Source organism: Lissotriton vulgaris, chromosome 1_1 (assembly GCF_964263255.1).
Source record: "Lissotriton vulgaris chromosome 1_1, aLisVul1.2, whole genome shotgun sequence".
NCBI lineage: Eukaryota > Metazoa > Chordata > Amphibia > Caudata > Salamandridae > Lissotriton > Lissotriton vulgaris.
In genome coordinates, this window is record NC_141685.1 from 708,541,029 (window position 1) to 708,685,207 (window position 144,179).

Consider the following 144,179-nt stretch of genomic DNA (forward strand, 5'->3'; position numbering starts at 1 on the left):
TGCTTCGGCGAGAGCCCCTTTGAGGAATGGTTCTTGTTTGGAGTTGGGAGCGTAAAGCGATCCCACGACCATTGTCAGTCCACCTACCCGTAGAGTGTATGCAAGAAAGCGCCCATTTATGTCGGCTACCTTGTCTCCTATCTGCCCCCGAAAGTGTTGTGCCACCAAAAGAGCCACCCCAGCCTTTTTCTCTGGTGTGGAAGAATAAAATTGGAACGGGAAGGCTCTAGAGCGCATCCTGTACCAATCCTTGGTAAGCAAGTGGGTCTCCTGGAGGAGGCACACTTCCTCCCCCGAGGTCTCTAAATAGGACAGCACAACCCTGCGTTTGATGGGGTTGTTAAGCCCCTTGACATTCAAAGTAACGACCTTTAACGTGGATTCTGCCATAACGGCACAAGGGAAAAGTTGCACTGAAAAACGGGAGTCCCCGTGAGCTCACACACACTGTCACACCCATTCGAATTTACCACACCGGGAGATTCCCCCCCCTAAAACCGCCCTTTCCCAAACCTCTCCCCCCTCCCTTCCTTGTCCCAGTACCCAACGTCTCCCCGCCCTAGCCCCAACGGACCCCCCCTGTACCCCACTAACCCCAACTTCAATCCCAACCAAATCATAGTCCTCGGCCTATCCATTTACAGTTCAGGCCTCTGGAGTCCTTACGTGTTGGAGTATGTGGCGGTGGCAACCTTCGTGGCCCCCCGTCCCCTCCCAGACCCGTTGACCTTGAAGCAAAGGATAAGAAACCCCGTACTGATTTGCAGAGAGGTAAGCATCCAAGGCACATCGTGTGTCCTGTGTTCTCAGTCGGAAGGCGCCGTGTCCCTAGAGACCTCCTCAATAACCTCCGCCTGCGCTTGTGCCACTGTTGTTGGATCCGGCTTGAGGGACAGCTTCGGCAAGCGACGACGGCCCACCCGCTGCCATCCGCTGTTAGAGGACCTCGGCGAGCCCCTGTTCGAGGGGCGGCCTGGGGAATCTCCCAAACTCTTATCATCTTCTTTGTCTATGCCCAGCAAGGTGCACGTGTCGCTGAAGGAGCGAAGTTGCTGGAGAATGCTGTTCCACCTAAAAATTAATCAGAATGGGTGGCCCCAGGAGTAGGGGATTCCCTTCTCTTGCAGCAGGGTGGTGGCTGGCCTGAAGGTCCTGCGCTTCTGCAGGGTAATCGCCGAGAGATCTTGATAGAGGGCGAATTGGTGACCTTGGTAGCAAAGGGGTTGTTTCTTGCGGGCCGCCTGGAGGATGCGTTCCTTTAGGGGAAAGTCTGGAAGAAACGCTAGAATGTCCGGCGGGTGGGCGGGTGCTCGGCGAGCTAGGCCCACCCTGTGCGCCCTGTCAATGCGTACTTCAAAATCCTCCCCCTCACCCAGGACATCGCGGAAAAGGCCTTGCAAGAAGAGGGAGATATCGTTCCCTTCTGCCTGAAGTGGTACGCCCCGGACCCGTATGTCATTTCTGCGGGAGCGGTTCTCCAGGTCTTCTGCGTGCGCTTGTAAATCTACTTGTTGTTCTCTGAGACGTACCACCTCCTGCTGTAGCTGCTCTATCTCTTCACTCCTAGTGTGGTCAGCCCCCTCCACGGCGGCCACTTGTTCACCCAGGCCGTCCACCTCCTTCTGTATGTCCCGAAATTCGCTCGCCATGTCCTGCTTTAGGGTGTGAAAGTCGTCTCTGAGTGTGTTAAAGAGAGATTCTAAAAACAACTTAATGATAGGGGCTTCATCCTCTTCATGCCCCGCAGCGCCTTTTGCCGGTGCCATGGTCCCTGGGCTCTTTTCACCTTTTTGGGCGCCTTTTGTCAGCAGGTACGTAATTGTCCGGCCCCCTCTTCGTGGCCCTGAAGACATGTTGATTGGGTCCGCCGGCCCCAAGGGCCGCAGGCACTCTCCACCACCAAAGGGCAATCCATGCAGACGCAGCCACCTAGCCGTGCGTGGGAGCCAAAGAAGCTGCGCACCTCCCATCAGGCAAGAGAGGGACAAAAGTGTAGTCTCCTGTTGCTTTTACGGACCGGGCCCCGTTGCTGGCCTGTGCCGCAAAACCCATGATGACCAGAGAGTGGTGGGACAGGTGTGCGGCCAGAGAAACAGTCCCAGGCAGCGTGGTCCCTGTGCGTTAGACTCGTGGCCCTGCACCCATTCCAGTGCTGCCGCGCCAGAAGCCACTGACCTGCGACCAACTGACCGTTGGCACCTCTAGCCTCTGCACTATGCGCTAGTCACTTCCGGCAGGTCATGCGGCCCGATGCTTCTCCTGCCCCCCTGCGAAGGGTTGCCCTGTAGATGTGGCTCAGCTCTGTCACAGCAAGGTCCTCCCTCAGCAGGCCGGGAAGCCTGGGGATAGATTTCGGGACTCCAGTCGGGTGCCACGTGGTCCTCAAGGTATCGCCCCACTGCCGGGCGCTAGTGCGTCATGCCATCGCCCCCGGACGGGGCCCGCAATGTTGAGCCACCGCCTTGGGATGTCGGCGGGAGCCGGTCCGCTTGTGGTCGCAGCCCGTGTCTCTCTGGGCTGAAGACGGAGCTCAGCAGGTAGGCCCCCGAGCCTGGGGCTCGATTTTCGCTTCTCGGCTGCTCTGCCTGTCGCCTTCAACGCCGCGGCTTACGGGCCTCCACGCCCGCCACCCTCGCCACACAGAGCTCTCCCGTCGCCCCCCGTGCAGCCACAGGTCGTGGAGCAGCGGGGATCTGCTAATGGGGCAACGACTCACTGCGGGTCCGGGCGCTGGGTTCTTTGCCTTGCTTCCTCTGTGTGGGCTCTTCCACCTGGGTGCCGCGGGGACCCTCTGCCGATCGGCCGCTCCTCAGACACAGCCGCCGCCGTTGTGTCTTGTGGCGGAGCTCGCGTCCAGGCCTCCAGGCATTCTACAGTCCCCGTAACTCCGGCAGGGATCAACGACCGCTATTTCGTGACCGCGGTCGCCATTTTCCGAAGGGCAGGCCGCTGGAAGATTAAATGGCATTCTGCAGCCGTAGGCAAGCCGTCAATCGCCTCTCCCGCCGGACCAGGTCAGGTAGTCCGGTTTCCACAGGGCCCCGTTGGTACTGTTTGGGGTTTTTAAGTGCTAATAAAGGGCCCGGGAGAGAAAACGGGACGGGAGCTTCACTAACACACGTCCATCCCGGTCGCCATCTTAGCCACGCCCCCGATTTGCCAGTATCTTAAAGTATAATTTACTATCGCAATTTAACAATGAGATCGGGCGATATGATACACCCAATTCCGGTCCTTTAACCTTTTTACAAAAAATCAAAATAGTGGCTTCTGCCCATGATTTGGGAGCATGACCCTCCTGTGCAGCCCTGAAAGTATTCAGCTTTTCATCCTTTAATTGATGAAAAAAAAGCTTGTAAATCTCTGCCGGAATCTTATCAGGCCCAGCCGCTTTTCCTAAGGCAAGACTATTAACAGCCATTTCTAGTTCTGCCATTGTAATTGGGCTATCCAGTTGTTCCGACTCGAGAGGATCTAAATATGATATTCCCTCCTCCAAGAGTACACTATTATCCACCCCAGCCCCTTCCTGTTTTGTTTACAATTCAGTATAAAACTGATGAAAAATAGTCAGTATCTGTTGTGGTTCCTGACATAGTTGGCCATTCTTATCCTTCAGAGACACGATAGAACAGGAAGATTCTTTCATGCGCAGCCGTAGGGCCAGGCATCTGCTGACTGTTTCCCCATATTCATGATTTTGTTTTTTATAAACTAAATACTTTTTAGAATTCTCCATATTCCACAAACCGTGATTTTTAGCCCGGGCTCTAGCAACAGAGATTTCTAGCTCCAGAATATTGTTACCTCGCTGTGCAATCCCCAAAATTAATTTTTCCTCCGCCACTCTCAGAGCTGCTTATAGTCCCTGTACCTCTGACTTAATTTTTCTTTGCTGATGGAGTCCAAAACAAAATACTTCACCCCAAAAACAAGCTTTAAACGTATACCAAATAGTTGCAGTATGAGCGGACTGCCTATTATTATCAAAAAAATCCTTCATCCAGCAAATCATATATTCTCTAAATTCATCTTTAGACAGTTTCCGGTCAAACGAGAAAGTCTTAGGCAGCACCTTCTGACCTGGTGCACTCTATTCCAAAACAATTGGAGCATGGTCAGACGAAATCCTAGTTTATATTTGGACTGAGGCATTTACTAAAGAGGTAGTAGATACAAAAAAATAATCCAAGCAAACTAACTTTTTATGGGGAAAAGAATAAAACTTATAGCCCAGATCCAGAGGATTTAACTTACCCCACACATCAACTAACCCATGATTATGTACTAGATGATATAAAGCTTTAAAAACAGGTTGTTTACCACCTTTATATCTTCGAGGCCCATCCTGCAATTCTTGATTAGCCATATTGATATTTATATCCCCACAAATTACCCCAGATTGTCCCCAAGTAGCCAACTCTAAATTTAACTCCTCCAGAGTTTCTGCCTCATCTAAATTGGAGCCATAAATGGTACACATAGTAAATTTGCTATCCCAAAGTCCATATTCAACTAAGCTTATCGGCCAAGGAGCGTCCATTAATCTGTTCATTTGACTTAGCTAAAATAGCAACACCCGAGTCATTAAGAGTTGCTTAGATGCCGTAATCAACGAAAACCCAAGCTCCTTTAAGATATGCTGTTTAGGCCAGGGTATGTGCTCCTCTTGAATACACACATGGTCTGGCTGAATAATTCACAATTCAGAAGCTACCCTCTTCCGCTTTGACCTATTGTTAAGACCGGAAACATTTAACAAACAGATTTTTATTCCTTTAAATATCATTGGAACAGTACACCATTTCACATATAATGCCATAACAGAGCATAAGTACTCCCTTTGTGACCATATCAATATTTTATTTTTGTTTATATTCTTCCGAGTAATTACTACTGTGGATTTTTTCCCCTTTTTACCCCACCTAAGTGACCCACCCCATCCCCCTGCCCCACCCCAGTTTCCCCCTTTTCCCCTCCCCCCATAAGAAGGCTTTAGGACCCATGGTCCTGAAGATGCAAGCTTCCATGGACCCCCTTCCATTCCTCGCAGATTCCACCACTCGAGGGAGAGGAAAAAGGCTCCCCCCCAAAGTTAGATGGGAAAGAACAGCCCTCACTACCAATTTAAAAAGTTATAAGGAGTAGAAAAGAAAAAAAAGGTATATCCACCATCACCCTAGCAAGAGAACAGATAGGAGGTACCAGACTCAGAGTAGCCTATACATTGAGTAGATAAATAGAAATCAACCTCGCTAAATAGAGCTTAAGAACTCCTTAGCTCACCTTGCGTTAGTGAAAACGAGTACGCTCATGAAAAATAACTTTTAGCTTTGCAGGAAACAATAAATAAGCTTGAGTCCCCTTGACTTGAAATTGTGTGATCAACTGCCGAACTTACCAGAGAAGCTCAACAGTATGTTGGCAAAGATCCGACCTCACAAAAAATTCAACAGCTCCCCCTACTCTTTTTTTATCAGGTCGCGCTAACTGAAACACCTCCTCTCGAGCCAAGAAACAATTGAATGAGATTAGGAAGGCTCTAGGCTTAGGATTCCCCCTGTCCAGCTCTAAGGTGAATATTAAAGGGGAACCTGTGAGCTCGTTCCATCTCTCTATCCCAGTCTCACCTGGTCAGCTCAGGAAATACTTTTTTAAACAAATCTACAATGAATCTGCATGGAACCTGCCCTTCCTTCCCCTTCAGAATCTGAAGTGCTCTTATGTTATTTCAACGTGCCCGGTTTTCTATGTCCGCCATCTTCCATTGGGTGTTCTCCCTGGTAGCCTGCATCAACTCAGCGGCAACCTTTTGTTGGGCAAGTTCATCCTCCAAATTGAAAATTTGTGCTTCAGCCTCGTTGAACCTGGAGATAAAGTCAGCGTGGGATTTAGCCATACGCCTAACCAAATTTTGCAATTTGCAGCATAAGTTTTGTACTCTTTGGCTCTCTTCTCGGGGTTCATCCCGGTGGGACATAATTGATTGATATATTAATGCTAAAGGTGTTGAGCCTTTACAGTGTCACCTTTGTTTGTATTCAACTCCATTTTTTTCTGTACAGTGTGGGGGCAACCCTCTGCGAACTACCCTAACTCTTCCAAGAACAGACTACTGTGATCACTACCATCTGCCATACTCAATTGTGCCGTATAATGACCAGCCAGATCTTCACAAGATGACATAGATTGCTCAGAAAGGGAATACAAATCCCTCGATTCTGCATCAGGTATTTGTAATTGATCAGCACCCTGGGAGTTTGTCAGCAGATTAGAATGTTGGGTCCCCGCTACAGACCCACAGTCCGCATCTCCAGTTCCTCTGGTACCATCCAAGGCTCCCCCCCGAATCTTCAGAGGAAGACGGAATGACACTAGGAGAACCAGTAGGCGCACTTGAAAGAGGCCCCATACATCCCAAGTTAGCGTCCTCCATAGATAATGGACCTGTAGTTAAATTTGCGTTTGTCGCACTCAGAAGCCCCCCGTCACTTGACTCAGCCATGTCTGCTCCCCCTTCCAGTAAAAGTTCAGCCTTTCTCCCCTTCCGCTTATCCTTAGCTGCGGAGAAAAGCGCTGGTATCTTTTTTCCAATTGGGCCCCCCTTAGCTCATGCAGCAGCGTCATCACAATTCTTGCCCGAATCAGGCAAGCTGCCCAGGACGTCCTCTCTCACCTGAGCGTCTACCACTTCATTCTCTGACCTCTCGATTTCTTGGCCGTGAGCCCTCCCTCGCGTTCCCTTTAGGGGCATCTCCTGGAGTGAGTCCGGTCCTCTGGCAAAATCGCAGCGCGGCTCCCAGGTGAGCCGCGTACTCCTTAGGGGCAACGCCCACCAACTTCGCTGACACCTGGTCAGTCCCGTAGCTAAGCCGAGCAGTGTCTCCAGCATCAAGAACCAGTACAACGGCAAATACGCGGGTCAGTGAAACAAAGTATGAGTCCATAACTTGCGGGGCAAGCTTCTGAGCATTCCGTCGTCTCACTACTCCTCCAAAACTATTTTCCGCGAGGTCCGGCATGAGCGGACAGCTACATGTCTGCAGTGGCGGGCTCCATCTTGCCTGTCCCGAAACAAGCAATGTCAAAGCAAATCGGTGTGCCAATTTTAGAAGTCATTGTTCATTAATTTGAGGGTTTGTGTATGTGGGGGCATATCAGCAAGGAACGGCAATGAATAATAAAAGTGTGCTTAGCGCTTTGTTATTCATCGCCATCTATCTCCGGAATGTTTCGCCCTGATAGCCCGTTATCAACAACGCTTTGCACCAGGGCGATAGAAATTCCAGAGATAGTGGGGGAAATCACTGTTTTGCAGGGAACATCGCTGGTTTTCCAGGGATGTTCCCTGCAAAAGGGTGAATACCTTGCTGATATGACCCTGTGGTCGTAGCAACATAGTCCACCCCCTATAGTAAGGGATGGGTAAGTCAGGATTTTAGCAGACGTTCGTTTTTTGGAGAAAACAGCAGTTTTCTCCAAAAACTAACGTCTGCTAAAATGCTGGGGCAGCCTTGTAAATATTGCGATGTGCACATCAGCGACATTTGCAAGGCTGTACTGCCCAGTGTCGCCCACTTTGCATCTCATTAGAGATGCAAAGGGAGGCATAGGGAAAAAGGGTGCTAACATGCGAATATGCATGTTAGCACCCTCGTGTAAATAGGGCGATTTTTTTATCTCCGCTTTTTTGGCTTTTAAAGCCAAAAAGGCAGAGATAAAGCCCTTGTTAATATGCCCCGTGGAGAGGTGAGTGGATGGGTGTGAGAATGAGTCACTATTTGGAGGGCTCAGTAAGTGCCCTGATGGATGTATGAATACATGAGTGAACTTAAATGCACACAAGCAGGTTACAGCAATGCTACAGGCAGGGTATTCAGACATACATCTTGAGAATGCTATCACAGCAACAAGAAACGCCATTATAATGTGAGGGTTTATTTTAACAATATAGAGGAAATAATATAGTTTATAATGAATGTGCAGATTTAACGTGCAACCTTTAATGAAATAAAATCCGTTAAGAATGCATAAAAATGTAGTACGCTTCATATTTACATGTACTTGGCCTCAAATGGCTACAGTAATATTGCTTGAAATGCTGACTTGACTAGAAATGCTAACCGTGCATACAATGTTTAATTTGTGACCTTCCGTGAACATGTTTTTTCATAATAAATAATGCTGAAAAGCTATCACATATTTCTACAGAATATTTCTACTTATACAAAGAACACTGTTAACTCTTGATGAGTTTTTGTGTTTTAATGGGTAATGAAGAGTTCATACCTAGTGATGCAGCATTTTAGATGCGAACTTGACCTTTTTAACTTGTTTTTTTCCAATGAATGCTTTTTGCTTAATATTTTCTTTTTGTTAATACAGATGTTTCGATTTCTACAAAAAACATTGTTAGCTAAGGTACAAAATTTGATATATTAGAAGGTTAGAGATGTAGTTTAATCATGGGAAAGTAGTCTTGAATGAGAAGGATTCCTACATTAACTTATAATTGATACAGAATAATTTCAAACCTAACATTTGTTGCCTGTGGACTATTGTATTCTGGTGAGAAGAAGAGTAGTGATCCTGTACCCATGAAAGCATAGAACGCTGATTGTCCAACTGGAGAGGAAGAAGCTATATTTTGCAAAACTTCAGAAGGTTTTGTCTATAATAGTGCATGTTCCTAGGGTAAGTTACCACTTTTTGCCCTCGCATGCCATCACAATTCTTTTACCCTGCTTAATCCATGTTTCTCTGAGATCCAACTGAGTTTCTTAAACCTCTCGTTATGGGAAGTTTTGCTTCGATTGATTTTTAATTTATTGAGCTGTTTAATATGCTGAACCTTTATGCTTGAATTATCACTCTCTCAAACTGGACCTCTTTACAATTCCTAGAGGATTCTATTCCGCTATGGAACATGCTTAATTCATTTTCTTGCCATGTTTACCTTTTGATTGATTATTGACTTCTAATAAGATTCTAATGACTAAAGCGCATGTATTTACTTGTCCCGTAATACATAATTATAATAATACTCTTTAACACATATCAAACTCTTTCAATTGACTGCAATTGGATTAGTAATTGTGATTTTAATGAATGTGATGCATTGCTCCTGATAGTCTCTAAAACAACGGCAAAGATCCTTTGCCACCATTAAGAGCGGAAATTAGCCTACGTGATGGTAAACCGAGAAACTCTAAATTGTGAACTGAATCCCAATCCAGCAAATGTTAATTCAAGAACTACACCAGGGCTGCACATATCGAAGCATATGATTCCCCCATTAAAATCTTCACTAAAACCCATATTTAAAAGTCCTACTGATTCAATTTAAGTGAGAAAGCATCACAAACTGTAAAACATAGATCAGACACTGCCAATTCCTTAATCCATCAACATCTGAGTGTATTCCCTAGCCAATGGTAGCCTGCCCCTTTCTATAAGTGAACATGAGGCCAAATATTTCTCATCAGCCTGGTCACTTTCCTTTAAAGAAAGCAGTAGAAGCAAAGCATCTCCTCTTTCAGCAGAAAATAATATTATCTCTTAATTGTACATGGTGGGGCTGATTCACAAAGATAAACTTACTTCTTTGTACAAGTTTACTCTTTTTCAGTATTCACAAAACTGTATCTTAATAGTAAATTTATAAGTGCAGATAATCCACAGTTAGGGCAGAGAACTGCACACACAAAATGATAAGCCTGTCCTATCTTTTTATGTGCTGAGTTCTTCGCTCCGAATTACTATTCCATTAAAATGTAGTTTTGTGAATACTGAAAAAGAGTAAACTTACACAGTGTCTAAGTTTACCTTTGTGAATCAGTCCCTGTGCCTTTGGCGAATTGAAAGGCAATGCAAGCCTTTCAAATATGCACACACACACAATTTTGTCAAGGGAAACCACGTAAAGGATTTCAAGTCTAACAATCATTATCAGAATTACTCTTAATTTATGGTTTGCCAGGTCTGGCTCTCAAATTATCTCTATGTACTGTTGCATGGGTTTCTGTCGTATAGCCAACACTGCTGCTTCCCCTTTAATGTTACTATTTTATCTCCAAGTCTAGGGCAGAGGCTGCCCTATACTCATCTTAGATCTGTTTAAGCACCTCTGGCAAAACAGCTTATGAGGGTGTACTATGTGTTTTGGTATAATCTGCAGCCAAGACTGTACCCCAAGCGGCGCAGAGTTCCACTGGGGGAGCCATCCCCAATGGTAAGCATACTGTGAGATTTCTATGCATTTCCTGGGGTCCTGTTTCCTTCCGTCCAACGGGAATTTTACCCCTGAATGCATTGATGGTTTGTGGACTTATGCCAGGTGTAGCCAATTGTGGATGTGTTGTTTGAGAAGTCTTCGCAGGATGTTTTGTCAATGTTTGCATAACGAACTGTCAAACATCAGTATATTCTGACTAGTCCTGCGTACAATGTAAATAGTTGTGGTGTTATCAGATTTGTGATGTCTGCATATGGTATGTAGCCGACTAAGATGGCCATATTGCTCCCTCATTGCTTAGGGGACCTAGTCTAACTTCATCTGTAGTGTGTGGTAGGTGCCTTCAAACCAATTTTGATGTCTTGGTGAGTTAATGGAATTTCTAGTACTTAGTAAGCTGTGTAGTTGTGAGGCTCTTCAGCTGTCCTGTAGATATTATAAAGTCTTCTGCGTGTGTCTACTGCAGGGAAAATAACGCATGAATGGAATACCTCTGTCCTAAATGCTTCATGGGCCTCTACCATGAAGGTAACACCTCCACTTACTTTAGGGTACTGTATTAGGGATTAGGGTTTAAGGCTTAGGGCATAGGGTTGAGGGTAGCTTCAGGGGGTCTTACTGAAAGGTACTGTAGTAGGGTTTAGGGTTTAGGGTTTAGGGCTTAGGGTTTAGGGAAGTGTCAGGGGGCATAGAGTAGGGTACTGTTTTAGAGTTTAGGGTCGGGTGAGGGGTTCGTAGTGTAAGGTAGTAATTAAGGATTTAGGAGTTCGGGTTTAGGGGGACGGGCGTAGGGCATAGGGTTTTGCTGGGGTAGTGCTGTAGGCTTTAGGGTAGTGTATTGATTTGTACTGTATGGTAGTGTTGTGAAGTGTGTGTTATGTAGGGTAGTGTATTAGCTTGGGGTGTTATTTCGGGAAAGAAATCGCAATGTTAAAGCATGCGGGTGTTTGTGTGCTTTGTGATTGTGTTTGTATGCATTTCAATGGGTAAGGGAAGTAATGGTTTGAGTTGTAAAAGCGTGCGTTGTGAATGTGTATGCGATGTGAAGACAGCTATGTGAATGTTTGCAATGTAGCATCATGCATCCGAATAACTGTATGTCTGCAGTTTGCTAGTATGTTAATTGCTCCTTTATCTTAGTTAGCCATATGAATATATATATAATTCAGAGAGGGTACCCCAGGGGTGATCCTTTCAAAGGTTCAAGCTTGAACTCGCTACAGGCAATACATAGGGTTACCTTCTCAGCTGAGGAGAATTTTTCTCTAACACCACAGACATTTCCGGTTGAAGAAGCCAGTAGGGGTCTTTGGGTACACAAAAGAAAACTACTTGTGTGATCCGTTACTGAGAATCCAGCCTATAACACTAGCGGCGCCATGCAGCTTATACTTTACCAAGTAAAACAGTGCATTTGTTGAACAACATAAACGTCAGGATTGTGTGAGACAGAATCCATGGACACCATCAGGATATGTTGGCTTATGTCTTGCTAGCTGACAGTGTACCATCTGTTCCCCTAACCTGGTGATGTAACAAATGGATTGTGCAACCTCAGAACATGACAACCCTCAAGCCCCAAGAAAATCATGGTACCAGTTTTAGAACCTTTGTGTTTGGTTCCTGATGCACACGCAAAGAGTTACACAAGAAATACTCATCAGGGTGTTCCAATATGCATTGAAGCATTGTGATTCTTGTATAAAAGAGCTGCAATGATCACTAGAAGGAAGCAGAATAACATAATTAGCTATCTACATCCTGATGTAGAGATAAGCACCCCTCATAGAGATAAACAGGAATCACCTGGGCTGGAATTCTGACATGCAACAGCCTTGCAGTATCAGCAAAATGCCCCTCTAGTGGCGATGCTGTTTATCTAATAAACATCCCCCATGCTGCTATGTCGAAGCCTCAGTCAGACTGCTCTGTTTATTCAACTGCGAGAGCTCTGTTGCCTAACGAACAATATTAAATAACATTTGTGCAGTAAACTTTATTCTTTGTACTGAATGTTCAAGGTATTGTGATAGTGTGCCTACGAAGTAGAAATGTAAGCAATGCAGTTTCAGAGAATAGCATCCTGCACAGAACCACAAGAAAATGTATATCAAATCTCATCGTGGATAAGGAGAGAAGGCAATCTAACAACATGAGCATGGAAAATTGTGTTTCTGTCCACAACTAATGTAGACACATGGAAGCTGGTTTTCGTCATGGCACCAGTATGTCAGGATGAGTGGCCTTTGCCTATAGCCAAGTGTATACTGTTCAATTTAAAGATGGTCATTGAGTTGGCTCTTCAACCATATGTCCTAGCTGAAGGATATGCATTATGTCTTAGGCCCACCACATAGAATTCAGAAGGCATGCAGCTCTGTGAATTACAGAATTTTACTTTTAGATATGGTGAAATATGAACCGACATAAAAGTAATTAATAAACTTGTCTCTGAAATGAAACTGAAGTACTTTTTCGGTGAATGCACACATGCACACAATCAAAATGCCATCACTCACAGTGCAAGAAAGTCAAAGGCTGAAGTGGCTGACCCATTGACTCATGGTGAGTGTTGTGGTGGGCGGAGGCAATATAGAAATCTGATCACACCAATGGATGAAGATGACTCTCTAAAAGCCTCTCCATATATAAACATATCTGAATATATTTTTTATTATGATGTTTTCTTAGAAAATATGAAACTAGCGGGACAGCTAAAGCTGTCTCTATGCCAGAGCTAAAAAGCTAACATATCAAATTTACACTGGCCTATTGGACCTAATGGACAGCTCCCAAATACCAGAGGGAACTGTTTACAGAGTACAGAACTGGTAGAAATCCTCACTCTCACACAAAGTGACCCCAGGGGTATAGGTAGGGAGAAGTCTACCTGTACTGGTAATGAGTAATTTTCCTGAACTGAGAATTCCCTATCAGAGCATTCCCCAAATTGTGGGTTCAGACCCACTGGTGGGTCACCAGCCAATTTCTAGTGGGTTACAAAAGAGCAATAAATAAATATACCTTTCCATGTTATACTTATATTGTCACATTTGCTGGGTTTCAAAGACAGAGGACAAATGTCAGGCTACATCCTCTGACAACTTGCTGATTATTCTTGTAACATGGGGATTGGTGTTTATTTTTCTTTCTCTGACTGCAAAGTGAGAGGAGTCTTTAAATTGAACTATGTTACAATCTTGCTGGGGTACAGGGAGTGTGAATGTAAAGGCTGTAGGATGTAATTGTTTGTAACACAAAAATATAAATACCGGTAAATGGACTGCACACATATTTCAGAATATATCAGCAGTTAGGAAGGCAAAAATGTAACAATTTTTTGTAATTCTGAAGTATGATTGACACATACCCTTGCAAGTATTCCCAAGTAAGACTGTAGGACAGTGGCACTCAAAGTATGGCCCTGGGGCAACATGCTGCCCTCCTAACCGTCACATAAAGCCCCCAGCAGAAAGACTGCCCTAGGATGCTTTTTACTTGATCAAGCAGTAACGTTCAGAAATATCTTAAATTAATGACAAACGTTTATTTACACTAACTCAAGTAAAAGAGAGAAGCAAGGCACCGCTTAACTTTAGGAATGCATTTATTTTTAAGAAGTTTAGGAACAAAAGTATAAAAATATGCGTCTCTTCAAAATGCAATTTGTTTTATTTCATTAACATGCAGATGTGTTTCACCTTAGAACATAAGAATATAACACTGCATTCAGAAGTATTTTTAAAACTGATAGTTAGAAACATTCCTGCCAATAGTGAACTAAGAGGCAAGTCAGTTGTCACAAAGAACCATCTGGGTGGTCTGGGCTGTTATTATCCATGGATACTTATTATAGTTTATTAAATCAAATACAAGAGAAGGTTTTGTACAGTTCATATCCTGAACTCATGTCATTCTTTCCAATTCAATAATCAAGTTACTTCCTTTTTACACATGAATCTCCCAAGCTAGCAATAGCTCCAGCCCTAACCCTTCCCCTCACAAAGCCCCACTCCCACCATGCTGGCAACAATTAGGCTCTCGGGCACACCACAGACCACACTGTGCAGCCCCTGGGAAAATGTTTGCGAGTACCCATGCTCTAGGATAAACTTGCAGTATTTTTTGCTGCAGTTTATTTTCTTCACAAAACCCTTTCAACAGAGAATGTACTCACTATACATGATAAACAATCATCCCACTTGTGTATAGTTTCACAAAACAATTGAGAAATATGGATGTGGCCTAATGGCTAGAGGTGCCAACTTTGGATCTGGGGAACCACATTCAAGTCCCAATGTTGCCTTTCGGTTAATCACGTAGTCTCCTGCACTTAATAAATAATGAAATGTATCTGCTTTTATGTGATCTAATCTTGAGCTCATGTAAACTGTCACAATGGCCTTGGGTAGTATTATATATATATATATATATATATCTCCAGGTTCACTTTCTCCATGTGCACCAGGACTCCTAGACTGCGGTGCACGTCAGGGATAGAGGTCCCCTGTGCTCCATATAATTTTCACCAAGCACAACGCACGTTGTGCCAATGCACACCAAGCCAGCCCTTTCAATCATTCCAGCATGATATTAGGAAACAATGTTTCCTAATATCATGCTGGAATGATTGAATACATTTCATTCTTGAATACACGCTCGTGTCCGAAGCGGTAATTGAAAGGGCCGGCTTGGAGTGCATTGGCACAACGTGCGTTGTGCTTGGTGAAAATTATATATATATATATATATATATATATATATATATATATATATATATATATATATATATATATATATATATATATATATATATATATATATATTACTGTTAGACCTGACATCCTTGGCGTGGTTTTTCCCCATCTTTTTGCCTCTGACTCATGTATTTTTGATGCTGTGCTGGATTTCGTTTTTGCTGATTTAGATGCTTTGGACCCTTTGCCACTGCTGAACAGTGTCAGAGGGTAAGTGCTCCCTCTGTAAATTGTCATATTGATTGGGTATACCTGATTGGCATATCTGTATCACCATGAAGTCCCTAGTAAAGTGCACTGTGTGTGCCAGGGCTGGTGATGACAGATGCTACTAGTGGGCCTGCAGCGCAGATTGCGCCACCCACATGAGTAGCTCTAAAATGGTGTCTCAGGCCTGCCAGCGCAGGGCCTGTGTGCAGTCAGTGGACTGCCATGTCCGCCTGGCCAGTGTCCCCACTGGCTGGGCTGAACCCTCCCCTGTCTGTGCACATCAGCCACCCCTATGGAAGGCTCCAGGTACCCCCCTGGGCAGGGTGCAGTGTATGGATAGGGTAGAGCATGTACTAGTGCAGGTAACATGCTCTGGTGGAGAGCAGCAGCCACTTTGTGTGCTCCCTGCTGTAGGGCTGTAAGGCTCCCTAGGGTAACATGGGGAGGCTGGTCCCATTGGACCCCAACCTATCTCCCTATAGGAACAAGATGGAACATCAATGAAAGATATCCCTGAACTCAGAATTAAATGACACATCTTTTAGTGAAGGTTGTTTTTGGATCCTGGGGTTGAGAATAGCACTTTTAGAAAGTGGCTGTTCTTTTGTATAAACCTTTCTGTGTGCTTGGGCCTGTGTGTGTGGAATGCCTGCGTGACAGGAGCTGCAGGGCCCCGGAGGGGGTTGGAGTCAGCCCAGGGGTGAAAGGCGACATCTGTTGCCCGGGGAAGGGGAGAGAGAAGCGCCTGATAGTGCTGGGCTGTGCCTGCCTGACCACCGTGCTGGCTAACTCCCCTGCCGGCCCACTGTCACCTCTGGCCCTGAGGCTGTCAGGAAGAAGAACACCAGAAACATTCCAGAGCCAAGGATCCCCTTGCACAAGGGACTTCAAAGGCGTTCAGGGGTATAAGGGAAGGACCCCTTACTACAGAAGATTAGATTCTAAAATTCTACAAGCAAGAAGGAACCTCTGCTGGAAGAAGGACAGCCGAAGAACTAAAGGAAGATTGCCTTGCTGTGTGCTCTAAGGGCTGACCTGTTCTGCTGTGGTAACTGAAAGCTGAAGAGGAGAAAGGGACTTTGCTGAGTGCTGTGACCCTGCCTGCTTGAACCTACGAAGACTTTGCTGTGTGCTGTGTCTTTACTGAATCTCCAAGGGCCTGAGAAGAGCTGGCCTCCTGTTGGGAACCCAGGGCTAAAGGTTCCTAAAGCTTTGCCAGAAAACAGCTGCAAAATCGTGCTGTTGTGACCCGAGGCGCGTGGCACTCGACTGCGGAGCGTGAGGAAGGGATCGGTGTGCTCATCGGCACATTTCCAGTGAGGGTTGGAGGCTTGTGGCGCCTCCCCTCGTGAAACCCGCTCCAACGTGGTGGGGAGGTCGAGAAGGGGGTCTAATCGTGACCAGCGCCCTTGAAAACCCTTTGCCGCCAAATCACCATCGCGGCCCGGGGCCAGGAACCCCCCCGTAACTTGCTTTGAGGTCCAGGAGCTGCCGCGGCGAAGAACGAAGCCGCCGCGCTCCGATTGGTGGAGGGAGCCGAGCCCCCTCACTAACGCCGCGACGGGATTGGCCCGTGCGGCGCAGCGTCATCAGCGGAGCTGGGCCGTGATTGGCCTAGGGAGCGGAGCGTCATCGTTTGCCTGTCCCGGGAGCCGCACTGCCATTGGCTGACTCCCGGGTGCTGTGGAGGCTCGCCTGAGGAGACGCGAGGGGATTGGCTGCCTTCACGGAGGCGGCTGAAGGAGCTGAGTAATTGCCGCGGTCACCGCCGGGCCCGGGAAGAAGTGACCGGTCCTCGCCGAGGGAATCCGAGGCGTCCCGCACCCCTGGCCAGCCGTTCCCCCACAAGGTGAGCAGCACCGCCTCCACCGCCGCTCGTTGGATTGTCGAGAGCGGGCGGGAGAGGACAGGGGACCGGCCGGGGCGGGGACACGTGCCATCTGCATGGCTTGGGGCGCCGGAGTCCCAGGAAGGCGCGAGGCTGCACAAGGGGGAGGAAAGAGTCCCCGAGCCTCGCGCAGAAGCGCATTGACAGCGCTTGGAGTCACGAGAGGAAGTTTAAACGCTGGCATTGTTTCACTTGCTCATTTTAAGAACGTTTAAATTACCAAACGCTGGAATTGCTTCTTTGCTCATTTGAAGAGCATTTTCAATCAAATAACATTGGCATATCTTTGTGCTGATTTGAAGAGACCAGAGACATTTGTTTTGATAACTTCCTGAAATTAAGAAACACCAAGTAAGATTAAGTGCAACCTTTAAGATAAAATGCTAAAGTTGTCCACAGAAGTGATTATTATGCAACTGCTTCATTTACATGCTGAAACTAGATAAAGTTATATATTTTTATAAAAATATACTTACCTGTGTGGTCTCAGTTTGTGGTGGATTGGGGATTATTGTTGTGTTGAGTGCAATTATTATACACGTTGCCTTGGGGATAAGCCTGTCTGCTCGCGCCAAGCTACCTAGAGGGAGAGCGGAGGTTATCTACTGTGTGTATTCCTTCACCCTGACTAGAAGCAAGGGTCCCTACTGTAGTGTAGTTCCTAGTTTCCCACTAGGCCCTGCGCATTGGAATAACATAAACAGTAGTATCGACGTGGAACTGCTTATATTCCAGGCCTCCACTGACTATGCTAAACTTAATTGGGTTGTGTTACCAACTAGCTCAGAGGTCACTGGAAACTTTCTTCTCTGCATGGGAAGTGATCAGCTTCCTTGGCACAGACAAGAAGGGATTCAGTTTTCCAACAACCGTGCAACATGACAACTTTGCTCCTCAGATCAAGAGTCGATCTCTAGGGTCGTGTGAAACAATAGACATAGATTTCACTCAGTCAGTCTAGTGCAGTTTACTTTCACAGATGTAGAGAATAGAGAGACGGGCGTTTATCAATAAAGGGTTAACATTTATTGAACAGTCTTTCTTCTCGTACAAGAGAAATGTATTGCCACAATTGCAATAATTGTTATTATAAAAAGTACGTACAGTAAGATAAGTATTGCGAAATAGAACTGTAAAAGCATTGATATGGTTTCTTAGCCATACAATGGTTTAAAAGTAATAAAACATATATACAGTCATATATACATTAGGCTAACATACTCAACTGGTGCTTCTAACTACGCCTACCCCAGTGTGCCTGACCTAAGCCTAACACGTGAGAAGGGGAGTAAGTAAGTAGCTTTAAGTTAAGTTGGTTTTGCCAAGGTTTGTTTCAAGAATTCTCGTCTAAGGGTTTAGTCAACACCATACCTCTGAATAGAATGATGGAGGATAGGTATCTCCTTCAGGGGTCTCTCTCGATATCCCAGTCACCCGCGAGGGTAAACCGGATGCGCCGGGACTGGATTTCTCTGCACGAGAAATGCAGCGGCTTCTCTTCAGCGCGTCGAGGAAGGAGGGGTGACAGCGTCCGCGGGCAGCTGGGCTGGATGTCTTCGCAGAGGACGGCTGTTTCAGCTCCTTAAGCGTACTGCACCATAGTTCGCGCTGTAGCGGCGATAATGGTAATCAGCAGCTTCACCACCACAGGATAGCAGGCTGCAGCGACAGAGTGCTAGATTTACCAACACAGGGTCATGCAGGCAGCCAGCATCAGCAACAGTAGCTTGCAGCTCACAGCTCACATTGCTTAAGGCAACGTTGGTAATATTTATACCTGACAGGTGCCGGGTTTGACGCAAGTTTGCTGGACATAAGACGTCAATTAAAGATGTCACTAGGAAGTGACAGTTATCAGTTGCTCATTAGAGTTCCATTACTAATCAAAACATAGCAAGCGGGGATTTCCAGGTTTGCTAAGTTTTTATCTTGTTGAAGAACTCGGAGTGTTATCTAGGAATATCAGATAGTGACTGCTGCACTGTCATTGCACTAATTGGTCGCAAAGGAAGTAGCAGAGAGTCATGCTGGAATGTGGCTCTGTTCGTGTGAGGCCAGAGATGACTTTTCAGAAAATCGCACTTGAACGGTTATGCCAATATAGGGAATAAATGGATTTATAGCCGAATAGGGGCATAAGGTCACAGTATCGATCAGGAACCTAGATAAGCACGCAACACCCACTCCACGTTTTCATGTCCATCAAAATTACTAAAACTAAGCAATAAGATGCATGTGTAACATTGCCCACCCCAAAATACATAAATGCATTCGAAATAGGCGTACTTGTAATACATGGAATTTAGGTACTGTACGTTTTTTAAAGCATAGTAATCATTCAAAAAATTATTGCATATGAAATCAATGAACGATTATGCAACAGGAATTACACATGAAGTATCTCTGACAGAAGAAAAGGCGAGATAAATCATCACATAAAAATGCATTGTAATAACATGTGTGCTAGAGGCTGGTCTAATATTGTTATGTCTCTAGATGTGTTTAGAAATAGAAGTGTGAAGCTTCTGTTCTCTAAGAATAGTTTTTACGTTAAGCAAAGAATTGTTCGTGCCAAAAAAGGTCAATATTAGAAAAAATTGTCCAATTCAAAGAAAATAGATTTCCAAAGCTCCTGGCAGTTTTTGTTGATCAAAACCGAAGGCCGAATTCAGAGTTCATGGGAACGCTGTGTGTCGGAAAGCTTCTCAAAAGTTATTGTTTCTCTATGGGTGAGAACATCGTATCAGACAGGCTCTCAAAGAATTGGTCTACAAAATCAGGTGATAGTTCAACCAAATTAGATAGCGCTGTAACTTGGCAGGTGTGAGAATGATTGCTGTCATCGAAGGCAGGACCAGCAATGCTCACAGAACGTTGTACCTGGATGATGTTGCTTTTGTCACTCGCTCCACTGTTACCACTTGGCTGTAGTACAGGAGTCTCCACGAATGCCGTCATCAGGATTGGTAGCCGCTGGGGACAACACAATGCGTGAGCCGTTATTGGACTGAGCAAAGTATCGATGTCCATTGGTACTGCTGATGGAAGTGAAAGACAGATGTCCAACACGCATTCATCGCCGCAAAGCATACACCGTAGCACAGGTGAAATGCAATTTTGCCATATTGGTCTGAATGAAAGGAACCAGGTTATGTTTAGATCTCTCAGCCTGGCCAATCCGAGGACGTTAGTTATCCTGTCCCTGTAGCGCATTGCTAGGATTGTCTCTTCCATTCCCATGGGAGCTATGTCTGAGCCGAGGCTTGCCATAACGTAGCAGGAGGGTCAAAAATAGAATCCCTGCAACGAGTCCCAAAAATAGTGGTATGCCGCCAAAAATGGAGTGCACAAAATTAGGAAAGATTCCCAAAATTGCCTGGAAGGGTGTTAGCAGTCCTGTAAAGACTGTCTTAAATATGCCTGGGATGCTTGTTGCACTAGACATGTTAAGGAGTTGGCTGAACATTTCTACGAAATGCACGGGGCAATTTGTTGATAAAAGGTCATGAACCTCAGTAGCCGTCCTTGCGACTAGAAGATCATACGTCTCTTTAGATGACGTTATAGGCACTGTTGTCTGTAAAAGTACAGATTTCATTTTGCTTAATGTATCAATTCGTATAGAATAGAGATTCAGACGAGGCCAGATGGGAGTCACTATGTCTGGAGGCCCGCTCGGGAACAATGCTTGCATACAGCATTTGACCATGGACGTAACTTGTACTAGATAACTTTTCCCTGGCGTCAAGCCACAGCATCTGTGATCCGTTCTAAGAATGTAACTCCCGTTTGCGAGTTGCATAAAGAAGGGCTCTATCTGAGTTGCAGGTGTGACTAGCTGGTGGCATGAAAGGTTGTTTGAATTTCCATCACATGCTCCGTGTAAATTAATACTCTGACACAAAAGTATACCGCTTTGCGAATGTTTACAATTTGCACCACTAAGAAATACATTTTTGTCACTGTCACTATAGTAAGAATGAGTGTATGGTAATTTCCATTCGGATTTTACATATCCTTTACCCAATTGTTCATATTGGCCAGCAGGTATGTACTCAAGGCACTTTTTAAATCGGAAAGTTGTTATCGGAATAGTGATAATTCCGTGTATTATCCATTCAATGACAGGACTCTCTGACATTGTCAATGGTAATCTCTCGAGTTTTTCGATGCTCAGGATTGTATAGTCTGCTCCTTTCTGTGCCAAACTGATCTGTTTATCAGTAAGGTTAAAACTGGAAAATAATGACGTTGTGTTGATTAAACGCCAAGGCACATAGCCTGAACGAAGATTTTGCAGCGTCCAGCCTAGTTATATAATAGAGCGTAATTGAGACTGGCCATGTTGTAACATTAGCAAATCTCTGTCTATCACATCAAAGGCAGAGGATACAATATTGTCCAAAGAATATATTCTGGAAGACAGAGTCATTAACCCATTGTCTACCACAGAAAGTGATTTCTCCAAATTAATACGATCAATTTCTCGTATTTTTTCAGCAGTTTCAATTTGCTTTACTTTCCAAGCCTCGTTGTAAGCAGCATAGATACTGGTCGCTATGAAACGCTTTTGACGCTGTTTGCGTGGTCCAAGAGTGAAGTCGCGCAAATCAGCACCATCTTTTAATAAAGACAAGTGTTGCTTAATTTCAGCCAGTGTGGATGTAGTTAGCCATTCTAGGCAGAGTTTCCCTACACTGTATGTTGTTATAATCCCCGGATGTTGTCTCTGGGAATATCTAGGGTCTAATCTGGTCATTTTTAACCCCTGTGTTTTATTCAGGAACCTATCTTGACAGCTATTTGTGTCTGTAGGCCAGATTAACCACTTTTTCCAATCAGGATGTGTTCTGTTGAAATGTAAAATTTGTGACACGTCTAACTCAATATCTGTGGTTGTATTCTCAGGTATTGGCTTTGGTATAGACGGTGTTTTAAGGTCTTTGTTCTTAGCTAGGCCAAGACAGGATGTTTGGTGTATTGTGTCATTTAAAAACAACATTTGTTCAGGTATCATGCAGGTTCTAAACAGTGCTTCTATGCCTTGCACCTGCCAATCTTTTGTACCCCAAATTGTTTTCGTTTCAATATTATTTTTCCAATAATCAAAACCAAATGTCATCATTTTGTCATAAAATGCTTCTGAATATATCAATTTAGAATTTGTCAGCATTGTTTTCATTCCTGTTTTATCTAACAGTTTGTAATAAAACGTTTCTGCATCACTGGTGTTAAACCCTGAGAAGTATTTGAATTTCTCAAAAAATGCATTAGAACTGCTTTTAGGTGGTGTAGAACAATGTTCCCATTGATTATACATAAAAACATTTCTAGGCTGTGCAGATTTATGCAAGTAATGATCCCCATAATGGGTGTAACAGAATAACTGCTCATAACTAGATGAACCTTGTAAATAATCATGATCTGTGAATCTAGCTGACATTACTAAATCAGACATCATGTCATTAATACTGTTAAAGTCCCAATCATCAGAGAATGTACTTGGTGTCACAAAGTCACTTAAGGAAACCTTTAGTTGATGAGGATACTTCAGGATTTCAACCGGACCATAGATCTCATAGTCTGTTTTCTCCCATACTACCCCACCAGGTATTGGAATTGCCGTGACATTTACTGTTGACAGTTCTCTTTTCTTCACGTGGGATGATCTGTGTGGTTTCAGGACTAGGTTGATGTTCTGACTTGCTGTGTCCATTGTAATATATTTTCCTTCAATGAATTTTCCCAAACACAGTACCATGATGAGCCAAAGCAGGAGGAAAAATACACCTAGACCGAACCAGAACTCTAACCAAGGGGAAATAAGGTAGATTTCCTTCAGTTGATGAAAGAGTTCCGTTGCTTTTTCTTTAAAAGACTTTTTTGTTTCTGGCATCACTTCGGGGTCGTTTAAATCTTCAGAGAAGTTGTCGAAGTTGATGAAATAACCAGAGGCAGTTCTGTCAATTGATGGGATTGTTCTTTCAATCTGTCTCTCGGTAGCACTTTCTGATGCCACATCATTGTAGACTGGTGCTGTTTCATGACGAACTGTTTCAATCTGTGTTTCAAGAGGCACGAGTTCCATGGCTGTATTGCATAGTCCTTCATTGTGCACTGCAGGCTGATCGAATGTGATTAGTCTTTCAGTTTGAACCTCTTGGATTGTTGCAAGTTTGGGTATTCTGTTGTTTCTTGGGAGTCCACTGGGCCTACTGTTGATTATAGGCCACATGCTTGTGGTTTTACCAGATCGATAGACACGACTCTGTTCTCCTTTTTACCAGCAAGGGGCGGTAGCACAACTGATCTTGTTCCGGTGACTGCTAAGACAGGTACTGCTTTTCTGTAAGAAGGCCCAAATTCCTTCTTCACCGCGATCTTTTCTCTGACTAGATCCCCAATCTTTGGAATCCAGACAGGCCTTGCTGGGGCTGTTGCGGGTGGTGCCTCGTCAGTGGTACTTGGCTGTTGCTTTAACTTTATGTTGCTTAATGATTTTCTTGTTTCATTCAGTTCCTGTAAAACAGCCAAACGGTCTTTTACATCAAACTGCGTTGTTTCTTCTTGTACCACTGACATCTGACTATCGAGGTCCTGAACGCTCATTCTAATTCCGAACAATAGTTCGTATGGGCTGAAACCTTTTAGAGAATTTCTTGGCATGTTGTTAAGACTAGTCTGGACACTTATTAAATGTTTGACCCACCCAGCGCCTGAACCTAATACCTTCGCTGTTATAGATTGCTTTATGTCACGGTTTTTTCTTTCTACCACACTATTCCCTTCGGGGTGCGACGGACAAGAATACCGCAACCCAATTCCCATGCTGGCCATGGCCTCCTTATAGGCTCGAGAGCTGAAAGCAGGACCCTGGTCAGAATGGAACGTGGTAATTGCGTATGTGCCGATATAGACTCGCAAATCTTTTATAACCGTTCTAGCGTCAGCCGAGCGCTGGTGGCCTCATTTTTTAAGTGCTTTTCGTCTTAACTGTGTACACTGGGGCGCGCTTCTCTTCTTAGAGTGCGCAGATAGATCGCGTTATGCAGTCTATTAGGATTTCTGAAACTATACTTGCCGGTTCATCACTGCGATCTCTGTTGCAGTCCGGACAGTTTTTTGCGAAGTCATGAATTCCTTCACTCATGTCCGGCCACCAGTACTCTGATTGCAATTCTTTCAGAGAGGCTTTGATTGTTTGGTGTCTCAGACCCAACCCCATGTGTGCTTCCAGTAAGAGGAAGCCCCTCCTGCTCCTGTTTGGAATTACTCTGTCCCCCACTCCAGGGATTCGAGCAAAAGGAACGGAAATTTGCATCGATTATGTATGCATAATTGAGTGGATAGTTTACGGGTAGTGCTGCACAGTCGCCTTTTACGGTCGTTTTAACTGCCAGCATGGTTTCCCCGTCTATGTACTTATCTGTACGCTTTTTTGTGGCTACGGAAGCCGGTTTAGTTGCTTCCGCGGTGGCTGTATTAGCCAATTAATTCCCTGCAACGTGAACGCCATCACGTCGAAGACTCTGTGCGTGAATCACGTGAGTCTTTTGTAGTTCTTTGTGTAAAAGAGCTACTTGTTCCCAAAGCATTGTATGCTTTATTGTGGCACCTGTGTCATCTTTGTAGTCGTTTTCGATCCAACTCTGCAGTTTATTGTTGTAAGAGTTGACGCAAAAATGAGAATCGCACACTATAAGTGTGGGGAATTCGCGTTCTGCATTTTCGAGCGCCATCTTTAAAGATCTGATTTCAGTTCTTTGAACCGAACAGTTTCTTACAGATTCAGTTTTTGTTACTTTCGGTCTGAATTTACCGCACAGCCAACGACCTTTAATGATCGCACATGCTGCATCGTAGGATTTTCTCTCTACGTTGAAATGCTGTACAAAGCTATCTGTATAGATTATACAGGCGTATTGTGGGAGAGGCAGAATTTCGATTGGCAGAGGATATTCTTCTTCATATTCTAAATCATTCAGTTCTTCAAATTGCGGGGCGAAATAGTATTTCACGTCTTCCGCTCCTAGAGAATCTATGCACTGTATCCATTTCGGGTCCAGTGACACTGTAGGCAGGTTTACTGGGCTGAATAGCGCCTTGAAGGCGGATTCCGCTGTAAGGATATTAATCCGTTTGCCGTGTGCTAGTTCTCGTTCATTTGCTAATGCGATTTGCACTACATTCACAGTTCTTTCTGTGCGACTGAATGTTTTTTCTGCTTGTGTGTACAAGTGAGATTTAATTGAAATAGGTACCTTTTCTCCCTCATTAGAGGTCAGGTACGAGAATCCGCATCTCCCTGGGATGACTCGGATTACAAGATCGATCGTGTTGTCACGTGTATCTAATTTAGTTTTTGCTAACATGTCTGTTTGCAGTGATCTCAAAATTTCTGTGTGTTTTTGAGTCCAATTGATTTGTTTTAAATCAGGTTTTATTAGTTCGTAGAGAGGTTTAACCCTCTCTGCGTAATTTAGTATGTAAGTTCTTCCGAAACTCAGAAAACCTAGTATTGATTGTAAATTCTTCAGCGTTTTTGGAGCTTGGAGTACAGCGCACTTCTCTAAGAAGTTGTCCGCTAGGCTTTTCCCTTCACTTGATAATTCGTACCCTAAGAACAGTACTGTCAGATGGGCAATTCGGGACTTTTTAAAGTTGAATTTGTAACCCTCTGCTGCGAACCCAAGTATAATGGTGTTCACTCTTTTCAAGTGAGTATCCAAGTCGTCGTCTGTGAGATAAATATCATCTACGTAAGATAATGCTTCATCATCATAGATTTGTAGTAACTCTGTTACCCTAGCTGAGAATAGTCCTGGGCTGTTCTTGAACCCCTGTGGGAGTCGACAGAATTTTTTCTGTGACCCAAATGCGGAGAAAGCGGTCAAATATCTGCTTTCTAGTGCAATGTTTTGACAAAAGAAACCATTAGAAATGTCTAATGTCGTTTTATATTTTTTCCTAACTATGTTATTCATTAGGGCTGCACTATGCGAGTTTTGTACTGCAAAGGTTTTGCAACATGTATTAAGATGTCTGTAGTCCAAAACTAGACGATATGAATTGTCTGGCTTGGAGACAGGAAACAAAGGATTGTTCATTTGAGAGGTGCATGTTTCAATCACCCCCTGGTACTCAAGTTGATCTAAGATCTCCCTGACCTGTTTTTTAGCTTCTTGCTTTATGGGATACTGCCGTTGGGCAGTTGGTTCACTTTTTAAATGGATTTTGTGAGGAGGTGAATCCTCATCCCATCCTACATGATTTTTATATAATGCAGGTGCCTGGGCCACTGCCCATTTCCTTGCATATGTGTATTTTTTGTGAATCGGAATGTGATTCAAGAAGGCAGGCATAATCACTTCTTCGCCACGAGGGCACTCCCTGACAAACTCTGGGGGCCAATCTTTTTCAGCTAACAGAATATCATAGCCTTTTGAGAGCTTCTCCCAAAATAGACCCTTAATTTTCCTAGTCTTATCACCCTCTATACGCAATGTTATTTCGTATATTTTATGGGGCTCGCTAAGTCTGGTGTCGGCAGTTTCAACCTGAATGTATTCATTCGTGTCCACTGTCTCCAGATGACTCATCAAGATCTTGCGCGCTATACTGATTTCTTCTGCACTGTCCAACATTGTCAATGCCCACTCCCCGTTTTTCAACTGTGTCCTCAGTATTCTCGGCATGGTTGATTACTCTAATACTGGCTACCTTCTTTGTCTGAAATTGAGATTTCTTATTTTGAGCAGGTTCCTTGTCTTTGGACTTGGTGTGCTCTCCTGGGTCTGACCGTCCTCTTCTTTCCGAATTCTGTGGAAAAGATCGAGAGGGACGTGTATCAATACTTTGATATCTATCAGGTTTTTTTATATTATCCCTATTTCTAAGGTTATATCTTTTCTCAGAGGGCTCCCGTTGGGGAGACTGGCGTTCTCGAGTCGGAGTTCTTTCCCTCCGTCGAGGAGACCTTCCTCTGGACTGGAAAACTTTTTCCTTGGGAGTGGATTGTTTATTTCCATCCCAGCTCTTTTTAGGAGTATTTAAATTATTTTTAATAAATAATTTTTCAGGATTTTCGAGCAGTTGGGGCTTAACTGGTTTTCCACCCAAGCTGTCTCTACCTAATTCTTCATAGCATTTTTCTATGATTTTTGCAAGCTCAACAGGATCTTTTATATCTGTTTCCCTCAACTTCTGGCGAATCGCCACAGATCCTGCTTCTCCCTTTATGTTGGCTAATAATATAGCCGTGACCTGCTTGAAGTCTTTCAGTAATTTCATACCTAGATTTAAAGCGGGCTCTGGACCGAATTCATTTTGAATCTGTTTTAGCACTTCTGGTATTACCGCCATAGATGGAACACCGTGTGTTTTTGTGTAAATGGAAGCAAAGACTGTACCCCAAGTGTCACAGTCCTCCACGTGTGGTGCGATTCCCATAGGAAGGCAGATGGTCAAGATTCTGTGTTTCTCAATAGGGGTAGTATCAGGAAATACTGCCTCTATTTGAGTGATTTTCTGGGCTAACCAGAAAGGAATTTGTTCCCGTTTTACGGGTGTTTTACCAAGACATGACTGTATGTTCTGTGGTGTAATTTTATTTGTGTTCCACTGATGAGGGGTCAGCTGTGGTGTATTAACAGCTGGCTGGACTGTTGCAGTCCGCATTACATATTGGACTAATTGCCTATGTATTTTTATTAATGTGTTTAGCTGTGCTAACAGCTCTTCTCTAGACATTTTTGCAATGTCAGGATGTGGTGTGTAGCTGGCTAGAACCGGCCACGTGGCTCCTGGTCTACCTAGTGGACCGAGCCTGGTTATGTGATCAGTGTGTTTTAGGGCGCCATTAAACCAGAGCAGGTGCTCTTGAAATTTAAGTGGAATTTCAATCTCCTCGAAAGGAGCGTACTCTTCCGGAGGTTTCTCTATTTTGTAATAGTGAAACTCTTGTGTTATAGCGTTTACCGCTGGAAAGTTTATCCATGAATAGAATACCTCTGTCTGCCGATACTCGTGAGCCTCTATCACGAAAATTACTGTACCACCTTGAGGTGTCAGTCCGTGTTCTATAAGTTTTAAAGTTATAGATCTTCTTAACTGGACCGGGATGATAATAGCATCCGGGTCTGTTTCTAGGAGACTCGTGTCTTCCTCTATTAGTATGGAAGCCAGCCTAGCTGCTTCCCTTCCTTCTTCATTGTCTGACCTTTTAAAAATGCAGGCTTTGCAGAGTAGGTCTCCAAGGAGACAAAGATTAGGTGCACAATATTTTGGAACACTGTATCCTTCAACGTTGAATAAACCAGAGCTTTACATAGGAATCTCTTCCTACTAAGGTCGGGCGGATTTTAACCTTTCACCCACTCCAGACGTCTATTGGAGTATTTACGGGAGAAAGGGGTGTGAAATATGCACGACTGAGTTACTCTACAAGTCTTGCGTTAGTTTATCGCCTTACCAAACGTTTGGGCGCCATGTAGTGTAGTTCCTAGTTTCCCACTAGGCCCTGCGCATTGGAATAACATAAACAGTAGTATCGACGTGGAACTGCTTATATTCCAGGCCTCCACTGACTATGCTAAACTTAATTGGGTTGTGTTACCAACTAGCTCAGAGGTCACTGGAAACTTTCTTCTCTGCATGGGAAGTGATCAGCTTCCTTGGCACAGACAAGAAGGGATTCAGTTTTCCAACAACCGTGCAACATGACAACTTTGCTCCTCAGATCAAGAGTCGATCTCTAGGGTCGTGTGAAACAATAGACATAGATTTCACTCAGTCAGTCTAGTGCAGTTTACTTTCACAGATGTAGAGAATAGAGAGACGGGCGTTTATCAATAAAGGGTTAACATTTATTGAACAGTCTTTCTTCTCGTACAAGAGAAATGTATTGCCACAATTGCAATAATTGTTATTATAAAAAGTACGTACAGTAAGATAAGTATTGCGAAATAGAACTGTAAAAGCATTGATATGGTTTCTTAGCCATACAATGGTTTAAAAGTAATAAAACATATATACAGTCATATATACATTAGGCTAACATACTCAACTGGTGCTTCTAACTACGCCTACCCCAGTGTGCCTGACCTAAGCCTAACACGTGAGAAGGGGAGTAAGTAAGTAGCTTTAAGTTAAGTTGGTTTTGCCAAGGTTTGTTTCAAGAATTCTCGTCTAAGGGTTTAGTCAACACCATACCTCTGAATAGAATGATGGAGGATAGGTATCTCCTTCAGGGGTCTCTCTCGATATCCCAGTCACCCGCGAGGGTAAACCGGATGCGCCGGGACTGGATTTCTCTGCACGAGAAATGCAGCGGCTTCTCTTCAGCGCGTCGAGGAAGGAGGGGTGACAGCGTCCGCGGGCAGCTGGGCTGGATGTCTTCGCAGAGGACGGCTGTTTCAGCTCCTTAAGCGTACTGCACCATAGTTCGCGCTGTAGCGGCGATAATGGTAATCAGCAGCTTCACCACCACAGGATAGCAGGCTGCAGCGACAGAGTGCTAGATTTACCAACACAGGGTCATGCAGGCAGCCAGCATCAGCAACAGTAGCTTGCAGCTCACAGCTCACATTGCTTAAGGCAACGTTGGTAATATTTATACCTGACAGGTGCCGGGTTTGACGCAAGTTTGCTGGACATAAGACGTCAATTAAAGATGTCACTAGGAAGTGACAGTTATCAGTTGCTCATTACAGTTCCATTACTAATCAAAACATAGCAAGCGGGGATTTCCAGGTTTGCTAAGTTTTTATCTTGTTGAAGAACTCGGAGTGTTATCTAGGAATATCAGATAGTGACTGCTGCACTGTCATTGCACTAATTGGTCGCAAAGGAAGTAGCAGAGAGTCATGCTGGAATGTGGCTCTGTTCGTGTGAGGCCAGAGATGACTTTTCAGAAAATCGCACTTGAACGGTTATGCCAATATAGGGAATAAATGGATTTATAGCCGAATAGGGGCATAAGGTCACAGTATCGATCAGGAACCTAGATAAGCACGCAACACTACTTGGTCTAAGGTACTTACCTCTGCCAACTAGAGACCCCCAGTTCTAACATTGTTGGACAGCGGTGCGGATTTTGAACTAATAATTGCACTTGACCTGCAGTGATTCCTTGTACATCACTAGTCTAGTTTAGCAGCACAGGTTGCGCAAGATTTTTTCTTTTTGGTGAAACCTTTTTGGTGAAAAGGTTAGGAAGCATCATGTCTTTGAACGCGGCAAGCGTGAGAGTAGAATTGGAAGTGGAATTCGCAATTCAGGAGTTGTACAACTACAGAAAGGATCTCCTGAAGCAATTCTGCAAACAGCTTGGATGCCCAGTGAAGGGCAGCGCAAACAAGGAAGAGCTACAGAAAGCTCTGAGGGCCTGGTGGGAGGCCAAACATGTTGTCTCAGAAGAAGCTACTGAAGTGGACGGCACACAGGAGAATGTTGTTTTGCTCAGTGATTTGCCAGCGCGGTCAGCATCTAAGGCTGGCAGCAACCATTCCAGTAGGGTTATTTCTCCAGAGGAGCTGGAGGATAATCAGAGAGCTAGGGCTCATGAGATTGAGCTTTTGAAACTCAGAGCGGACGCCGATGAGAAGAAACTGCGCCTGGAAGTTGAGAGAGAGGCGCAGGAGAGAGCAGCGCAGGAGAGAAGGCATGCTCTCGCTTTGGAGGAGAAGAAGCTCCAATTGGCTCATGAGAGGAGCATGAAGGAGTTGGACATCAAATATAAAGAGAGGGTGTCCAGTTCTAATGGTGGCAGCGCACAACCAGTACAGGCGGGTAAGGTATACATACCAAAGGATCTGGTACAGAATTATCAGAGGGGTGATGATATTTATGCGTGGTTTAGAGCGTATGAACTAGCCCTAAAGATGAATGAAGTGCCTGAGAGGAATTGGGGGGCAGGATTGTGGAAGCATTTTGAGGCCTCTGGGAGGGATGTTTTAGCACCCTTAGATGCAGAGGATGCTTTATCCTACTCCGCCATGAAGGAGGCTTTATGCCTCAGGTATGGGCTCACTGCAGAACAGTACCGCCAGAAGTTTAGGAACTTCAAGAAGCTTGATTCAAGTACTTGGGTGGAGTGTGTGAGTATGTACACGCGTGCACTGGAAGGTTGGATAAAGGGCAGCAAAGTTACTGATTATGTGGGGTTGTGCCACTTGATTAGTAGGGAGCACTTAAGTAGTTTATGTGTCCCCGAGCTGCGCCAGCATCTTTTGGATAGCAAGTTAACTGATCCCAGCGAGCTTGCTAAAGAGGCGGACCGGTGGACTAGCACCAGGGTCCACAAGGGGGTGGTAAGTACCCCAGCCAAGGAAGGACAGGGTCCCCAGCAGAAGAGTGGGGGGGACACGGGTAATCAAAAGGAGTCTTCTAAAGGGCCCCAAACTGGTTCCCAGGAGAAGGTGTCTCAACCCCCCAAGTCTAAGAAGTCCTGGCCCCGTAAGGGCAAGCAGGACAACAGGCCCCCGCCTACCTGCTTTACATGTGGGGAGGTGGGGCACATTGCCCCCAAATGTCCAAAGAAACCTCCAGCACCCTCTGGTGCTCCAGCACCGGCGTTGGCCAGTGTAGCTTTGGGAGGGGATTTGATTTCTAGTGGGGAGGAGGGGTTAGCAGTGATGACCCTTGTCTCTTTAGGAGACCAAGAGATGGCCCAGGAAGCCTTGCTGCCCTTAAACACTAAGAAATATGGGCAGAAGGTGACCATCAATGGAAAGGAGATAGACGCTCTGAGAGACACCGGGGCCAGTGTGACATCTGTCAGGTGTCAATGGGTGTCTGAAGAGCAGATCATTCCCAATGTACTCCGTCCTGTGGTGGCAGCTGACAGTTCAGTGCGCTACTGCAAGTTGGCACGTGTTCCATTTGAGTGGGGAGGAGTCTCCGGTACATTGGAAGTTGTTGTAAGTGATGCCTTGCCTGTAGATTGTCTATTAGGTAATGATCTGGAGAGCTCTCCATGGAAAGATGTAGAGCACAGGACTCACTTGGAGATGTTGGGTTTGCCTGCGTGGATCTGTGTGTCCACCCGGGCCATGACAGCCAGAGAGGGCGGTCTAGCAGAGCTGGAGCCTGGAACAAAGGCCCAGGAACCTGCCAAGAGAAGAGGGGGTAGAGGGCGCGGGAAACCGGCCCCCACTGTTCCCACGGTCCAGGAGGAGGCAGACCCAGAGGGGGATGCCCTGGAACCTACAGGGGAGCAGGTGGCCGAACTAGGGGAATTGCCTGAGCTGTCCCAGTGGCAGCAGGAAGGTGGTCCCTCCAGGGAGGAATTCTGCCAGGCTCAGAAGGAGTGCCCTTCTCTCGTTGGTGTGCGACAGCAGGCTGCCGACCAGGCCGCAGGCCTGGGGTCCAAGGAGCATTTGATCTACTGGGAGGATGACTTACTTTATAGTGAGCCTAAGTTCGCTGAGCCCGGTGCAGCCCGAGTGCTGGTAGTGCCCGAGCGCTTCAGGAACTTCCTACTGGGTCTGGCTCATGACGTGCCTCTCGCAGGACATCTGGGGCAAGACAAGACCTATCACAGGCTTGTCACCCATTTCTACTGGCCCCAGATGAAGAAGCACGTTGCTGCCTTTTGTAAGTCTTGTCAGACTTGTCAGGCTAGTGGCAAGAGCGGAGGGAAGTGCGTGGCACCCCTCCAACCCTTTCCCGTGGTGAGCACCCCTTTCGAGCGGGTGGGCATTGACATCGTGGGGCCCCTGGATCCCAAGACAGCCCTAGGCAACAGGTTTATCCTGGTCTTGGTGGACCATGCCACTCGGTACCCGGAAGCCATCCCGCTCAGGACGGTCACAGCCCCTGTGGTGGGCGTGCCCTGATGGGGATCTTTTCCCGTGTGGGATTTCCAAGGGAGGTGGTCTCGGACAGGGGGACAAACTTCATTTCTAGGTATATGAAGTCCCTGTGGGCGGAGTGTGGGGTGACATACAAATTCACCACTCCTTACCACCCTCAAGGAAATGGTTTGGTTGAGAGATTCAACCGCACCTTGAAGGGCATGATCATGGGCCTGGAAGAGCCCATGAGGCGGAAATGGGATGTCTTGTTGCCATGCCTGTTGTTTGCCTACAGGGAGGTGCCTCAGAAATCCTTAGGGTTCAGTCCCTTTGAGTTGCTGTATGGCCACCCTGTCCGAGGGCCTCTTACTCTGGTGAAGGAGGGGTGGGAGAAATCCCGTGGGAAAACCCCTCAGGATGTGTTCAGCTATGTGCTGGCCATTCGCAACCAGACCAAGCGCTTCAGGAAGCTCGCTCAAGAGAACCTGGAGGCTAGCCAGGAGGAAATGAAGAGGTGGTATGACCAGAACACCTCTCTAGTGGAGTTCCAACCTGGACAGAAAGTGTGGGTGATGGCGCCTGTGGAGCCTTGTGCGCTCCGTGACAAGTGGTCTGGGCCATACGAGGTGGTGGAGCGCAAGAGCGAGGTTACCTATTTGGTTAACCTGAAGACTCCCAGGCAACCCCTGAGAGTGCTACATGTGAACCGCCTCAAACCCCACTTTGAGAGGACTGAAGTGACTATGCTCATGGCTACAGATGCTGGAGGGGAGGAGGATAGTGATCCTCTCCCTGACCTCCTGGCAGTCAAGGAGCAGGATGGGTCAGTGGATGGTGTGATACTCTCACCCACCCTGACCCCAGAGCAGCAGAAGGACTGTCGCCAAGTCTTGGGTCAGTTCGCCCCCCTGTTCTCCCTGACCCCAGGTGTCACCAAGTGGTGCGTCCACGATGTGGACACCGGTGACAACCTGCCTGTGAAACAGAAGTTTTACAGAGTGGCTGACAAGGTCAGGGCTAGCATCAAAGAAGAGGTTTCTAAGATGTTAGCGCTAGGGGTAATTGAGCCCTCCAGCAGCCCCTGGGCTAGCCCAGTGGTCTTAGTGCCTAAGAAAGCTGCTACACCTGGTGGCCCCCCAGAACTCCGGTTCTGTGTGGACTACCGCGGGCTCAATGCGGTTACCAAGACTGACGCGCACCCCATCCCCCGAGCTGATGAGCTGGTGGATCGGTTGGGAGCTGCCCGGTACCTGAGCACTTTTGATTTGACTTCAGGTTACTGGCAGATTGCCTTAACTGAGGGGGCCAAGGAAAGATCAGCATTTTCAACACCCGAGGGGCACTTCCAGTTTCGTGTCATGCCCTTTGGGATGAAAAATGCCCCGGCCACATTCCAGAGACTGGTCAACCAGGTATTAGCAGGGCTGGAGGAATTCAGCGCAGCATACCTGGATGACATTGCTGTGTTCAGCTCCACTTGGGAGGAACACTTGCAACACCTCTGCGCAGTGTTGAAGGCCCTGCAGAAGGCAGGCCTCACTATCAAGGCCAGTAAGTGCCAGATAGGGCAGGGATCAGTGGTGTACTTGGGACACCAGGTGGGGAGCAGCCAGGTGGCGCCCCTACAGGCGAAGATTGAGACCATTCTGGCTTGGGAACCCCCCAAGACCCAGACTGAGGTGAGAGCCTTTTTAGGTCTCACCGGGTATTACAGACCGTTCGTCAAAGGTTATGGCACCATTGTAGCCCCTTTGACAGAGCTGACATCTAGAAATCAGCCCAGGAAAGTGAATTGGACTGAGGCCTGTCAAACTGCTTTTGACACCCTCAAAACTGCCATGTGCCCAGCACCGGTGCTTAAGGCACCTGACTTTTCAAGTGAGTTCATTGTACAAACTGACGCTTCAGAGCAAGGTGTGGGAGCAGTACTCTCCCAGGTCAATGATGAGGGTGGAGACCAACCAGTGGCTTTCATTAGTAGGAGGCTACTCCCCAGAGAACAGAGATGGAGTGCAATCGAAAGGGAAGCTTTCGCTGTGGTCTGGGCTCTGAAGAAGCTGAGGCCCTACCTGTTTGGGACTCACTTCCATGTTCAGACCGACCACAGGCCCCTCAGATGGTTAATGCATATGAGGGGCGAGAATCCAAAACTGTTGAGGTGGTCCATTTCCCTACAGGGGATGGACTTCACGGTGGAGCACCGCCCTGGTACAGAACACGCCAATGCTGACGGTCTGTCCAGATTCTTCCGCCTTAGTGATGAGGACTCCCAAGAGGTTGGGTAACATAACACGAGTATTTGTAAAGCGCACGTTCACCACTACGGGCATCTTGGCGCTGAGGTAGTTCTCCCCACTTTCAGCTGGAGGGGACACATGTTAGACCTGACATCCTTGGCGTGGTTTTTCCCCATCTTTTTGCCTCTGACTCATGTATTTTTGATGCTGTGCTGGATTTCGTTTTTGCTGATTTAGATGCTTTGGACCCTCTGCCACTGCTGAACAGTGTCAGAGGGTAAGTGCTCCCTCTGTAAATTGTCATATTGATTGGGTATACCTGATTGGCATATCTGTATCACCATGAAGTCCCTAGTAAAGTGCACTGTGTGTGCCAGGGCTGGTGATGACAGATGCTACTAGTGGGCCTGCAGCGCAGATTGCGCCACCCACATGAGTAGCTCTAAAATGGTGTCTCAGGCCTGCCAGCGCAGGGCCTGTGTGCAGTCAGTGGACTGCCATGTCCGCCTGGCCAGTGTCCCTACTGGCTGGGCTGAACCCTCCCCTGTCTGTGCACATCAGCCACCCCTATGGAAGGCTCCAGGTACCCCCCTGGGCAGGGTGCAGTGTATGGATAGGGTAGAGCATGTACTAGTGCAGGTAACATGCTCTGGTGGAGAGCAGCAGCCACTTTGTGTGCTCCCTGCTGTAGGGCTGTAAGGCTCCCTAGGGTAACATGGGGAGGCTGGTCCCATTGGACCCCAGCCTATCTCCCTATAGGAACAAGATGGAACATCAATGAAAGATATCCCTGAACTCAGAATTAAATGACACATCTTTTAGTGAAGGTTGTTTTTGGATCCTGGGGTTGAGAATAGCACTTTTAGAAAGTGGCTGTTCTTTTGTATAAACCTTTCTGTGTGCTTGGGCTTGTGTGTGTGGAATGCCTGCGTGACAGGAGCTGCAGGGCCCCGGAGGGGGTTGGAGTCAGCCCAGGGGTGAAAGGCGACATCTGTTGCCCGGGGAAGGGGAGAGAGAAGCGCCTGATAGTGCTGGGCTGTGCCTGCCTGACCACTGTGCTGGCTAACTCCCCTGCCGGCCCACTGTCACCTCTGGCCCTGAGGCTGTCAGGAAGAAGAACACCAGAAACATTCCAGAGCCAAGGATCCCCTTGCACAAGGGACTTCAAAGGCGTTCAGGGGTATAAGGGAAGGACCCCTTACTACAGAAGATTAGATTCTAAAATTCTACAAGCAAGAAGGAACCTCTGCTGGAAGAAGGACAGCTGAAGAACTAAAGGAAGATTGCCTTGCTGTGTGCTCTAAGGGCTGACCTGTTCTGCTGTGGTAACTGAAAGCTGAAGAGGAGAAAGGGACTTTGCTGAGTGCTGTGACCCTGCCTGCTTGAACCTACAAAGACTTTGCTGTGTGCTGTGTCTTTACTGAATCTCCAAGGGCCTGAGAAGAGCTGGCCTCCTGTTGGGAACCCAGGGCTAAAGGTTCCTAAAGCTTTGCCAGAAAACAGCTGCAAAATCGTGCTGTTGTGACCCGAGGCGCGTGGCACTCGACTGCGGAGCGTGAGGAAGGGATCGGTGTGCTCATCGGCACATTTCCAGTGAGGGTTGGAGGCTTGTGGCGCCTCCCCTTGTGAAACCCGCTCCAACGTGGTAGGGAGGTCGAGAAGGGGGTCTAATCGTGACCAGCGCCCTTGAAAACCCTTTGCCGCCAAATCACCATCGCGGCCCGGGGCCAGGAACCCCCCCGTAATTTGCTTTGAGGTCCAGGAGCTGCCGCGGCGAAGAACGAAGCCGCCGCGCTCCCATAGGTGGAGGGAGCCGAGCCCCCTCACTAACGCCGCAACGGGATTGGCCCGTGCGGCGCAGCGTCATCAGCGGCGCTGGGCCGTGATTGGCCTAGGGAGCGGAGCGTCATCGTTTGCCTGTCCCAGGAGCCGCACTGCCATTGGCTGACTCCCGGGTGCTGTGGAGGCTCGCCTGAGGAGCCGCGAGGGGATTGGCTGCCTTTGCGGAGGCGGCTGAAGGAGCCGAGTAATTGCCGCGGTCACCGCCGGGCCCGGGAAGAAGTGACCGGTCCTCGCCGAGGGAATCCGAGGCGTCCCGCACCCCTGGCCAGCCGTTCCCCCACAAGGTGAGCAGCACCGCCTCCCCCGCCGCTCGTTGGATTGTCGAGAACGGGCGGGAGAGGACAGGGGACCGGCCGGGGCGGGGACGTGTGCCATCTGCACGGCTTGGGGCGCCGGAGTCCCAGGAAGGCGCGAGGCTGCACAAGGGGGAGGAAAGAGTCCCCGAGCCTCGCGCAGAAGCGCATTGACAGCGCTTGGAGTCACGAGAGGAAGTTTAAACGCTGGCATTGTTTCACTTGCTCATTTTAAGAACGTTTAAATTACCAAACGCTGGAATTGCTTCTTTGCTCATTTGAAGAGCATTTTCAATCAAATAACATTGGCATATCTTTGTGCTGATTTGAAGAGACCAGAGACATTTGTTTTGATAACTTCCTGAAATTAAGAAACACCAAGTAAGATTAAGTGCAACCTTTAAGATAAAATGCTAAAGTTGTCCACAGAAGTGATTATTATGCAACTGCTTCATTTACATGCTGAAACTAGATAAAGTTATATATTTTTATAAAAATATACTTACCTGTGTGGTCTCAGTTTGTGGTGGATTGGGGATTATTGTTGTGTTGAGTGCAATTATTATACACGTTGCCTTGGGGATAAGCCTGCCTGCTCGCGCCAAGCTACCTAGAGGGAGAGCGGAGGTTATCTACTGTGTGTATTCCTTCACCCTGACTAGAAGCAAGGGTCCCTACTTGGTCTAAGGTACTTACCTCTGCCAACTAGAGACCCCCAGTTCTAACAATTACCTACTGGCGGTCGCCAGTAGGTAGTTATAGTTAGGATCTACTTTCCATAGGAAATCCGCAACATTCTATTGGGAATAACTTTTGCGCCGGTGGACGAATCTTCGCGAATTTCTCAAAGTTTGTGGCCCGCTCCACTCCGCTCCTTCCCTGAAAATGTGGGGGGGATTCGTCAAGCGGGGCCGAGATAAAAGGGGGGGTCCCAAAACGTGTTTTCCCCATGTTAATTTCCATAGGGCGGTCAAACTCACTTTTAGCCTGAACTACTGAATGGATTTCCACCAAACTTGGCAAAATTGTAGGGACTGGTAGCCCGATGTGCCTTTGCTATGTCTCAAGATATGTGCTCCAGTGGATTTTGAGTAATTTAGGTCCAAAAAAATATATATATCTATGGCAGCGCCCCGGTACGCACACCGGGGAGCACTCCGGGCGCGCGACACGCGAGGTGCGCACGGAAAGCTGATTGGCTCTCGGGTGTCTGTAAACATTCAAAACAGTCCGGATCGGCTGCCATCTTGTGTCTCGGTAGGAAAGAGACACAAGAGGTGGGAAAAAAGGGGGAAATGACCATAAGGGGGCAGGGATAGACCCCTCCTGACCCCCTAGGTTTGATGTGGGGGCCATAAAAGGGCCCCGCGGGGCAAATACAATTTTGTTTTTTTTATTTGCGTGGGGGGGGGGGCGCCCGGTACGCGCACCGGGGAGCAGACCGGGGAGCGGACCATGAGGAAAAAAGAATGACAGAGTTTTCAAAAAATGTTGCCTTTTTTTTATAAATTGGAGGTAGTTCTAAAAAGAACTGTTTTTTTTCTTCTTTTTGTTGTTATATATATTTTTTATTGTTTTTTTGAACATTTTTAAACTTTTTTTGGGTTTTCTGAACATATTTTTTTGTATTTTTCATGGGGAGAAACAAAAAAACAGGGAATTGAAAATGGCTCAACTGGAGCAACAACAAAAAAACAAGAAGAAATAATTAGGGTTTATTGGGGCATTTGTGGTTGTCCCCAGCAAGGACGATGAGCTTTACGCTCTGTTCTCCGTAGGAATGGCCTTCCCACAATGTCTGCAGGTTATACGGAAATCTGCAAACCGTGGCTGAATGCAGACAGACAGACAGAGTAAAAAATAAATAGAAATAGAGTAAATTACTAAGTGAATAAAAAGGAGGATAGATTCAGTGACAGAAAAGAACGATAGAAGAGAAAAATAAACTGAAGATGTGTAAGATACTAAAAGAATGTGAGTAAGGTAAACTAAATAAGGAAAGGGTGAATAAGGAAAAGAGAGTGAGGGAGAGAGGGGACAGAGAAAGTCAAGGAAAGAGTGTCAGATACAGACTGAGTGAAGCAACAAAGAAAGATAAATGAGTGAAGGTGAGTTAAACTAACTGATTGCAACAAAAAAGGAGAGCCCAAAATTATTTAATTTCGAAAACAAAAGGGAGAAAAGATGGAAAAGAGAAGCGAAGCAGAGGGTCTAAAAGCTAGAAAATGGTGCATGAGAGAAAAGAAAAAAGCAGAGTTGGAATAAGGAAACAAAGGTTGAAAGATAAGTGGAGTTAGAGAACAAGGGTGAAAGAGAATAAAACAAAAGGCAATGTGAGTATGTAAAGAGAATTGATATAAGGTAGTAAAAGACAAGTGAGCATGAGACAAGATGAGTACAAATTAAAAATCAAAATACAAAATATAGAATTAATTATACATGTTAAATGGTTTATTTTTGCTGTTCTCAGAATATATTAAATTTCACTAAAAACAGTGAGTTGAAGGTATTCATTATATAACAGCGGGGAAAAAAAAACCACAATCAAAATGATTGTGTTTAAAAAACCCATATAATATATCAAATCAGAAATCAAAACTCATCAAAAGTACACTTACTTTCCATGACGTTGAATGATATGCTATGAACAGCTTATACTCTGTTGTGCTCTGAAAAATCCGTGCCCGCCACTTTCTGAAAGAAAAGCTCTTTCTTTTTGAGTAATATGTTAGAAACAATAAATGACTTTTTGCTCTCTACCACACTTCTCCTCAAGGCCAAATCGTGTAAGAGCCATTTTAAACTCTTCGAATTCCTAAAAGCAAATCCCGTCATTTTCTTTTTCCCGACTTTCAGAAAGAAAACGTCCAAAATCACTTTCACAATCTTGTACTAATAATATCTCCCCTTCTAGTTTACTCATGTTTCACATTTACTATAACATTGATACCACTTACTATGAGGCACACTTACACTACCTCTATGACTTTTCCAATTTTTTCATTCTCTTGATCTCAGTTACTAACAAAGCAATTTAAAACAACAGAGTAAATCATATTAACTCTTCATTATAGGCCAGTTATGTACCTCTATGACTACTTTACATTTTTATTTATTATGATCACTATAATTCACAAAGCAATTTAAAACAGCAGACTAAAATTTATCAACTGCTCCAATCTTCGTAGGCCACTTTCCTTCCCTAAAGTTTTGGTAGTAAAAACACTAGGTAAGAAGTTTTTTAAGTCAAACGGTAAACGTTTTTTGAAAGTTAAAACAGAATCATTGCAGAATGACCAGCCGTTTCCAGATTTTAAATAAGCTGTGTAATGTCCTGAAGTTGTTGAAGGACTGTCATGATATATATTTGCTGCAGTTACAAAAGTCCTTCCTGATATTGACAACTGCAAAGCCACACATTTTTTTATTAAAGTTGTCAATTTAGTTCCATCAGACCTACATCGTTGGAACATTAAAATGACATACTGGCCATAACTTCGTATAAATAATGTTGGATAGCATTGCAGACTTACATTGGCTACACTCCATGTTTTGATCGGCTGCTTTTACTAGCTTATTAAAGGATACTGATTTACTGTCAGGCAAAGTTAAATATATAAATCTTTCTGAGTCTACACTAGTAGTACTTGATAGCCTACAGTTCTCGCAGTCATGCTGCCATTGATAAGAAAGGCCAAACAGATAATCTACATCTACACCTTCATCTTGCAATACATCAAGCATATACATTAAAAACTCCTGACAATCCTGCTGAATATTTTGAGAGAATTGCGTTTGACCTGAACATTTGTCTAAGAGATTTCGAATTTCAGACACACTTTCTATTTTTCTTCTATCAGTGCTACATTTCTCTGACACAGAATTTAACAAACAGCAAAATCTTTGATCCGAATTGACCACAATCTCTTCTTTTAATGTTTCTAGAGAAAAGACAACATTAACCACTACATTAGCATAGCAGTTGACACCAGAACTATTTTCAAATTGAAAACCAACAACATCTTGAACAGCATCCATTTTCTTTCTGCTTACAATTTCGGGTTCATCGACTTTTCGTGTTTTTGCTACAACCTCCCTACTATTGGTTACATTTCTTTGTTTCCGGCCTACCACACGTTTTATCAAACAAAGGATATTGAGGCAAATGTGGCGCATAATGTCTTCTTAACCTATTGTATTCCTTAACACAATCTAGATCTGCACAAATGTTTGTCTCATCACACTCAATCAAGTACAATCCAGATAAAGTTCTGACTCGTGATAATGCCACATAAGCCATACCCTCCTTGAACACAGAACTGCCAATATTCACCAAAGCACTGTCTACACTTAAATCTTGCGATTTATGGATTGTCACCGCATTTGCCAAGCAAACAGGAATCTGCTTACGGCGAACATATAAGTCTTTAACAAGCAAAAACCTAGCAGAGCAACGACCAATTTGTTGTACATCCTCAATGCCATCAAATTTAATTTTTTATAAATTCAATTCCATCTCTATTTCTGTATTTCTCAAAATCAACAACATTACCCATTGATCCATTTACCAGACCTCTTTCAACATTTAAATTCTCAAAATGATACGGCAATTTATGGACACATTCAGAGTCTTTTCAAAACCCGCAGTTTTAGATATAGTCTTCTCTAATGAATCCAATTTAGATTTCAAATTTTCAGACAAAATAATTGTTGCTCCCATATGCTCAATTCTGTCAATAGCTTCCAGTTTCACTATGTCTTGGTTTTCTAAATTCAACATTTTGTTGTTGAAGATGGAACATTCTTGCAGAGTTGGCATCAAACATATCCCAGATTTCTTCTCAGTAATTTTCTGAAAAATATTCTCTGGCAGAACGTCTTCATCTGGATACAAATTTGACAATAATCGTGCATGTAAAGCTTCCTTCACATGCTCAGTCACTTTTCCGATTCTAACATCTTGTAGAATATTCTTATAATCTTCATCCTTCGCCTGACGCATATTTTCACGCAGTTCAGCATAATTGAAGTTTAACCATATATTAACGTTGCCAATGCTCCCTAGGCACTTCCTGGTATCTTCATGCGTAAGTAGTTTAAACACTGGTTGTCCTTTCACTGGTGTCAGCTGCAGAAGATCACCGAAAACAATGATGTGTTTGCCACCAAATAACACATCATACTCTGTTTTAAGAACTTCTTGCATTCTCAAATGCACAAAGGCAAGCATGACATTGGAAACCATGCTTACTTCGTCAATGATAAGAAGTTTCATCTTCTTTAGGACTCTTGAAACTTCACAACAAGCATCTCCAGATAACTTGTGGTATTGTAATTTGTTATCATGCTCCACTGGCAGCATCAGTAGACGATGCAAAGTAATACCTTTAATGTTATATGCTGCCAGTCCAGTTGGAGCGGTGACAACACAAGACAGCGAGGACTTTTTCCAGTTCCTGCTTCTCCACTTACGTACAGTCGGACAGGCTTCAAGGACGTACATGAGCACTCTTTCTTCTCATGACTTAATCCATGATCAATTTGGTTGGTAACTTCGTCATATATTTTCCTCTGCTCAACGTTGAGTTGTCTTTCCAAATCTTCTAAGTTAACCGCATCCTCCTGAGCTTGTTCCATGGCTCTTTCCTCTTCAATCATGGCAGTGGCAGCTTCATTTTTCGATAACTGGTCCTCCTAGTGGATCCTGACTCAATGAAGTGGAACTCTGACTGTCCTGAGAACTGTCTCTAGCAATCTCGGCTGCAATTGTTGCTTCCTGCTCGATTTCTGCATTCAACATTTCTAGATATTTTGGAAAAACAGGACATTCTATGGACTCCTTGGCTGCATTGAAAGAATCTTCATAACAGAGGGAATCTCCAAGCAGTTCCTCTTCTGCACGCCAAGGCTTGAAAGTTGCAAAAGAGCTAAATAGAAAAACTCTTTTCTTTCAGGTGATTTGCAACTCAATTTTCGATGATTTACCAATTGGCATTTTCTTTGCTTGACCAGACATCCCTCACTTCCAATTACAGCATACACGCCTTTATCAATATCTTCTTTGATGTTCCTCTTGAATATGTAATTTTGTAGAACCTCATACAGACAAACATTCTCGAGGTGACTGCTTCTATTTGGATAATATGTATCCAACATGTTGGTCTTCAAAATATCTGTACTGTTTGGCTCCTTCTCCGCCAAATACTCAATTTCCCGTACAGGTTTCAGAACTCAATTACGTGTTGCAGCAAGTCCAAGACTCACCCAAATTATACTCCTAGATTTGGCATAGAGACTTGATGAAGATAACCGATCAGAACATTCGTATGCTCCGATTTCTCGATACGACAACATCTTTAGACTGAAACTGTACAACTTCTTACTGAGGCTCTTTTCATGTGAAATGTCATCCCACATATCCTTCAGTTCTGTCTTTTCTTTTTTTGTGATATAAGACATCACATACCGAGCCACAGCCATACAGTTGTCAGCCACAAACTGTATATCCATGTTAGCATTCCACATGGACAAAATCACTGGGTTGTAGTCGTTGATGTACTTGGACTCTTCGTTTTTTTTTAAATTGTATGTATTTTTGGGTGATTTCCTCGTCACATTATGTCGCAGCGAAGATATCAAATTGTTCACTCTTCCTTTAGATATCTCTGATCGTGGAAACCCAAAACGACATTTTGTATAGAACTTGTTCTTGTTTCTGAATTTACGACAACAGTACTTTCCACAACGATGGTTTTGAAAGCGTAAAACTTGTTCTCTTAAACTTTTGTCTTCCTTTGTCTTTGGAACAGCATATGTAGAATACTGTTCCATGAAACTCATCACTAAGTCATCCAGATCTGTTCCAAATTTGAGTGCATCTTTGATCCATAGCAGCATATGTATATGAGGAGCACCTCTTGCTTGATACTCCTTTCTCCAGAAGAAATCCAACACCTCTCCAAGAGGTGGATTTTTCTTGTTCGTAATGAAAGACATCATAGCTTCAAATCTATGATTGAAGTACCTTCATACATTGACTGGATCCAAAGAGCACAGTTCTCCGGGTGTCTTGAATTCGATATTTTCAATGTTTCCATTTGCCTCTCGTAGAAATTCAAGTAAGTCTTCCCAGCCATACTCGGCACAGCTGAGAGTGAGGAACCATGTGGGAGTTCCTAAGTTCCTCAGCATACATTTTAAGTCACCATTACGACGGTACCAATACTCATTAGTACCACGCTGACATGCCATGAGATTAATCAGGTGAGAATCCAAAATACTGTCTCGCACATTGACTTTATCCATAAACTCCCTTGCCGAGATATTTTGCAGCTGTACACCACTTTTCAGGATGTGGTTCACTGCATAAGACAGTCCAGACAGATCACTTTCATACAGTAGATGAAACAAATAGGGAATGCATTGACGAAACCTAGGATCTTCTGCATACAATCGTAAAGTCCGGTATTCAGAAGCAGGAATTTGATCAGGTCGCTCATCATATCTTCCTCCTCGACCTGTTGGAAATAACTGTGGGAAACACCAAGCTTCCAAACTTTCCTCCCAAACACTAATGAGACTCCCTTTGGCTTGTTTCATTTGAAACAACTCAATAGCATTCCCCACGACTTCTTTAGAATGCAAAGGATGAACACTATAATGTTCATATATTTTTTCATTTTTAGAGGCATCTACTTTCTCTATTTGTCCAGCACACAAATCGCTGTCCTCTTCTTCACTTAGTTTGTCTTCTGCAACACATACATTCTTGTAGTACTCATTGTTTTTCATCAAATACAACGTTGCCTTTTTGACTTTCCTAACATCCACTAAATCTTGCCAGATTTTCTTACTCTTTGTCGGAACCCCATTAACTAGGATAACCAGAGGTTCCTCTTCCACTTTGTCTACACCAATTGTATCAATATTTTTCTTCAAATCCAGAGGCAAATAAACAACTCTTCCCTTTAATCCTCTCGGTAAATCTGAAGGAGGCAATTTCCCTGTCTTAGGCTCCATTCGAACAATAGCCTGGAAAGGATGGACACTTTGAATCAAAATAGATTCATAAGTATTTAAATCCTTCAGTTCAGAAGGAATGTCAACCAATTCCAGATTATTATGAACCGCTCTAGCAGGCATCCGATTTTGATTTAATTTGTTAAAACAATAAGTACACATGCGTTGATCTGATCCCAAATCAAAATAATTTTCTACCGTCAAGTATGTTGCAAAATCCTTCCATTCACTATTGTTTTCCATTTCACTTTTTGTATATAAATCCACTAACTTAGTCTGATTCTTATAATAAGTCCGTCGACAACACACACAAGTGAAATTAGGCCTCTCACTTGATTTCACCGTAATTGTGGAAATTTCCTTGTGAAACTTATCTGTACTGGAAATCTGTACACTCTCTTCCACATTACCTTCTTCTACTTGGTCAATTTCAACATTGTTCTCTTTACTAGCAAAGTAACAAAACTCAATTTCTTCACAAATATTCTTCACATCTACTTCAGAAACATGCAAAGAGCAGTGCTCAATTGTTTAAGCATAATTGCTGGACTCTTAGCATAATACAACATTCTAACTAATTTCCTCACTTTATTATGATGCACTGCTAGCATCCTGAAATGATAAAAAACACTCTGGCATACTCTCCTGGAAAGACAAGCCAGTGAATGACCATGCAAACCTGTCACTTCTCTCACTCTGCAAGGATCTAATTCTTGCAACAACTTCATTTTCAGTTTTAAACTTTTCTTATTAAATGTCCGTACAAAATCGCAAAGCAAATTGATGGAATCCTGTCGCACACTGCAAATACTACTACACTTCCAGGTGTACACTGGTCCCTTAGGACGTCTTCCTAAAACTTCATTACCTAACACCTCTTCTGCCTCTGTTGACACAAGTTTTTCTTTTTCAACCGGACAACCATCTTTCACCTCATATGCGTGACCACTGGTGTCAACTGCATGCACCAAATCATTGTCCTTGAAATAACTCTCCTCATTAAAAAATGCCTCACAACTTGAACTATGCATCCATTCTCCTGAAAAAACTTCACAAAAATTACTACGATTAACTGTTCTCTTCCATCTACTATTTGATTTGAAATCATAAATTGCCTTGTTTAGTTTCCTAATACTATTGATTATCAAAATAAATAACTTTTGCTTAATTTCGAAAGTCTGATCAATAATTTTCTCTACATTTTTCTTTCTCTTATAAAAAGCAACTTTCTGTTGACCTTTCTTAATATTTTTTAACAAATTGCCAATTATCCTGTTGCGGAACATTCGTCTACGAATGTCCCTAAACAGATTTTTCCTTCTACTACTATGCACAGAGTTATCTCCTGCTCTAGCAGTAACAGTTTTGAGGGGCTTTTCCTTCCCGTTTAAATTGGCTCTCCTCTTCTGGACTAAAACATGTTCTGTAGTGATACTTTTTCGTCTGCAAATGTTTCTTAAAAAGATTTTGTTGTCTTACCCGAAGTTTTTTTGGTGACTTGACAAGTTTTTATTGTAGAGGACTGCTGCAAATGTTAACCAAGGTGGGGTGTAAGTCGCTTTGCTTCTTTTCTTTTTCTTTGCCTTGAGGGCATTTTTGAATTTTTCAAAAGATCTTGAGTTGAATCTGTGGGAATTTTTTACAAAAATGTTATTAACCACTATTACCAAACAGTAAACCAATAACAGTAAGCAAACAATTAACACACTAGTTGTCAATTCTACCTACAGTCCCTTGCTCATTGCACCATCAGGATTCAAGCAAGCCGGGCCGAAGACGGCTGTAATGCCAGAAACCGGTCCCTGGAAGCTTGTTTCCTTCTCAGTGAAAGAATTGGCTTGGTAGTTTGGTTTGCCCTGTTCCCATGATGCACTGGGACAGTGACAGACTAATTTGCATGTAGCCAGGTTCTGAGCTGGGATGGTGCAGTGAGCTAAATAACGGTGATGGATCAAGCCCTGATCTGTTGACTGGGTAGGAGTATTCTGCTTAATTCAGAAACTCTGTCCATCACCACCCCCTTTTCTAAATCGTTTTGTCCACCATAAGCGTGGAAGGGTATACTCAGATGTGAGTCCCTTGCTCATTGCACCATCAGGATTCAAGCAAGCCGGGCCGAAGACGGCTGTAATGCCAGAAACCGGTCCCTGGAAGCTTGTTTCCTTCCCAGTGAAAGAATTGGCTTGGTAGTTTGGTTTGCCCTGTTCCCATGATGCACTGGGACAGTGACAGACTAATTTGCATGTAGCCAGGTTCTGAGCTGGGATGGTGCAGTGAGCTAAATAACGGTGATGGATCAAGCCCTGATCTGTTGACTGGGTAGGAGTATTCTGCTTAATTCAGAAACTCTGTCCATCACCACCCCCTTTTCTAAATCGTTTTGTCCACCATAAGCGTGGAAGGGTATACTCAGATGTGAGTCCCTTGCTCATTGCACCATCAGGAGTCAAGCAAGCCGGGCCGAAGACGGCTGTAATGCCAGAAATTGGTCCCTGGAAGCTTGTTTCCCTCCCAGTGAAAGAATTGGATTGGTAGTTTGGTTTGCCCTGTTCCCATGATGCACTGGGACAGTGACAGACTAATTTGCATGTAGCCAGGTTCTGAGCTGGGATGGTGCAGTGAGCTAAATAACGGTGATGGATCAAGCCCTGATCTGTTGACTGGGTAGGAGTATTCTGCTTAATTCAGAAACTCTGTCCATCACCACCCCCTTTTCTAAATCGTTTTGTCCACCATAAGCGTGGAAGGGTATACTCAGATGTAAGTCCCTTGCTCATTGCACCATCAGGATTCAAGCAAGCCGGGCCGAAGACAGCTGTAATGCCAGAAACCGGTCCCTGGAAGCTTGTTTCCTTCCCAGTGAAAGAATTGGCTTGGTAGTTTGGTTTGCCCTGTTCCCATGATGCACTGGGACAGTGACAGACTAATTTGCATGTAGCCAGGTTCTGAGCTGGGATGGTGCAGTGAGCTAAATAACGGTGATGGATCAAGCCCTGATCTGTTGACTGGGTAGGAGTATTCTGCTTAATTCAGAAACTCTGTCCATCACCACCCCCTTTTCTAAATCGTTTTGTCCACCATAAGCGTGGAAGGGTATACTCAGATGTAAGTCCCTTGCTCATTGCACCATCAGGATTCAAGCAAGCCGGGCCGAAGACGGCTGTAATGCCAGAAACCGGTCCCTGGAAGCTTGTTTCCTTCCCAGTGAAAGAATTGGCTTGGTAATTTGGTTTGCCCTGTTCCCATGATGCACTGGGACAGTGACAGACTAATTTGCATGTAGCCAGGTTCTGAGCTGGGATGGTGCAGTGAGCTAAATAACGGTGATGGATCAAGCCCTGATCTGTTGAATGGGTAGGAGTATTCTGCTTAATTCAGAAAGTCTGTCCATCACCACCCCCTTTTCTAAATCGTTTTGTCCACCATAAGCATGGAAGTGTATACTCAGATGTGAGTCCCTTACTCATTGCACCATCAGGATTCAAGCAAGCCGGGCGGAAGACGGCTGTAATGCCAGAAACCGGTCCCTGGAAGCTTGTTTCCTTCCCAGTGAAAGAATTGGCTTGGTAGTTTGGTTTTCCCTGTTCCCATGATGCCCTGGGACAGTGACAGACTAATTTGCATGTAGCCAGGTTCTGAGCTGGGATGGTGCAGTGAGCTAAATAACGGTGATGGATCAAGCCCTGATCTGTTGACTGGGTAGGAGTATTCTGCTTGATTCAGAAACTCTGTCCATCACCACCCCCTTTTCTAAATCGTTTTGTCCACCATAAGCGTGGAAGGGTATACTCAGATGTGAGTCCCTTGCTCATTGCACCATCAGGATTCAAGCAAGCCGGGCCGAAGACGGCTGTAATACCAGAAACCGGTCCCTGGAAGCTTGTTTCCTTCCCAGTGAAAGAATTGGCTTGGTAGTTTGGTTTGCCCTGTTCCCATGATGCACTGGGACAGTGACAGACTAATTTGCATGTAGCCAGGTTCTGAGCTGGGATGGTGCAGTGAGCTAAATAACGGTGATGGATCAAGCCCTGATCTGTTGACTGGGTAGGAGTATTCTGCTTAATTCAGAAACTCTGTCCATCACCACCCCGTTTTCTAAATCATTTTGTCCACCATAAGCGTGGAAGGGTATACTCAGATGTGAGTCCCTTGCTCATTGCACCATCAGGAGTCAAGCAAGCCGGGCCGAAGACGGCTATAATGCCAGAAATTGGTCCCTGGAAGCTTGTTTCCCTCCCAGTGAAAGAATTGGCTTGGTAGTTTGGTTTGCCCTGTTCCCATGATGCACTGGGACAGTGACAGACTAATTTGCATGTAGCCAGGTTCTGAGCTGGGATGGTGCAGTGAGCTAAATAACGGTGATGGATCAAGCCCTGATCTGTTGACTGGGTAGGAGTATTCTGCTTAATTCAGAAACTCTGTCTATCACCACCCCCTTTTCTAAATCGTTTTGTCCACCATAAGCGTGGAAGGGTATACTCAGATGTAAGTCCCTTGCTCATTGCACCATCAGGATTCAGCAAGCCGGGCCGAAGACGGCTGTAATGCCAGAAACCGGTCCCTGGAAGCTTGTTTCCTTCCCAGTGAAAGAATTGGCTTGGTAGTTTGGTTTGCCCTGTTCCCATGATGCACTGGGACAGTGACAGACTAATTTGCATGTAGCCAGGTTCTGAGCTGGGATGGTGCAGTGAGCTAAATAATGGTGATGGATCAAGCCCTGATCTGTTGAATGGGTAGGAGTATTCTGCTTAATTCAGAAAGTCTGTCCATCACCACCCCCTTTTCTAAATCGTTTTGTCCACCATAAGCGTGGAAGGGTATACGCAGATGTGAGTCCCTTGCTCATTGCACCATCAGGATTCAAACAAGCCGGGCCGAAGACGGCTGTAATACCAGAAACCGGTCCCTGGAAGCTTGTTTCCTTCCCAGTGAAAGAATTGGCTTGGTAGTTTGGTTTGCCCTGTTCCCATGATGCACTGGGACAGTGACAGACTAATTTGCATGTAGCCAGGTTCTGAGCTGGGATGGTGCAGTGAGCTAAATAACGGTGATGGATCAAGACCTGATCTGTTGACTGGGTAGGAGTATTCTGCTTAATTCAGAAACTCTGTCCATCACCACCCCCTTTTCTAAATCGTTTTGTCCACCATAAGCGTGGAAGGGTATTCTCAGATGTGAGTCCCTTGCTCATTGCACCATCAGGATTCAAGCAAGCCAGGCCGAAGACGGCTGTAATGCCAAAAACCCGTCCCTGGAAGCTTGTTTCCTTCTCAGTGAAAGAATTGGCTTGGTAGTTTGGTTTGCCCTGTTCCCATGATGCACTGGGACAGTGACAGACTAATTTGCATGTAGCCAGGTTCTGAGCTGGGATGGTGCAGTGAGCTAAATAACGGTGATGGATCAAGCCCTGATCTGTTGACTGGGTAGGAGTATTCTGCTTAATTCAGAAACTCTGTCCTTCACCACCCCCTTTTCTAAATCGTTTTGTCCACCATAAGCGTGGAAGGGTATACTCAGATGTGAGTCCCTTGCTCATTGCACCATTAGGATTCAAGCAAGCCGGACCGAAGACGGCTGTAATGCCAGAAACCGGTCCCTGGAAGCTTGTTTCCTTCCCAGTGAAAGAATTGGCTTGGTAGTTTGGTTTGCCCTGTTCCCATGATGCACTGGGACAGTGACAGACTAATTTGCATGTAGCCAGGTTCCGAGCTGGGATGGTGCAGTGAGCTAAATAACGGTGATGGATCAAGCCCTGATCTGTTGACTGGGTAGGAGTATTCTGCTTAATTCAGAAACTCTGTCCATCACCACCGCCTTTTCTAAATCGTTTTGTCCACCATAAGCGTGGAAGGGTATACTCAGATGTGAGTCCCTTGCTCATTGCACCATCAGGATTCAAGCAAGCCGGGCCGAGGACGGCTGTAATGCCAGAAACCGGTCCCTGGAAGCTTGTTTCCTTCCCAGTGAAAGAATTGGCTTGGTAGTTTGGTTTGCCCTGTTCCCATGATGCACTGGGACAGTGACAGACTAATTTGCATGTAGCCAGGTTCTGAGCTGGGATGGTGCAGTGAGCTAAATAACGGTGATGGATCAAGCCCTGATCTGTTGACTGGGTAGGAGTATTCTGCTTAATTCAGAAACTCTGTCCATCGCCACCCCCTTTTCTAAATCGTTTTGTCCACCATAAGCGTGGAAGGGTATACTCAGATGTGAGTCCCTTGCTCATTGCACCATCAGGATTCAAGCAAGCCGGGCCGAAGATGGCTGTAATGCCAGACACCGGTTCCTGGAAGCTTGTTTCCTTCCCAGTGAAAGAATTGGCTTGGTAGTTTGGTTTGCCCTGTTCCCATGATGCACTGGGACAGTGACAGACTAATTTGCATGTAGCCAGGTTCTGAGCTGCGATGGTGCAGTGAGCTAAATAACGGTGATGGATCAAGCCCTGATCTATTGACTGGGTAGGAGTATTCTGCTTAATTCAGAAACTCTGTCCATCACCACCGCCTTTTCTAAATTGTTTTGTCCACCACAAGCGTGGAAGGGTATACTCAGATGTGAGTCTCTTGGTCATTGCACCATCAGGATTCAAGCAAGCCGGGCCGAAGACGGCTGTAATGCCAGAAACCGGTCCCTGGAAGCTTGTTTTCTTCCCAGTGAAAGAATTGGCTTGGTAGTTTGGTCTGCCCTGTTCCCATGATGCACTGGGACAGTGACAGACTAATTTGCATGTAGCCAGGTTCTGAGCTGGGATGGTGCAGTGAGCTAAATAACGGTGATGGATCAAGCCCTGATCTGTTGACTGGGTAGGAGTATTCTGCTTAATTCAGAAACTCTGTCTATCACCACCCCCTTTTCTAAATCGCTTTGTCCACCATAAGCGTGGAAGGGTATACTCAGATGAGAGTCACTTGCTCATTGCACCATCAGGATTCAAGCAAGCCGGGCCGAAGACGGCTGTAATGCCAGAAACCGGTCCCTGGAAGCTTGTTTTCTTCCCAGTGAAAGAATTGACTTGGTAGTTTGGTTTGCCCTGTTCCCATGATGCACTGGGACAGTGACAGACTAATTTGCATGTAGCCAGGTTCTGAGCTGGGATGGTGCAGTGAGCTAAATAACGGTGATGGATCAAGCCCTGATCTGTTGACTGGGTAGGAGTATTCTGCTTAATTCAGAAACTCTGTCCATCACCACCCCCTTTTCTAAATCATACAGTAATTTAGCAGCTTAGACAAATTTAAAACCCAAAAATAGTAGCAATGGAATGGAATGCTTCTACAATAATTTGCTTACTGGATGTGTTTAAAATCGTTTCTTGAAGTCACTTAGGTTTCAGAATATGTACTGCTAGAGTTTCATAGCCAGTATGGGGCATATTTACAAAGCCTTTGAGCCATTTTAAGTCAAAAAAACACATTTTTAAAACAAATCAAGTAAGTAAATTATTCTCCCAGATTCATGGAGGAAGTAACTTTAAATGCCCTAACTCACATGAGGGCGTATTTACAAGGCCCTTGCACCACTTTTGCGTCACTTTTAACATGAGGAAAATAATGTGAAAGTGGCTCAAAGTCCTTATAAATATGCCCCATGCTGGCTATGAAACTCTAGCAGTACATCTCAAGAAACCTAAATGACTTCAAGAAACGTTTTTAAACACATCAAGTAAGCAAATTATTCTCCCAGATTCATGGGGAAGTGACTTAAAATACCCTAACACACATGAGGGCGTATTTACAAGGCCCTTGCACCACTTTTGCGTCACTTTTAACATGGGGAAAATAACGTGAAAGTGGCTCAAAATCCTTGTAAATATGCCCCATGCTGGCTATGAAACTCTAGCAGCACATATCAAGAAACCTAAATGACTTCAAAAAACGTTTTTAAACACATCAAGTAAGCAAATTATTCTCCCTGATTCATGGGGCAAGTGACTTAAAAAGCCCTAACACACATGGGGCGTATTTACAAGGCCCTTGCACCACTTTTGCGTCACTATTAACATGGGGAAAATGACGTGAAAGTGACTCAAAGGCCTTGTAAATATGCCCCATGCTGGCTATGAAACTCTAGCAGTACATATCAAGAAACCTAAATGACTTCAAGAAACGTTTTTAAACACATCAAGTAAGCAAATTATTCTCCCAGATTCATGGGAAAGTGACTTAAAATGCCCTAACACACATGAGGGCGTATTTACAAGGCCCTTGCACCACTTTTGCGTCACTTTTAACATGGGGAAAATAACGTGAAAGTGGCTCAAAGTCCTTATAAATATGCCCCATAATGGCTATGAAACTCTAGCAGTACATATCAAGAAACCTAAATGACTTCAAAAAACGTTTTTAAACACATCAAGTAAGCAAATTATTCTCCCTGATTCATGGGGCCAGTGACTTAAAATGCCCTAACACACATGGGGGCGTATTTACAAGGCCCTTGCACCACTTTTGCGTCACTTATAACATGGGAAAAATAACGTGAAAGTGGCTCACAATCCTTGTAAATATGCCCCATGCTGGCTATGAAAATCTAGCAGTACATATCAAGAAACCTAAATGACTTCAAAAAACGTTTTTAAACACTTCAAGTAAGCAAATTATTCTCCCTGATTCATGGGGCAAGTGACTTAAAATGCCCTAACACACATGGGGGCGTATTTACAAGGCCCTTGCACCACTTTTGCGTCACTTTTAACATGGGGAAAATGACGTGAAAGTGGCTCAAAGGCCTTGTAAATATGCCCCATGCTGGCTATGAAACTCTAGCAGTACATATCAAGAAACCTAAATGACTTCAAAAAACATTTTTAAACACATCAAGTAAGCAAATTATTCTCCCTGATTCATGGAGCAAGTGACTTAAAATGACCTAACACACATGGGGGCGTATTTACAAGGCCCTTGCACCACTTTTGAGTCACTTTTAACATGGGGAAAATGACGCGAAAGTGGCTCAAAGGCCTTGTAAATATGCCCCATGCTGGCTATGAAACTCTAGCAGTACATATCAAGAAACCTAAATGACTTCAAAAAAACGTTTTTAAACACATCAAGTAAGCAAATTATTCTCCCGGATTCATGGGGCAAGTGAAATATTTGTTTAGAGAGGCAGACACCATTTTTTCCTTGTCATAAATTTAAAAAGCATTCCTTTTCCTTAAAAACGATTTTCAAGTCATAATTTGAAAACACAGCACAGCTCCTATGTACAGGCACACCCTGTCAGTACTAATACTTCACATTATCTCCAATTACAATTTCTCAAAGAAACAAAATCTTTTTGTAAAACACTTGACACAAAGCAACATTTTAAATACACAACTTTCTTCCTAATTTTCTCCCTAAAGCATACTAGTCTCTATCTAAATTAAATTAATCTTTTCTCTCCTTAGCAAATGCTTTTTGAGTTTCAAAACAGTCAAAATCCTTGTAAATATGCCCCATTCTGGCTATGAAACTCTAGCAGTACATATCAAGAAACCTAAATGACTTCAAAAAACGTTTTTAAACACTTCAAGTAAGCAAATTATTCTCCCTGATTCATGGGGCAAGTGACTTAAAATGCCCTAACACACATTGGGGCGTATTTACAAGGCCCTTGCACCACTTTTGCGTCACTTTTAACATGGGGAAAATGACGTGAAAGTGGCTCAAAGGCCTTGTAAATATGCCCCATGCTGGCTATGAAACTCTAGCAGTACATATCAAGAAACCTAAATGACTTCAAAAAACGTTTTTAAACACATCAAGTAAGCAAATTATTCTCCCTGATTCACGGGGCAAGTGACTTAAAATGCCCTAACACACATGGGGGCGTATTTACAAGGCCCTTGCACCACTTTTGCGTCACTTTTAACATGGGGAAAATGACGCGAAAGTGGCTCAAAGGCCTTGTAAATATGCCCCATGCTGGCTATGAAACTCTAGCAGTACATATCAAGAAACCTAAATGACTTCAAAAAAACGTTTTTAAACACATCAAGTAAGCAAATTATTCTCCCGGATTCATGGGGCAAGTGAAATATTTGTTTAGAGAGGCAGACACCATTTTTTCCTTGTCATAAATTTAAAAAGCATTCCTTTTCCTTAAAAACGATTTTTCAAGTCATAATTTGAAAACACAGCACAGCTCCTATGTACAGGCACACCCTGTCAGTACTAATACTTCACATTATCTCCAATTACAATTTCTCAAAGAAACAAAATCTTTTTGTAAAACACTTGACACAAAGCAACATTTTAAATACACAACTTTCTTCCTAATTTTCTCCCTAAAGCATACTAGTCTCTATCTAAATTAAATTAATCTTTTCTCTCCTTAGAAAATGCTTTTTGAGTTTCAAAACAGTCAAAATCCTTGTAAATATGCCCCATTCTGGCTATGAAACTCTAGCAGTACATATCAAGAAACCTAAATGACTTCAAAAAACGTTTTTAAACACTTCAAGTAAGCAAATTATTCTCCCTGATTCATGGGGCAAGTGACTTAAAATGCCCTAACACACATGGGGGCGTATTTACAAGGCCCTTGCACCACTTTTGCGTCACTTTTAACATGGGGAAAATGACGTGAAAGTGGCTCAAAGGCCTTGTAAATATGCCCCATGCTGGCTATGAAACTCTAGCAGTACATATCAAGAAACCTAAATGACTTCAAAAAACGTTTTTAAACACATCAAGTAAGCAAATTATTCTCCCTGATTCATGGGGCAAGTGACTTAAAATGCCCTAACACACATGGGGGCGTATTTACAAGGCCCTTGCACCACTTTTGCGTCACTTTTAACATGGGGAAAATGACGCGAAAGTGGCTCAAAGGCCTTGTAAATATGCCCCATGCTGGCTATGAAACTCTAGCAGTACATATCAAGAAACCTAAATGACTTCAAAAAAACGTTTTTAAACACATCAAGTAAGCAAATTATTCTCCCGGATTCATGGGGCAAGTGAAATATTTGTTTAGAGAGGCAGACACCATTTTTTCCTTGTCATAAATTTAAAAAGCATTCCTTTTCCTTAAAAACGATTTTCAAGTCATAATTTGAAAACACAGCACAGCTCCTATGTACAGGCACACCCTGTCAGTACTAATACTTCACATTATCTCCAATTACAATTTCTCAAAGAAACAAAATCTTTTTGTAAAACACTTGACACAAAGCAACATTTTAAATACACAACTTTCTTCCTAATTTTCTCCCTAAAGCATACTAGTCTCTATCTAAATTAAATGAATCTTTTCTCTCCTTAGCAAATGCTTTTTGAGTTTCAAAACAGTCAAAATCCTTGTAAATATGCCCCATTCTGGCTATGAAACTCTAGCAGTACATATCAAGAAACCTAAATGACTTCAAAAAACGTTTTTAAACACTTCAAGTAAGCAAATTATTCTCCCTGATTCATGGGGCAAGTGACTTAAAATGCCCTAACACACATGGGGGCGTATTTACAAGGCCCTTGCACCACTTTTGCGTCACTTTTAACATGGGGAAAATGACGTGAAAGTGGCTCAAAGGCCTTGTAAATATGCCCCATGCTGGCTATGAAACTCTAGCAGTACATATTAAGAAACCTAAATGACTTCAAAAAACGTTTTTAAACACATCAAGTAAGCAAATTATTCTCCCTGATTCATGGGGCAAGTGACTTAAAATGCCCTAACACACATGGGGGCGTATTTACAAGGCCCTTGCACCACTTTTGCGTCACTTTTAACATGGGGAAAATGACGCGAAAGTGGCTCAAAGGCCTTGTAAATATGCCCCATGCTGGCTATGAAACTCTAGCAGTACATATCAAGAAACCTAAATGACTTCAAAAAAACGTTTTTAAACACATCAAGTAAGCAAATTATTCTCCCGGATTCATGGGGCAAGTGAAATATTTGTTTAGAGAGGCAGACACCATTTTTTCCTTGTCATAAATTTAAAAAGCATTCCTTTTCCTTAAAAACGATTTTCAAGTCATAATTTGAAAACACAGCACAGCTCCTATGTACAGGCACACCCTGTCAGTACTAATACTTCACATTATCTCCAATTACAATTTCTCAAAGAAACAAAATCTTTTTGTAAAACACTTGACACAAAGCAACATTTTAAATACACAACTTTCTTCCTAATTTTCTCCCTAAAGCATACTAGTCTCTATCTAAATTAAATGAATCTTTTCTCTCCTTAGCAAATGCTTTTTGAGTTTCAAAACAGTCTCAGACACACACCAATTTTTCTTCAGCAGAGCAAAGGGTATGCACTCCAGAGGCTGCAAACAACAATGGCATGTCACCCAATCAAAACTCTTCCCTCACTTTTTTCAAATCAACACCCTTCCCCCCTCTGCCCTTTCTGCCTTTTTTCCATAGCAACTACCTTCTGAAAGACCTCTCATGTTTACAAGTTCACACAACAATGTTTCAATTGAACTCTGAACTCACAGTACACCTGCTTATCCAGGGCAATGTTTCTTAAAATGATTTTTTCTTAACCATTCGAATTACATCTTTCAAAGAACACATCCATGCACCCTAACTTTCTGTTTTCAGCAATCAAAATCCACCAATCACTGCTACTGAATCATTAGCACTGAAACTCCACATTTTTTTGCATTACAAACTCCTACTGTTTCAACTGCCATTTCATTCCCACATTTCATCTGACTGCAGCAGAACCTCCTCTCACCATGTTTTCTGTCTGGATTATTGGACATAGCTACATCCACTGGGCTCAAAGGTATGATGATAACAGAAATTTACACAACCTCAAATTACAAAATGTGGAAATCAACTGGATTGGCCAGAGAGGATTGAGATGTCACCAATTGATACCATTGGTGAAAACCTTTTTGCATTTGCCAAACCCTGACCTCATAATAGTGCACTGTGGAGGAAATGATTTGGGCACTTTGACTGGGGTAGGTCTGGAAATGCTTTTAAAGGACACCTTTGAGCAATTGATGGCACTTTTTCCTCAAACTGCCTTGGTATATTCAAATATATGCCAAAGACAGAAATGGAGGTGGTCCAATCAATGTTGTCCACAAATTGAGAAAGCGAGGAAGCATGTAAATAAGTCTGTTTCAGCTTACATGAGAGACCATGGAATGGGCTCCATCTACAACAATAACTTGCGTTACTACATGCAAGATATCTACAGAGGAGATGGTGTGCACTTCTCAGATGAGGGGAACAGAGTTTTCATCCAGAATTTAAGACTGTGTATTGGTACCTACTTATAAGTACCTAAATCTTCCACAGACCCAAAAGCTCTTTTCAGAGCTACCCTAACTATGATCACTCTAAATAAATTTTAATTGTAACTTTTTTTTAACTAATTTTCACGATTTACGCTTTCCGGAGCGCTACCCGGTTCGCGCACCGGGCGCTAACCGCGCTAAAATTTGATTTTTTTTTGGGACATATATGGGCCTCCTCATCCACCCTCACAAAACCTAGGGGGTCAGGATATGTCTCCCTTGCCCCCTTTTACACAATCCCAGCATTGTTTATCATCCATCTTGTGTCCAAATTAGACCTTAACGCAAGATGGCGGACTCCCGTTACGCTACCGGTAAGCTACCCAGTTCGCGTACCGGGTAGCGCTTCCACCGCGAAAAATCGAATTTTTTATTTATTTTTATTTTTTTGCCCCGCGGGGCCCTTTAATAGGCCCCACATCAATCCTAGGGGGTCAGGAGGGGTCTACCTTGCCCCCTTTTATTCATTTCCCCTTTCGTTTATTTCCACCTCTTGTCTCTCGATCCTACCGAGAGACAAGATGGCGGCCGCACCGAACTGTTTAGAATGTTCACAGTCACCGGGGAGTCAATCCGCTTCTCCTCGCGAAGTTCCGTTACGCGTCTGGTACGCGAACCGGGGCGCTAACCGGGACGCTGTCACAGATATATATATTTTTTTGAACCTAAAATACTCAAAATCCACTGGAGCACATATCTTGAGACCTAGCAAAGGCACATCGGACTACCAGTCCCTACAATTTTGCCAAGTTTCATAGAAATCCATTCAGCCGTTCGAGCTAAAAGTGAGTCCAACCGCCCTACGGAAAACTCAATGTTAAAAACACGTTTTGGGACCCCCCCTTTTTTCTCGGCCCCCACTTCACAAAACCCCCCCAAACTTTCAGGGGACGCTCAGAAACAAAATTCGCCATTTTCCTGAAAATTTCAGCCAATTCCGTCCGTCAACGCCAAAGTTATTCAACATAGAATTTTCAGAAATCCCTATTCAAAAAAAATCCTAACTATATATACCAACTGGCGACCGCCAGTAGGTAATATATATATATATATATATATATATATAGCAAAATTGACTGAACTGATTAACAAAAAATATTGCAGAAAGTTGGATTTTGGTCCTTAACGGGGTGCTTTTTATGATGTGATGTAAATTCATTCAGCCACAGAAGATCCGCTGATCTAACAGATCAAAAGATATTATCTTATTGGCTGCCACCACATCAACTGTCAAAATGTGGCATCAGCCATTTCAGGACTCGGGACTGAGTCCCCTGCCCTGAAGAAAATACATAAAAGATATGTAGGGGCCAGGGTAGGGCTACCCCGTTCTCTCTGGCTGGTTGGTAATAGTTATTAGTGACTTTTTGACAAAGGTAATAGGTCTTCTATATGAATGTTGATGTGCTGACCCCTTGAAAAAGTCAATAGGGATAGCCACTTTATATTTTGTTCCTTTGATAAAGTCAGCAGGTCTGCCTCCCTTAAAATTGCATTGTTAATATTGTAACATGACATAGTCAGCCCTGTGTTCATGGTAGAGGGTTGAGTGCAGGGCCTAGCTACAGGCAGGGCATGCCCATGGAGGTTTGGGTACCTGCAGGGGGTTTGACACAGGGCCTGGCCTGTGACCTAGCCCTGCGATCAACCCCACAGTGTGCACTGCCTAAAGCAGTGTGCATCTGTGAGTAGTGTGCCAGTAAAGGGTTGGGTGCAGGGCCTGCACCCAATCACACGCCAGGGTACCCTGAAAGGGGTTGAGAGCACACATGGATGGACATCTGCCCGTATGTAAAAATATAGCTATTCACTGTAAAAAACAACGTTTAAATGGCGTTATAGTTAGAAATTGTCACAATAAGTTACTTTACATTAAATAAATGTAAAATGTCACAGAAAAAAAAAACGTTTAACCACATCAATGCTGAGGCTATTCTTCTTGGGTGCTTACATTTTTCAAAGCCCATTGCTCATGACGAGCTCAGCTCGTCATGAGCACACGACCAGTGTACTGCATGACGAGCTGAGCTCGTCATGGGCAGCGAAGGGGCTAAAGGAACGTGATAGGTGACTGTCAGGCACATGCATCAAAGGAGAAACTGGTCGCAAACGGGCAGAGTCTCAGAATCTGTCACTTTGCAACCTGTATTTTTGCATTTGGGATGCATCATCCCAAATGCAAAAAGAGCAATTTAAGGAATCTCTAAATTGTGATTCCTTAAATTGCGATTGCATTTAAGGAATCCCAAATTGAGATTCCTTAAATGCAATGCATGAAAGTTAAAAAATTAGCGATTTCGCTAATAGGAGTAGCAAATTACCATGAAGTTGAACTTCATGGTAATTTGCAAAAACTTTGAAAAATTCACTTTTGTGCATTTTTCAAAGTTTCATGTTGCACAAACACATGCCCTTAGGGCAAGTGTGTGTACAACATATGTGCACAGATCAATTTCAGGGGTGCAACACAGTGTCATTTTGACACTCTTGTACCCTTGAAATTGCATGAGCAATTTGCGAGTACCTACTGGTACTCGCAAATTGCTCATGCAATCTCAAATTCATTCCTATGGGCCTGGAGACCCATAGGAATGAATGGGACAGCATTCCTTAATTGAAACTAGCAATTTGCGAATAGCAATGAAAGAATGTGTAGGAATCGCTATTTTTATAGCGATTCCTACATACATAGGCTTTTCCGATTCCTAAATAGCGATTCCTTAAAAATCGCTATTTAGGAATCGCAATTCCTTCTGATGATGGATGTGGCAGTTTTTCAGTTGAAACATGCAGTTTAAAACTAACAAAGCCACAGAAATTCAAAGTGTTTTGTTATGTCAAGCAACTATAACCTGTATCCTAAAGTAACTATAACTCGTGGCCTGCTCTACATATCATTGATAACCTAATTGCAATATCTGGAATGGAATAATTGATAACAACACTGTGCATGGCGGGGGTGCAAGTTAAACTAACTTTAGGGCACATGTTACTTGGGATAATTTTAGCTGGTGAATTTCAGTGATTTTGTTTGTTTAAACTGTGTACACAGTCTCATCTGAGCCTCCCTTTGATGGGTGTGTCATATGGAAAATGGTGTAGTGGGTCAGCGGTTACACACATCGCTTCCGTTGAAACCTCTGAGGAGAAGCATGTGGAGCTTCGAGACGCGTCGGGCAAATCCACTAAGGAGCGGCTCCCACAAGGGGATCCCTGTTCCTACCAACACATAAACCAAGCTGCTGGTCGAGAGCTACTTAAAGGTTGACAACTTTTGGGACAGTATATAACATGCGCCCGTCCAGGCGCGGAGTGTGCACCACCCCGTAATTCTTGGGGGTCACGAAAGTGAAACAGCAGCCGTATACAGTATCGAGGACGGCCCCACTTGCAGGGTCCATACAGGACTTGATTATGTGCTCTCCGCACTACACTTTCCATAATGTACAGACTCATCTGAGCCTCCCATTGGTGGGTGTGTCATATGGAAAATAGAGAAGTGGGTCAGCGGTTGCACACACCGCTTCCGTTAAAACCTCTGAGGAGAAGCATGTGGAGCTTCGAGGCGCATCAGGCAAATCCACTACAGAGCAGCTCATACAAGCAGATCCCTGTCCCTACCTACACATAAACCAAGCTGCTGGTCGAGTGCTACTTAAAGATGGACAACTTTTGTAGCAGTATATAACACGCGGCCGTCCAGCCACGGAGTATGCACCACGCCGTAATTCTTGGGGGGCACGAAAGTTAAACAGCAGCTGTATACAGGATTGAGGATGGGCCCACTTGCAGGGTCCACACAGGACTTGATTGTGTGCTCTCTGCACCATAATTCCCATAATGCACAGTCTCATCTGAGCCTCCCATTGGTGGGTGTGACATATGGAAAATGGTGAAGTGGGTCAGCGGTTGCAGACACCACTTCCGTTGAAGCCTCTGAGGAGAAGCATGTGAAGCATGTGGAGCTTTGAGGCGCCTCAGGCAAATCAACTACGGAGCGGCAACTACAAGTGGGTCTCCGTCCCTACCTACACATAAACCAAGCTGCTGGTCGAGTGTTACTTAAAGGTGAACAACTTTTGGAGCAGTATAAATAAATATATATTTATTTATTCGCTTCACTCGCCTTGTGAATCAATCGCCACCTCCAGATCGAGAGTTGCTTCGCCTCCACGGACTATACAGGTCTTGAGTCCGGTAATTATTTCGAACTTCTTGTTAAAGAAATGACGAAGCCATGTGCGGTTGTGTTAGATTTTATTAGTCGGCCACCACCAGACGCAGTTTAAACGCCTCTGGTGGCAGCCGACTAATACAATATTTTTCATTTCTTTAACAAGAAGTTCAAAATATATATATTAAAACTGTTTAAAAATGTTTAGAAAATGCATAAAATGATCAAATACTGAACAAAATATGGGCGGCACTGGTTGTGGTGCACTCACAGCAATATACATAATTTTTATAATTGTAGAGGCATTTGTGACGTTGTTGGGAAAAGTGATTAGCCCACTTGGGCGCTATCCCTGTAATGCACAAGCTTCTCTAAGAACAACATACACCAGCAAATATATACTTGTCCTCTTTGGCCCGTTTTGTCCATATGACGCTTTATAATATTTTTTTCTAAATGCATAATATTTAAGAATATGAACTGAAAGTTAATGCACCAGCAGTTAAGAGCATTTATTTATTGTTATTTTTTCATTTGCACATGTATATCATAACAGTGAACGGAAGTCTGTTTATAGTGTTGTTTACTTTGAGCACGTCATGATTGTATTGAACACCAATGCCTTAACCACCAACAGCACTCGTGACCAAGAGACGTAGGTCTCGAAGCGCGTTGAGTGGAACTGGCATTCTTTTGCTAAAAATAAAAATATTGCTGATATTGCATCCTGACTTCATGGAGCTGTGCTTTTCTTGGGTTGGAAACTCCTATCATCTGGCACAGTATCTCCGGAAAATATATATGTTACTGACATAATGTACTTTGACTGCAATGTATTTGAGGTCACTGTTTTATTGAAAAACTTTTCTATGTCTATGGTACTATGCTGATGTCATCAAACCTAACCAGCATTTAAACCCATGTGATTGATTACACTGTGTCATGTGATCAAGGTCCGAGGTGGGACCGAAACGCGTCGTGACGCTTGAGCACCGAAAATAAACTCTTGCACAAATCTGAGGACCGTGTCTATATCTTCATTTTCCACGAGGACTGTGGTTTTTGTTAGCTTGGATATGGAACCTGCACAAATATATATATATATATATATATATATATATATATATATATATATATATATATATATATATATATATATATATATATATATACAGACACACACATATACATATTATACCTCAAAGACCTTCATTTTCTGACAATCCAGCCGCACTCTTGCCACGTATCCCATGAAGGGTTACAACACTGTCCGGATGCTTAATTAATGTTTATTTTTACAGTGTAGCAGCACCCAAAACAGGACACCAACGCGTTTTGGCTTACACTTAAAACTAGCCTTTTTCATAAGGAGACGGCAGGCAATAGCATTCTCCATGCCAACAGCCACCACCCTAATAGGTGAAACATAAGCACCTCCTTGTGGCAACTCAACTCAACTGTGACCAAGGCTATATTAGCCAAAACTTGTAAGGACATGAGTTTGCTGCACTTCCACAGAAAAAAAATTAGTTTTTTTTCTTCCGAAATCTGGCCCTGCATTCTTTTGGATAAATTAACAGGATCTCCATGCCTGCTTGCAAGTAGCCGCCCTGCAAGGTTGGTGGCCATCTTAATAGAGTCTTGGTGTTTGGATATGTGGAGTATTGAGGGGGCATGGCCTGCTAGTCATGAACCGGACAAAATTAATTTTCCGGTGTATTTCTGGTTACGTGACAAGAAAGGGAGAAGAGAGAGGTCAATGCCTCTCTTGAAAAGTTTTGGATGCCATTGATGACATACCGCTTTCTGTTTTAACGATACTCACGTGAGCATTTTTAACTGGGTATTAAACAGTATGCACGTCAAAGAACATAATTATAACTATGGTCAGTCAGTCAGTCAAAATACTTTATTTCGATAAATCAATATCATAAAAAGAAAATAGCACTATACAATATTCACATGTTCTAAAATACGTAATTGATACAGGATAAAATCATGATTAATTTACACAGTCAAGATGTTTACAAAAAGGTATAAAAATATTTTCCTTTAAAAATACATTTAAAATACATTAAAATACAGTAATAAGAGGTCAGTTAGGTAGGACTACATTATCTCATACATTTTACATTTACACATATCAATTTCATTACAGTAAACATTCCCTATAGTATAAACAGTATTTGATTTCATTGAATTATTGGTCATCTTCCTCTTCTTGATCCTGACAGCCCCCACTAGGAAATTAGCAACATGAAACATAATCCTGGGGGTCTGCAATAGCTGTAAAAACAGGAGTGCTGGCTTTACCTGAATAAACCCTGCCTCCTTTAGAATAGGGATCAAATATTTCGTCCTTACTGCCACGTAGTGACCACAGAACATCAGAACACAGAACATCAAAAAGTGCATTGTATTCTGGGTGGAAAAATTGTCACAAGAACACAGCATTGCATTATCAGGGGTACTCCAGGTTGGAAAATGACCAAGGTTCAGGTGAATCAAATTAAACCGAAATCGGGTTAAAAGAAATCAGTGATAGACTTGGTTCACAGTATTTAAATACAATTCAGGGCCTACTTGGGTGCTCTTAATAATGCTAGCCCTCACCGTTGGTTTCTGTAATTCCATTTGTTCCCTCTCCATGCTTAGCAATTCTCTCATCATACCTTTGATCAAGGCGATGTCCTTTGTTGTTATGGACGCCGGGGAAAAAAAGAGCTCTGGTCTCCCTATCTTAACAAGACTGTCTTTGATGTAAGCTAGCCACAAGATTTTATTTGCTCTATCTAGCTGCAAACAGTCTTTAAAAATGATGTGGTTGGGGGGAGGAGCCAAGATGGCGACGGGTGAAGACGTGTAGGCTCCCGGCTCCTACAGCTGCCTTTCCTCCGCGCTAATTATCCTGCACCTAATCCTGAAATGCCGGTGGTGAAATGCGCGCCACGCGGTGCTGATTCGCCTCGACTTTCCCGGGTCTCCCAACTCGCCCGGCAGCCGGAGTAAACCGAGTGACGACTTCGAGCCCTGGCCCCGAGACACTGCCACCGCCCGTCCCCGAGTCTATACGGCCGAGAGGCGGCTGACCTGTCTGGAGATCGCCTATACTGGGGAGTGATACTCTCCTCCCCGCCTCAGACCCGTGGTGCAGCCTGCTGAGGAACGCCGCAACCAGCACCCTAAGAGCTGCAACCCCTCAGGAGACATTTCGGCAGAGCGCCTTTGTCTGCGGCCGGTGGAGAGGGAACAGGAATGCACGGCCATGTTGAGATGTGGCTTGCTGACTGCCCCATCGGCCTGGTGTGCGGCCGGTAGCTCCGTAGCCCCCTGTATTGACGGCCTGACCCTCCTTGTCGGTACGCGTGTGGAGCCCTGTATCGCAGCTGCATCGCGCTGCGCCAGTATTTAGGTAGCGTTGTGCCTCGGCCACTGGAATGGGGTCGGCTGCCTTGGAGGAGGGGGGTGAGCGCCCGTCCCTGTCTGCCGGTGATGGTGCCCGAAGGAAACCGGGGACCGGTTTGCATATTCCTCTCTGGGAACGGGACTACGGGAAGCCCCAACCGCTGATCTCCTGCAAAACTATCCTGGCCGCCCTGACCGACCTTAGGTTGGAATTGAGGGTGGGTTTTCGAGCGCTGAGTACCAGTCTCGACACAATGGCGGCTGATCTGCGGAGGGGCCGGACACTGGATGGCCAGCTGCCCGTGGAACTATCTACATCGGAGCCTGTGAGGGGGGCAGTGTTGCTTTGTATTGGAGGAGACTCCGTGACTTTCCCTGTTTCAGTGGAAGCCTGCCGCCGGCCGGCCAGTGAATGTGCCCGTGAAACTTTGTTTCCTTTGTCTCCGGAGCTTCACACTCTACCGCCTGCAACTATGTTATTGTCTCCAGCCTGGGACTCACAACAGCTGGCCCCTTCGGCGGATCTCCCATTGTTGCCTTTGGCCTGCGCTCTGGAGACCGCGCATAACCCGGATGGACTTGGGAACTTGATTGTTCAGGACGGAGAGTTAACTGGTGACGTTCGCTGGCCATTTTGTGGGACTACTGTATTCACCTTCATTATGCGGCCATTTTGGTCCTTGGTCGGGGTGGGGGTGGACTTTCTTTGTGTGCCTCGTTTTGGGGTCTGTACTAGGTCGGGTCAGGGCTGAATGCTTCCTATGCTGATGGTTGCTTGGCGGGAGGAACCGGGACTGGGATTGATTTAGATCTGATTCAGTAGCACACGATACATTGCCTTTCCCCTAACTGTTGTCGTATTCATGTCTGATTTAAGCAGTCGCAAACTGAGTGGGGAGGGTGTTTTTGGTTAAGGGGCTGGGACTGTTTGGATTGGCTCCTCCTCCCGTGTCCTTGGTATTTGGGGAGTTGCAGGTTAGAATGGTCTGATCTCACTCTCTATATTTCAGAGTTTTTTATTCTTTCTTTTCTTTCTTTACTTTTACTGCATTTCGGGTTCTTTATGGGGCGACAGGCACATTGTCGGGGGGGGTAGGCCGTAGCCTCCGCATTGGTGTAGGGTGGGGGGGTAGATTTTATTTCATAATTTAGTTTCTATGGGCCTTTTTTTCATTTCTCTGCGCTTTCTTGTACTGGTTTCTTTCTGGGTCTGTGATAGAGGTTGTGGGGGAGTGGGTGGCGCTGGGAGTGGCACAAACTTAGTTCCTGTCGTTTGCTTGCTTATTATTGTATTGCTATTCTGTTGGGACACTGCACGCAATTGTTGCTGTCATATTTGCTGCCTACTCATGTGGGTACTACAGTACGGGCTCGGATCTCCTTTGTACCTATCCTCTATTGACTTTTGTTTAATTCGACAAAATTTAAAAATTAACCTTTATCTCTCCTTCCCCCTGGCGACATAATTTTCAGTGTACATGTACTTAATTATTGCTATATTGCCTAATGCCATTGGGGGGACCGTATAGTTGACAACTGCGCTCAAATGTTATGTGGCCGGCCGGACGGTTGTAGGCCCGTATTTGTATTTCTGCACCAAGCGCAATAAAGGTTTTCAAAAATTTAAAAAAAAAAAAAAAAATGATGTGGTTAAGGGGGGTTTCCTGGTTCAACCAGATCTTCAGCCAAGCTAGAACAGGTGCCTTTTTAGTCATATCTGAAATATATCCTACTCCTAGGATATATGGATTATGTAAGATAGAGTGGACTGTGGCACAGAGAGGACTGCTCTTAAAAAATGTATTCTCGGTAGTCTGTATACTGTCCGGAGAACAGTGTCCCCAAATTACACTACCATATGTGGACACCGCAAGGCATTTTGCTTTATAGATTTTCAATAAAGTTACTATTGGCCTTGCCCCTAATTTTTTCGAAAAGCCCTGAAGTGCAGAGGATGATCTAGCAAGGACATTTTTTAACTGTGGACCCCAATTGCCTCTCTCATCAAAGGTTATCCCCAGGTATGGAAAAGTGGCTAATCTAAATAGCTCTTGTTTGCCACATGTGAATGTTTTTAGATTCTTATTCTTATTACTCCTGGCCATTATCATGATTTGAGACTTCTTTACATTTATCTTTAGGTCCAGAGAACCCATGTAGTCTTCAAAAGCATCCAAGAGGCATTGTAAACCAACACCGGTCCGTGAAAGCAAGACGGCATCATCCGCGTATAGAAGAACTGGAATTCCAAGTTCTCCTATACGCGGGATGTCAAGGGATGCCTCTTTTAACGCTGGTTCCAGTGCATTTATATAAATGGTAAATAGGAGGGGTGCCAGTATGCACCCCTGCCTAACATCCCTTTCAGAGTTAAAGTGAGTAGTGCATCGACCCTCCGAGGTTACTCTAACCGATGGTATGAGGCCGGTGTGCAAATCCGCTAGGAGATTAACAAGAGCCCTGTCCAGACCCATGTCGATTAGGATTTGCCACAGTTTTGAACGATTTACGAGGTCAAAGGCAGACGAGAGGTCCATGAACCCCAGGTACATGGACCCCTCCTTGGCCCTAGTGTATTTATCCACCAATAAGTGCAAGTTAAGTCCTTGATCTATTGTGCTCCTTTTTGGTCTAAATTCATACTGAACATTTGATAGGACCCTTTTCGAGTTCAACCAATCATTCAGTTTAGATAAAATAACCCGGCCCAATATTTTCACAGAGGAATCAATCAGTGAAATGGGTCTGTAACAGGAGGGGTCTTGCCGGTTACCCTTTTTAAAGACCAGAATGATAATAGATTTTTTTCCATGAGGCCGGGATGTTCTCATGTTTGAGAGCGTTAAAAACGTTACATAAGACTTTAGACCAAAATTTCGGGGCGCATTTGAAAACGTCCGCCGGTACCCCATCAGGGCCCGGTGCTTTGTTTTTCAAACTCAGATCTATTGCCCTTTCCACTTCTGACGCCTCAAAAATGACGGCAGGGACCTCTATGTTACTAGATTTCACTACTATAGCCTCAAGAATTACAGCAGGGGTCTCTTCGTTTCTAGTTTCTGAGTATATTTTTCTGAAATGTTGGATCCAACCCTCGTCTGGGATGTTTGCCTCAAGGGGGGTATTCTCATCACCTGAAAATAATGGCTGATTTATGATTTTCCAAAATAAACCACTATTTTTTAGGGTTTCGGGGTCGAGTAGTTGGGCCCATGCTACATCTTTCAAATCCCTTTTCCTCTCTAAAATAGCTTTTTTATATACACTCCTTGCGCTAGCTATATCTGCATGGTTTTTAGGCGTGGCTTTCAATGCTTTAAGTAAATCTGCATGCGCTTTAGAACATTTTTTATCAAACCATCTTTTGCCTTGAAGCGGCTTCTGTCTTGATTCTGTCTGTAGACTATGGTTAATTTCTATACAAATGTTATCGAACGTCAATATAACATCTTTGTTTTGTGTTCCATTTGCTAGGCATATTGCCACTTCATCCTCTACCTTAGTCAGAACCTCTTTAAGGAATGTTTCAGGGACTATTTTTGTCCATTTTAACCTACGCCTCTGATCTTTGACGGCCACGTTTAGTCCCCCTCTATGTGTCACTGTTTTTAATGAAAGTAGATCTGTATGCTTCACTTCCAATAGAACAGGATTATGATCACTAAAAACTGATACCTCTGTATAATAATCTACCACATTGCACAACAAAAAAGAGGACATAAAAATATAATCTATAATAGTGCCATCATCATTACCCTTAAATGTAGGGGACCTACTTTTACCATCCCCGCAACCTGACTCATATAAATTCCATCTGGCAAGAAAATTTTCTAGATCCTCTCCTCGCCTAGTGTGTTCCAGATGGATAGATGAAGAGAGGGGAGGACCTTCATCATCCAGACTAATACATGGTAGGGTGCAGGGGAGGATATTAAAGTCCCCTAAAAATAATAATTCAAAAGTATTTACATTTGCACTATAGACTGACAATAATTTATCCATTACTTCCAAGTTATGACTGGTACACTCATTTGCATTAGAGTTATAAAAATTTACAAATAGAATCTTGGCCTTATCCTGGGTAGAAAGTTCAACAATCAAATAATTTTTGCAACCTGAAATACAGTGTGGTAATTTGCCTTTTACATCCAATTAAAATAAGGTTAGTAAGCCTCCCTTGGCTCTACCTGCAGCACTACTAGTTGCAGGAGTGTAAAAGCGGCTGTAGCCGTCCAAAGAGAAGCTATTCGCTTGGTCCCATGTCTCTTGCAGGGCAATGATGTCAAAAGATTTTAATGTATTTAGCCAATCAACATTTCCAACTTTATTCTTTATGCTAGCAATATTCCATGTAGTAATTTTAAGAGGATGCGGGTGGCTAAACAGTACTCCCCGAGTCGATAGGCAGTCAATCATTTTCCTCAATTTACGGTCGATGGTTTTGTTGATCTAAGCTTTGACATGTTAATGGACCAAAAGTACTATACACAGGTAAGGTTGCCCAATAAAGTCTCACCCAGTAAATATTAGAGTTCGATATTGTTGATAAGGACCAGGAAACAAAAACAATTAAAATAGATAAGAGGAATTATATCTTACAGTTAGTCCAGGGTCCGAGGAGAAAAAGTCAAAGTCCGTGGCCCAGCCCAGCCTCTTCTGGCGGCTAGCGGCCGCAGACGGCCTCGCCCTTGTCCCGGGCTTCTCCCGGGTGCACCTGCGCGCATCCCGCGGGACGAGGAACCAAGGGAGCCTTTATGCACCTCCAGGCAGTTCCTGCGGTATCAGCGGCGTCCTTGCCGCGCTGGGGCTGCTGGGGATTGTAGTGCCCAAAGGCCCGGTGGAGCCAAGCCCGGCCAGACCACGAGCGGAGCTAAGCCCGGCCCAGTGAACACCACACCGGAGGACAGGAAACACAGCGGAGCCAAGCCCGGCCGTCAGCAGCTCTCCAGGTCAGCTGTACACGGCTCCCCACGGACTCCACACCAAGGGAGCCTTTATGCGCCTCCAGGCGCTTCCTGCGGTGTCAGCGGCATCCTTGCCACGCTGGGGCTGATGGGGATTGTAGTGCCCAGAGGCCCAGCGGAGCCAAGCCCGGCCGGACCACGAGCGGAGCTAAGCCTGGCCCAGTGAACACCACACCGGAGGACAGGAAACACAGCGGAGCCAAGCCCGGCCGTCAGCAGCACTCCAGGTCAGCTGTACACGGCTATGGTGATTAAAGACTTAAAGACGCTATGCAATAAGATCGCACCATATCCACGAACTGTTATTACCATACTGGTGCATCCTGGGACCAGTAGTATGGTGGCATTAGAACACATGAATAATGGAAGTCAGTGGAATACAAAAATAAATATTTAAGTTACCTACATTCCAGTGGTTCGTGGTTCCTTTTTGGCAGAAGCAAGTGCTGACAGCGCTGTGAGTTGATGGAGGACCCTTTTGGTACATATATACATATCTATTGTCACCAAACCAAACCTTCCATCAAAATAAGGCGCTGACTCCGTGAATCATAATCCAAACGATTTTTAATGGCTCATTTGCTGCATAGACGCGTTTCAGCGGCTTGCTCCCGCCTTGTTCACTACATCTGCATGGTCATTTTGTTGCACTATATATACACATATATGTTACATGGTCTCATAGGTGCTTCATGTGTTACAAGTTTCAATTGGCTGAGGGTTGTTATGGTTACAGGTTTGGCCCTCATGTGTGGACATAGAAAAGTTTCATGACTTGCACCTTGTTACATCATGTCAGTCTTTCACCTATGTTTATGAGAATATGTACCGCTAATTTGAACCACATTACAAATACGTCTCAAATATACATTCTTACGTGTGTTTAATTCACATCCGTACAAATTATGCAATGAGAACACTCTAAATTATATTAAAATAAATTAAAATTAAAAACGTGCACCAACACTAAGTACAAGTTTAACTTAACGCGTGTCATTCTACCATTGGCTTGCTTCATCGCGCTTATTGCAGTTGTGGTCAACACTGATATCGCGGTACCACATCCTGTTAGTTACCTGTAGGATTATCGCGCGTATGACTTGTATGCGGATTTGGACAATGGTAGGTGTTCGCCTACTTGATATATACCAAAGAATGATGACTACCTGTTTTTCCTGTTATGTTATAAGCACTAAATAGCATTGTTCTATAATCACACTGTGTTCATACATTTTTTCTGATAAGCATACGGTGAGTGACATTTATACTTATTAGTATTTTGTATCAATTGTTGCATATCAATTCACAACATCATTTCTACGGATGCTCAGTCTGTCATATATCATTATGTTGCCATATGGTCACATTCTTATTGCAGTCTTAAATTTAGACGCTTAGCACAATGGGCACACATCGTCTCCAAGTGGAGTAATGGCTCACAACTTGTCTAGTGTACCTTGAGAAGTGATAGGTGAATAAAGGTGATTCTTAATAATAATAATAATAATACTGGATTTTGTAGAGCGCGAACAGCTACCTCGCTAGGAGGTGTCCCGGCGCTAGTAGAACACAGATGACCTGGGGCTAGAAGGATAGGAAAGCTAGCGGGGTAGGGAAAAAAGCCAGGTTTTCAACAGTCTCTTGAAGCAGGGTTCAGAGGGAGCCTGTTGAATTTCCTGTGGCAGGGTGTTCCACAGAGCGGAAACGTTTGCCGAGAAAGTCCGACCGCCTAGTCGAGCCTTTTTCGTGCGTGGGACTGCCAATTGAACACGGCAATTGGACCGCAGTGCGCGGGTTTGGGAGTATCGTGGGAGGCGGTTTTTCAGGTATTCTGGGCAGGAGCCATGCAGAGATCTAAACGCCAGCGTCAGTGCTTTAAATTTTATTCTGCTGGCAACTGGCAGCCAGTGCAGGGATCGAAGATGCGGAGAGACTGACTGCTTGAGTGGAATTCGCAGTAACAGTCTCGCAGCCGCATTTTGAACTACCTGAAGCTTTTGTGTCAGGTATTTTGGTAAGTCCAGGTAGAGTCTGTTGGCATAATCCAGCCGTGAGGTAACAGTAGCATGGATGACCGTTTTTCGGCAGCTCTCCGGGAGGAGTCTCAGGATTTTTCGGAGATTTCTCAACTTGCTCAGGCAGCAGCCGGCAACTTGTTGGCTATGGGAGGTAAAGGACATGCTATCATCCCATCTCACTCCAAGATTTTTTGCCGTGTGACTGGGTGGGGGGGCAGGGCCCATCTCCGTCGGCCACCAAAGTTCTGTGGTGGGGGTAGGACCCTTGCAAAAAAAGATAACTTCGGTCCTATTGGCATTTAGCTTTAGCTTATTTGCGTTCATCCAATGTGCTATGTCTTGGAGACAGCCTTTGAAATTTGAAAAGGACTCTTGCGTCATCTCAGAGTACGGGACTACCAACTGGGTGTCGTCGGCATACGAGATGGCCTTGACACCCCAGTTGGCAATAAGCGTAAAGAGAGGAGCAAGGTAGATGTTGAACAAAAGGGGGCTGAGGGCTGACCCTTGCGGAACTCCACAGCTAAGAGTCTTGGGTGCCGAAGAAATCGTCCCAAGTGCCACCTTCTGAGTTCTCTGGGATAGATAAGAGTGTATCCAGCCCAGCGCCCTATCCTGAATGCCTATCTCTGGCAGCCGGCTAGTAGTCTGGCGTGGTCCACCGTATCGAAGGCGGCCGATAGATCCAGGAGTACCAGCATTGCTGAGTTACCTGCATCCATCGACCACCTTACTGACTCGGCTACCTCAATAAGCGCTGTTTCCGTGCTAAAGCCGGGTAGGAAGCCAGACTGTGTTCCATGTAGGATTTTGTTAACTTCTACAAATTTACTCAGTTGGCGCTGTATGACTTTCTCCAACATTTTTCCCGGGGCAGCTAATAGAGATATTGGGCGGAGATTAGTGAGGTCTTCTGGATCCCCATTAGGTTTTTTCTTTAGGGGTAAAAGAGTAGCATGTTTCCAGACATCCGGAAATGTGCCCGAAGCAATGGAAGAGTTCCAGATATGTTGAAGTATGGTTTGCTACAAAGTCAGCTATAGAGCTCCATAATTTTGCTGGGCAAGGGTCGTCAGGGGAGCCAGATTTACATCGGATGAGTTCTTGCCTTACTTCACTCAGGGGAATGTTCATGAACTGGGTGAAGGTCTCACCTGGCTCGCCAATACTCGCAAGGTCCTGTCTTAGTGATTTATGGTGGTAAATTTGAGGAATTGTGATCTTGGTGTCTTAATGTGCTCGTGGTTAAAAACAATTTTAGTAGTAGATGAACTGCAGATGTTTAAGAATGGGTTTCAAGGAAAGATAGCAATGCAGACTGGTTACAGATGTACATTCAGGGCTTCATCCGCGTTCAAACCGAACGGGATTTTTCGAGTTCAGAAGGATTATGTATTTGGACTCGAGGCGGCGAAGGGCTAGTTTGCGATTGCCTCCTCTAGCACTCTCATGCACGCTGTCAATGACATAGTATGAAAGGTTTGAGGCATTTCCTTTATGTAGCTGATTGATGTGCCTAGCTACTGGGTCTTTGTTCGCTATTGCCCTCAGGTGCTGTAGAAATCTGACATGTGCTGGGTGGATGGTGGAACCTACATATCTTTTTCCGCAGACACATGTCAACACATACACCGCAAATTCGGTTTTGCAAGAGTATTGTGCTCTTATGGTGTATGGTTTTTGTCTGAAAGGTATACTGACATCAGTAGTGCTGATGCCATGGTTACACGCTTTGCATTTGCTGCATTTTTTGAAACCTTTCTGGTTCTGTAACCAATTGCTAGGCTTTTTAATCGATGGGGCATTACACACCAACTGGCTGCGCATAGATTTAGCTTTCCTGTAGGTTACCAGTGGCATTTTGCCTACCACTTGGCCAATCATAGGATCATTATGTACTAACGGCCAGAGTCTCCTAAGGATTTTACGGAGATATGTGTGGTACCTGTTGTAACCCGTAATGAGCCTAGGTGGCTGCCGTTTGCAATTTGCAGGATTTTCCTTGTTGGGAGAAAATATAAGTTCCTGTATTGATTTCATATTGCATTTGGCTTCAGCTCTTTTACACGTTTTATCAGTGTATCCCCTGTTCTTGAGCCTAGTGAAAAGGTTCTTTTTAGCTTTTGTCAGTTCGTCTGGGGTGCTACAGTTTCTTGTCATCCTAAGGCATTCAGCATAGGGGATAGATTGTTTCAGAGGTGTGGGGTGAAAGCTTTGCGCATGTAAGATGGCGTTGCCTGCTGTAGGTTTCCTAAATGCGCGTGTCTGTATACAATTGTTTTTGACAAATAACTCTACATCAAGGAACTGTATGGTAACAGGGCTAACATTGCAAGTGAATTTCAAATTTAAAGCATTTTCATTCAACTCCTTAGCGAACTGTTCTGCACTTTCAGGGCTGCCCTGCCACAGAATAAAAATGTCATAGATGAAACGTTTATATACCACAATGTTGTTGGTTATGGTTTCTGCGTGAGCAACTTGCAATACTTGCTCCTCCCACCAGCCCATATGCAGATTCGCATAGCTGGGGGAGAAGCAAGTACCCATAGCAGAACCCTGCATTTGTTTGTAATTAAGTTTGTCAAATATGAAGGTGTTATTAGTCAAACACCATTCAGTCATTTCAAGTAACATGCAGGTATGCTTGTATAAGTTTATTGGTCTTTTCCCAAGGTAATGTTTAAGGGCGTTGAGGCCGTCATTGTGCCAGATGATTGTGTACAATGATTGTACATCTAGAGTCATGAATAAGTAGTTTTCTTTCCATTCCACATCAAAGATTTTGGCTAAGAAGTCCCCAGTGTCCTTGATGTATGCAGGTAGTCCCCTCACCTCTGGCTGTAGGAAGTGGTCTATAAATTTACTTGTTCTTTTGAAAAGACTCCCTATTGCAGATATGATCGGTCTGCCTGGAGGGACACTGCTGTTTTTGTGAATTTTAGGGATTAGGTACAATTGAGGAGTTACTGGATAGTCATTCTTTAGGAACTCAAACTCTTGTTTGCTCAACAAACCCATACCTTTCCACCTGTATAGTTCATTGTGGTATTTCTCTTGTATACCTACGATGTGTGTTCGACTTATTCTCATATAGCATTCACGTACTTGAAGCTGAGTGAGTACTTCCTGGTTATATATCTCAAGTAGCCACAAGACTATGTTGCCCCCCTTGTCTGACCATCTCACCACAATGTCAGATCTTGCTTTGAGTTTTTCCATTAGGTTGTTGTATTTTCTCATCAGATCATTGTTATTTGCAGAACTCTCTTTTGTACTTTTGATGGATAGTTCCTTCAGGTCTTTTGTTACACACTCCGAAAAAAGATCCAGTCCATCTTTGGGCATTATTGGCATTAAAAACTGATTTTGGTTTGAAACCAGTTTTGTCTGTTTGGTAGATGTCTATCTCAGAGTTTGCTGCCACTCCACTGGGGGTAATTAGAACAGTTTCGTTTTCTTGTCCCGGGCTTCTCCCGGGCGCACCCGCGCGCATCCCGAACGGGATTTTCGAGTTCAAAAGGATTATGTATCTGGACTCGAGGCGGCGAAGCGCTATTTTGCGATTGCCTCCTCTTGCACTCTTAGGCACGCTGTCAATGACATAGTATGAAAGGTTTGGGGCATTTCCTTCATGTAGCTGATTGATGTGCCTAGCTATTGGTATGAAGGGTCTTTGTTCACTATTGCCCTCAGGTGCTGTAGAATTCGACATGTGCTGGGTGGATGGTGGAACCTACATATCTTTTTCCGCAGACACATGTCAACACATACACCGCAAATTCGGTTTTGCAAGAGTATTGTGCTCTTATGGTGTATGGTTTTTGTCTGAAAGGTATACTGACATCAGTAGTGTTGATGCCATGGTTACACGCTTTGCATTTGCTGCATTTTTTTAAACCTTTCTGGTTCTGTAACCAATTGCTAGGCTTTTTAATCGATGGGGCATTACACACCAACTGGCTGCGCATAGATTTAGCTTTCCTGTAGGTTACCAGTGGCATTTTGCCTACCACTTGGCCAATCATAGGATCATTATGTACTAACGGCCAGTGTCTCCTAAGGATTTTACGGAGATATGTGTGGTACCTGTTGTAACCCGTAATGAGCCTAGGTGGCTGCCGTTCGCAATTTGCTGGATTTTCCTTGTTGGGAGAAAATATAAGTTTGTGTATTGATTTCATATTGCATTTGGCTTCAGCTCTTTTACACGTTTTATCAGTGTATCCCCTGTTCTTGAGCCTAGTGAAAAGGTTCTTTTTAGCTTTTGTCAGTTCTTCTGGGGTGCTACAGTTTCTTGTCATCCTAAGGCATTCAGCATAGGGGATAGATTGTTTCAGAGGTGTGGGGTGAAAGCTTTGCGCATGCAAGATGGCGTTGCCTGCTGTAGGTTTCCTAAATGCGCGTGTCTCTATACAATTGTTATTGACAAATAACTCTACATCAAGGAACTGTATGGTAACAGGGCTAACATTGCAAGTGAATTTCAAATTGAAAGCATTTTCATTCAACTCCTTAGCGAACTGTTCTGCACTTTCAGGGCTGCCCTGCCACAGAATAAAAATGTCATCGATGAAACGTTTATATACCACAATGTTGCTGGTTATGGTTTCTGCGTGAGCAACTTGCAATACTTGCTCCTCCCACCAGCCCATATGCAGATTCGCATAGCTGGGGGAGAAGCAAGTACCCATAGCAGAACCCTGCATTTGTTTGTAATGAAGTTTGTCAAATATGAAGGTGTTATTGGTCAAACACCATTCAGTCATTTCAAGTAACATGCAGGTATGCTTGTATAAGTTTATTGGTCTTTTCCCAAGGTAATGTTTAAGGGCGTTGAGGCCGTCATTGTGCCGGATGCTTGTGTACAATGATTGTACATCTGGAGTCATGAATAAGTAGTTTTCTTTCCATTCCACATCAAAGATTTTGGCTAAGAAGTCCCCAGTGTCCTTGATGTATGCAGGTAGTCCCCTCACCTCTGGCTGTAGGAAGTGGTCTATAAATATACTTGTTCTTTCGAAAAGACTCCCTATTGCAGATATGATCGGTCTGCCTGGAGGGACACCGCTGTTTTTGTGAATTTTAGGGATTAGGTACAATTGAGGAGTTACTAGATAGTCATTCTTTAGGAACTCAAACTCTTGTTTGCTCAACAAACCCATACCTTTCCACCTGTATAGTTCATTGTGGTATTTCTCTTGTATACCTACGATGTGTGTTTGACTTATTCTCATATAGCATTCACGTTCTTGAAGCTGAGTGAGTGCTTCCTGGTTATATATCTCAAGTAGCCACAAGACTATGTTGCCCCCCTTGTCTGACCATCTCACCACAATGTCAGATCTTGCTTTGATTTTTTCCATTAGGTTGTTGTATTTTCTCATCAGATCATTGTTATTTGCAGAACCCTCTTTTGTACTTTTGATGGATAGTTCCTTCAGGTCTTTTGTTACACACTCCGAAAAAAGATCCAGTCCATCTTTGGGCATTATTGGCATAAAAACTGATTTTGGTTTGAAACCAGTTATGTCTGTTTGGTAGATGTCTATCTCAGAGTTTGCCGCCACTCCACTGGGGGTAATTAGAACAGTTTTGTTTTCTTGTCCCGGGCTTCTCCCGGACGCACCCGCGCGCATCCCGTGGGACGAGGAACCAGGGGAGCCTTTATGCACCTCCAGGCACTTCCTGCGGCATCAGCGGCGTCCTTGCCGCGCTGGGGCTGCTGGGGATTGAAGTGCCCAGAGGCCCGGCGGAGCCAAGCCCGGCCGGACCATGAGCGGAGCTAAGCCTGGCCCAGTGAACACCACACCGGAGGACAGGAAACACAGCGGAGCCAAGCACGGCCGTCAGCAGCTCAAACCAGAGGCTAATTAATTCAGCTTTGCTGTGGGAATAGAGCGGCGAAAGAACTTTCCCTGTGCCTCTGAAGAGATGCACAAAGGCATCGAAACGCGTCAGGCCGAAGGATACAGTAACTGGAGGGCATACAATGTGCTTGCAAATAAAGGTTTGTGACCGAACTTTCAGCGGTGTGCGGCTTCAAAGCCCTGAGCTTTGTTTTGGACATATATATATATATATATATATACATATATATGTATATATTACCTACTGGCGGTCGCCAGTAGGTAGTTATAGTTAGGATTTTTTTCAATGCAAAATCTCAAAATCTTATTGTGAATAACTTTGGCGCCGGTTGACGAATCTGCCTGAAAATTTGGGGGGGATTCGTAAAGAGGGGGCTGAGATAAAAGGGGGTCCCAAAACGTGTTTTCCCCATGTTAATTTCCGTAGGGCGGTCGACCTCACTTTTAGCCCGAACGGCTGAATGGATTTCCACCAAACTTGGCAAAATTTTAGGGACTGGTAGCTCGATGTGCCTTTGGTATGTCTCAAGAAATGTGCTCCAGAGGTTTTTGAGTAATGTCGGTTCAAAAAAATATATATATCTATGGCCGCGCCCCGGTACGCACACCAGGGCACGCTCCGGGCACGCCATGCGAGGTTCGCACGTAAAGCTGATTGGCTCTCGGGTGTCTGTAAACATTTGAAACAGTCCAGAGCGGCCGCCATCTTGTGTCTCGGTAGGATCGAGACACAAGAGGTGGCAAAAACAAAGGGGGAAATTACCTTAAGGGGGCAGAGTAGACCCCCCCTGACCCCCTAGGTTTGATGTAGGGGCTATAAAAGGGCCCCGCAGAGCAAAAATGTTTTTTTTTTTTGATTTGTGCGGGGGGAGCACCCGGTATGCGCACCGCGGAGCGTACCGGGGAGCGTTCCATGGGGAAAAAAGAATGATAGAGTTTTAAAAAAATGTAGCCTTTTTTTATAATTTGGAGGTAGTTCTAAAAACAACTGTTTTTTCTCTTCTTTTTGTTGTTTTATATTTTGTTTATGTTTTTTGAACATTTTGTACTTTTTTTGGCTTTTATGAACTATTTTGTATTTTTTTTGTTATTTTTATGGGGAGAAACAAAAAACAGGGAATTGAAAATGGCTCAACTGGAGTAAAAAAAAATAAGGAAAAAATTAGGGTTTTTTGGGGGCAATTGTGGTTGTCACCAGCAAGAAGGATGAGCTTTAGGCTCTGCTCACCATAGGAGATGGTCTTACCACAAAAAATACATGTGACCCTAAATTCTTCAAACCGTGGTTGTATGCAAGGGATTGTCTCCCTTGTCTCTGGTCCCGATGGAGTGGGTTGTTTTCATTTGGAGGTGCTGGGTGTAGATTGGGGAGGGTTGCTGGCCAGTTCTCTCATCTCTGCGGCAGCATAGTTGTTCGGATGCTTGCGCTGCATGTGCCTAATCATGGTATTATTCCAAATGAATATTTTTTATTTGGGTTACCCCTTGAAAGTTCCATGTCACAGATAAGGCAAGTCACCTTTGCCGCATTCACTTTCTTTTTTCCCTCAGGGATGGAAAAAACTCCCATACAATGTGTGGCTTGAGTTGTTATGGGGTATTGTGTTCTTCCAGCCACCTCCTCCTCCTCCCCTCCTCCTCTTCCTCCTCCTCCTTTTCTTCTTGACCACCAATGTGGTGGTCCTCTTGGTGGTGGTGGTGGTGGTGGTAGTGCAGATGCTCCAGCTGATGCTGCTACTGTAGCCATTTCAAAGTACAAAATATACCTCAAAGATCTCAAAACAGGTCTTCCTCAGTCAAAGGACAAAGTCAGAATAAGGAAAAAAGATGGGGGCTTTCATCATTTGGAAAACAAAAATGTCCTAAACCAATGAGAAGTGTTATTTTCAGGTCACAAGACCAGGGGTTTCATCATTATGAAACCAAAACTGTTCTGCACCAATTAAAAGTGTTATTTTCAGGTCACATGACCCGACGTGCTTACGGGGCGCGTCGCGTAAGCGCGTCGGATGCTTACGTTGCGCGATCGTATATGCTCGAGTGCTTCCGGGTGCGGTTACGCCATGCGTATCACGTGGACGCGGCACGTCACAATGATGTTTTCGGCCGCGGCATTGGCGCTAACGGGACGCTCCCTGGTGCGCGACCCGGGGCGCTTCAAAAGACTATGCTTTCCGGGGCGCTCACCGGGGCACGCCCCGGGAGCGCTTCAGGGCAAAAAAAATTAAAAAAATATATATATATATATACATTAAAAAAATTGTTTTAAATACAAATATAATATAGGATTCATTCATTTTCAAAAATATTACATTTCATAGCTATAGACATTTGCTATTAACAAAACTTTGAAATTCACTGAAAAAAACATAGGTTTGGGGCCTTATATATATAGTTAGAAATTAGCATTTAAAAAACCTATGAAATTCACTGAAAAAACCATAGGTTTCACACCAGTTATAGTTAGGAATTAGCATTTACAAAACCTATGAAATTCACAGAAAAAACCATAGGTTTCACACCCATTATAGTTACGAATTAGCATTTAAAAAACCTATTAAATTCACTGAAAAAACCATAGGTTTCACACCAGTTATAGTTAGATGGAAATGTTACTGACATAAAACCATTGAAATTCCCACGTTATAGTTACTTGGACTCACTATAACTTGCGCGCCTGCAATTCACTGCTGATGACGTCACATATTACATCACTCATGACATGGTCAGTGACATCACTCATGACATTAAATGCTAATTCCTAACTATAACGGGTGTGAAACCTATGGTTTTTTCTGTGAATATAAATATATATATATATTACCTACTGGTGGTCGCCAGTAGGTAATGAAAGTTAGGACCTATTTTCCATAGGAAATCCGCAACATTCTATTTGCAATAACTTTGGCCCGGTTGACGAATCTTCGCGTGATTTTCAAAACTTGTGGCGCGCTCCGGTCCGCTCCTATCCTGAAGGTTGGGGGTGATTCATCAAGTGGGGGCCGAGAAAAAAGGGGGGTCCCTAAATACGTTTTCCACGTGCAATTTTCCATAGGAACCTTTAGCCGCAGCTACAGCCCGAACTGCTGAACGGAATTACACCAAATTTGGCAAAGAGGTATCCCTTGGTTCAGAGTCATGCCTTTTAGTTGAATGGTGTAAATCCGTTCAGTAGTTCCTGAGAAAATGAAAAGTAAAATCACATATATATCTATGGCTGCGGCGGATCCACGCACCCTCAGCGCACCCGGACGAGTACGAGCTGTATGCTAATTGGCTGTCAACACTCCAAACCAGGAAGTGTTGGCAGCCATCTTGTGCCTCGGTAGAACTGAGGCATAAGAAAACAGAAGAAAAAATGCGCAACACGCAAAAAAGGGGCAGGGTAAAAACCCCCTGACCCCCTAGGCCTGCACAGATGGTCCCTCAAGGATCCCCAAGGCCCCAAAAAATGTGTTTTTTGCACGGATCCTGCAGATAAAAAAAAAACACTTTGTTGGTAATTAGCCCCCGGTGAGGTCAAATCCCAGGGGCAATATTCTTATGTGAATGGGGGCCCAGATGGACCCCCAGCCCCGGGGCATTTATAAAATGATGTACGGGGGTTCACAGCCCCCCAGCCCTGGGGACCGCCACCCCCAGGGCTTCAATATTCATGGGTGGGCGGCTCAAAAGCCCCCACACGCCCCGGTACCGCCACCTCCCTGGGGCACTAAGTATTCTAATTAGGGGGTCTGTGATGGACCCCAAAGCCCCGGGGACCACCACTTCCGGGGCTTTGTAAGTCGTGGGAGGGGGGCCCTTGGGACCGCAACCCCCCAGGGCCGGCTCCTGCAGTGTCCCAGGGTGCCCACCCCCAGGACACTGTAGTTTGCAATGACAGGGCTGGAGCCTCGTGGCTCCAACCCTGTCATTGCAAACTGCTTTGCTTCATTGAAGCGAGAGCAGGGAAACCTGCTCTCGCTTCAATGAAGCAAAGCAGATCGCTTTTCCACATAGGGAGCAGGATGTTAGCTGCTCCCCATGTGGAAAAGCAATACCGGCTCCAGCAGGAGGTGGGGAGCCGGCTGGGACCGTGGGGGATTAGGGACCCCTGCGGTCCCCAACGAGAGGCCAGGCCTTGGGGAATGGGGTCCCTGGGGCCAGAAGTCACCCCCTGACCACCCCAAAAAATATTGAAATTAAGTGACCATGCCCCAGGGGATGGGGTCCCCATGACCCATAAGTGGCCCAGGAGGGGGCCTAACATGCCCCAGGGGATGGGGTCCCCGGGGCCAGAAGTGGCCCGGGAGTGGCCCACTCCCCCATAAATATTTTTTTTAAATGAGGCAGAGCACCTGGGATGGAGTCCCCGGGGCTAAAAGAAGCCTCAGGAGGGGGGCCATGCAGCCTCCCTCCTTGGTAAAAATATGAAAACTTCATTGGCCATGCCCCGGGGGATGGGTTCCCCGGGAGCGAAAATACCCTTGGGAGGGGGGCCCACCGGCCCCCTTCCTGAATAAAAATTTAACCATGTAATAATTAGGGGTCAGGCTCTGGGGGATGGGGTCCCCAGGGCCCCAAAAAACAGTAAAGGAAGGCGGGCCACAAAGCCCCCCTTATAAAAAAAGAAAAAAGAAAAAAAAACAGCATTGCGCTGGAGGCCCCCCTCCCACCAACACTATGCAGACGTGCCGTGTGGCGACTTTTAAGATGAGGAATTTTTTCCTCTACAATCCTGAGGGTCCCTGGAGGCTAACTAGCCCACCAGGTACCTTCAGTTAGCGCCACAGGGCTGGGTTGCAGAGAGGTGGTCTGAGGCCACGCCCCTATTTACACCTCTCTGCAATGCAGCTCTGTGGCGCTTACTGGAGGTACATGGTGGGCTAGTTGGCCTCCAGGGACCCTCATGATTGAAGAGGAATTAATTCCCCAACTTAAAATGCACCACGGAGCGCGTTTGCACAGTGGTGCAGGGAGGGGGTGGGGTCTGAGGTGACATGTGTGCAAACATCATGTGGCGTGTTTTAAATTGGAGAATTAAGTCCTCTTTGATCTTGAGAGTACCTAGGTCCAACTAGTCCACCATGTACCTCCAGTAAGCACCAGAGAGCTGCGTTGCAGAGAGGTGGTCCGAAGCCGTGCCCCATTTTACGCTTCTCTGCAATGCAACTCTGTGGCACTTACTGGACATACCTGGTGGGTAAGTTGACCTCCAGGGACCCTCAGGATTTATGGGGACTTTATCCCCCAACTTAACATGCCCACAAGTCGTGTTTGCACACATGTCATCTCAGGCCCCCCTGACCCTTCACCAGTGTGCAAACGCACCCTGTGGCACTTTTAAGAGGTAGTTTTAATTCCCCTGCCCTATTATGTACTAGGGGCTTACAGAGGAGGTCATGCTGAGGGATAAAAAATAGATTTCCCATGCATAAGGAGTATCGGACCTATATTACGTTTGGATGATGCATCTATACGTACCCGTTTGCTTGATATATATATATATATATACATATATATATATATATATATATATATATATATATGTATATATATATATATATATATATATATATATATATATATATATATATATATATATATATATATATGTATATATATATATATATATTTATATATATTACCTACTGGCGGTCGCCAGTAGGTAGTTATAGTTAGGATTTTTTTCAATGTTTTTTTTTTTTTTTTGAAAACCTTTATTTGTAAAATGCACAGTACACAGCGTCTGCCTACAACCCCTCGGGGCCGGCCGCTATGACATATGGGGAAAGGATACGAAAGAACCAATAGGACAGAACGCCGTTAAAGCAGTCCATGGGCGAAGAGTATCGTGTGGAACATAGAACCATAATATAAGGATAGGAAAAGGTTTAATTTTATGATTTTGTCGAGTACAATGTGGAAACCACGAAGAGAGTCAAAGCTAATCACTGACCAGGATAGCCATCATCGTTCGAGGAGCACCCTGAAAGAGGCATAATATAGGAAGGCATTTGTCAGGAAACAGGAGGCCACCATCAAGGAACTAAGACCAAACGCTATGTAGAGAATGTTACCACACAATAAACTCCCTAAGAACACTGAACCCTGACCCCAGAAGAAACAGAGAAATACAGAAGAGAAAGAAACAGAAGAAGAGAAGAAAAAGAAAGAGGGCCATAGAGACAAAGAAAAACACGAAACACAGCCCATCCCCCCACCCTGCATACCAGCGGAAGGCCACGGCCCACCCCCCCCCCCCCAATAGGCATGCCTGTCGCCCCAAAAGAACCCCAAGCGGGAAAGAGAGTATAGAGAGTGAGAAGACCATCTCAATCTCCGACTCTCAGAAGAGGTAGGAGGAGGAAAGTTAAACATACTCCCGGTCACCACCAGCCCCGTAAGCATCCCCAACCTCAAGTATCAGCAGCACAACAGAAGTAGCAAGCAAAGCTGGAGGTGGGGAGAGTCAATTCAAAATGTGCGAATAAATCAGACAATAAGTAGTCCCATCCCAGTCCCCGCCCGGCAATGCGTACAGCACACTAAAGAAATCTCCCAGCCCTGGCCCGATCTCAGGTGGCCCCACTCATCCGCCCCCCGTGAGGAGCCACAACCGTCAGAGAAAAGGAAACATCCCGCCCCAGAGAGAGCAAAGAGGAAAGCAGCGTTAGAGTAAACTGGATGCAGAAAAAAAAAAACGTCCCAACCCCGGCTCAACCAGCAGAGAAGCTGTTAACAAAGAAGCAGCCTAGCCCTGGCCCGATCGTGGATGCATCCCCAAATACGCTCCCCCGAAAAAACCCGCCCACTGTAAGACAAAGAGACAATATGGCCGCAGAGAGAATGAAAGTGTCTTAGACACATAAAATGGCCGTCGAAAGTCACCAGAAAATCCACCGACTACAATAGGGGGTTCCTCAGAGATTTGCAGAATGTATGAGTTCTTCGATAACAAAGTCGGAGGATATAGCCCAGGAGCTATCGTTAGGGTCAGTAATGTTGTGGATAGGTTCCAAGGCACTCGCGATGTAAAATCCAACAATGTAGCACTCTCCGGTGAAAGGGGAGACAAAGTATCCCAGACATCGTTGTCAGGCTGACGGTCTCGGGCGTCCATAAAATTGGAGGCGGGCAAATCTGTCTGGCAAGCAGAAGGTAGCACTGTATCCCCATGGGACGCAGGCAGAGACGAATGGAGGGTTTGCTGGATCAGAGCGTTGCATCCCTGCCGCAGCGCCGACGCCATATCGTTCAGCTTCCCTCCAAGTACCTGGTAGCCTTGGTGCATATCGGCACGAAAGTCGCGCAGGGCATTCAGGATGGTACCGAAAGAAAGTGTGGGCTGAAGCCCATGTCTCTCACTTCCAAAGGAAGGCGCCTGAAAATCGGACCCCATCTCAGGCGGGGCAGCACAGTCCACTGGCAGGGACGGGCGCTCTTCCCCAAAACACGGAGCACCAAACAAAGCCATTATGGTGCAAATCCAGGGTAATCGCCAGGATAGATGTGGCACAGGCGAGCGTCAATGCAGGACTTCAGTAGCACCAAAGACAATGTCAGTGAGTGTCACATCGCGGAGAGGCGTCCCATACCGGAGCAGGGTAGTGAGGCGTGGGGTCAGGCAACCGTGGGCGAGCAAACATGGCCGAGCTACCCCCTCCGCATACGATCTGTCCCAAACAGAGGATTCGTTTCGGGTTAGTGCCGCATTGGAGCAAGCGCTCACTTCTCACCGCATATTTCAAGTCTTCTCAAGCGGCGCCACACGGACAGTGCATCACGAGGTGCCCACCGGTGCTCAGGTCTGCAGCGCCGATAGGGTAGGCTGGCCACCATCAGTCCTCCGGGGCACGGCAAAGAGCGAGTGTGCAGGCGGGGTCCAGGGCTGAAAGTCGTCTCGGAGCTATCTCCGGCCGCCGGGCAGGGAGAGACTCAGGGAAAACACCGCTGGTATCAGCACCGCGCCGCACGCGATCCGGTATTAAATTTCACCAGGATATATGCCAGGATGTCGGTGCGGCGGACAAAGGCTGGCGGAGCCGGGAGCCTACAGGTCTGCTCCGATCGCCATCTTGGCTCCTCCCCCCATTTTTTCAATGTTAAATCTCAAAATTCTATTTGGAATAACTTTGGCACCGGTTGACGAATCTGCCTGAAAATTTCCTGAAAATGGCCTCGTCGAGCTCCGGTTCTTCCTTGAAAGTTTGGGGGGGATACGTCAAGCGGGGGCCGAGATAAAAGGGGGGTCCCAAAACGCGTTTTCCCCATGTTAATTTCCATAGGGCGGTCGATTTCACTTTTAGCTCGAACGGCTGAATGGTTATACAGCAAACTTGGCAAAATTGTAGGGACTGGTAGCCCGATGTGCCTTTGCTATGTCTCAAGATATGTGTTCCAGTGGATTTTGCGTAATTTAGGTTCAAAAAAATATATATATCTATAGGCGCTCTCCGGTGCGCGCACCGGAAAGCGCTCCAGTCGCGCCACGCGACTTGTGCGCAGAAAGCTGATTGGCTCTTGGGTGTCTGTAAACATTCTAAACAGTCTGGAGCGGCCGCCATCTTGTGTGTCGGTAAAATCGAGACACAAGGGGTTTTAAAAAAAAGGGGCAAATGACCATAAGGGGGAAGAGTAGACCCCCTCTGACCCCCTAGTTTTGATGTGGGGGCCATAAAAGGGTCCCGCGGGTTAAAACATTTTTTTTAAAAAATCGATTTCCGCGGGGGGCGCGTACCGGAGAGCTTACTGGGGAGCGTACCATGGAGATAAAAAATGACAGATTTTTTTTCACAAAAAAATTGAATTTTTTTGTAAATTAGAGGTAGTTCTGAAAAGAACTTTTTTTTTTGATTTTGTTGTTTTATATTTTTTTTTTAGACTTTTTCAAACAATTTTATATTTTTTTTGGATTTTTGTCAAGGGAAAAACAAAAAACAGGGATTCCAAAACGGCTCAACAGGAGCAAAAAAATATGAAAATTCAGGGACTGTCAGGGCAGCGGTGTTGCTGTTTCTTTAGGGCAATGAGTTCAACACTCTGCTCCCCATAGCAGAGCAGTTCGTCACACTCCGTGCACAGAAATTTGATGCCTGCAAACTCTGGCTGTATGTTAGGGACCATTCTTCTACGGGATGGTCCCGAAGGTGTTGCTCCACCAGTGGAGGTGCTGCCTCCATCTGTGGGTAATTTCCGTTGCAGGTCTCTGACACTCTCCCTCGCAAAGTTGTTTGGGTGTCTTCTTTTGACATGCCTGATTAAATTGGCATTTCCAAAACTATATTTTTTCAGAGGATTGCCTCTGGATAAAGTACTACCACATATTTTGCAGGTTACTTTTGGAGCGTTGCCTTTTTTTTCTCCTTCAGGGATGTTATAAAATTTCCAGATGAAATGGATTTTTTTCTTCTGCCTAGGAGGGTCCTCATCTAAAAATGCCTCTGAATCACTGCTGGATGACTCTCTTGCAGCCATTGCTGTAGATCAGGAAAGTAGGAGATGAAGATAGTACACAGAACAGCTCTTGCTCTCTCCAAGTACAAAGCAATAGTGAAGGAAAAGGGTGGGGATTTCATTCTTTGTAAAAAAAACTGTTAGCAACCAATGAAATTACGCAGCGGGCTCCGGAGCACTTCCGGGTGCGTTTACGCGGCACGATCGTAGGCGCTTCCGGGGCGCAAACGTGGCCCGATCATAGGCGCTTCTGCGTGCGTTTACGGGGCGCGAACGTAGGCGCTTCCGAGGGCACTTACGTTGCGCGCCAAAGTGATGTCATCAAACTTTTACAGAAATGCATAATCATTTTCCTTATTAAAAAAAAACTGATTTGATTTGTATGGTACGAAATGTTTTGCATTATTATTAACTTTTCATTCATATTTTTTTTCACGAACGACAGTAGCGCTCTGGGTGCGCTTTCAGGTGAGCTCACTGGAAAGCTTACTGGAGAGCTTAGCTGAAAGCTTCCCGGAGCGCGCACCCAGAGCGCAAAAGAAAAAAATTATATAAAAAAAATGAATACTTAAAAAAAAACAGCAAATTGTAAAAAAAAAAAAAAGGTTAGAAACTCGATATAGAAAGGAATTAGCATTTAAAAAACCTATGAAATTCACTGAAAAAACCATAGGTTTAACACCAGTTATAGTTAGCTGGAAATTTTACTGACATAAAACCATTGAAATTCCCACGTTATAGTTAGTTGGACTCACTATAACTTGCACGTGTAATGCACTGCTGATGACATCACATATTACATCACTCATGACATGGTCAGTGACATCACTCATGACATCACTGATGACAGAGAGACTGACCTACTATCACTCGCTAATATATGTATTCACTAAGATACACTTAATAAGGCAGATATCCAATTATTTTTTTTTAAAAAAACATCCATTAAGACAATAATTTAAACAAATATTCTTCCATCGACCTTAACATACATATATAAAACATATTTATTTATCTGAAAGACACACATTCACTGGATGGTGTCATCAGTGCATTACACGTGCAAGTTATAGTGAGTCCAACTAACTATAACGTGGGAATTTCAATGGTTTTATGTCAGTAAAATTTCCAGCTAACTATAACTGGTGTTAAACCTATGGTTTTAAATGCTAATTCCTAACTATAACTGGTGTGAAACCTATGGTTTTTTCAGTGAATATATATATGTATATATATATATATATATATATATATATATATATATATATATATATATATATATATATATATATATATATATATATATATATATATATATATATATATATGTATATTACCTACAGGCGATAGCCAGTAGGTATATATAGTTAGGATTTTTTCTCTATGGGATTTCTGAAAATTCTATGCCTAATAACTTTGGCGTTTGTGGACGGAATTGGCTGAAATTTTCAGGAAAATGGCACATTTTGTTTCTGAGCAGCTCCTGGGGGGGGGGGTCGTCAAGGGGGGGCCGAGAAAAAAGGGGGGTCCCAAAACGCGTTTTTCCCATGTTAATTTCCATAGGGTGGTTGGCCTCACTTTTAGCCCGAACGGCTGAATGGATTTCCACGAAACTTGGCAAAATTGTAGGGACTGTTAGCCCGATGTGCCTTTGCTAGGTCTCAATATATGTGCTTCAGTGGATTTTGAGAAATTAACGTTTAAAACAAGATATATATCTGTAACAGCGCTCCGGGTAGCGATCCGGTTAGCGAACTTTTCGCGTATCGGAACTTTGCGAAGCGAAGCTGATTGGTTCTCCGGTGTCTGTCAACATTCTAAACAGTCCGGAGCGGCCGCCATCTTGTCTCTCGGTAGGATCGAGAGACAAGAGGTGGAAAAAAAAAGGTGTAAATGAATGAAAGGGGTAAGGCAGACCCCTCCTGAACCCCTAGGATTGATGAGGGGGCTATTAAAGTTCCCTGCGGGGCAAAAGAAAAAAAAATTGCGATTTTTCGCGGTAAAGGTGCTTCCTGGTACGTTAACCGGGCAGCTAACCGGCAGCGTAACGGGAGTCCGACATATTGTGTTTTTTGAACGTTTGTGATATGTGCACGTGTGGATTTTGTCTAATTAAGGTTAAAAAAATATATATATATCTTTAAGCGTGTTCTGGCGCGCTTACGTTTTGGGTTTGGTTTGCGCTGCAGAGACGATACGTCACGGTTATGCGATGCATCATGAGGCGTCTCACGGGCTACGTGATACGTCACTTAATAAAGAATATATTTTACAGCTATAGATATTAGCTTTTAAAAAACCATTGAAATTCACAGAAAAAACCATAGGTTATAGAACATATATAGTTAGGAATTTGCATTTACAAAACCTTGAAAATTCACTGAAAAAACCATAGGTTATAGACCATATATAGTTAGGGATTAGCATTTAAAAAACCTTATTTTATTTGCACAAAACCATTGAAATTCCATATATAGTTAGTTGCACTAACTATATATCGCGGACCCGCAATCCACTGCTAATGATGTCACATATTACATCATTCATGACATGGTCAGTGACATCACTGATGACATCACTGATGACATCTCAAATGACATCACTGATGACATCTCAAATGACATCACTGATGACATCACTGACATCTCATTTGACATTACTGATTACATCACTGATGATATCATTTATGTGATAATACATCTTCAGACTCTAATATAACCTTAGATACACTCAGTGTAAACAGGCACTCACAGACTGTCACACATCCATGGAGTTACTCACACACCTAGTCAGTCATGCAAAGAATCAATCACATCTCCATTTCCTCAACTATACAGTTATACACACCTTACTTATTCAAACATATAGTAACACATATTTACTCTCTTATACAATCCTTGATACAAGTTCACAATGATTCATACAGCCACTCACACATTCACTGGCTCTTATGTTCAGTTATTTATATATGTCAACTCTCACATGGAGTGTGTTTTACATATGTACTTACTTTGACATGTAGCACTGAGATATCCATTCACTCACCAATATACTCATGCACACAGTCAACTGTCCATACAGCTGTTTCTACATGCACTTTTGAACCCATACACCTAGGGAATCAACTGCTCACACATCTATGCACAGAGTTATACACCTCCCAGCCACCCACACACATACTCAGTCTCCCATACAAATACTTGGGCAACCATTCAATAACCCATATAGTTACTGATATAGCTACTGATTTAAACATGCAGCAGTTTACAGAACAACATAAATAATGATTGCCAAATTAAGACACTTTAATCACTAACCCATACACTCAGTGAGACACATTTAATCATTCTCTCATACAGTCAGTCATGCACCTACTAAATCCTTCATCCAGACACTTATACATCCACTCATTCTTCAATATGTAAGACATATTTTAACTTTACAGAAACATACAGTCACTGGGTGTTGTCATCAGTGATGTCATCAGTGATGTCATCAGTGATGTCATTTGAGATGTCATCAGTGATGTCATCAGTGATGTCACTGACCATGTCATGAATGATGTAATATGTGACATCATTAGCAGTGGATTGCGGGTCCGCGATATATAGTTAGTGCAACTAACTATATATGGAATTTCAATGATTTTGTGCAAATAAAATAAGGTTTTTTAAATGCTAATCCCTAACTATATATGGTCTATAACCTATGGTTTTTTCAGTGAATTTTCAAGGTTTTGTAAATGCAAATTCCTAACTATATATGGTCTATAACCTATGGATTTTTCTGTGAATATATATATATATATATATATATATATATATATATATATATATATATATATATATATATATATGCATGCGTTTGCAGGGAGAAAAATGTTTATTTGCTCCTTGCGTAGTTACTGCTAATAGAGTAGGCCGAGAACCATAGAGACGCCATGTTCTAAAACTATGCTCGAACACAGGCTGTGATCACCTGTTAGTCTCTGGCAGTTGTCAAGCCCCAGTTCATCTGAATTACTGGAAGCAGCTGAACATAGGTTGTCTACTCAACTGTCCTGAGACTCAAGGTTGCATCTGGCTTTGGGTGTGATAAGCGCATTCCTGGAGGCGCCGTGCCTACACTCCTGGGCACCAAGTCGAAAGGGAGTCACCCCTCCTGGCCTCCTCAGTAATAAATAGTTAAGCTTTGAACTAATCATGGTCCTTCCCTGGAGCTCGAGGGCCAACTGGTGTTTTTCCTTTTAAAGTGATTATATGTGTTGAACTGAAAAGTATATAACCTCATGTTTGAATGCGAGCCAACAGTCTTCTCTGCGCACCTGATGAGTGAGGGTTGGAGAGGCTCCTCTATAGAGAATTTTTGCTTAATAAATGATTGAACTTTCTTCACTGCCAACTGACTGATTATTTGGTAATGGGATTGGGGCTATTGGTAGGTATAGTTCTTTATGTTATTTTTATGGTACTTCAGTTGGCGACTCTGTTGGGACTCCGTGATAGGGTCGCCCTCCCATAATTGGATAGAAAGGACAAAGAAAGGGGAGCTCTGGTCCAGAGGATGACGGGAACAATTTTTTTAACTTACTCCTCTCGCGCGATCAGGGTGCCCCATCTGCTATTTACCTTTCGACAGAGTCCTACGGGTGTAACCCAAGAGCTGACTGTGTTGGTCTTCAGGAGTTGGCAGTGGAGAATACGCAATTGTACCTGCGTGCACCAGGTGAGTGGATTGTTTTTGATGATTTTTTAAACTCGCTGTTGAGCAGTGCTTTTGAAGCAGTTAACTGTGTAGGATTTGGTGGTCAGTGTACCACGGAGAATTTTGGGGGTCTGATGGGGCAGCATTGTGGCTGCACGGGTAGATGCTCCACGGACTTGTTTGGTGAACAATGGAGATGCCGATCGGACACCCTGGAGTGGCTCGAGTGGGGCGCACCCGGCCGGACTGGTCTCGGAAGGGCCTGTGGTTGCACCAGGGTAGCCTTGGGGACATATCTAAAGCGGTGCTAAGGAAGCGGGCTTAGTCAGAATAGTCCCAAGGGTGGACCAGGAAGACTGCAGGATGGTCTGTAGGACAGTCTGTGGTTATACCTGTCCGGCGGTCTCTTGGTAGTCTTTGGACTGCTTGGTTTTGGTATCTGTTGGTCTGTAATCTGAAATGATTGATTCTCCATGAACAGGAGTTGACGGGCTCTGTTGTTTGTTTGGAAAGACAGAAAAGAGACATGTCGTTTTGAATATCTTTGTATGTCCATATATTATTGCTCTGTGCATGTTTGAATAAGAGTGAGGTTGAATATGTTGTGAATGTTTGAACATGGCCATGTTTGAAAGTATGTTTTTATGATTGAATGAGGAATATGTGACAACAATCACTATGCAGTGTGTTAGCAAATTGAGTTGTTTTGGATGTTGTTGTCACCCTGAGGATATGCAATTGGCTGAAAGTCAACCTGTTACGATATGTATGTAAAGCATGGTAATACACCTATCTTGTTTAACACACTATGGCATATATATATACTAAGGATAATGTAGAGTTGCAATGACCCTTAACCGGGTCTTTTGATGAGAAAAAATACATTTCCTGCAGGATCGATGGTTTTCTAAATGTAGTCGACAGTCAATGTTTGATTCCCTAAACCTATGGCAGAAGGAAGCAAAGCGTAGACGTATACGGGAGGAGATATTATGCAGAATGAAGGAAGGTCAGACGATTACGCAGAAAGCCATTGCTTAAGATAAAGCTCAAACCGAACAGGGAATTGATTGTGCAGATAGGCAATTTGGATTACAAGTGGATAAGACCTATGTGGCTAGGACTGAAGTGGAGGATGAGATGGAGGATTTATTGAATACACGTCCACCTCCACATTTTATGCTCCACAACATATATCACGTTGTTCCCCAGCTCCAATACAGGTCCCTGCAGCCTCTGCCCCTGTTGTTTCCTCTTCCCCTGTCTCTCCGGGTACGTCCTCTGTTTTATATACCTCTATGTCTGAGACGGCTACCTTATGGTCTGTCACATTGCCATCTTCTGTTATGTCCACAGCTGTTTTGTCTCCCCCTACTCTTGCGTGGGCTTTCCAGTCCGCGGGCACAACCCCATCCTTAGCTGTTTCAACTCCAGCTCGTACTCCGAGGGATTTCGACACACAAAAGTTGTTTACTCGTTCGACTGTAGGACTAAATGAGAAACAGATGATTGAAAATCAATCCTCTCAGTGGAAGCGACAGACTATTTATACTATAAATGACATATGGAGCACGCTTCGAGACTTTGAGCTTGTTATGCAGCAACATGCCCTGAAACACATGGCAACATGTCTTCTTACTTTATGGGAACAGTGTTTTGCAGGAGGGATGGCCCCCCAAGTGATGTATGATATTCAGGACAGGGCTCATAAGTCTGAACTTAGACCAGAGGAAGTGTACAAAAATGTTGAGGTTTTATTAAGTTATCGAGAGCAGAAGCACCACAAATGTCCCTCATGGGACTCTCAGCACCCTATGCGAGAAGTCCATCCTATCTTTCACCCTGAAATACCGGAATTAAAAAATGATCCATCACCGTTCTTTAGCCCACTCTGCCACCCCAGTTCAGACATGGCTATATGCAAATCAGTCTGACCCTGTGCCTCATAGGAACAGTCCAGCCGGAACTGCCAAGCCATGTCTTCCCTGGACTAGAAACAAGCCTCCGAAGACCGGCTTCCAGCATTCCAGCCGTCTTCAGCCCGGCCCGCTTGAATCCAGTGGCAAAGTGAGCAAGAGACTCATGTCTGAGCATACCCTGCCACACTTCTGGCGGCCAAAAGCGGTACAAAAGGGGGTGGTGATGGACGGAGCATCTGGATCAATCAAACACTCACACCCAGTCAAAAGATCTGGGTTTGATCCATCACCGTTCTTTAGCCCACTCTGCCACCCCAGTTCAGACATGGCTATGTGCAAATCAGTCTGACCCTGTGTCTCATGGGAACAGTCCAGCCCGAACTGCCAAGCCATGTCTTCCCTGGACTAGAAACAAGCCTAAGAGGAACGGCTTCCGGCATACCAGCCGTCTTCAGCCCGGCCCGCTTGAATCCAGTGGCAAAGTGAGCAAGGGACTCACGTCTGAGCATACCCTGCTACACTTATGGCGGCCAAAAGCAGTACAAAAGGGGGTGGTGATGTATGGAGCATCTGAATCAATCAAACACTCACACCCAGTCAAAAGATCTGGGTTTGATCCATCACCGTTCTTTAGCCCACTCTGCCACCCCAGTTCAGACATGGCTATGTGCAAATCAGTCTGACCCTGTGCCTCATGGGAACAGTCCAGCCCGAACTGCCAAGCCATGTCATCCCTGGACTAGAAACAAGCCTAAGAGGACCAGCTTCCAGCATTCCAGCCGTCTTCAGCCCGGCCCGCTTGAATCCAGTGGCAAAGTGAGCAAGGGACTTAAGTCTGAGCATACCCTGCCACACTTATGGTGGCCAAAAGCAGTACAAAAGGGGGTGGTGATGGACGGAGCATCTGAATCAATCAAACACTCAAACCCAGTCAAAAGATCTGGGTTTGATCTATCAACGTTCTTTAGCCCACTCTGCCACCCCAGTTCAGACATGGCTATATGCAAATCAGTCTGACCGTGTGCCTCATGGGAACAGTCCAGCCCGAACTGCCAAGCCATGTCTTCCCTGGACTAGAAACAAGCTTCCGAGGACCGGCTTCTGGCATTCCAGCCGTCTTCAGCCCGGCCCGCTTGAATCCAGTGGCAAAGTGAGCAAGGGACTCACGTCTGAGCATACCCTGCCACACTTATGGCGGCCAAAAGCGGTACAAAAGGGGGTGGTGATGGAGGGAGCATCCGAATCAATCAAACACTCACACCCAGTCAAAGGATCTGGGTTTGATCCATCACCGTTCTTTAGCCCACTCTGCCACCCCAGTTCAGACATGGCTATATGCAAATCAGTCTGACCCTGTGCCTCATGGGAACAGTCCAGCCCGAACTGCCAAACCATGTCTTCCCTGGACTAGAAACAAGCCTCCGAGGACCGGCTTCCGGCATTCCAGCCGTCTTCAGCCCGGCCCGCTTGAATCCAGTGGCAAATTGAGCAAGGGACTCACGTCTGAGCATACCCTGCCACACTTATGGTGGCCACAAGCGGTACAAAAGGGGGTGGTGATGGACGGAGCATCTGAATCAATCAAACACTCACACCCAGTACAAAAGATCTGGGTTTGATCCATCACCGTTCTTTAGTCCACTCTGCCACCCCAGTTCAGACATGGCTATATGCAAATCAGTCTGACCCTGTGCCTCATAGGAACAGTCCAGCCCGAACTGCCAAGCCATGTCTTCCCTGGACTAGAAACAAGCCTCCGAGGACCGGCTTCCGGCATTCCAGCCGTCTTCAGCCCGGCCCGCTTGAATCCAGTGGCAAAGTGAGCAAGGGACTCACGTCTGAGCATACCCTGCCACACTTATGGCGGCCAAAAGCGGTACAAAAGGGTGTGGTGATGGACGGAGCATCTGAATCAATCAAACACTCACACCCAGTCAAAAGATCTGGGTTTGATCCATCACCGTTCTTTAGCATACTCTGCCACCCAAGTTCAGACATGGCTATATGCAAATCAGTCTGACCCTGTGACTCATGGGAACAATCCAGTCGAACTGCCAAGACATGTCTTCCTTGGACTAGAAACAAGCCTCCGAGTACCGGCTTCCGGCATTCCAGCCGTCTTCAGCCCGGCCCGCTTGAATCCAGTGGCAAAGTGAGCAAGGGACTCACGTCTGAGCATACCCTGCCACACTTATGGCGGCCAAAAGGGGTACAAAAGAGGGTGGTGATGGACGGAGCATCTGAATCAATCAAACACTCACACCCAGTCAAAAGATCTGGGTTTGATCCATCACCGTTCTTTAGCCCACTCTGCCACCCCAGTTCAGACATGGCTATATGCAAATCAGTCTGACCCTGTGACTCATGGGAACAGTCCAGCCTGAACTGCCAAGCCATGTCTTCCCTGGACTCGAAACAAGCCTCCGAGGACCGGCTTCCGGCATTCCAGCCGTCTTCAGCCCGGCCCGCTTGAATCCAGTGGCAAAGTGAGCAAGGGACTGACTTCTGAGCATACCCTGCCACACTTATGGCGCCCAAAAGCGGTACAAAAGGGGGTGGTGATGGACGGAGCATCTGAATCAATCAAACACTCACACCCAGTCAAAAGATCTGGGTTTGATCCATCACCGTTCTTTAGCCCACTCAGCCACCCCAGTTCAGACATGGCTATATGCAAATCAGTCTGACCCTGTGCCTCATGGGAACAGTCCAGCCCGAACTGCCAAGCCATGTCTTTCCTGGACTAGAAAAAAGCCTCCGAGGACCGGCTTCCGGCATTCCAGCTGTCTTCAGCCCGGCCCGCTTGAATCCAGTGGCAAAGTGAGCAAGGGACTCACGTCTGAGCATACCCTGCCACACTTATGGTGGCCAAAAGCGGTACAAAAGGGGGTGGTGATGGACGGAGCATCTGAATCAATCACTCACACCCAGTCAAAAGATCTGGGTTTGATCCATCACCGTTCTTTAGCCCACTCTGCCACCCCAGTTCAGACATGGCTATATGCAAATCAGTCTGACCCTGTGCCTCATGGGAACAGTCCAGCCCGAACTGCCAAGCCATGTCTTCCCATTACTAGAAAGACCGGCTTCCGGCATTCCAGCCGTCTTCAGCCCGGCCCGCTTGAATCCAGTGGCAAAGTGAGCAAGGGGGATTCAAGCGGGCCACCCCCTTTTGTACCGCTTTTGGCCGCCATAAGTGTGGCAGGGTATGCTCAGACGTGAGTCCCTTGCTCACTTTGCCACTGGATTCAAGCAAGCCGGGCTGAAGAATTTCGCCACCCTATCCATACTGTTTTAGGAACAACTGCCCCACCTCCGGAACATGTGTTTCATACTTTAGCCCCACATAAGGAAAGGCATCGTCAGACTTATGTGAAAAATATACTTGTTGAAATGCTTCATTAAACACATAGTGCCACAAATACTACAAATTGTTGGGTTTGTGGTCTTTTACCATCTGTTATGCACAAGCACGATTTATTCATATCCCTACCCTTGTCTCATCTGGGGAGTTGTGAGGCTTGGTTTAAATTACTTTCAATGATGTTTATGCATTATACTGTGGACATTGAAAGGTTTTCGGAAAAGGATCACAAAATGATTTTAGCATATATTGCAGGGAGTAAAACGTTTATTTGCTCCTTGCGTATTTACTGCTAATAGAGTAGGCCGAGAACCATGAAGATGCCATGTTCTAAACCTATGCTCACGTGTAAATCTCCGGCAGTTGTCAAGCCAAAGTTCATCTGAATTACTGGGAGCAGCTGAAAGTAGGCTGTCTACGCGACAGTCCTGAGACTCAAGGTCGCATCTGGCTTTGGTTGCAATAAGCGCATTCCTGGAGGCGCCGTGCCTACACTCCCGGGCACCAATAAATCAATTAATCAGAGTACTTGTAAAGCGCGCTACTTACCCATGAGGGTTCCAAGGCGCTGAGGGGAGAGGGGGTGCTGCTACTGCTCGAAGAGCAAGGTCTTGAGGAGTCTTCTGAAGGCGAGTACGTCATGGGTCTGCCGTATGTGGGTAGGGAGGGTGTTCCAGATCTTGGTGGCGAGGTAGGAGAAAGATCTGCCACCGGAGGTCGTTCGTTGGATGTGGGTGACGGCAGCGAGGGCGATGCTGGCAGAGCGGAGCAGGCGGTCCGGTGTTGTGCAGTGCTTTGTGTGCGTAGGTGAGGAGCTTGAAGGTGATCATCTTGTCGACGGGAGCCAGTGTAGGTCTCTCAGGAGGGGGGTGATGTGGCTGCGGTGGGGGATGTTGATGATCAATCAGACGGAGGCATTTTGGATGCGTTGTAGTCGTCGTAGGTGTTTGGCTGGGATTCCTGCATAGAGTGCGTTGCCATGGTCCAGTCTGCTGCTGATGAGGGCCTCTGTCACCGTTCTTCTTGTTTCGTCGGGATCCACTTGTAGATCCTGCGGAGCATGCGGAGGGTGTTGTAGCAGGAGGAGGAGACGGCGTTGACCTGCTTAGACATGGAGAGGGAGTTAGGATGAATCATAGATTGGGTGCATGGTCGGTGGGGTTGGTGCTGTTCCCAGTGTGGTCGGCCACCAGGAGTCATCCGAGGCTGAGGGTGTAGCAGGGATACTGCTCCTACACAGAACTGGGCATAGAGACTTAGAACCTCAGTGAATTAGGGTGTGCCAAAACTCACCTTAGTATCCAAATTCCCCTACCAGACTAGCAATCAGTGTCTCATTGGTCATTGCCGACCCCCAATGTTTAGACAACCCAGAACATGGACTTAGAACACCTCAGATAGCGTGGAACACATGAACACTCTTTCGTTATACTACCATATCAATCCAGAACGAGGAGTAAATGAGGACACGTGCAAGTTTGAAATGTTTATTTCTAATGCAGTGTTCTCAAGCGCAGAATCTTAGCTAATACAAGCAAACATATTATAAGGAACAAGGTTGGCAGCATGGTTACTATTCCATAAAATACAAAAGGCGAAAGCATGTTAAAATGCTAAAGGGAAAAGGTCTAAATAGAACCGCAGTTTAGGCTCCCTTGCTAGTATATTATATTATATCTACATAAGGTCTCTTTGGGTTTAGAAGGGCGGGCCCATACCTTTGGGTTCAGCAGAAAGGGATCACATCATCTTCTGAACCAACTATCTGCATGCAAATATTCATCAAGTGTGTAACTCAGGCTCTGTGCAGTGCATTATTAATCGCACCTAAAACCCAAAGTTGGCCACAGCTGCATATGTATTATGTCTAGCCAGTGCGCTGATCAAAATGAACAACAAGCGCTGTGTTGAAATAACCTTGAAGGCCTCAGCACTCACTGTACAGACATAGCTTACCAAGCAAGGCTGATATTATAAGCAAACATGTTATTCTCGTGTGAAGCAAAATATTCAACTAGGTGAAAAGCTTTAATAACAACATGTGTTGTGTGCAGAGGCTGCAGAAAAGGAAAATTGCGTTTAAACTTCTAACACGCTCATGCTAACATAACACAGTGCAAAGGTGAAACCAAATCCCATGACACCCTCCCTTTGATCTGAGCACGGATAGGACAAGTGAAAGGGGCAAATTTAGGAATGCAGAGTTCAAGATCGATAGTTCGAACACGTCTCCAATTTGGTACCTCAAAAACAGAGATAAAATAAACATAATTGTGAAAGAAATCTTGCCTTTGGACATTGATAAAGTCAATAGGTAAGGGCTCCAAAAAAATTGTGTGCTAACAAAAATCCAATAATCCAATGAAAAGTGTCGGTCAAGAAAGCGAGACTGCAAACACAGTTCATCCTAATAATGAATATGCAAAATATGCAGCAACAGCCTCCAACAGGAAGTCACTGTTATCATCCAAAAATAATTTGGCCATCCAATTTAACAAAGGGAAAGAACATACATGGTCTTCAATTACCGGAGCCTCTTGCACCATCAGAGGACAACTCGGTGGGTTTTCGAGGAAGCTGCGAGCCAAGAAATCTTGCGCCGCTGCGAACACATTCCAACGACCCAGTATTCCATGCATCGCTGCAAAGGCCATAATCCCTCCATCAGAACCAAGCAATTCATGAGCAACTAAGGGACTCATAAGTTGATTATTATCCGCATCGGGAGACACTGTATTGCAGAGACACAAATCCAAGGCCCATTTGAAGTCGCAACTCAGGCAATGGGAGACAGGCTGGACGCATGTAAGGTAGGAAAATTGAAACGATAATCCATAAGCTGCACTCAATGTAACAAGTATCCAGGCTCGAAGCAGCCCTAGCCGAGACAGCTTGTCTTGTAGCACAGGATGTGCATCCATTTTGAAATAAACAAAACAGCAATAGCACGCCAGCAGCAAGAGCCAGTAGTAAGGGAAATCCACCAAGCAGGCTGGAAAAAATAGAATGGAAGAAAGCTGGAAAGACCCCGAAAATCTTTTGGAAGGAAGTCACCAAGCCACTGCTTACAACTTTAAAAAAGTGAGCCAGCCCCGAAGTGGAGGACGCATTGAAGATTGTGTGAATTAATTCACCGAAGTGCAAGGGCAAATCAGTATTTAATAAGGCATGCACCTCTGTGCGGGTGTTAGCCACATGAAGGACAAATGTTTCATGAGCAGATGTGAGGGCATCTTCTTTTTGGGGCAATATAGCTCTTATGCTACTCATCTTATTGAACTCTGCTTTCAAGGTCGGAATCTTAGGCCAGATGGAAACATCAAGTTTCCCATGCGGGGTGGATAGATTACAATCTTGCAACAAACCACACGCTCACTGACGGTAACAACAAAAGCAATCCCTTTTATTAACCCACAACAATCTTCATTGTTTAAAAGTAAATAACTCCCATTTGCCAGTAATGTGAATGTGGGAACGATTGCAGGCATGGGGTACCTTTTAAAATACAGGCTAAATTAGGCTAGTTTTAATTACAGGAGCCATTTAATTGGATATGTCTACACATTAAGGAATGATCTGGTATTTCAGTGCATTCTTCCCCATTCAAATAAACTTCCTTTCCCTCCCTAAGGCATCTATATATAAACGGGAGCGACCAAGCTTCATGGAGATAAGAACTTCCAAGAGGCTCGTATCTACCAATGGCAAAGTACTTCATACAGTTCTTAAACATATTAGCATATATAGGCACATGCAACAACCACATTGATGAATCTGATGATTACTGATCTAGGTACAAATGCATACTGTATTAAGTACCATAAATCAAGGCTGGTAATAAAAGAAAAAGAATAAAGCCGTGTATCAGCTTTTCACCACTCCTTGCCGGACTAGGGGCGAAATAATTAATCAAAATTCCACAATTGTCATTCATATTCACATTTCAAAATTATCAAAACATAATTACTGATTTTAGGGGGAATGGCGCTAACAATTTTATCATAGAGATCTTGTTCTTCGCCACCTACATTATGTCAAAGTCATTCAAAGATGTCAGGTTTCATAAAGTTCATGCTCAAAAAAGAGAGTTCATCATCATTACATTTCCTTTAACATGCATTTCTCAGATCGTGTGTGTGTCTATTATCTCCCTAGATGGACAGTTAATTCTTCCCCACTGTTAAGGCCTAGTGGGTGTTTCGTTTGCATGTCTATAATTTAACGCGACTCCAGTCTGCGGAGACTGAGTAGTCGATCCCCCCTCTGGGATTTAAAGGTATATGGTCCAAACCGAAGTACTGTAACAGCTCCCTGTTACTTTTGTGTACTTCTGCGAAGTGTCGAGCTACAGGATATGCCATATCCTTGTTTGTAATAGCTCTTTGATGTTCTAAAATTCGCATTTTCACATTCTTGATCGTACTTCCAATATATTGGAGTCCACAGGGGCAGGTAAGACAGTAAACAACATAGGGGGTTTTGCATGTGATGAACTCCTTGATGGGCTTCATTTGAGACATCCCTGGGATCCTAAATGAGAAGACCCGTTTGCTCTTATCACATGCTCGGCATTTCCCACATGGAAAGAATCCCTCCATGTCTTTAGGTGTCGCACTCACTTTGGGTTTCACTGGTGTAAGGTGGCTATGAACAATTTTATCTTTGATGGATCTCAATTTCCTAAAAGTTATCAGAGGTTCCAAAGGAACATCTTTACCTATTATAGGGTCTGTATGGAGAATATGCCAGTTTTTTGTGAGTTCCCTTCTTAGAGTGTTAGCCTGGTCCGAAAAAGTTGTTATCATACGAAACTTATTTTTAATTTCGGAGGATTGATCTTTCTTATCCTTACTCTCAAGTAGATGTTTCCTGTGAATTCTGGCTACTTTTTTATAGGTCTTCTCCAATTCTGCCTGGTTATAACCTCTTATGCGGAATCTCATGAAATACATGGAACACAACACCATGTTGATTGAGTGTTTGGAGTTTTGTCTTACGAACAATATATTTTTGTTCGGTACTGAACTATTCAGGCAAATCTCAGGGACTGCGATGGGAACCTGCTTTGCCCCCAGCTATGCGAATCTTTTCGTTGGCTGGTGGGAGGAGCAGGTGGCCCTAGCAGGGGAAAACATCAAGTGGGCAGAACATGTTGTGGTATGGCGTCGGTATATCGACGATCTCTTTTTGGTGTGGAGGGACTGCACCACACAGGCTGAAACATTCATTGAGGACTTTAATAACAATAGTCTAAACCTGAGATTCACAGCTGACATTAGTACTTCAGAGGTACACTACTTAGACCTAAAAATCTTTGTAAATAGGGAGAGGTTAGAGACTGCCTTATATAGGAAACCTACAGCCGGGAATAGCATACTTCATGCTAAAAGCAGCCATCCCCCTAGCCTGATTCGAAGTATACCCTATGGGGAACTTCTCAGATTGAGACGCAACTGCTCACAGGACTCTGATTTCATAAAGGCAGCAGAAGAATGCGTCATGAGATTCCGCATAAGAGGTTATAACCAGGCAGAATTGGAGAAGACCTATAAAAAGGTAGCCAGAATTCCCAGGAAACATCTACTTGAGAGTAAGGATAAGAAAGATCAATCCTCCGAAATTAAAAATAAGTTTTGTATGATAACGATTTTTTTGTACCAGGCTAATACTCTAAGAAGGGTACTCACAAAAAACTGGCATATTCTCCATACAGAACCTATAATAGGGAAAGATGTTCCTTTGAAACCTCTGATAACTTTTAGGAAATTGAGATCCATCAAAGATAAAATTGTTCATAGCCACCTTACACCAGTGAAACCCAAAGTGAGTGCGACACTTAAAGACATGGAGGGATTCTTTCCATGTGGGAAATGCCGAGCATGTGATAAGAGCAAACCGGTCTTCTCACATAGGATCCCAGGGATGTCTCAAATGAAGCCCATCAAGGAGTTCATCACATGCACAACCTTCTATGTTGTTTACTGTCTTACCTGCCCCTGTGGACTCCAATATATTGGAAGTACGATCAAGAATGTGAAAATGCGAAATTTAGAACATCAAAGAGCTATTATAAACAAAGGTATGGCATATCCTGTAGCTCGACACTTCGCAGAAGTACACGAAAGTAACAGGGAGCTATTACAGTACTTCGGTTTGGACCATATATGTTTAAATCCCAGAGGGGGGGATCGACTACTCAGTCTCCGCAGACTGGAGTCGCGTTATGGTATAGACATGCAAACAAAACACCCACGAGGCCTTAACAGTGGGGAAGAATTAACTGTCCATCTAGGGAGATAATAGACACACACACAATCTGAGAAATGCATGTTAAAGGAAATATAATGATGATGAACTCTCTTTTTTGAGCATGAACTTTGTGAAACCTGACATCTTTGAATGACTTTGACATAATGTAGGTGGCGAAGAACAAGATCTCTATGATAAAATTGTTAGCGCCATTCCCCCTAAAATCAGTAATGATTTTTTGATAATTTTGAAATGTGAATATGAATGACAATTGTGGAATTTTGATTAATTCTTTCGCCCCTAGTCAGGCAAGGAGTGGTGAAAAGCCGATACACAACTTTATTCTTTTTCTTTTATTACCAGCCTTTATTTATGGTACTTAATACAGTATGCATTTATACCTAGATCAGTAATCATCAGATTCATCGATGTGGTTGTTGCATGTGCATATATATGCTAATATGTTTGTGTTCTTGTACTGATAAAATGGGTAGCTCAATAGCGCCTGGGTAAAAATGCTGGTTAATTGCCGATACATGGCAACATACACCTAATGCACCGGCTATAGTGGTTTGTGACACCTAAATGATATTACATCAATGTAAAATGTGTTATTTAACCTTCTTTAAGATGGTCACTATGTTCCCATGCGCTGAAATAATTGTCCGTTTTCAGTTACCTGTAAACTAATGCATATATTGCGCTGCTAGACGGTCAAGAATGTAAACATTGACGAAGGACTTTGCGTCCGAAACGCGTCTGTTACACAAGTTTGTGGGCTGAAATAAAATCTTGCCGCTTACCCCGGGAGTGTGTTATACATTCCTTGATGGAAATGGTTTGAGCTTAAATAATCGACCGCGAGTATCGGCGCGGAATCTGGACCTCCCGGGATACTTCTAGCCCGGTGGCCCCATCCCCCGGGGCAGGCCAGTTCCATTGGGGACCGTGGGTGGAGCCCCGACCCAATGCGCTCACGGTCCCACCTGCTCCCCGCATCCTGCAGGATCCGGCATTGGTTTTCCACATGGGGAGCTGCTGACATGCAGCTCCCCTTGTGGAAAAGCAATTCTGCTTTGCTGCATTGAAGCGAGAGCAGGCTTCCTGCTCTCGCTTCAATGAAGCCCCCTCCCACGTAATGCACAGCGCCACGGGGGTGGTGATACCCGGGGCTCCGTAACGGACCCCCGCATTTAAACACTTAGTGACCCAGGGAGGTGGCAGTCCCCGGCGCGTGTGGGGGGGCTGGAGCCCCCCACACAGGTTTTTTTTTTAAACAAACCCCGGGGGTGCAGTCCCCGGGGCTGTGGGGGGGCCATGTGCCCCCAACCCACATTTTAAAAAACAAGCCTTGGGTTGGCTGTTCCCAGGGCTGCGGGGGCCGTGAGCCCCCGCAAATATTTAAGGAAAGCCCTGGGGGGTGGCAGTCCCCGGGGCTTTGGGGGCCTCCCTGGGCCCCCACAATTACAATATTGCAGACCTCACAGACTTGGCCCATCTGGGGGCTTATTAATAACGAAGAGCAGGAGCCAGCGATTTGCTTTTTTTATTTTCAGCAAAAATTCACGCAGGGTGCACGAATCTCGCTGATTTCTTTTTTTTTTAATTATGCTTTTGTCCCTAGGGGTCCTTTTGGGACCCCCTGAGCAGGCCTAGGGGTCAGGGTGTTTCTACCCTGCCCCCTTTTCTTTTTTTTACCTTTGTTTCCCTGTTTTCTTGTGACTCAATTCTACTGAGTCACAAGATGGCTGCCAACACTTCCTGGTTTGGAGTGTTGACAGCCAATTAGAATAAAGCTCGTGGTGCGGAGGGTCCACGGATCCACTGCGCCTCTAGATTTCTCAACTTATATTTTCTCAGCAACTACTAAACGGATTTACACCATTTAAAAAAAAGGGCACTTTCCTAACCAAGCACTACCTTTTTGCCAAATTTGGTGTAATACTGTTCAGCAGTTCGAGCTGTAGCCGTGTCTAAAGTTTCCTATGGGAAATTAACTTTCTGACCTTTTTTTTTTTCAGGAACTACTGAACGGATTTACACCATTTAACAAACAGAGTTCTTTCTGAAAAAAGGGCTACCTTTTTGCCAAATTTGGTGTAATTCCGTTCAGCAGTTCGGGCTGTAGCCGTGTCTAAAGTTTCCTATGAAATATAACATGGAGAAAACGCGTTTGGGACCACCCTTTTTTCTCGGCCCTTGCTTGCCGAATCACCCAAAATTTTCAGGATAGGAGCTGACCGGAGCGGGCCACAAGTTTTGAAAATTTTGCAAAGATTCGTCAACCGTTGCCAAAGTTATTAGGAAAAGAAAAAACGCTTTTCCTATGGAAACTAGGTCCTAACTATTACTATCTACTGGCGACCGCCAGTAGATAATATATGTATATACATATTGGTGGTCACCAGTCAGTAGTTATAGTTAGGACCAAAGTTCCCATCAGAAAAGCTTTGTTTGTTTTGCCAAAAACTTCACTTGACGAATCTTCACAAAATTTGATCCGTCAAGTGAGGGCCGAGAAAAAAGGAGGGTCCCAAAATGCTTTTTCCCAATGTTATGTACATGGGCATTTTTCATGTTTTTTAACACGACTACAGCCCAAACCACTCAGTGAAATTACACCAAATTTGGCAGAAAGCTATATGTATGTCCAGAAAATTAGATTTTTGTGATTTGGTGTAAATCCATTCAGTAGTTTCAGAGATATTTAAGTTGACATAATATAGATATCTGGGAGCCCAACAGCCTACTGAAATGCTGCTGAAATTTGACTGACTGCCAACACTTCAACCAGGTAGTGCTGGCAGCCATCTTAGGACTTGATTGAACCTAGTCCCACATAAAATGTGAAAAAAAGAAAAGAGGGCAGGGTACAAACACCCTGAACCCCTAGTCCTTTTGGGAGGTGGGCCTACTGTGAATCCCCAGGGCCAAAAAAAACATTTTTTTTTAAAATTCAGATTTGGCCTAAAAACATTTTTTAAACGAAGTGTGGACTCAAATGTTTTATTCATAAGCAGCACATGGGTGGGCCAGGTTCCGGAGGCATTTTGGATAAAATGAGGGGGTGTATAGGCCCACCCTCCTGGGGCTTATTATGCCAAGGGGACCACAATCTCCCCGGGGCTTCTTTAATTATTAATGACTGGAAAGCTAATTTGGCCTCCCCGCTGCCCTGAGGACCACCACCTCCCTGGGGCAGGACTGCCCCCTCCCCCGAGCGTAATTGTACATTAATGTAGGAAGCCGCATGGACCCTACCACAGCACCGGGTGCCTCCACCTCCTCTGTACTTCAATTAAGAAAAATGCAGGGGGCTGCACAGACCCCCCACAGCCCCAGGGGCCGCCATCTTCACAGGGCTTATTTTAGAATGAGTGCAGAGAGGCACCCAGCCCTCTCAAAGCCCCAGGGAACACTATTTCCCTTAGCTTTAATTACACATAATGTGGGGGCAACCCCCACTGCCCAGGAGACCACTACCTCCCCGGGGCATTACAAAACAAAGGAGGGGTTGCTTGGCCCCCTCCTGGAGACTAGATGGCCCCGGTGACCACCACCCCCCCTGGCCTGGCTCCAGCAATGTTCCGGGTTGTCCACCCCCAGGACATTGCAGTTTGCTATCGCTTACCGCCAAGACATAGCAAACACTGCTCTGCTTTCAGCAAGCAAGAGCAGAATTTTTTTCTCACTTTCTGAAAGTGGAGCAGAATTGCTTTTGGACAGAGTGTCAGCAGCTCCCTTTGTCCAAAAGCAATGACCGCTCCCATAGGACACAGGGATCTGGCAAGGTTCATTGGGGCCATCAGGCTCCCCCGAGGTCCCCAAGAAAGTGTCTGGGTTTCCTGGGTGGGACCAGGGCACCCAGATTAGAGGCCAGGCCCCAGGTGAAGGGGTCCCTGGGCCAAATCAGCCCAGAAGGGGGCAGCACAGCCCCCTCCCTTTAAAAAAAAATAATTTAAAAAAAGAGGCATGGCCCGGGGGATGGGGTCACTGGGCCAAAAATGTCTCGGGAGGGCGGCCACTCTGTCCCCCTCCCTTTAATATTTTAAAGAAGACAAAAAAAGGCTAAGCTCCAGGGAATGTGGTCCCTGGGGCCAAAATTGCCCTGGCATGGGTGCTTCATTGCCCCCTCCCTTTTGGTTTTATAAAACACCAAAAAGGGGAGGGGGTGGGTCCAGGGGGCTGAAATAGGCATAGGAGGAAGGCCAGGTGGCTCCCTCCCTTGTTTTATACATTTGTTATAAGAAATAAATAAAGGCCAGGCCCGAGGGAATGGGGTCTCTGGTGCTAAAATCTGCCCTGAGAAGAAGGGCCATGCGGCCTCCTTCAAAAAGAAACACCATCCCCAGGGCAGTAATCAGCCCAGTGAGGGGGCCTTGCGGCCCCCATCCTCATTCTAAAAATGCCTGGCCCCAGGGAATGGTGTCCTCTGGGGCCAAATATGCCCAGGGAATAGGGCCACACTGTGCAATCATGCCTCCTGGTGTGCTGCTGGATTGGGATGAAGTCCCCTTGGCTGTTGAGGGTCCTTAGGGGCCAACAAGAACTCCTGTTACCTCCAGTAAGTCCCACTCAGCAGGATTGCTGAGAGGTGGTCAGAGGCCACACACCCCATCTCCACCACTCTGCAAACACATGTCATGATGCACTGCTGGAGGGTGATGATGACCCTTGCATCCCAAGGGCCTCAGGATTAAACTGAACTTTTTCTTCTAACCAGTAGTGTGACAAGAGAAATATTTGCAGAGAAATATTTGCAGAGTGTTGGAGAAAGGTTGAATGGCCGCCAACTTCCTCTTAGCAATCCAGCTGTGTGGGACTTACTGGAGGTGACAGCAGTGGTAGTTGACCCCCAAAGACTCTCTGGAGCCAAGGGGACTTTATGCCCCAGCCAGCAGTGGGCTAGGGGGTGTGTTTTCAGAGTGGTGAAGGCAGGGTGTATGGCCTCTAAAGACTTCTCAGCAATCCCGATGTATGGGGCCTTACTGGGGGTAAAAGGAGGGCTTTTTATGGCCCCCAAGGACCCTCTGGAGCCAAGAGAACGTAATTCCCCGTGTATTCGCAGCGTGGGGGAAAAAGGGGCCATGGCCTCTGAAGACCTCTAAGCAATGGCGGTGTGTGAGACTTACTAGAGGTAGCAAGAGGAATTGTTGGCCCTCAAAGACATCCTTCAGGGCCAGCTACCCCTCCTGTTACCTTCAGTAAGTCCCACACTGTGGGGGCGTAAATTATAGTTAGCTCAGGTAACTACAACTGCTGAATTTTAATGATTTTATATGAGTGAAATCTGAGCCTAACTATAACGTCCCTGACACCTTTGGTTTTTGCAGTGAATTTCTAAGGTTTTATTAATTCTATTTCATAACTATAACGCTCCTGTAATATTTGTTTTATTCAGTGAATTTCAAAGGTTTTAAAATTTTGCTTCCTAACTATAATGTCCCTATAACCTTTGTTTTGTCCTGTAAATTTCAAAGGTTTTTTAAATTTTATTTCCTAACAGTAACCTTTGTGAGTGGGTATGTGATTGGCTGTATAGGTCTGTGAGTGGGTGCATAAATGGCTGTATGGGTCTGTAAGTTGGTATACAAGTGGCAATAAGGGTGTGTGAGTGGGTATGTGAGAAGTTTCTTTCCTGGGTTTGTGACTGGGTGTGTGAGAGGTTTTATGGGTCTGTGAGTGGGTGTGTGAGTAGTTATGTGGGTGTGTGAGTGTATGTGTGAGTGGCTGTCTTGGTCAGTGAGTGGGTGTGTGAGTGACTGTGTGGGTGTATCTGTGGCTTTCAAAGGGGCTGTGTGGGTCTGTGAATATATGTGAGAGGGACTGTATGGGTGTATCAGTGGGTGAGTGTCAGTGTGGTTGCGTCAATAGCTCTGTGAGTGACAGGCCAAGAACTGAACCTCACCTGCCCCTTTATCCAACAAGAGACCATAGCTTGGCATAAAAGAGTGTACCCAACAGGAATACTTTCTACTGGTTAATTACTAAGTTCGACCTCAATGGGTAATAACTAGTGCCTATTCAGCAAGCTACTCGCCAAAAAAGCACTTCAACACCCCATCAGGGGTAACAAGCGATATATAAATGCAAAACTTTCTCCCTCTTCTATTCCGCCCCTTTCCTTCTCAATCCAAGTAACTGACTAACATATTCACCACTCAAATTACTTTCATAGTTCACTATACTAATTCAACACTAATCCTTTATGGGTTCCAGAGTAGCGTGCTACTCGCTGAAAAAGCACTTTGGTGCCTCGTCAGGGGTAGCAAGCGCTATATAAATGCAAATCTCCTTCCCTTTTCTATCCCGCCGCTACCCTTCTCTATCCAAATAACTGAATATCATATCCACCTCTGAAATTACTTTCATATTTCACTATACTAATTTTCAACACTAATCCTTTATGGGCTCTAGAGTAGCGTGCTTCTCGCCAAAAAAGTGCTTCAACACCCCATCAGGGGTAACAAGCGCTATTGTAATGCAAACCTTTATTCCTCTTCCATACCTGCCCTACCCTTCTTAATCCAAAAAAACTGACTAACATATCCACCACTCAAGTCACTTTCATATTTCACTATACTAATTCAAAACTATTCCTTTATGGGTTCAGGAGTAGCGTGCTACTTGCCAAAAAGGCACTCAAACACCCCATCAGGGTAAACAAGAGCTATATAAGTGCAAACTTTTTTCTCTCTTCTATCCCTCCGCTATCCTTCTCATTCCAAATATCTGAATAATATCCACCACTCAAATTAATTTCATATTTCACTATACTAATTCACCAACTAATCCTATATGGGTTTCCGGAGTAGCATGCTACTCGCCAAAAAAAACACTTCAACACCCCATCAGGGCTAACAAGCGCTATATAAATACAAACCTTTTTTCCCTCTTCTATCCTTGCACTATCCTTTTGAGTCCAATTAACTGACTAATAAGCATGGGCGAATTTTGCGAATCTGGCGTTCGCGAATTTTGCGAATTTGCGAACTCGCAATCCGCAAAATCCGCGAATTCTCGCAAATTTGCGGATTTTTTTTTGTGTTCGCAAGAGTTTCTGCCAGTTCGCGAGGGTTTGGTACCAGTTCGCAATTGAGAACTTACTTGTCGGCTCGCAACGGTCACGACTATGTTGTTTCTACGTCTGGTTCATCATCACAGGTTCCCAGCACCCTCTGTTTCACCACTGCCACCCTCTGTTTCACCCATGCCACCCTCTGTTACATCAATGCCACCCTCTGGTTCATCATCACTGTAGATTATGGGGGGAAAAGCAAGCACACCTGCCCTGCTTCAACTGACATGAATTAATTTGCGGTTAGTTTATTAATGCGTCACTGTTTTAAAATTCCAGGTCTGGCACCTGCTTTCTTATCAGTAATTTGCTTTCTGTTGCAGTGCAATTTTTTTTTCCAGGACCTTTGTGGCCTACTTGTAGCTATTCTATGAGCCTGCTGTGAGGGTCAGAGCAGGGTCATACAATTGTTGCAACTAGCAACTGAACTCTGGAGGGGCCCCAGTCAGGAAGTACTACAGGTAATGGTTACTAATGATGAGTTTGAACTCTTGCACCTGCTGAGTGCTTTCAGTTTTGCAAAACTCGTTTTTCTGCAATTTCGTGGGATTCGCGGGGCGCGAACACGCGCGAGATCGGATTCGGAAGCCGCGAATTCGTACGAATATGCGCTTTGTTTTTTTGCGGCGTGTTAGTTCGCAAGGTTTTGTGCGTTTTCGCGAGCCGCTTGTAGCGCAAGGCGCGAAGTTACCTTCGCGGTCGTTCAAGGGCGTGGCCATCTTGTTTGGATGACGTATTTCCGTTTCCGGGCGCGAAGTGTAATCTCGCAAAGTGTGCGGCTCGCCAGTACAATTTCACGGATGTTCGCGAGAAAAATCTTGCGCAAACATACCCGCGCGGTCGTGAACGGGCGCGGCCATCTTGTTTCTCATTCATTGCTATGGTTCTGGGCATGGTTTTGGTATCCTCTCTGTATCTCTGCCATCCTTTGCTTGTTTGAAGTTTTTTTTAATCTATTTTACTTATTATCTATCTCTCTATTTTTCTTGCTCTATATTTTTGTGTTTTCTGCTAATTTTGGTTAATTTTAAACTACTTTTTTCAACTCTTTACTTTTCTTCTCTTCCCTATTCTATTTTCTTTATTATTTAGCTTCCTTTCTGCCCAGACCATGGTGAAGGGAGCCGAGAAGCATCCCGAGAACGGGGAGGGTCTTGCACCCCATGCCTGGCTCCTGTGCAGGCGTTTGAGGGGGGAGCAGGTCGTACCCCGGGAGATCTTTAGCCAGGAGGAGGTGGCCGCACTCCTTTTTTATGTTCAGCGCCGCCTCCCCAGGACCATCATGGCAGGCGGCAGGATCGGTGTCGAGTACGGGATCCGGGAGCGCCGGAAGCGGTGGGAGAAGGTGTGCCGGGCCATGTACCACCACTCTCGGGTCCGGCGCACCTACAACTAGGCCTCCCACTGCTGGACGGATGTCCTGGACCGTGAACGAGATCTGCTCGACCTGCTTGGCCTTGAGATCCCCGGGCTTGGTGAGTAGTAGTAGCTATTTCTTTACTACTCTGTTTTCTCCTGCTCTGTGTGTTATTATATTGCAAATGTTTGTTTTTTACCAAGAGCAATAATGCTGCTCATTACATTGTAGGTAAATTATATTTCAAAATCTTCGGTGCATTTCAGGTGCACTGCTCTCCTTCTCAGTAGTGTTGCTACTATGCTTATTTGCTTTCAATTTTGTGTTCATTTCATTGGCCTGTGAAATTATGCATGAGTGTAGTTTAAAGAACTGCGTAATGCTAGACACTAAGGTTCAGATTTTTAATTACCAGCGCATCCCTGCAAAGTAGCAGGGATGCGCCAGTAATTGTGCGCCACGCCACCACCGCCCATGGTGCGCCGTACTTACAATGCGGCGCACCATGGGCCCAAAAGGTCACCAAAGCGTTACGCATCTGTGCCGTAAAGGCGGCGCATTGCTGGAGTTGCGTCGCAATGATGGCGCAGCTCCATCAATGCTCTGGGGTGCCCTATCTCCCCAATGCTGCGTCAAGCCGTACGTCTGCTTCATGCAGGTGCAGGGTTTGAGTCACGCATCATTGTCGTTAAAGTGAGTGATTGAAATCTTGTAGATTTCCCTCAGCCACTTTTAGGATGCGTTCCTGCGCAGAAACGCCCTCCCTTGCGACGGAACGCCCCCTGATGGCGCAGGGCTTTACAACGTGATGCATCTCCCATATGCATCACGTTGTTAATATGCACCGCACCATTGCGCCTCTTTTGTTCTGCCACTGCGTCACAAAAGTCACGCATCAATGGAGCAAAAGAGCCGCAAGGGGCTTCTAAATCAGCCCCTACAGACTCAAGTCCAGTCCTTCCTTTGTACACATGGCGATAAGAAGAAATAGTGGCGGTGGATTGATAGTTTGAGTATTTTAATGACTGGTTAATGTAGTAGGAAACTTTAGTGTTGTCGCTGATCTGCAATCACGATGGACTTTGTCTGTCACTTCGCGTGCTGCGGACTGCTGCCTGCCAATCCTAGGCAAACCTTTTTAGTACTTTGTTTAGTGAGCTACATAAGAAGTTTCCAATTCGACGGTCCGCAGATCAAGCAATACTAATAACGTAGTAGACCACATGAGATCGGTCAATAATATATCCCGTGGAATAGTTGTCTATTTGCTATTTCGCCAAAATATTTTGTTATTGTTCTTTTGAAATGTTTGATTTGGTTGACAAATATCATCCATGTTTTCTGGTCTTTCTTTCTTTCATGTTGTACATCAGCTCCCCCCAGGGGCAAGAGGACACAGGAGGAGGAGGAGGAGGGTGCTGTTCAGGATGCAGGCCAGGATCGGGCAGGCGAGGGCTCCTTTGCTGGCCCCAGTAAGTTTTAATTTTAATATAAAGTACTTATTTTTTCCTAGCGTTCCTCATTCGATTTTTTCTAAATCGCTTTGATCTTCTTGTAGACTGGATCTAAATTCTTATCCTGCCTCGACTATGACTCCCTGTGGTATTACTAGATTATTCTTATTAGTCTGTCTGTGTAGCTAACTAAGATTGCACATTTGGCAATTCCATTGGACTCCCATTCTAGTCAGCAATAGCTCTATGCACTGAGTGCAGTCCTCTGGGATTGTCCATAATGCCTTTTCAAGTCTTCTAAATGTTTATGCCTTGACAATTGCCAACAATAAAAAGGTGAATGACCACCAAGAAAGAATAAGATACTACTTAACTGTTGGTTTGGATAGTAGGACAATCCATTCTACTACTGTTGCAGGGACAAATCTGCACAAACAGAACTATGGACACTAAATAATGCATTGCTTAGCTTATCAATTATAATAGGTGCTGTTAGACTTTCCACATACCTCAGTGATAAAAGACTTTGTAGTTGAACCCCCAATCTCCTTACTGACTAGATAGTGTGGCAGAGTCATTTAGCTCCCAAAGTCACCGATGATTGATCCCCAATGATGTCAGAGGCACGGACTCATGCTTGCAAAATTTCCAAAACCTTTAGCTCATCCACTCTAGTCTGGAGGAACAAAAACCACAGAGTCTATATAAGTTTAAAAGCTTTATTAAAAGTAAACACATTTATTAAAATCAAGTTTGTCATAAAAGTAAACGTTTAACTGAAAATGGAAAAGTGCTTAGTGCTGATGATTAATTGGACACATTTCTTGTGGTCGAGCCGAGCTCTCACCTGGTTTGAACTTGATCCTGCTCGTGTTCTTAGAAGTCAAGCTTCTGTCTGTTAGGAGAAAAAGTGGTGTGTGTTAAAAATAAAAAGCAAGCATTCATCAGTTGTGCCAAAAAGTGCAGCAAGACAACAGCCTTCCCTGGAAAAAGGGACATTTTTACTTTAGAGTAGACAGTCACAAATTATTACATTGTATTCTGTTTTTTTCACATTTCTTTCTTCCTCCTAGACCAAATATTATATAGTAGTGAGTGGTGTATTCTAACATTATTAAATGTACTTCGTAGGTGGAACATCTGGAGGCGGGGCCAGCGCGGAGGTGGTATTATTTAACAACAAGGGGTGGTGATGGACAGAGTTTCTGAATTAAGCAGAATACTCTCACCCAGTCAAGAGATCAGGGCTAGATCCAACACTGTTTTTTAGCTCACTGCACCATCCCAGCTCAGAACCTGGCTATATGCAAATTAGTCTGTTCCTGTCCCAGTGCATGATGGGAACAGGGCAAATACAAACTACCAAGCCAATTCGTACACTGGGAAGGAAACAAGCTTCCAGGGACCGGTTTCTGGCATTTCAGCCGTCGTCGGCCCGGCTTGCTTGAATCCTGATGGTGCAATGAGCAAGAGACTCACATCTGAGTATACCCTTCCACGCTTAGGGTGGACAAAATATTTAACAACAAGGGGTGGTGATGGACAGAGTTTCTGAATTAAGCAGAATACTCTCACCCAGTCAAGAGATCAGGGCTAGATCCAACACCGTTTTTTAGCTCACTGCACCATCCCAGCTCAGAACCTGGCTATATGCAAATTAGTCTGTTCCTGTCCCAATGCATGATGGGAAAAGGGCAAACCAAACTACCAAGCCAATTCTTACACTGGGAAGGAAACAAGCTTCCGGGGACCGGTTTCTGGCATTTCAGCCGTCGTCGGCCCGGCATGCTATAATCCTGATGGTGCAATGAGCAAGGGACTCACATCTAAGTATACCCTTCCACGCTTAGGGTGGACAAAATATTTAACAACAAGGGGTGGTGATGGACAGAGTTTCTGAATTAAGCAGAATACTCTCACCCAGTCAAGCGATCAGGGCTAGATCCAACACCGTTTTTTAGCTCACTGCACCATCCCAGCTCAGAACCTGGCTGTATGCAAATTAGTCTGTTCCTGTCCCAGTGCATGATGGGAACAGGGCAAACCAAACTACCAAGCCAATTCTTACACTGGGAAGGAAACAAGCTTCCGGGGACCAGTTTCTGGCATTTCAGCCTCACTGCACCATCAGGATTCAAGCAAGCCGGGCCGACGACGGCTGAAATGCCAGAAACCGGTCCCCGGTAGCTTGTCTCCTTTCTGGTGAAGAATTGGCTTGGTAGTTTAGTCTGCCCTGTTCCCATGATGCACTGTGCCAGGGACAAACTGGTTTGCATATAGCCAGGTTCTGAGCTGGGATGGTGCAGTGAGCTAAATAACGGTGATGGATCAAGCCCTGATCTTTGGACTGGGTAAGAGTAGTCTCCTTAATTCAGACACTCTGTTCATCACCACCCCCTTTTCTGAATCTTTTTTGGCCACTATTGGTGTGGCAGGGTATACTCAGACATGAGTCCCTTGCTCACTGCACCATCAGGATTCAAGCAAGCCAGGTCGACGACGGCTGAAATGCCAGAAACCGGTCCCCGGTAGCTTGTCTCCTTTCTGGTGAAGAATTGGCTTGGTAGTTTAGTCTGCCCTGTTCCCATGATGCACTGGGCCAGGGACAGACTGATTTGCATATAGCCAGGTTCTGAGCTGGGATGGTGCAGTGAGCTAAATAACGGTGATGGATCAAGCCCGGATCTTTGGACTGGGTAAGAGTGGTCTGCCTAATTCAGACACTCTGTTCATCACCACCCCCTTTTCTGAAGCGCGGAGGTGGTGGCATTGGACGAGGGGAACAATTCTGGGGAGGAGGCGGTGGAAGTGCCGGACAATCCTGTGAGGGATATCACGGTGGTGGCGGGCAGAGGTAAGCTATATATTCCTTACTTATTGAGATTGAAAACTGCAGAGTGTGCTTTCTGCACGGGTGTATTATAAATCAACCAGGTAGTAGCCTCCTCTAAATGTACTTCGAATTAGCTGTGAAGTTTTTGGCGAGAAGAACCCCAATCAGATCTGAGATGAACTTGATAGATGGGATGAACGAAAAGCGAAAGAATGGTGTAAGTAAGTGTGGAAGGAGGAGAAATGTAATGATGACTGTCAAAGAAGAATGATATGTGTTTGCTTGGTCCCGAGGTGGCTGGGAAGGAAAGAATATGGTATGGTGCATGGCTGGGTGAATGATGAAGTAAGGATGGGTGGAAGGAGAACAGCCTGGGTGGGGGAAACAGAAACTGTATGTGTGCATATAATTTGAATGGATGGATGCCTGGATCATGGTACTATCTGACTCTTAGATAGCATATGTGTATCTAGAGAGAGTAGACGGTCACTGGATGAACTAAGTGTTACTTTGAAGAGCATGTAACACTGCACCCGCACGTCCGTTCCTGTGTAGAAAAAGGCAAGGAAAAGAAGTTGTAATTTTGTCCAAATACTACCATGAATAGTAGCAGTAGTTTGTATTGCAACTGCAAGCACAGCATATATCCGGTTATTACGGTGGACACTCCCTACCTCTCTTAATAACTTTAGTTTAGTAGTAGTACGTCATTCATATGTGGGTGTATCACTGTTCACTCAATAATAAGCAAAGCACCTAAAGTCATCCCATATGTCATCAAATACATCCCATGTGAAGTGATAGATAATTAGATTATTTAGCTTCTTCATTTTCCTTTTCTAATACTCATTTGCACTATAGGGTGAAAGCTAAATTAATTAAGCAGTAGCCCTTTTAACAGTGTATTCTCAGTGCCACCCGTAATAGAAAAGTAAGAGCTTCACCACCTGCATGTACTGGACCGGTACAGTAACGCATGTCTGTCTCACTCCTCATGGTGTGCGTCTGTTTTTCTCGGGTGCAAGTTCACTGCGCTGGCATTATGCCGGCTTGCATAAGATAACGTACCAATTTTCCTAAACAAGAGAGAAGAAGAAGAATAAGACTGGTGTACTGTCATAGTCGACTGTAATGGAAGTCCATAGTGCTCGTAGAATTTGTTCCTTAAACTCCCACTAATGTTAGAGCAAGGATGAAGAAGTCAAAGGTTACATAGATACTATCCTCAATAGTTATGTACTGTGCTTTCAATTTGCTACTTGTACTGTGACACAACTTTCTGCTCAATCATTTTGTGTTAATCTTAAGGAGCATTGGTTACAGACTATGTCTTTCTTTCTTCATATAGTTGCTCCTTCCAAATCAAAGAGACCATCAAGGCGGAGGGAGCTGGCTCAAATGGCCCGGCAATGGAGGCTGGATGCCACTGTCGCCGAATATCGGCGGCTGGTGGCCCTGGAGGAGGAGGAGACGCAGTCTACCGGTACAACAACAACATCCACTGGGACAGCTGCATCCTCCTCTGTGCCCCCACGGGCTGCCAGCCAGCGCAGTGCTCCAGCGGTACGGAGTCGGGCTACCAAAGCCAAATGCCACCGCCGAGCAGCAAAGACAGCAGCTGCCCCCCACAGGATTTTGAAGGCACGCCAGCACCGCTTATGCATCAGAGTGTCCTACCTGGAGCAGGAGGTCCTAAGCTATAAGAACTTGGTGGAGGGCCTCCGCTTCGACCATGCAACCCTCCGCAAGGAGCATGATGCCCTGGCTGCTAAAGTCAACAGCACCCTGCCGTAGTGTCCCTTGCCCCTTTTTTAGAGACTTTTGGGGGGTGGGAATTGGGAGTTGTTTTTTTTTGGGACTTTTGAAGGACAATCGTTGGAGTTAGGGAGGGTCTTGTGGGAGATTATTTTGTTAGGGCTATAAAAATATACTTTTTGAAACTTTATCTGATCATACCTGGTTTTTACTGCTTTTGAGTCTGGTGGGTGGGGGTTTAACAGTAAGTTTGTTTTCCTGAATAGTCCTAGGACTTTAGTAGTACTACCGTCAATCTCTCGTCTCTCCTAATACTCCATTATAATACCTCCAACCAAACGCTTATCTTACCTGTAATTTGTGTTTGAAAGTAGGGCTAGGCCCAGGGCTGGCTCCACGGGAAATGGCGATTAAGGTTGGCAATCCAGGGCGGATGAAGTTTCCTCCTCATTGCGGTGGTACTAGTGGTGTGACACAGTGGCAGTTGCATGCCAATGGAAAAAATGGCTTGTCCTTACTGTAGCATTACAACGGTACAATAGAGAATATAGCAGGTGACAGTACACTAGAACAGTGCCACAATGTAGCCTAACAAATGGTAAAGTATTGATAGTATAACTTGTACTTGTGTTGGATTTTTGACATTGGCTACTACTACAAGAAATAGTACTGAAGCTGAGTAAGTCTAGAATATATCCTCAGATTCCTTCACCAGCCTGTTGCTATGGCCTTATCCTCCCCAGCAAGTGTGTGGAATTATTGATGTCATTTAGTCACACATCAAGCAAAACCACACAGCCCGGGGGAAGAGGGTTAGGGTTTATAAAATGGATGGGAATGGGGGTTTCTTTTTGGGTAGGTTTTGTTGAGAGAAAAAAAAAGCACAGCATGGACAAACAATAATTGAACATAAAGAAATTTTTGGGTACAAAGCTAACCATAAATCTTTTACGTGACATAAAGGAAGTGCATGCACTACTGAATGCATTGTTACTGAAAAGTAAGTAGTACTTTCGACAACCGTGAATGACAGAATGCAACAGTACAGGGCTACATTAAATTAGGTTTAAAAAATAGCCAAAGTAAAACCTATAGAATGGCTGTAGGGATCAATTTAGAAGCAGAGAGAGATCCAAGAAATGCAGTCACACTCATAGAAGAAAACAATGGATACTGTATCTGTATGTTGTTGTAGTTGTCCTGTTGAATTTGGTAAGTAAGTTGCATGCAGCAAACAATTCCTCTTATTAGCGGCACTCCTCCATTCCAGCTGACGCTTCGTCCATCAATGTTGGTGACCAGAAGACACCCTGTCCACTGCCTGCCTGGCGGATGCTGAATTGCGGCTCGCTAATGTGAAGCATGACTCCATCCTTTTTTCCCCATTGCACAGACTGACACCCGGCCTGTAATTATTGAACGAAAAACAGGAAGTGATATAATATTACAACACCACTGATAAATAAATATAAGGTATGTACGCTGTGTAGTGCAAAAAGTCACACTTTGATTTTCCTAATAGACAGTACAATATTTTTTAAAGTGCGTACTCTGTCTGAGTCACCTTTTGAAGGATAAATAAGTATGGGCAAATTAATTTAGCGGATCTTTCCCCTCAAGCTAGGTGTACTGTAAACTGTGTTTTAGAACAAAATGAGACCTTCCCAGCAGTGCTCCCACCCAGACCCTTACTAAAGCCAGTCGCAAAAATGTAGAAGACCCCTAATCAGATCTCAAAAAATGAGGCCTAGCAGAAAACTGGTGACAAAACGTACTTTGAAAGTAAATGTAGGTCCAAATACCCCCTTACCCACCGTGGATTGTATTCAAACCACTTGCAAGCAAGCAAAAGTATCCATAGCCAGCATCGCTCCAAGACTCGAAAACCCCCCCATCCAAACACATGCAATAGAAATACTGCTAACCCTAACGAGCCCTAAGTTAAGAATAGTGGCAAAGGCTTTCTTTAACTATGCCAAATCCCCCCTTTCCCACCATGGATTTTCTTCAAATGACTTGCAACCAAAATTACACATTCTCATGAGTGCTCTAAGACCCCAGAAGAACTCAGTTGCAAAAATCTAGAACACCCCGAAACCCATGCAATCCTGCTGCTAGGGCTAACCCTAACGAACCCTAAGCTACAAAAAGTGCCAAAAGGCTTTTCCTTATGGATTTTGTCCCAACCACTTCTATCCGGTATTAGACCTTCCCAGGAATGCCCCAAGACCCGCCAACCCACCCGCCAAAAAGCACAACACCCCCAAACAGCCAAAAAGGAAAATCTCATACTTCCAATATTTCTCGGCCTTCGGTTCAAACGCGCTGTGCAGCTAGGCCATAACTCCCGTTTTCCACCACGGATGTCCTGAAAAGCAAATGCAATCAAGATTAGACTGTCCCAGCAGTGCTCCCAGACCGCAAAACTCACCCACAAACACCCGGAACCCCCCAAAGAGCACCTCATAGGCAAGCAAGTCAGCAAAAACACAAAAAGATTTCCGCCTCCGATTTGGTCCAAACCACTTTATCCAGTATTAGAGCTTCCCAGCAATGGCCCTAGAGCCGTCAAACCAGGAGAAAACTAGTAGAAGACCCCCAAACAGCCAAAAAGCAAAAGTACAAAAATGGGGACTTAGTCATTTTCTTGCCAATTTCCCAAATCACTCGGCGCGCGCTCTGCAGCTAGGCCCTAACTCCCCTCTGCCACCATGGATTTGCTTCAAACCTCTTGCAAACTAAAGTATCCATAGCCAGCAGTGCTCCCAGACCCCGAAACCCACCCACAAACACCAGGAATCCCCCCTAACAGGCCCCCGAAAACGCTACATCAAGCAAAATGTCAGAAATAGAAGAAAAAAAATCAGCGTGGATTTTGTCCCAACCACTTCTATCCGGTATTAGACCTTCCCAGGAATGCCCCAAGACCCGCCAACCCACCCGCCAAAAAGCACAACACCCCCAAACAGCCAAGAAGGAAAATCTCATACTTACAATATTTCTCGGCCTTCGGTCCAAACGCGCTGTGCAGCTAGGCCATAACTCCCGTTTTCGACCACGGATGTCCTGAAAAGCAAATGCAATCAAGATTAGACTGTCCCAGCAGTGCTCCCAGACCCCACAACACGCCCACAAACACCCGGAACCCCCCCAAAGAGCACCTCAAAGGCAAGCAAGTCAGCAAAAACACACAAAAAAATCCACCTCCGATTTGGTCCAAACCACTTTTATCCGGTATTAGAGCTTCCCAGCAATGGCCCCAGAGCCGTCAACTCACCCGCAAAGAAGTAGAACACCCCCACAAGTGCTGAGTCTTTCTTCATTGGGCGTAATTCAGCCCTCTGCTTTGATGGAAATAGGAGTCTGGAGGAGAAGGATAGAGGAGCATGTTCTTCTGAACTTGTGAACCTGAGGAATGCAGACTGCGGCACCTTCAAATCAATAAGCAAACAAGTGAAGACAGTTCTGCTGATGGGATTGTTTTTGTGATTAGGTGATTAAAGTTTGAATTATATTAACTGTGCACAACAAAGAAAGACAGACACAGAGGAATAAAAGTGAATAAGGACGAAAAAGAAAGTTATTGATTCATTGTTTCATTTTCAGGGCGCGGTGTCAGGGTCCAGGAATAAGAATAAGGCTTCGTCATCATACTCTGCGAATTCAGGCAGGGTGAGCTCAGTGTCACCTAACAGAGAAGAAATTCCCTCATCTACGTTGCTGTCCACCTCGTCTTCATCCGGCGTGCTTTCTCGTACTTTGTAATCTGGTGGTATGAGGTGCTGATTCATCTTGATAATTGTTAACCTCTCCACATTTTTGGGCGAGAGGCGGCTCCGTTTGGTAGTTACAATGCCACCAGCAGCACTGAAAACACGTTCAGAAGACACGCTTGCGAGTGGGCAAGACAAGTAGTTTAAAGCCAGGTTGGAGAGCTGTGGCCACAATTTTTTTTTTCCCATGCCAACACGCCAATGGGTCAGCATTAACATAGACCTCTGTTGAGTCATTCAGATAGTCCTGCACCATCGACTCAAGGTCCTCCTTCAAGGTTCCTCTACTTTGCTTAGCTGTTGCTGTGACCTTTTGAGAACCAAACCCAAGCAGAGCTAGCCAATCCTCTTCAGCCTCCAATGTTACTGTTGTGTCTGGTGCAGATGATCCGGTTGCCGGTGTCTTTAACAGCTGAGAGGTCACTTGTGCCACAGCAACAGGTGCAGAAGTTGATTGTTTTGACTGGGGATGGCCTGCTGATGCTGATGTACTGCCTTTTCCTTCAATTTGCTGCCATTATCTTTCAAACTTCTTGGCTGACAAGACTAGCCAACGTTTGTACTTTGTAACATCTTCATCAGCAAAATGAAAGAATGCTCAGCCTGCCAGCGCCTTTTTGTAGCGTGGATCCAGAATAGTAGCACAAATGTAATGCTGTTCTGAGTGGATCATTTTAAGACGTTCATCACCTTGTAGGTGCTCTAATAATTTCTCCCCCAAAACAAAAGGGTCTTGGTTTTTTAAATTTTTTTGAAACACAGAAGACACTGCCTTCAGTTGGTGCTCCAGCATGTACAACAATGGGATAGCTTTTCCCAAATTACAGTCCTCCTTGCTGACTGCACGCTTGAAGAACTCAAAAGGACGAAGCATGTCTGTCAGGCTTTTAACTAGCTCCCATTGCGCCGCATCCATCCTCAGGTCCTTGTGAGCTGTACCCTGTTTTAAGAAATAGTGATCGAGTACCGTATACTGCTCATACAGACGCTCAAGCATGTAGAAGGTTGAGTTCCAACGTGTTGCCACCTCCTGGATGAGTGCTTTCACTGGCATTCGACGTTCATGTAGCAGGCTCCTCAGATGCTTCTGGGCCTTAAAAGAAAGGCTAAAATGGTTGCACATTTTTCGGCAGGTGACCACTACCTCGTACGCTGAACTGTCTTTATCACTCAAGAATTTTTTAACAACCAGGTTTATACAGTGCGCCAAACACGGCACTCTGAAATAGTGACCCAGCTCCATGGCCTTAACTAGGGCTAGTGTTGCATGTTTCTGAGCAGCTTTAAAAACTTGGTCCGGGTCAACACCTGCGTTTAGCTTTGCTTTAACCCCTGAAAAAGAGACCCAGTGTGCAGTGATGCACATGTAATCAGCGCCTGCGCCACTGGTCCACATGTCTGTTGTCAGATGTATAGTGTGAACAGCACTCTTCTGCAAAGCTGCCCCAATCACCTCCAGCACATCTTCATGTAGTGCTGGAACCGCAACTCTGGAAAAATAGAACCGGCTAGTGGGTGGTTGCGTTCATATTGCGCTTCTGTAAACAACATCTTTTTAATGTTGCCCTGGACCAAGCATTTACGGGATGATGATGATGATTTCTTCGACCCAGTTACGCTCGATGATGAACTTTTTCGCATTGGTGTCTCACTCTCTCCCACACTCTTAGTGTGGCTCACAGGGGGTGTGCTCCTGACAGGGGTACTTGGTGTAAGTGAAGTGTTTGACGCTTCTTCCTCCTCGTCATCATCAGATGAAACATCAACGTATACAGTTTGTTGACTTCCAATTCAGGCTTCCTTGATCTCCTTTAGGTGTGCAAGCCATTGGACAGTGTGCTTTCTTTCAAGATGACCTCTCTGGCCTCCGGTACCATAGTTGGAACCAAACTTACCACGACTAACTGCCAACTTACAAATGCTACAAATGGCGAGGTTTTCCTTTTTTGGGCAAACTCTAAAGAAGTCCCAAACTGCGGACTTGAAATGTCTTTGGGGGCCGGAGGAGACGGCAATACTGGTGGTGGTGGTCCTGCTGCTAATGCCAGATGAAGTGGAGGATGTGGATTGCTGAACTTCAGTACGTTTTGCACTTTCACCACCACTAATTGAGGTCGAGGTGGATGGAGGTCCCTTCTGGCGAGTAAGAAATATGGAAGCGGTAGGTGTTGGTGTACTAGTGAACTCCAATGATTGTGGTGTTTCTTCCATTGCCTCCTCATCAACAACATCATCACGCTCAGCAGCTTCTCGGGCTAGGGTCAAAATGTCTTTTTGCTGCATGCCCGCTGGGGCTGCAGTGACCTTTATGATGACTGCGTCGTCGTGGTGAGAGTCTTCATCAGCAGGAGTATCCGCCACTTCTTGTTGAGCCTCATCACACTCCATAACTATGAGTCTTTCGACGACCTTCCTTTTACGCTTACCTACCTTTGTCAGATCATGGTGTGCCTCACTCTCAGACGGCAGTGATGGTTCCCAATTTAGATCCGTATCATCAGAAGGAGGTGGGCTTGAAGAAGATGTAGACCTCACCCTTGATGTCTTCCTTGCTAGGGGTGTGGAAGACAATGAATGATCATAAGGAGGAGTGGCTTCCTCAAATGATACCTCGCCTTGATTGTCGATTTCCTGATGTGCCCCTACTTCGGGAGGAACAACTATTGTGGGCACTTGTGTTCCTCCATGCACCTCTGCTTGCGCATCTCCTTGTGCTGCCTCTCCTTCCACATGTACTTGGGCTTGTACTTGCACATGTGGTTGTTGTTGCGGCTGTGGTTGTTCAACACTCGTCAGATGAGTTACAACAACCTGTGTTGATTCAGGGACATTGCTGCTACTTTCTTGCGATGAGCCAACATCACTGGTCGATGGTGATTGAACAACTAGACTAAGTGCCTCTGCAGCACTCAAGGGCTTTGACTTAAGTTGGCGTGGTGGTGGTGGTGGCACTGAGCCCAATCGAGCGAGGGTGCTGCTCCCAGCTTGGTCCCCAGCAGATCCCGCTGCTGCTGCAGGCGTACTTTTTTTTTTACTCCCAAAAAACGTGGCGGGCGGCACACCAGTCTCCTTGGTAACTTGCTTCTTCTGCTCCTTACTGGCAACTTTCTTGCTAGAGGAGCTACGGGGGAACTTTTTTTGGGGCCATCTTCTTCAGAGCAGGTCAGAACAGCAGGCCGCAGTTGCACGAGTTGCAGAGTTGTCTGTGGCCGGACGTGACGTCGCGTGACGTTATGCTGCACACACACACCGCTGCAGGACTTCTTCCTGGCGGTTCTCTTGAGTCTTGTGCACCTAAAAGCAATGGAAGACAGAGGAACATCAGTTCAGTTATACACCCCAAAAAAATAAAAAAAACACAGAAAAATCAGCACAATCCCATGCCCTCCATGATGTTTAAATTCAAGACACCCCACAGAAAGACTAGGCACATGCACCACTCACTACCCCTGGTGAAAAGGCCACAACAACAGCCCAAAAAAACGAGAATCACAGAAAAATCAGTACAATCCCAAGCCCTCCTTGATGTTTAAATTCAAGACACCCCACAGAAAGACTAGGCCTATGCACCACTCAGTACCCCTGGGCATAAAGGTTGAAAGCTAGGCAAAATGGTTGCAGACCTAAGAACACTGCCTGCATTCAAAATGGCCCCCTCCCTCCCAGCACATGGCCAGGGTCTGTAGCAGCACTCAAAATGGCCCCCACCCACATGGCCTGTCCCCATGAACACCCCAAAAAATCGAAAAGCACAGACAAATCAACACAATCCCATGCTATCCAGGCCCTCCATGATGTTTAAATTCAAGACACCCCACAGAAAGACTAGGCACATGCACCACTCACTATCCCTGGTGAAAAGGCCACAACAACAGCCCAAAAAAACGAAAATCACAGAAAAATCAGCACAATCCCAAGCCATCCAGGCCCTCCATGATATTTAAATTCAAGACACCCCACAGAAAGACTAGGCCTATGCACCACTCAGTACCCCTGGGCATAAAGGTTGAAAGCTAGGCAAAATGGTTGCAGACCTAAGAACACTGCCTGCATTCAAAATGGCCCCCTCCCTCCCAGGACATGGCCAGGGCCTGTAGCAGCACTCAAAATGGCCCCCACCCACATGGTCTGTCCCCATGAACACCCCAAAAAATCGAAAAACACAGAAAAATCAACACAATCCCATGCCATCCAGCCCCTCCATGATGTTTAAATTCAAGACACCCCACAGAAAGACTAGGCACATGCACCACTCACTATCCCTGGTGAGAAGGCCACAACAACAGCCCAAAAAAACGAAAATCACAGAAAAATCCACACAATCCCAGCCACCCAGGCCCTCCATGATGTTTAAATTCAAGACACCCCACAGAAAGACTAGGCCTATGCAACACTCAGTACCCCTGGGCATAAAGGTTGAAAGCTAGGCAAAATGGTTGCAGACCTAAGAACACTGCCCGCATTCAAAATGGCCCCCTCCCTCCCAGCACATGGCCAGGGCCTGTAGCAGCACTCAAAATGGCCCCCACCCACATGGCCTGTCCCCATGAACACCCCAAAAAATCGAAAAACACAGAAAAATCAGCACAATCCCATGCCATCCAGGCCCTCCATGATGTTTAAATTCAAGACACCCCACAGAAAGACTAGGCACATGCACCACTCACTAGCCCTGGTGAAAAGGCCACAACAACAGCCCAAAAAAACGAAAATCACAGAAAAATCAGCACAATCCCAAGCCCTCCATGATGTTTAAATTCAAGACACCCCACAGAAAGACTAGGCCTATGCACCACTCAGTACCCCTGGGCATAAAGGTTGAAAGCTAGGCAAAATGGTTGCAGACCTAAGAACACTGCGTGCATTCAAAATGGCCCCCTCCCTCCCAGCACATGGCCAGGGCCTGTAGCAGCACTCAAAATGGCCCCCACCCACATGGCCTATCCCCAAGAACACCCCAAAAAAACGAAAAACACAGAAAAATCAGCACAATCCCATGCCATACAGGCCCTCCATGATGTTTAAATTCAAGACACCCCACAGAAAGACTAGGCACATGCACCACTCACTACCCCTGGTGAAAAGGCCACAACAACAGCCTAAAAAAACGAAAATCACAGAAAAATCAACACAATCCCAAGCCCTCCATGATGTTTAAATTCGAGACACCCCACAGAAAGACTAGACCTATGCACCACTCAGTACCCCTGGGCATAAAGGTTGAAAGCTAGGCAAAATGGTTGCAGACCTAAGAACACTGCCTGCATTCAAAATGGCCCCCTCCCTCCCAGCACATGGCCAGGGCCTGTAGCAGCACTCAAAATGGCCCCCAGCCACATGGCCTGTCCCCATGAACACCCCAAAAAGTCGAAAAATACAGAAAAATCAGCACAATCCCATGCCATCCAGGCCCTCCATGATATTTAAATTCAAGACACCCCTCAGAAAGACTAGGCACATGCACCACTCACTAGCCCTGGTGAAAAGGCCACAACAACAGCCCAAAAAAACAAAAATCACAGAAAAATCAGCACAATCCCAAGCCATCCAGGCCCTCCATGATGTTTTTATTAATGAGACCCCACAGAAAGACTCAGTCCACCCACCACTGAGTACCCCTGGGCAAAAGGCCCCAACAACAGCCCAAAAATCGAAAATTACAAAATTGTAGTTGCAGCAACTGTAATGCCCCAAACAAACTTACTTGTGAAATTTCGAATCCAAAAGTGATCCAAAGAAAGCCAAAAAGGCCTCAAATCCAAATATCCAGCGGCATCCACAAAAAATAATCCTTCCAGCTCCAGATCCAAATGATAAGTGACCAGGAGATGGACAAAGCACTGGGAGGAGCCTGCTGGACAGGAACAGGAAGTTGGAGACTGTGGGGCACTTCCTTCCTCCCACCCCCACCCCAAAATGGACTCCATGCAAAATAAGTGCAGGCAAATGTCAACCTGAGGAGTTATTCAGATAAAAATCATCATTTTCAGAAGGTTTATGCTGCTTGCTGGTGGATTTCTTGTGCAGAATTGCAAATTTTGTATTTTCGTGAGTGCGAGATTGTTGCTGCTTGCCGCATGTACGAGTTCGCAATTGCGAACTCCTGCGATACGTGATCACGGCGTACTCGCGTTGACAAACTTTTGCTGTGCAAGGTGGCGAGCGCGATGACGTAATCGCGGTCGCCAAACTCCCGCGGGATCTCGCAGCAAGATCCAAAATGGCGCAGCACTCGCAAAATATCGAGAAAAACAACTCGGCAAACGCTGAATGACGGTAAGTGAACGCCGCGCGCCGCAAAATTGTATCACCAAGAAAAAAAATCCGCTGCGTGCGAATTTGCGGATTTTCGGTAAATTCGTGAGCGTACGCGGATTGCGAATTTACCGAAAATCCGCAAAATCCGCGAGCGGAATGGATTTTCCGCCCACCCTTACTGACTAACCTATCCACCACTCAAATTACTTTCATATTTCAAAATACTAATTCAACACTAATCCTTTAGGGGTTCCGGAGTAGTGTGCTACTCACTAAAAAAGTGCTTCAACGCCTCGTCACGGGTAATAAGCGCTATATAAATGCAATTAAAATAAAATAGAATATTCTACACGAAAGCTGTGTAATGGACCAGGAGGAAATGTCTCCAGCGACCTTGTGTGTGTTTCAATAATGTGATTGTTCCTCATGCGTTTTTATCCAGAAATCTGTGATAACATGAATCCTCCTACAGAGAAGACATTAGGAGACTACAAACAGGTGAATCTCCACCAAACAAGACTACTTCCTCTTAACTATATGAAGTAAGTGCTTCTTTGTTTCATTGGAGATATCCTGATATTCTTCGGCATCAAGAACAGGGAAATGTGCTGGGAAGCTTTTTGGTTAGCTGCCTAACATCATGGCAAAAGTCAGGGAGACAATTGCATACTATTAAGGTGAATTGGGCAGGTCCAAATGGGCATGCCTCCAGGTGATTTGGCACATTTGCATACTCGTAGTCATTTAAAGGATGAACTTTGGACTCGATAGATCAATGGTGCATTCACCTTCACCAAGGTTTTCAGATAATTTTTTAATTTGGAATTGCAGAGAAACCACACTTGCTTTGCCTTTACTAAGAACAGGACATTTGGATTATTTGACCTTTACAGAAGTGGAGCTTCAACCGGGGCTCCTTCTATGTTTATATTTGTAAGTAATTTTTGATGAGGTTTCATTTCTGTGTAATGAGCATCAGGGCCATCAGGGCCTGGCCAAACCTTAATGGGAAGATGGGTGGCATGACCACCTTCCCCGGGCCAATTTCAGCCTCGGACACCCCATCCCCCAGCAAAAACTTAATGGGGTGAGGGGGTTCATGGAACCCCTCTCTGGGCTGAATTCAGCCCCAGCAACCTGATCCTCTGGGACCCATCTGGGTACCCAGGGCACCCAGTATGCAATGTTCGAGGTTGCAGGGGGAGACCTCAATGCCCTCGCTGTCTCGGCTGGTTCTCTAGGTCCAGCTTCCACACATAGGGAGCAGTCAAAAATGCTGCTCCCTGTGCTTGTGTGGGAGTAATTATTTCTTCTGTTTTCTGGCCCGCCTTACAGCAGGCAGGAAAACAGATGAAAAGCATGCTCGCATTGAGCAGGAGCAGTTTTCCAGCTGCAACCGGCTGGAAGCTGAATTATAGCTTACCCTTGCTTGATGGAACTGGCAAAGCTCCCGCCAAGCAAGAGCAAACTTCTATGCCCCAGGTGTGGGCACCCCAGGACATAGGGAGCTGACCCTGGGGGTGGCGTTCCCCAGGGCCATTAATGGCTTGAGGAGCAACGTGGCCACCCTCCTGTTTTGCATTTGGCCATGCCCAAGGGAGGTTGCGGTCCCCGGGGCACTTAAGAACTAGGAAGGGGGTTCGCATGGCCCCTTTTTTTCTAATTTACAAGCCCTGGGGTGGTGGTGATCCCCGGGGCCTTCAAAGGCCTGAGGAGGGGGGCTGTGTAGCTCCTCTTCTATTATAAATATGAACCCTGAATAGGTGGTGGTCCATGGGGGTAAAACGGCCCTTTTCGATAATTTACGCTTGCTCTGGGACCTGGCTCACCGGGTGCTGCAAGACAAATAAGTGCGAGAGCCCATGCTTGTTCACTGCTATTTTTTAAATTTGTTTTTGACCTGGTGGGGTTCCTGGGAACCCCAGCACCGGTGCAAGGGGGTAGGGGATTCATACCCTGTCCCCTTTGCTTTTAAAAACTTTTTTGGGGGACTTCGAGTCCAAAAACGGCTTTCAACACTTCCTGGTTGAACTGTTGGCAACCAATCAGATCTCTCCACGGGATCGTCAATATTCGTATTTGTGTAATTCCGTTCAGCGGTTCGGGCTGAAGTCGTGTTCAGAATCCATATGGGAAATATAATAGGAAATTTACTTTTTTCGACCCTCTGCTTGACAAATCACCCAGAAACTTTCCATGGAATACTGGAACCAGCAGGGCACTTCTTTGGGAAACTTTTTTGAAGATTCGTCAAAGGGCGCCAAAGATATAGGCAAGTCAAAAAACACTTTTTCTATGGAAACTAGGTCCTAACTATAACTATCTACTGGTGACCGCCAGATATATATAAATACAGATCAATCACCTTTCTGCACCCTTTTCTCAGGTCCTTCTCTTCATTCTTTCTATTGCCCAGCGGGGCTCTGATCTCTGCAATCTCAATATCGTTCTGCTAGTTCAGCTTTTCTATGGTTGCCTGAACAGTCAAATACCCTATCCTATTGCAAATAGATTTTTTAAAGGTGTGAAACATTTGTTTCCACTTTTAATTACACCACAGTGAGACCTCCGTCTTTCTCTCAGTTTCCTTATTTTCCCTTGGTTTAAGCATTTACACAGTTTCCTCTCAGCTCCTTACTATCAAGACAATAGTTCTCCTGGTCAGAGAGCTTCAGGCTTTATAATCCCAGCTGTCATTCTTAAACATCTACCTAGACAAACTGGTGCTTCAAACAAGAGCTTCCTTTCCACCGAAAATTGGCGCTCCTTTTCACGTAGACCAATCTATCACTGTGCCCACATTTTACCCTCTGCCGCATCTCTAAGGAAGAGTAGTGACTTCACCGTCTAGACCCAAAAAGAGCATCGTCATTCTACCTTAAGCGCACACAGGATATTCAGATGGACGACCAACTCTTCGTGGGGTATGTTGGAGCAAAGGAAGGATGGGCTGGCAGAAATGGACCATTTCCTAATGGATCATGCTCTGTATCAAGATCTCATATGTATTGGCCAAGAAGCAACCCCATAAGGACATGTGTGCTCATTCCACAAGAGCTAAAGATGATACCACTGAATTAGCACATAGAGTTCCGGTCCTGGATATCTGCCAGCAGCAACATGGGCTTTCTTCCACATTTTCATGAAACACTGCTGTCTAAACAGTCAGGTCCATAAGATAGGTATTTTGCAAGTTCAGTTCTACAAGACTTCCTCATTTGAAATTGGTCCACAGACCCACCTCCTGGGAGGTATCACTTGAGTATCTATTCAAATGGTGAGGAATTTGTGGCTAGCTTCTGTAATGCCTTATCTGGTAGACTCTTATCTAGTTGCAGATTCCTTACTGAAGCACCTATCCTCCCCGTTTTGTGGGATTTCTGGGGACAGGCCTGTTTCCCTTTCAGAGCCCTAGTTTTCCACACCAGTGGTCAGTGTTCTTCATAGCCCCATGCTCCTGGTGTGGAAAGTTGCAAAGAGAAACTGACATCAAAGTGCTGGAATGGCTTCTATATATGCACTGTGCACGTCACTTCTGGCACAGATGACCTGGACAATGCCACCTACTGCGAACAGGAGTACTGCTCGAGAAAAAATTCAGGATCCAGTCTCATGCCTAAATATAATTCAACAAGTAAGGAATCTATGCTAGATAGCTCTCTATGAGATAAAGCATTAGCTAACATAAGTAACTTGTTTAACACTTAAAGTCACTAATTCAACCTTATCTCAACCCACTGGTAGTGATGACACTGAGCAAACAGGCTTAACTTCGGGAAATGTGTAAAGCTTATGCAATACCAAAACAGTAATGAAGTCAAAGCACCAAGTAATAAAAATCCCAAACTGTATTAGAAAAATAGAGTAAAGTGTAATAAGCAAAATGACACCAAAAGGACAAATAACCCATTTGAAAAACCTGAGATGTGAGTTTAGGTTAAAATAACACCAAGTGCCAATAGATAGTCAGCGGTCGCGGTAGACTGGGAATTAGGTGCAATTTGAGGATAACTGCGGTGGAGCACGGGTTGGATGCACCAAGTGGATTGGTTCTCGTGAAAGTTTGGGAAGTAGAAAAGTAGAAAAAAGTTTTTCAATCCCACCTCAGTAAGGGAAAAATCCTCTCTGTGTGTGCGTCGCTATAACTATAGCTGCTGCCCTGGAGCTGAATTTCGGATACCTGAAGCTTTTGGTCCCAATGATGATCTAAAGTTTTTGAGATTCTTTGCTGAACATGTTCTAATTCTCAATCCAGAATGGAAGTTTGTTCTTTTACAGAGGTGCATAGATCTCTGCTGGGGATACAGCTGAAATTAAGTCCAAAGCTGCAGAAGTGCCGGGGTGGGATTTGCATGGGGGTCCCACTGAAGTTCTGGAGCCCTGGAGGAAAAGATTCCAAATTGTTCTGGTGCCCAAATAACCACTGGAGTACATTTCCAAGAATGCATTGGCCTCACGGAAAGGTACCTAGATACTCCCAGGGTGTCAGGCAGAGACCAACTGCCAAGTTTGCCATTGGTCAGTTGGGCAAAAGGAAAAAAGCCCCTTGCAGCTTGTTGTGTTCCTGTAGCCACACAGAAGGTCATCCAACTGACCCTTGGAGTCCACTTCTTTTCCTTGGGTACAAGCAGGGGAAGGTCTTTTCCTTCAGGGCTCCTCTAATGTCACACACAGCAGGTTAGTCCTCTTCTTATCCTCCACAGGTCCAGGTGAGGAGGATGCTTTTGGTTTCCAAATTTATCATTGGCACTAGCTAGTGGGTGGGGGTGACTCCTGGATGAGGTAAAAGTTTCCAGGGGCTGGCCTGTCTACTTTTTCAGTAGTTCTTATTTGCCTTACTGCAGAGAGGCCCAAAATGGTATCACAGTTATATTAACAACAACAAGGGGCCCCAATTCAGTCAGCAGGGGACCTCGCAGAACATACTTTTTAGAGCAACAGTGGTCCCATGCACTCAAAATACATGAAGCAATAAATATAGACAAAATCAAATCTATATCTGGAGTGACATGTCCAGCCGGACAGAGGTCATTCAAGTTTACTTAATAAACAGTTAATCCATACAGCGAAAATACCTTCCACAAAACACCCGTGTGGTACACAAGCCTATGCCCAACACTAACCTGGTGAGTATAGAAGGTGAATTAGACACATAGAAGGGTTTGTAACGTTAAGGCAATTATTGATTGTCCTGATGATGGTCCCCATGATCTAATAGGGGGACCGAAACGCCGTCGACCTGTCTAGCACGCTATACAAAACTTGATTTCTATGTATTGTAATGGTGCTTTTTAACATTTCTGTATAATTTGAATTTAAACAGAAAAACGTTTGCTTGCCTTAAAAAACCCTTCTATGTGTCTAATTCACCTTCTATACTCACCCCGTTAGTGTTGAGCACAGGCTTGTGTACCACACGGGTGTTTTATGGAAGGTGTTTTCGCTGTATGGATTAACTGTTTATTAAGTAAACTTGAATTACCTCTGTCCGGCTGGACATGTCACTCTAAATATAGATTTGATTTTGTCTATATTTATTGCTTCATGTATTTTGAGTGCATGGGACCACTGTTGCTCTAAAAAACAAAATGGTATCACAGCAATTACAAGATGGTCAGAGCCTTCGGACTCATAAAGCCTGGGGACTGAGAGCTGAGGGTGAGTAGGGGAGTGTGCTATGGAACTGGCTAATATCCGCCCACATTTACAACTAAAATCCAGCTAGAAGGAGGCCCCCGACCGAGGCCCTGGACCCACAACAAACAATGATACGGAAGTAAGACAAAGAACTGTCGTTCAGCAACCAGACAGAAGGCACCCAAGAATTATAATCTGATCCTGTTTCATTCCTTTAAAGGGTGCATCATATTTACACTTACCTCAGACAGACCTTTCAGGCAGGATTTGACACTGTGCCAACAGAAGGAGCAGTGGCCCTCACCCTGAATGTCCAGATGAGCTCAGGGGAGTCATAACTGCCCATTCAGGTCAACCCGTCTATCGAAGTGGTCAAACGTGTGGCTGCAGAAAGAAATGTCACACCTCATTAAGGGCCTGAGTACTGGCTGGGCAGCAGCTGGACAGCTCATGCAAATTAGCCTCTGGGGCCTTCAGAGAAGGTCAATGTAGCTTTCTAAAAGATACCTTTCATTGATACTTCCAGTTAAATTTAAGTTTTAATAACTGGTCCGTAATCCAAAGATAGCAGTGTTAATATTTTTATCTATACTCCATTTTTTGTATAGGACAGCCAGGCCTGCCACAGTGAAACTATCTTTTGGGGTCTTGTCACAGTAGGGGCATGGTGACATTCATTTTCTAGGTGTCCCACTCTCAAAATACCATGCACCCTACCTTGAGGGTTACAAGGCCTACAAAAGGGTACCTTTTCATATTTAAAAGGGGGGGTCTTTGCCTATCAAAAAGTGTTATTTTAATAGGTTGTATTGCAGGTTTTATACTGTAGCAGTCGGGTTGCAATGGTAGGCCTAAAGCCATATTTTTGAAGCCCACTCTGTGGATCACACAATAGGTGCTGCAGTCCACAAATTACATTTAACTTCCAGGCTCCCAGGGCATTTTCTAGACCATATAATAAGGGCTTATAGGCAAGTCAAATGTGTGAATTAGGAATAAGCCAAATTAGCCATGTTGAAAAGAGAAGCAAGGGCACTTTACTCCTGCTTAGCAGAGGTAAAGTGTACAGAGCTCAGAAAACAGCAAAATAGTTTCCAGAAAAAATTGAAAAAATCTGGGATTACCATGCAGAAACAGGAGATTTCCAACACTGCCTGTCTCTTTTTTCAGAAATGAATCAATGAGTAGCAAGATTTGACTTTGTGAATCCACAGAATGTAGTAACATCTCAGCAGCAAGTGCATTAGCAAAGCATATTATCTTATCTGATTAGGACAAAGGATTAACAACTGTACTGCAATCAAAGCCACTTTAATAATGCAAAGGGGTTTACTGCATTATGCAGTATAACGCGTGATAGTATTACTTTACTATTTTGTCAGTCAAGAAATACTTTATTCGGTTCAATTTTCAAAGCCATAAAAGTACAAGACACACATAAAAAATGGTCCAGAGATCACAATACATTATTAAAAAAAGTTACAATTAACGATCAAGCGTTAATAAAAACATTACAGGGTAAAAAACTAGAATCAGTTATACAATAGGCAAAGTTAGTAATGGGTATTCTACATCCAGTTGATCTTTTTACCCAGTCTCACTGCAATGGTTAAAAATGTGGCCACATTATAAATTTCCCAGATATCAGTTAACATCTGAAGGTATAATAAAGCTGGTTAAAATGCCTAAACCCTCTCCCCTTTAGCAGGGGAATGATGAATTTTTTCCTAATGGCTTTGAAGTGGGTACAAAAGAATAGGTGATGGGTAGTGTCCATAATTGAGTAGCCATCACAATTACATATGTTAAGTTCCAAGTCCCTGGTCCAGCCAGGGCGGCCAGAAATTAACAAATGGACTTTGTTCAATCTGAACTTAGTGAGAAGGTACCTGTGGCTTGGGTTGTTGACGACCTTCAAATAAAGTTCCGGTTCATGATCTGAAGAGACAATCAATTGATGAGACCTAACAGAGGGTTTTATCAGCTCCCTGTTTTCTCTGTCCATTCCACTATACAAAAAAAGGTGTTCTTTGTCCACTTCAAATCAGCCTTCACGAGGGCAGAAGGATTATGGAACAGTTCAGGCCTTCCCAGCTTAACACACAATTGTTCAACATATTTCAGCCAGAGGATCTTGTTCCAATGATCTAATTTTAGGCAGTCCTTCAGGATTTCATGATTAACTTCAAGCTCTGGATTGAGCCACACAAATATCCATTTCAGAAGGGGAGCCATAGAGACTCGATCTTCCAAAAAATCCACCCCGCATTCCTGGTGTACAATGAAGCTTGCCGTGGATTTTGGTAAGGAAAGAATGGATTTTAAAAAGTTATCTTCGATCACTTGGAGAAATTTAACGGGCCTGAAGCCCCACAGGTCTGCGCCATACATAGCGATAGCTATACATTTAGCAGCATACACTTTTAGGACAGCCTCTATGGGCTTCACCCCAAGTTTACGTGAGAAACCGAGGACTGCAGATATGGAACGTGCCAAGACCTTTTTTTTCTCCAACATTTGGGGGAGCCATGTAGAACAATCGTCAAACACTACACCCAGATAAGGGAATCTGGAAACTCTTGATAATTTGTGGCCATTACAGTGTAAAATCATGACATTTTTTTGGGCCTTAGCGTGGTGGCCTACCACCATTACATGAGATTTGCCAAAATTGATACTTAAATCCAGTTTTATCATAAAATTATAAAAAGAGTTCAACAGACTTTGCAGACCCACTGCAGTTCTAGCTATAAGAGCCGCATCGTCTGCGTACAGTAATGCGGGCAATGTATATTTCCCTGCCCTAGGTATATCTTTACATGCTGTGCCCAGTATTCCACCCAGATCGTTAATATATAGTTTGAAGAGCAGGGGAGCAAGAATGCAGCCCCGCCTAACACCGTTGGTGATACTAATTTTCCCTGTGCAGTTCCCTTTTCTGTCATAACGGACAGTAGCGGTAAGGTCCTTATGGAGGTCTGCTAGGAAATACACGATGTTTGGGTCAATACCTATACTAAGGAGCTGGCCCCACAACTTGGATCTGTTAACTCGGTCAAAAGCCGAGGACAGATCCATGAAGGCGATGTACAGGGATCCATGCTTTACTTTAGTGTATTTTCCTATCAGCAGTTGTAGATTTAAACTCTGATCAATGGTGCTCCTTCCCTTTCTAAAACCATACTGAAGGGGGGAGAGGGTGTTAGTCTCCCCTAACCATTCAGTAAGTTTACTGAGAACCACTCTCCCTATGACCTTAACCGCAGAATCTATTAGGGATATAGGGCGATAATTTCCGGGTTCCCCCCTATTTTGTCATTTTTTACACATTAACACTGCTTTGAACAATATTTCATTACATTAGTCCCATTTCAAAACACAACTACAGCAATAAGCAATTGAAAGGTGACCGGATACCTTTGTCAAGGCCCTTCCACTGTAAAGCAACATGTCACTGCTTATTTTTGTAACTTTTGAGCTGTTTAAGATGGTTTTTTGTAAAATCTCTAAATTATGCATCAGATGATAGAGTGTTTGGCAAATGGGACAAATCCATGGGTAGGAGTAAAACGCAAAATTGGGGAACTAGTTGACAGAGAATAAATGCACCTGTACCCCAAATTGGGGTGTGTGTTCTTTAAGTTCCTTCTAATAATATTAGTGAGCTCCTCTCTCTGCGAGCACCTCAAGAGACTGAGAATAGCACATGTTGCCAGCGCTGCACTGCAATTTTTAACTGATTTTCTTTGTCTAATAGGCACTTGCACTGCTTTTTCCAGTCTGTACCTGGGTTGTATTAGTGAAAGCTGACACATGTTTTCACTCAATAAGAGTCAAAACTGCCATTATCAGTGTTTTTTTTCTCAACATAGTGCTATAAGCAGGGCCACTGGAATCATGCGATTCTGCGGGCTGCAGTGTATTCCACACAAATCTGTATTTGCTACATGTGTCAGACTGCATCATCTGCTGCATAATTTTCAGATTTGAACAAAATGTGTTGCCTCTAACTCAAATAGATCAAAAGTTACTGAAAACACAGCAACATCTTGTGCTGTGTTGTGGTAGGTCCTTCTCAAACATTGACTAGTCACCTTTCAATGGCCTATTGCTGTATTTTGGTGTTAAAGTGGTATTAACAAGGTTTAGCTTTTCCAAGACAGCGTTAGCGTGTAAAAATAGAAAAAGAAATACTATCACAAATTTGCCACATTGTACTAAGGGCCTGATTAGAATGTTGGTCAAAAACTAAACCTCCTGACTCCTTGTCGGATTCAGTCCTGACCGACATGCGGTCGGAGGCTCCGACCGACCTATTATGATGCTCCTGTTCCGATCAACAACACAGGCTCCCATTACAACAAGCATTGGCATAGCCAATAGGTCCTGCCGTTGGGACCTTATAAGTGTTTAGTCATGCAGCTCATTATCCTGGGCGCTACAGCATCTACTTACATCATAAGCTTTGCCCTGTGATGTAGCCAGTGCTCAGTGCTGCTTAGTGGTGTAGGGGCAATTCAGACGGGCTTTGTCTTCTAAAAATGGTGGCGCGTCGGCGACCTGCAATAATGATGCTAGTCGCAGGGCTCTCTCGCTCAGTTGCCTGTGGGAGTGGTGCATGGCACGCCTTCTGTAAGTCTGAAATCCGAGCCCCGGACTATTCTAGGGGGCTAGGGACATCGTACAGCGATCCAGTGAGGCTCTTGATTACAGAGGTACAGTGTAGGCAGGTGCAGTTGGCATCGCACAGCACGTGTATGCAGCCGAGAACCAGTAAATAAACAAATTATTTAAATTATTGCTTTAGGGCCCAGGACGGCCTAGCCACGCTACTGATAAGGAGCTCATACTGACATTTGGGTAATTACACTACAACCTTTAACCCTTACCTAACCCATAAAGCCATAAGCTCATACGGACAGTAACTCCAAAGCGCCTGGAGGCCGTTAAGCTCATGCCACACGCTGCACAAAAACACAATATTATATGGAATGTAAGTGCACCGCTTTCTGCTGTTCATTGCTACATAATGAGATAAGCAACTTGTGTTGCGCTTAAAAGACCATCACAAACAATGTGTGTCATCACATGACAGGAGCCGATTGAAAAAGATTTAAAAGAAATACATACATCTCGAGAGTCATCTGAAAACAGGTTTTCTTGGGCTGGTGAAATAAAGCAAATTTCAGAGTACCAAGAGGTAATGTCTGTGCGCCGCCCACTGCTTGCTCGAAATTCTTGGGGGGTTGTCCAAAATGATGATTCTGAAAATACTACCATCAATAAATGAATTGAAATAAAAACTCAACTATGAAGCCTGGAAGACTTGCGGGAGGTGCACACAGCTAAGAGAGGAGATGCCAAAGTCCTGAGCAGCTCTATGCTGACATTGTACGCTGTGAACCTCTTGCAGATCTCTGGATCCAGACAGGGCTAGGTGTGAAGGAAGAGTCGGGGTTCCACCTGGCACTATATCCTAGAGGTCACTAGGGTGGAGGAGGGTGTCAGTCTCAAAAAGCCTGACCAGTAAAGAGCAGTTAGATGTATTTTTCATCCAGTGCAGACAGGAATAAGAGGAGGAGGAGACCTGACCAGCATAGGCTTCTTCCTCATCTGAGTTATAGGCAGTGCTGACCACATCCCAGCAGCACCAGGCGCACCTCCAACCCCTCCACCCCCACCCCCCAACCTTAAAACAAACACAAACAAGCAACTTAATTAGGACCACCAACTTTCGAATGATACATCAGGGGCTAGTCTGGGTGGGCACTTACACTTTTTGCAGAGTCTAGAGCCAGCCTGGTGGTGGCCGGCCCCGGCAGACCGACACGGACAGCCTAGTGCGGGTCTGCACTTTAAACCCATTGTAACCACTATGGCAGGAGAATACCAGCCAGCATAACGCAGGCTTTGCTTTTGAGCGGGTGCAGCAGCTGCTGGTGTTCCATTGTTTGTAGGAGTGCAAATGGTTAGAACACCGGCTCTGTAGCTGCTTCTCCAGGGCGGACATGAAGCAGCAGATAAAAGGAACTCCCTGAAAGTCGACATACTACAAAGAGCATCTTTTTCCGGCTTGTCATCACTATGGTCGGACACTTGTCCCAAGCGGGTGCCATTTTCAACTCATGCAATATATTTTGCAAATGGTTACAACATTGGTTCTGTAGCTGCTTCTCCAGTACGGACATGACGCAGCAGATAAAAGGAGCTCCATGAAAGACGACGGACTACAAAGCGCAGCTTGTTCCGGCTTGTCATCACTATGTTCGGACACTTGTCCCAAGTGGGTGCCATTTTTAACTCAGGCAATATATTTTTCATATTTAGGATTACAACATAAAGTATACAACAAGTAATATGAAAATTGTAACCCCTCCCTACTCTGATTCTGCACACTGTTGTAAGCAGTATTGCCACCCTGAGCTTCAATCTCACAAGATTAATATCCAACCAAATGAAGTGTTACCAATGTGTTTTTTAGCAGCTGATTGAAAGCTATTACAGCTCTTCAGTATTTTCTAGGAAGTCGGGTTAGAAAACAAGTATGAGTGGTGCACGCGTGAGGGAGAGGGGGTGCAGGAGGTAAGCCCGTGAGTGGTCCACGCTCGTGCGCTTGGGACTGCAGTCTGCTTATTTTCAAGCACTGCACTCGTGCTTGTGGCATGCCGCTGCTCGCTCCCGCAAAGTGGATGCCGCCACAAGCATGAGTGTGTGCTTGAAAATGAGCAAAGCTATGGCTAAGGGCCCTCCTATGTAGCGCATGCGCGCTGCGTAGGTGAGCCCTCAAAAAGGAGTGGTTGAGGAAAACCTTTCACCTTAGGGTGCCTGTCCATTGTGCAAGATTCTACTAGGGGTCCCTTGGGTACCACCACGGCTCCAAACCAAAGTCCTCTGGGTGAAGAGGGGACCCCAAAGTCAGTTTCCGACAGCCTTTTCATGTAGAAAAAACCAAGTCGCAAAGGCTGCGTGAATACGACAACATAATACGTCGGTCGGAAATGCAGGCAGTAGAGCTGTACAATTCGGCTTTGACCGACTCAGAGTTTCCGAATGCCTGTTGGAACAGATTCTGAATGACCAAACAGTTACCTTCTATCATAATCAGTTGGTCAGAAATGTTAGGAAAATTCGAATTTCATTCGGAGCTTTTCTGACCGACATCATAATGAGGCCATGTTAGACCTGTCAGCCTTAGGGTGGTCTTCCCCTATATTTTTGCCCTTTTGCCTCCCATTTTTGCCTTACATTTTGTTGGACTTAGGACTCTGGGTGCCTTACCACTGCTAAACAGTGCTGAGGTGCAGGTGCTCTCCCCTAAAACCTTGTGACGCTGGCATATCTGCCACAAGCCCCTGCTACTGCAGCAAGGCTTAACTCTTCATAAGCTAGCATCGGGAACCTCCCTTATAGGATAATTTCTGATAGGGACCTAAAAAGTCTGTCATGTTTGCTCTTGTTGGACTCGGGCGGGGAACCCTTTCCAATGATATATGGGGTTTGGGCACTACTACGCTAGGGATCCCACCTTTGGAAAGTTGACCTTTTCCTGCCTACACTTAGATTGGGCACTGTAGACTACCCCCTCCCCTCTGCATACTGATAGCTGCCTGGGTTGGGAGGTGGGAGTGGTGATTCACACCTTCTTCCCTGGGATGGACTCTGATGGGCTGCCCACTGTAGTCTTAACGGCGTGTCTCTCGTCACTGTGACAGCCAGGTCAGAGAAGGCAGGGAACATCCCAGAACTCCCTGGACTCTTCCTGAAGCCCCTGCCCCCTGCCCCCAGACAATTCCAGAGACTTTTACCACTTTCTAGCCCCTAGACTGTAAGATGTATAAGGGAGGGTCCTGGCCTCACTTCTTTGTTACACCGCTGGACCTGGAAGAACCTCTGCTGGAGTGAGGCTGTTGCGCTGGAGGTTTGCCCTTGGGAAGGAGGCTGACTGCTCTAAGGAACTGCTGCTCCCCAACCTGCTGTGCTGCCCTACTGCCTGCTGACCCTGCCCTGCGAGGGAGAACTGGAAAATAACATCTCAAGGGTGTCTTCACAGCATCCATAAGAACTACCTGGGGTCTACAACCTTTTAAAGACTGCCTCTGCCAGACTCATAAGGACAAAAACGTCATGTTCATCTTGAGAAAAAGAGGGGAGACCCTTGAAGACAACAATGTTTTATTCCCCTCATCTACTGATTGCACTGCGTGGTGCTGTGGAGGAGCTAAAGCGCTAGGTGCGTGAAGCTACTTATATCACCCCTAAATCACCACTGCCACCCGAGGCTTGAATGCGCTGTGCCGCACTGTGCAGAAAGTGGAAGGGCAGTGCACCCCCCAATAAAATCCTCGCCGCGGGCCGGAGGCGAGACGCTGCTGAAATTACCCCCAAGGTCACTGTCATCACCGGGACCTAGCAGTGCTGTAACGCGCTGGGAGGAGAGAAGCGCTGCGATTCTGAAGTCACCACCGCCGCCTGGGATCATAGGGTGCTGTGAAGAGCTGAGGTGGTAGTGAAGTGCTGTGCGTGTCAAGCCAATTGCCGCTGGCCCGAGATTAGCACTGTTGCCCTGAAGTCACGTGGCGGCCCGGGAGTTTCAGGAGCCAAGGGCGCATCATCGCAGGCAGCAGAGGCTGCACTGGGATTAGTTCCGCTCCGGGGTTTTGCCCAGCAACGAGGGAGCATCCCCAGCAAGAGCCGCACTGGGATTGGGGCCCGGTGTGGAGACGCTCAACAATGAAGAGCGTCATCGGAGAAGCCACCGGAGACTGAAGAAGTGCACGGGAGGCAGTAGGATGCCCACTGAAACCCCCACGTCTCTCCCGGAAGGCAAGCAGCTTTCGAGGCTGAGAGAGAAAGACCTTTGGGTCCCACCTCCACCACGAGGCACCGATGACCGGCGGGACCTTGCCCCAACACCACTGCACCTCTCCAGGTAAAAGTTTGGCACTATGGGGGCTGTCCGCATTACATAGCGGGACAGCCGGATTTAAGGGTGACATCGCCTGGTGAGGACAACCTTAACTGCAGTACACGCTGGAGATCGTGTGGGCGGTAGCATGATTGACAGGGACTGCCTCACGTAGTAGGGGACCTCAGGGACTACCCTTCCTGCCCCTGGGACTTCCCAGTTTTAACCAGCATACCGGGGCATTCACTCAGTTTGCGGGCTGGAGACTCTACACCCTTTTTGGTCCTTCATAACTAGGAACACACTACCAATATCCCCAAATAACTTTCAACCAAGAGGAGAGTGTCCCGTGTTGGTAAGGACTGGGAAAAGTGTATCGTCTACGGTTCCCACCTCGTATTTGTGGCACCCTCCTCAGAGACTTGACTTGTGGAAAACGTTCTACTAGCGCGGGGACACACTGACAGTGTAACCAGGCGCTATACAAACTCAGAAAATAAATA